General features: G+C 41.9%; 9 protein-coding genes across 16 annotated transcripts; 4 read left to right on the top strand and 5 right to left on the bottom strand.

The window, feature by feature from the left end:
* Positions 1-21,965: 21,965 nt before the first annotated feature.
* On the bottom strand, positions 21,966-35,860 carry si:ch73-43g23.1 (serine/arginine repetitive matrix protein 2). 3 transcript variants are annotated; one of them, XM_018675575.2, is made up of 3 exons: positions 34,751-35,860; positions 33,593-33,680; positions 21,966-30,722 (listed from the first exon to the last, which is right to left on the bottom strand). In XM_018675575.2, exon 3 carries the CDS (start codon positions 30,641-30,643, stop codon positions 22,508-22,510), a length of 8,136 nt encoding a protein of 2,711 aa, XP_018531091.1. In that variant the 5' UTR covers positions 30,644-30,722; positions 33,593-33,680; positions 34,751-35,860; the 3' UTR covers positions 21,966-22,507. The 3 variants fall into 3 exon arrangements, with proteins under 3 accessions (XP_018531091.1, XP_018531089.1, XP_018531087.1); XM_018675573.2 differs by lacking the exon at positions 34,751-35,860 and adding an exon at positions 34,116-34,209; XM_018675571.2 differs by lacking the exons at positions 33,593-33,680; positions 34,751-35,860 and adding an exon at positions 31,289-31,659.
* On the top strand, positions 34,231-40,544 carry rmnd5b (required for meiotic nuclear division 5 homolog B). Of its 3 annotated transcripts, none has more exons than XM_018675580.2 (10): positions 34,231-34,366; positions 35,867-36,045; positions 36,213-36,355; positions 36,441-36,578; positions 36,668-36,768; positions 37,176-37,342; positions 37,500-37,665; positions 37,786-37,888; positions 37,975-38,129; positions 38,508-40,544. In XM_018675580.2, the coding sequence occupies exons 2-10, from the start codon at positions 35,907-35,909 to the stop codon at positions 38,569-38,571; spliced, it is 1,176 nt and encodes a 391-aa protein (XP_018531096.1). In that variant the 5' UTR covers positions 34,231-34,366; positions 35,867-35,906; the 3' UTR covers positions 38,572-40,544. The 3 variants fall into 3 exon arrangements, with proteins under 3 accessions (XP_018531096.1, XP_018531095.1, XP_050928165.1); XM_018675579.2 differs by having other exon boundaries at positions 34,268-34,322; XM_051072208.1 differs by lacking the exon at positions 34,231-34,366 and adding an exon at positions 34,648-34,760.
* A 1,114-nt stretch (positions 40,545-41,658) lies between these two features.
* On the bottom strand, positions 41,659-47,373 carry n4bp3 (NEDD4 binding protein 3). Its single transcript, XM_018675577.2, is given in 10 exon segments — positions 41,659-43,534; positions 44,132-44,390; positions 44,593-44,844; positions 44,941-45,033; positions 45,128-45,323; positions 45,468-45,589; positions 45,833-46,045; positions 46,820-46,979; positions 47,097-47,305; positions 47,307-47,373. Coding segments are annotated over 10 exon segments (1,935 nt in total). The 5' UTR covers positions 47,346-47,373; the 3' UTR covers positions 41,659-43,142.
* Positions 47,374-65,185: 17,812 nt separating this feature from the next.
* On the bottom strand, positions 65,186-68,259 carry LOC108882837 (platelet-derived growth factor receptor-like protein). The gene is made up of 7 exons (XM_018675569.2): positions 67,914-68,259; positions 67,500-67,666; positions 67,257-67,399; positions 66,992-67,143; positions 66,601-66,894; positions 66,024-66,163; positions 65,186-65,752 (listed from the first exon to the last, which is right to left on the bottom strand). Exons 1-7 carry the CDS (start codon positions 67,993-67,995, stop codon positions 65,546-65,548), a joined length of 1,185 nt encoding a protein of 394 aa, XP_018531085.1. The 5' UTR covers positions 67,996-68,259; the 3' UTR covers positions 65,186-65,545.
* A 505-nt stretch (positions 68,260-68,764) lies between these two features.
* LOC108882836 (cationic amino acid transporter 2) lies at positions 68,765-76,238 on the bottom strand. 2 transcript variants are annotated; one of them, XM_051072207.1, is made up of 14 exons: positions 76,102-76,238; positions 74,854-74,925; positions 74,572-74,604; positions 73,738-74,110; positions 72,997-73,152; positions 72,701-72,866; positions 72,430-72,566; positions 71,625-71,847; positions 70,707-70,843; positions 70,510-70,612; positions 70,286-70,419; positions 69,996-70,162; positions 69,793-69,901; positions 68,765-69,696 (listed from the first exon to the last, which is right to left on the bottom strand). In XM_051072207.1, exons 4-14 carry the CDS (start codon positions 74,105-74,107, stop codon positions 69,554-69,556), a joined length of 1,845 nt encoding a protein of 614 aa, XP_050928164.1. In that variant the 5' UTR covers positions 74,108-74,110; positions 74,572-74,604; positions 74,854-74,925; positions 76,102-76,238; the 3' UTR covers positions 68,765-69,553. The 2 variants fall into 2 exon arrangements, with proteins under 2 accessions (XP_050928164.1, XP_018531082.1); XM_018675566.2 differs by lacking the exons at positions 74,854-74,925; positions 76,102-76,238 and having other exon boundaries at positions 74,572-74,788.
* A 1,397-nt stretch (positions 76,239-77,635) lies between these two features.
* anxa6 (annexin A6) lies at positions 77,636-89,381 on the top strand. Of its 2 annotated transcripts, none has more exons than XM_018675564.2 (25): positions 77,636-77,880; positions 78,840-78,895; positions 81,188-81,272; positions 81,445-81,539; positions 81,664-81,777; positions 81,873-81,963; positions 82,060-82,139; positions 82,286-82,342; positions 83,006-83,099; positions 83,384-83,479; positions 83,606-83,664; positions 83,843-83,965; positions 84,052-84,110; positions 84,419-84,497; positions 85,221-85,302; positions 85,395-85,489; positions 85,636-85,749; positions 86,234-86,324; positions 86,412-86,491; positions 86,735-86,788; positions 86,891-86,984; positions 87,066-87,161; positions 87,280-87,338; positions 87,499-87,636; positions 88,904-89,381. In XM_018675564.2, exons 2-25 carry the CDS (start codon positions 78,893-78,895, stop codon positions 88,961-88,963), a joined length of 1,998 nt encoding a protein of 665 aa, XP_018531080.1. In that variant the 5' UTR covers positions 77,636-77,880; positions 78,840-78,892; the 3' UTR covers positions 88,964-89,381. The 2 variants fall into 2 exon arrangements, with proteins under 2 accessions (XP_018531080.1, XP_018531081.1); XM_018675565.2 differs by having other exon boundaries at positions 77,640-77,880; positions 87,499-87,621.
* Positions 89,382-94,200: 4,819 nt separating this feature from the next.
* On the top strand, positions 94,201-105,218 carry tnip1 (TNFAIP3 interacting protein 1). The gene is given in 19 exon segments (XM_051072206.1): positions 94,201-94,373; positions 95,249-95,431; positions 95,988-96,022; positions 96,024-96,129; positions 96,272-96,357; positions 96,570-96,629; positions 97,324-97,533; positions 98,228-98,322; positions 98,801-98,969; positions 99,234-99,326; positions 99,443-99,508; positions 101,006-101,137; positions 101,259-101,387; positions 101,471-101,605; positions 101,708-101,833; positions 101,958-102,038; positions 102,511-102,726; positions 102,989-103,073; positions 103,597-105,218. Coding segments are annotated over 18 exon segments (2,055 nt in total). The 5' UTR covers positions 94,201-94,373; positions 95,249-95,283; the 3' UTR covers positions 103,680-105,218.
* Positions 105,219-105,390: 172 nt separating this feature from the next.
* gpx3 (glutathione peroxidase 3) lies at positions 105,391-109,832 on the bottom strand. The gene is made up of 5 exons (XM_018675570.2): positions 109,665-109,832; positions 107,306-107,456; positions 107,098-107,215; positions 106,477-106,576; positions 105,391-105,934 (listed from the first exon to the last, which is right to left on the bottom strand). Exons 1-5 carry the CDS (start codon positions 109,734-109,736, stop codon positions 105,713-105,715), a joined length of 663 nt encoding a protein of 220 aa, XP_018531086.1. The 5' UTR covers positions 109,737-109,832; the 3' UTR covers positions 105,391-105,712.
* Positions 109,833-112,035: 2,203 nt separating this feature from the next.
* Positions 112,036-121,325, top strand: dctn4 (dynactin 4). Of its 2 annotated transcripts, XM_018675561.2 has the most exons (14): positions 112,036-112,234; positions 112,954-113,024; positions 113,157-113,335; positions 113,570-113,613; positions 114,081-114,188; positions 114,994-115,014; positions 115,585-115,658; positions 116,616-116,728; positions 116,825-116,934; positions 117,039-117,112; positions 117,515-117,569; positions 118,298-118,405; positions 119,620-119,717; positions 119,803-121,325. In XM_018675561.2, the coding sequence occupies exons 1-14, from the start codon at positions 112,100-112,102 to the stop codon at positions 120,020-120,022; spliced, it is 1,410 nt and encodes a 469-aa protein (XP_018531077.1). In that variant the 5' UTR covers positions 112,036-112,099; the 3' UTR covers positions 120,023-121,325. The 2 variants fall into 2 exon arrangements, with proteins under 2 accessions (XP_018531077.1, XP_018531078.1); XM_018675562.2 differs by lacking the exon at positions 114,994-115,014 and having other exon boundaries at positions 112,037-112,234.
* Positions 121,326-127,236: the final 5,911 nt, after the last annotated feature.

Below are 127,236 nucleotides of genomic sequence, written 5' to 3'. Positions count from 1 at the left end.
CTATAGCTGGGTGGGTGGGAGTAATTGATTGCAGATGTTCCTCTCTTTGTGAGACTGAAAGAAATGTTTTGTGCGCTCGTGTGTCACCGTAGGATTACGGCAGACAGTGAAGATGAGGTTACAGTTTTCCTGGTCTAGGTTAGTCAGTCATCATCAGGAGCTCCCACACCCTATTTCCTAAAGTGTCTGTCTCTTATCACTTTATATTTGTTAAAACCAGAAGATAATATTCTCTTTGTCTGGATTTTTTGCATTCGTCATTATTCTTTGTCATTATCACTGTGTGTATGAGTCAATGAAGGAGTCTAAATGTCCTGAACGGCAAAGTTTCCCATGATATTACATGCTACAGAGCAGTCTTTGGTCAGATATTAAACATGTTCTATCTTTTTAGGAACCAGATACGGGAAAGTGGTGTTTGCCTCAGTTTGCCTCAGCATACAAAAATACCACAATTCTTAGTTTCTGCTATCACCACATAGTGAACATTAGCATTAACAGTTGTTTACTTATCAAGAGCTTATGTCATTGTTGCTTTTACAAAACAAGAGGTTAGAATGACTTCTTCATCCTCTCATGCTGGACTGAGGGCAGACTGGTCTCTACAGTCAGGACTAGCTGGTTAGCATGCTAACTTCAGAAGAAGAAAATAAGTGATAGAAATAGTAGCAAAACAAAACACTGGTGTTGCTTTCCAACTGTGGAGACAATTCTTGGTGAATAAACACACTTTGAACTCACAATGTTTCTTCTACATTGGTATGTAAACAGGTAATGCTAATTAGCTATGTAGTGATGGCAAAAACTTACATATAGCACCTTTAAAACAGTACTAATCAATATTTTTATGTGAACAATGGGTCAGTGGTTATCCAGTGGACACAAATACAAACATCAGCACCTAAGATGCTTTTGTTTACTAACAGGTTAGCCATATCAACTTCAAATAGCAAAAATATGTAAAGCATGTTCTGCCCTTAAGTGACAATGTAATGACATCAAATGATAATCAATGTATCTTTAAGTGGTAATTTTCTGTGAATGGCAGAACCACATTTTAACATATTTTTCTTAATGTCTTTAAGTCAATATTAATGATACAATTACTGTCATTTTTTAACATAAAACACCAATGAATGCTTTTCAACACACAACCCCTGACACAACTTGGCACTGAAGTCTAAGCAGGAATTTCTTTTGGGTTTTTGTTTTGGTGACATTTACTCACCCCTCCCTACCACTTGCCCTACACATTTCTCCATTTTGTCCTCTCAGACACAGTTTTCCATTCTCTTATCTCAATATCAAGTTTCATTGAAGCTAGTAAAAATAACCCATCTGTCAAGAGCATTGTGTCTATTTATACTATAGTAAACACTGCCACACTGTTGTGTCACTTGTCTGTTTGCTTAAAAATTTTCATTTGCCTCTTCCTGGTATTTTTTGTGTTTGTGTAATCTAAACCCTATGCATTGTTGTCTGTAGTCTGTCAAACAAGGCCATGCATGTGTGCGTATGTTTGTGTGCATGCATGTGTGTTTATTGAATGTGAAAACGGGTGGATCCTTGAGCCAGAGGAGATACGCTGTCTGCACTGGGACAGGCTCTTCCTCCTGGCTGATTACTGCACAGTCATGAGCACCACAAACGGAAACACAGACAGGCACTTATCCACCAAACACACACACACACACACACACATACACACTGACGACACACTGCTGACCCCACACACCCAAAAAAAGGCCCGTCTTGCATAAACACAAAGATTGTTCTTTGTTTTCCTTTTTTTTTTCCAGTACCCTGTTCCTTACCAACATAGCTAGGTTTTCTTCCATCTGTCTGTCAGTAGTACTATTTTCAGAGGCTTTCTTTAGAAGTGGGTGCTAGTAGCCTAAAGTAACAGCGAACACACTAAAAATACAAAATTTGAAATGACCTAAAAATAAACAAAAGAGGGAACAGGGGGAAGAAGAGGATGTGGACGCATAGACACCAATGTCTGAACATTTAGTTTGTGTTTATGCTGAGTGTCACAGCTGTCATCTCCATTTTTACTCCATTTTAGAAACATGCACAAAAAACTCAAACACATTATGCCTTCAATGAGTAAATGCTATAAACAATTTGATAAGTTAGTAGTTGTTTGCTAGTTTATAAAAGGGCTAGTTTGTACAAAAACTGATTACATTTGGAGTGACTATACATTGGTTACTTGTGTTGGTGGTCATTTAACCTTTAATTATGATTTGTCACTTTACTTGGAAAGTCAGTGTTGTCACTGTTGTTGAGATCAGTCAACAATGAATACTTTTGCTGATGTCTTGCTGATCCAGCTTCTTTCAGATCTCCTATACTTGCGTCAGTGGACTTTACGCTGTATTATCTCTTCTTATGTGGAACTCCGGGGCCAAACTGTTGTAGTAGTCATTGTTTAGCGTTTTAACGTTTATACACATGAAGAATCTGGATGCAATTATAACATCTGTCAAATTATTCAGATACCATATGTTTTGTTTTTAAATAATTATTGTTACAATTATGATGAAAGTTGCACTTTTGGTGTTGTGAAACATTCAGTCTGTCTCAAAGTATGAGTGACGTTTCATACACACTGCAAGCAAACTGCAAAAGGCCCATTACATGCTTCTTCACGCATGCCAACCCACAAACCTCAGCCATTATGTAATATGGGCTGGTGCGTGCCTCTCAGAATTGGAAAAAGTTGTGGTCTGTGTGTTAATGATGATTGGCTTGTTGGTCCGATCATCAACCCCTTATCCAATTACTTAGCTTTCAGCCTCCATCTGCAACTTACCTGCAGTCAAATAACCCTTATATTTACCGTTGCAAGGGGCCAGCTACTATTTTGATCCTGCACCAGATGTGGATGCTTTACCTTCTGGAAATATGGATTAGCTGCCATGGAAAGGCTTTAATACACTGTGGTTGGAGACTGAGAGAAAATGGTTGGTTATCTAGTTATTGCCACTGTTGTTAGTTTCCACACCTTCATAGAGTAGGCAAAATAAAAGTAGGGGAAAGGTTATTATTGCTAGTTTCTGGTTAATCAGTTGCTAGTAATGGCCCTAAAGCATTTGTATTGTTTCTATTTGTGGGCTTTGCCTGGTTCACCGAAAGTGCAGAGAGCCCAGTGTCCTCCTGACATACCACTTTTATGTTTTTTCCCTCAGGGTCATGAGATCACAATGTGACCAAAATCCACTTTGTAAATATTCAGACATGCACAGATTATGCATCCTGGTGTGATGAGATGATAAACTGTGAGACACGTGGTGGTCAGTGCTTTCTCACCACATGACACACCGGCTACTGTATCACACATACATGGGAACATCATTGCTCCTGTGCAATGCCAGGTTTGAACCTGGCATTGCACAGGAGCATTGTTCACACACAGTAACCAGTCTCACAAAAAATGGCTTCTCAGTTTGGTCCTGCATCCACACTCAAACCAGTGGAATCTTGACTCACTATAAAGATGCAAATCAACAGCACAAACGCACATGCCCACACACCTGCATGCATAGTGTATGAGTGCACGCAGACAATGACACGTCTTCATAGTTCATTAGTTTAATGTGTCACAGGCTGACTTTTTATTCATTGGGAAAATGACAACTAGGAATGTAGGAGGCCACAAACCAACCACTTCCTTGCTTTATTTTTAAACTGTGGTTATATTAACGTCTTTACTTCCTTTGTACAATGACGGTACCAACTGTCAATGTGGTTTTTCTTCTTAATGCATGAATTAGAATTTTGCTTGAATGCCTCAATGTGAGAAAGTCCCAGTGTCTCATCGACACGTATCTCCCTCCACAACACCTTCTTCTTGTTCTTTCCCCCCTCCTTCTCTGTCCGACTCTGTTGTGTCCGTGTGGGTGCTCGGGCTGTGTCATGCTGCTGCGCTGTCACATTCCTCCCCGACCAGTTCCTGTGTCGTCTCTAAACAGTACCGACGCGGGAGAAGGAAAGAAAGAAAGAAAGGAGGGAGCGGAGGGCCCAAACTGGCAGCGATGACAAACAGAGAGACGTCAAGAGAGGGTGGCCCGGTGAGATCACCGATCCTGTGATGCCATGGAAATGCCGGTGGCCTGGACACAGGCTCTGCATGATAATTTTGAGCTAAAAACTTATAAACATAACATGGCTGATGTTTATAGACTTTTCGAGCTAGAGTACAATTTAAGAGGATATGGCCTCATTAGCTCCGCGTACAGCGATGGATCAGTCTACAAACATGGAGAAGCTGAAATAACAAAGCGTTTGAAGTGAGGAAGTGTGATTGTTGTGAGGAAAAGAGGGAGGGGGCTTTCAACCAGCTTTTTGTCTGCTGCCCTCGTCGAAGAAATCGTCGTGTGTTTTACTGCAGAGCTTCTGACCTTCAAATAAATAAGTGGAAAAAATAAGCTCTGCCTGGGTATTTGAAGGGAGGCACAATACACACAGAGGATACACACAGAGGTACACGCAATGCCACAATGGGAGACCATTGGTGTGGTGGTAGCACTTTCCCATAATCCCCTTGAGTATGGGCACAACCAATGGGAAGTTGCTATTTCAGTTTTATGTCAGTATTTTTGCACATAGAGTAGGAGTCAAAAACACACTTCCTGGTTGTTTTGGCATTCTTGGTCTGCCATCAGCAGAGAGCCGCCTCATTCGGAAAAGCTTTAAGAGCTGAATTTCCCGTTAAAGACTTTGCTTTATGAGTTTTTGCTTTGTTTCTATGGAGCGTGTGTAAAATCCTGTCAGGGTCTTACTATATGCTAAAGTATGCTCCCAACCTCAGCCAACGCACTGCTGACATGCCACACATTGCTGAGCAACATTACTATGTAACATTGTTATGTGTACGAGACGGCCAGGCACCAGGGCTTTTAAACCTGGATATATTATGCAGTAATGTTAACTGTATTGTGCATTTACATGCTGAAAGTCATTTAAAAAAATAATGGAGTCCATTAAGCATTGTCAGTATTGAAATCATGTTGCTTTATGTTTCATGACCTCAATTTATGACTTTATTTTGATAGTTCTCTGCTGACACTCAATAGTATGTGAGAAAGAGACGGTGACCAAACTTTCTGTGATTCATATCCTCTACTCTCCTAACATTATCCTCCTCTCCTAACATCACAACCCAGTCTCACGACAGTGGATGAAGTGCATTCATGCACACGAACATGAATTTCCTCTATTTTGTAAAATATTGACTTGCAGTAACGACATCATGATTATGTTTAGGCACTCAGATCACATGGTTAAGGTTACTGAAAGGTTGTTGTCTGGTTTAACACAGAAAACGTTCACAGTGACTTAAGATGCAAGATGTTTATTTCAATTTAACCAAAACCACGATCTTTCACTAACCTTAACCAAAGTGCTTTTGTTTCCTAAATCTAACCACAGACAGGACTCTGGATGTGAACTCTGGTCTCTGGTGTTGATCTTGGTCTTATAAGGTAAATTCATGTCTGTGACATGAATCAGTAGATTAAAGTAGACTATTTTACAAACTGCTGTGAGAGTGGGCTGAATATAAAGGGACTGAACACTATCAAAGGTACCTTAAAGGTTAAGGTTTAATTTAGGTTTAGGGGAATGAATGAACCTATTTATAGACTGTCTTTGATGTCTCAGAAAATAACCTTGCTGAAATAACATTTCTGATGTCATCAGAGTCATTTGGACTTGGGTTTCGAGACTATAAATAATAACAGAAACCCTGTGTAATATGTGGGCTATTAGTAGACAGGTAGAAGGTATCACAAAAGGATGATATTTACTTATTATGAAGGATGCTTACTGTATTTTAGGGTTTATTGAAAGTCACCTGTAATATCACTAATAATCCATCTTGCCACACTGTAGGCCAAAGTTGAACCTGGATATTGTCTTTAAACTGATGGTTGTTCACAACAGATGTTAGTTGCCTTGGTTTTTTCCTTCAAATATGTTTAACCTGTTTGGGTTTGTTTACATATGAAAGTCTGTGTCTTGCCCTGTCAGACTTCTTTTCATCATTATACATTGCTCTGAGATCTCAGCAACTAATTTGGTGATTACAATATTATTACAACTCATAGAACTGACGACCAGGGCCTGAAAATTAAACCATGTCTTATAAAACGTGGTTTAGCCAAATAGCTTTCAAATAGTTAGATTTATCACCAATGGTTTATATTTGACCTCCGCGATATACATACACAGCACACACACTGTTTCAGTTGAAATGCAGGTTGTGACAGGAAAACAAAGGAATGTAATAAATGAGGGGTGGAGGCAAGAGGTGGGAGGAGGAATGGGGTAAGTGTGCTAAATGTAGCCTGGGGCCACCTTCTTCTACCTCTGTACAGGTAAGAGCTAAATGGAACATGATTTACACAAGGTCTGACTCACAGAGATAACACTGTTTTACACAGATGTTTTTTTTTTTTAATGTCCTCTCTCTCTCGTGTCTCGTGTCCAGTATATGCAAGACCTCTGATCCAGCTGTGGGGTCCTGAGTAAACATATGTATAGTGACTAGGCAGCACCCACTCAACTTCAAAGCTCCTTTTCCAGCAAAGCAGATCCCATTTCTCTCCTGGAATGTTTAGGATCTTTCAGTCAGAGGCCGCGTTTAATCGCTTTTGTTTAACATGAAAGAGAATCAACAGTGAATCCTTTGATCGCTGTTAGCACACCTATGTGTGTTCTGACTCTCTGGGGCGGCAAAGGCCAGGTGAGGAACCAATTGCGGTCATGTCAGGTTTTATTGAAGTTTGATCTCGTGCTGAGGCACCTGGCCAGTGTAGAGGAGGAACAATAAGGCATAAGCAAGATGTTCACGTGCATTTACGATGACAAAGGGCACTCATGAATGTGTTTTAAGAGCATGGAATATTTTTGAGGCTGTGCAGCATTCTTCCTTTATTATTAAGCATTATCTAAATTGTTTCTTTAACATGTCTGTCTCAGGCCTTGAAAATGCATGTCAGGTATGTTTGGCATTTGCAACAACCACATCACTGAAACTGAGGGGGACACCTGATAAACTTGAACCTGAGTTCTTGGTGGCACTGGGAAAAAAAAAAAAGCTACTGACTCACTGCCATTGCATCATATTAGGTGAATGATGTGATGCAATGACAGGGACAGTTGAGAAAGACATGGTGCAAGTTATGTTGTATTATTTCACTGGATATGTAAAGATATATTATACACCGAAGCAGAGATCAGTGGGGTAAGAGTTATGGAGAAGAAAATAGGAAAGATATGTGTATAGTCAGATGTGATTGGTGGTAGAAACATCCAAGATGTTCCTGTTTTCACTCCCATCTATGTTTTTGCCTTTTATCCACTTCACTTTCACCCATGTGGCACAGTGAGGAAAATACCAAGAAATGCTTGTGTTTTGCTCCTGAGGTTGGTTTCGCTGTGTGTTGTGTGACAACACACAGAGAGGCCAACCAAAGGCAGCTGGTTTTGGTAGTATCTTTAACCGCTGTAAATTCCCATTTGAAAGTTTTTTTTTTAAACGATTTCGTCAGAGTTTCTCAACATAGAAACATAAAAGTCTCTAGGGTAATTTAATGATACTATAGCTTTATGCTGTGAGCATAAAAGCAAATTGAGAACATCGGGATCAAAACACTACACCAGAGTTACAGAGTTCTTCTAAATGAAGTCGTTAACCCTGTTAACCAGCTCAATCAGGTTTTCAAAAGCCCAATCTAAAGTTCAACTGATATCTCTCACTCGTCATCAGAGTGCAAACAACAGCACTTTTTAAGGTAATTTTAAACTACAGAAAGTCGTGCAGCACTCTTAGTTGATTCCTAACCCTAAATTTTTACATACACAAGCTTGGGAAATTAAAAAAAACAAAAAAAAAACAGATATTTTGCAATTCAGTTCCTCATCTTTTGTAATGATGATTCAACCGGGAGAGTTTCCTGCCCATCCAAGCTTTGAACATGCTCCAGCTGCCTCTCAAACCAACACTGTCTGTGCAGACACACGAACCAGGCTTTTACTTCAGAACCCTGTTGGATGTTAAGACACTGTAAATGTCTAGCATTTTTAACAGTGAGTGAAGGCCAAATGAAAGCAAAGATACAACTTAATCTGGTATATGTGTAGCTATTTCAAACTTTCCCAGTAAGTTGTGAATGGATTACTTCAAAACTGGTCTGGGCTCTAACGGTTGGTGGCTTGTATAGATAAAATGGTCTCCTCTCCATGCTCAGTCAGTTTACAGTTTAGGGTTGGGTTAAGCCAAGCAAGATGACCCAGTGATTCAGGTAGTTTGAATGGATTCAGACACACCTACAGGAAGCACCGCTGGCCATGCCTGTGTCACCACCAGTATTCCTGGATTGTAAAACTCCAAACTGGGACATATACATGTTATAAACAGGATGTTGAATATCAGCTATAAAAGCTGTTTTGAACAATGGTGCCTTCAAGGTACATTAGTCAAACTGAAAAGAAAAATGTAACAGCAGCTATGTGACAGAGATCGATACTGCTGCCTGTCAGCTCTATGTTCTGCATGCCATTCCTGTAACTTATTCCTGAGGAAGTCCTCTGCAAATATTTGCAGTAGATCTACTGCCAGGAAATATACCGTACAGTGTGATTCACAAGAAAATAAAGTGTGACAGATCTAATAAAGTGGAAAGGCATATGGGGAAAAAAAAAGAGGAAGATACAGAGGGAATAAAAGTGAAAAGGAAGGGTTGTGGTTCTCCTTCCTATTGCTTTGTAACATATTTGCAAATCACTGCCCTTTCTGTGGTTTCATTTCTTAAGAAAGACCTCTCTTTCTCTCTCATTAACATTAAGGTCACATTTTCTCATCTATCCCCTGCTGTATCTAGACATGCAGGTAATTTTGAGATATTCCACAAACATATCTCAAACACTGATCTATTAACATCCTGTCTTGGCAACAGTCTTTGGCACATGCTGGATTTGCAACCTTGCTGTAACCTGATGTTGTGTTGTATAAATTCACAGAACTGATGGCATGATGGAGATTAGCTCATACCTCAGTTTCTGTTCCTGAAAATTCAGTTACATGACAGGGAAATCATAGCTAACCCCACTTTCAGTTAATATTTAATAGAGCCAGAATCAGAATAACAAGTAGTTTGTGTTTATGGAGCATGTGTGTATGTGTTTATGAAGACAACTTTTGATGAAAGACATCATTGATACCGCCTGTGTCTTACTCACTCTTCTCTGATGTGTCTGAAAGGCAAACAGTCATAATAAGATCAGTACCTCAGTAGTCACTGTCTATCTAATGCTCTCTTGCTCTGGCATGCACACACATGCACACACACACAAAAGCACTAACACATGCAACAACACTGATACACTCCTTTGCCTTTTATCCGGCTCTCCTCTGGTGCCTATGTAACAGGAGCTGGCTGTCCGGCCTTTCTCACAGAATGGAGAATGTCACAACGATAGATCTCCATTCCACAGACTCTCCTGACCTTCACACAATGCCGCTTTTGAAAGACTAAATGTCTCTGCACACAAGCCAGGCAGTGTGTATGTGTGAGCGTGCGTATGTGTGTCTATGTGTGTACTGTACGTAGTATGAGAGGGGGAATCCCTGAGACAAAAAACTGTTCTTTACAAACCCAGCAATTAAGTGGTACATTTCGCCAACACAAGCGAGTATTTCCAGGGTCTGCAGACTCTTTTTTGGACCATGTGGTTTCTTTTACTCTTTCACAAGCCAGCATAAAATGGATACATGGAACAGAAGTGTGTAGATTTGGACAAAAATAAAAAAAAGGGAGAGAAAAACCATTTGTCACGAGTAAGACAAGTCTGTCTGCCTGGGTTTCCTTGACTGAGTGATGCCTCCCATGATGAAAAGCCCTGTTTATTTTTCTGTCATGGACCACACTCATATCCTGCAGGGAGGGAATATGCCGACGGTCTCAGCTGCGCCTCGTGGATTATGTGAAATATGCAGAGGATGTGTGGGAGACAGACATATTCTGTTTGACGTGAATGATACTGGAAATAAAACCAATCCAAGCAGACAGACAGTCTGATGACTTCGCTGACACACAATAGCTGACCACTGTGATGAGCGGAGGAGAGTTCACCAGAATTACACAGACAATATCAACGTTTGCTTTTGTCACTCCAAGCATGAGTGTAAATTTTACAAGTTTGACATTTTAGATACTGGGAAAATGTTTTGATTCAAACACCATAGAAATATTACACAATGCACTGTGATATTGATATTACAAGTCCTCACCTGTCACAGCCAATTTTACACATTTAATATCACCTGCTGCAGCTCTCTGAAAACATCAACAGCTCCCCGGCCAGACCGGTTTTAACAAGATTATAGCAAACCACTCTACGAGGCTGTTCTGCATTGTGCTCTGACCTAAATGCTAATGCCAACGTGCTCACAGTGAGAACATGGTGACACCTGTTATCAAATTTATGGCATTTTCACCAAGGTTTTCTATGTGCAACAATGAATGTACATGAAAATGGGTAAGTGGAAATGCTAATAAGCCACAGCCATAAGCCAAATGCCAGAGGTGCCAGAGGTGAAACCAAGCAGTCACCAAAGAAGTTACAGTTCATCCTAAGGGGAACATGATACCTATACCAAATTTCATGGCAATCCATCCAATAGTTGTAAAAATATTTAACCCAAAAACACAAAAGTCGACCTCATAATGGTGCTAGAAGAAAGGGGAAAGAATCTTCAGAATCAGTAGGGTTTATCCTCTGGGGAACATGATTTTTTGTACAAAATTTCATGGCAATCCATTTGATAGTTGCTGAGATATTTCAATCTGGACCAAAGTGGTGGACTGACGTACACTGCCATTCAGTCACAGCAATAATGTGGCTGAAAAAGGAATGTGGTCACATCATGTAAGACCATCAGGAAGTGAGAAATGAAGTGTCATTGACGCACAGCAATAATGCAGAAGTAATATAGTAATTCATCTTCATTCATTGTATTCTGCAATGTCATATACCTTGAGAAACAATGATCTTATCACACCACTGATTAGAGGAAATGAAATGTTCCTGCCTGGTGAAGGTGTGTGGTGAGGTGTTGACATCGGTACTCTGTCTGAACATGTATGTGAGTACAACCTATGAACCTGTCATGACATCACACTGAGTGATTACCCCTCTCATGACTCAGGAATGCAGCGCAGGCTTCCCCGTCTTCCAGGAGCCTGTCTGTGGTACTTTTCCAAAGCTCAGCTGGAGTATTTTTCCAAAGCAACATAAAAGGAAAATTAACAATAAACATTTTATGTAACACTTTGCTCAGTGATAGCGGCGTTCACTTTTACTCTTCGCCTCTTGTGTTTCCTTTCTTATGTAGTTTTGTTTCTTGAGCCTGTGACACCACCGCTTCCACACAAACACACACATCACAGCTATCAACACATGGATGATTTATGGCACCGCTGTATCTGAGCCACTGTATGTGTAGTCCCTGTTCATAGCCCAAGGGCCATAAAACAGCACTCACCGACTGGAGCAGCTGTGGCTCAAGTTTATTGCCAAGACAATCTTGGCTTTTTATGTTACATTCACAATTTTTACCCCAGTGCATCTAAAAAAAATACACAACATGCAGTGCAGTTTGGCAACCAACAGTTTTATGAAGAATGCACATACAGTAGGTGTTGTTTGCGGGTGCATTGAGTAAAAAGGTGAAGGTGGGGGAACCATACTTAGTATAGAGTATACTGGGTGCGCATAGCCAGCATTCCCCCCACCCTTACTCTGTATTTAGCAGCTGACCCCCCCTTTATGACAAGGATCTACAGACCATCATGACCTCACCATCCAGGAGGCTTGTGCATTCACATGGTGAGGGGACGGTGGGTAGCCGAGGGTGTTAATTTACAAGTTAACATGATGTCATTAAACTGAACACATACACACACCCTTGTCACAGCCCAGACTTGACCCCAATGTTAACATGAACCCCATTCTCTGCATTCGGAGTGTGTTTTTCCCTATAAGTATGTCTGTAGCAAGCAAAGGGTGAAAAGATGCTTTTCCAATTTTCACGATTCCAGCGATTCGGCACGAAGTAGCACCTTATTTCTCATTGCATGTCTGAATCAACACTTTACTTAGGGTTATTGTTTATAGGTAGGTGGATAGGGTGTGTATGTGTGTTATTAATACCCCAGAGGCACTCAGTTGAGGGGATTTGAGAGGCTTCTTGGGTTTCAGTGTTTCTGAGCTCACAGACAAATGTCCCTACATGGCAGGTTTCTCCTCCACTCCAAAGTGCTAACGACTTGGCCTCCCTCACTGAAGATGCCAAGCCATCAGTCCCCAGGCTGCAGGGCATCGGTGCAACCTATACGATCTGCTGCCTGAGCAGCCTCACATGCACGTCCACAGACAGGGCAGCAGTCGCTCAAAACAGAAGTTGGACACAAACCGGGCGCTGGAAATGAAGCAAACTTGTGACTGGAGGGTCACAAGTTTGCTCTGAATGTGATTTAAATCCCCAGAGAGCCTGGGAAAATCTGTGTGGGATGGATGGCAACCACTGTCATCTACCTCAGCAATGGTTATTGTGGTAAACAAGGTTCTTAAGCCCCAATTGCCCCGCTGGGACTGTTCAGTGGTCAGCAACAGAAGACTGTGGTTGCACTGGGCAGCTCCCACAAATGAACTTAAACAAAGGACATGTATGCACAGCCAGCTTGCCTCAAATAACTAAAGGCTAAACAACCAATGAACAATAAAATATAGGCTTGTTTCAGTGGAAGAGTGTTAAATTTGCTTCAGTTTTACCTTAATTCTCATTGACTTTTTTCATATCTTTTAATACATAATTTTTCTTCTTTCTCTGTGCTGTAGTCACTCAGTTATAGGTTTTATTACCGGGCACTTGCATTTTCTTTGTTCAAGTTTTATACTCTGTGCTTGTTGCAAAATGCATTCAAATAATGATGTATGACAAAAAATCATGGCACTGTTTGTCTGCAAGAGCACGTTTTCTGCAAGGTGTCATATGGGCATGCATCCTTGGAATTTCTCCACATAGTTACACCCGTGCTACAGTATATGTCGACTACAACGCCATAATGCAGGAAAGTTGGTCTCAGTGCTGGTCTGTCTCGAGCAGTGACACAGCATGTCTGTCTGTCAGCCATTCTCTGACCTTGTCCGCCTGTCTGTCTGCTTTAACACTATCTGTCATTGCAGGCTGTGTGCCATGCCTATCTGTCTGGTGGTCTATTTGCAGTATCAGACAGTCTATCCCATTTGTATTTGACAGTTGACGTGTTATTTTGTCTGTGTGTCTGAGTGATGTCATTCAGGTGCACTGTGCCAGGGCAGAAAGCCCAGGTGTCACCATCAGCTTTTTTTTCTATCTCGCTCTCTCCCTGCCCTGTCCTCTGTCACCAGACACCTTCCAATCTGGGCTTTCTGGTGATGCATGCACGCGTGCACGCTAAAATACATGCAGGATGAGCTCGAGTACAGGTATGCACATGTGCACATTAGGTGGCAAAGCGTGAAAAGTGCAGATGTTTAATGCTGTGCTGTAGGTCCAGTAGTACAGCGTGACCTGTAGCACTGTTGTGGTCAAATTGTGAGGTGTTTTAAATAGGCAAGCCCTGAGATTGCACTGTGGTGACTGATGGGCCACACTTTCCCTTCCTCGCTCTCTGGCTGTCTGTGCTTTTGCGCTGCGATGATGGATGCCCAGCCCTCTGTAAATATAGCCCTGCCCCAGCTAGTTAGCATGGTTGGCATGATCCAGGCTGGTGGTCATAGGCTAAATATATATCCAAAATAAATACTTCCAGATTCAATTCTCAACTGTTGTTTAGACAGGCTGTAGCATAAATCTCACAGAGAAAAAGAGTTAGAAAACCATTTTGTAATGAAGCAAAGACCATGGTTTAAACTTTGCAGAACAAAAAGGCGTAGAAACCATAGAGTGATACATTTTTTAGAGACCTGTGGAGGAAAACACTGTGGTTCTGCAACTGTCTACAGAAGCTTTGCCCAGTGCTGTGGTGACTGTGGTGGCGAGTCACTGCTGTGGTAACAAGTCATTGCCATGGTTTCCATCCAAACTCTGATTTTGTTTCAAATGCACTGATACTGTGGAATGGATGCTGTGGGTGGAGAAACAGAGACAGCCGGCCAGCGGTGACCACAGCAAGTGACGCAAGTAGAGAAGCTATGATGTTAGAGTGGCACTCAAGAGTTCATTCAGGTGTGATTGGGCAACACAGCCTCAAACAACCACACCTGCTTCATGAGGATGGCACAGGGACAAGAACAATGGCACTTCCCACATGTGCCCTGTCAACAGAGATGCTTCATCAGATCAAACAGCCATCAATGTACACATTCAGAAGCCTAGGACACTGTGCCACCATCAGATCTGTGAGCTGTTGTCTGAAAATAGGCCACAGAGGTATTCAAAAGGGGGAAATAATTTTGATCGGGCAGAAAAGGACAACAGACTCTTTGAAATTGGTTCCGAGGAAGCTTATCAGAGTGCTGCCACCGTGACCGCAAGGGTAGGATGGAATCTGACTGTGTGAGAGTTTCCATTCTCCCTACAACAATAGAAGGCCTTCTCCGCCTGCTTCCACTCTGCTGACTTGCAGCCCGACAATCACCCAAACACGTCTCCGGTTCTTCCCCCTTTTGCTGCTGTTTTGACTTATCACCTATGAAGACAAATGCGTGAGAAAGTACAGACATTCAAACATTTTACCAGACTCATATCAGGTTGTTTTAAACATTGATTGTATGCATACCTGACCTCACCTGACTGCAATCATTCCCTGTCACATAATTACTCATAGTAGTTCTGTCTGTGCTTTGAGCATGGCACTCTGGAAAGCTAGCATTTTAAAGATGCCCTGTGGAATTTCCATGTAAACAAACTAACGTTATGTTTACATTCAGTTATACTACTAGGTATCGCATGTATCCTTGAGGTCTAACAAACATGCTATGACACAATGGAGAAAAGATTTGCAAAGCCAATTATTGTAAAAACATCTTAAGTCCTTCATTGTTTATTTCAGTGTTTACTTGTTGGTAATCTCTTCCTCTTCTTCCTCTGTTGCTGCATTTCTTTGTGTGTTTTCGCTGCCAACTGTCAGTGGAGTAGAGTGAAACTGGTGGGAGGAATTTGTCAGACGCCACCCAATCATCCAATATGTGCATGATACAAACAAAATGAAAACACACTCATGAAAGCATTACTCCTAGTGGTTAAAAAGTCCACAGGGCAGCTTTAAGTTGTGTACGGTAAAGTAAATGTACACTACTGCCACCTAATGTTTCAGTGTGGTTTTGATGGTCTCTACTATGCAATGTGATGTGAAACTGAAAAATATGACGCCTGCTCAGAACAATGACGAATCCTGAAATTATCTCTGGACCTGCAGCAAAATTGACATCGGTTAGTGTGTGGTTTGTATCCTTCCTGCCAGGTCAAAACATAGATTCATTTACTATTGGCAAAATAGTGCAGTGAAGAGCTCAGTCATCACATGTATGTCTGAAACATAGGGGGAACTCCTTATAACCCTGGGGGGAAAAACACACACACTTAATAGCACACACTAAATAGACAATAGATGTCTTTTTCAGTGTTCCAGGTAGTGTTCAAGGTAGTCAGGGAGTTAAATGGAATCTAGCCAATCATAATTTTACTAGTCATACCTGTGTTTTTCCTGCTGTCACAGGTTATAAAGATCTGTTGTTTATCGCCAAGCTATCATGCTGTATTATGTCCTAAACCGAGTTCATACCAACCTGCATAACTTTTTCCAAAACATACCTTTTTGACTTCTGATTGTTGTGTTTATTTTTCTCAGTTGGTACAAGATGTTCTGTCTCTGTCATATCGAAAAAATGCTAAGCCTTGTCAGTCCTGCTCAGTCCCTCTGAAGGGAAGGTATGACAAGGAGCTCATTAATCTGTTATCACACGGTACCTCCACCCATCAACACAACAAAGAACCGAGGAGTCTGAGTTCCTGATATGAGATGTTTTGCATTCTGCCGTCCATTATTTCTGGGGGAATTTACTTTTAATCTCAGATGGGTGATTATGGGTGATTTCTTCTGAATAAAAATATTAACGTTAAATTGTTTTTGGTTTTCTTAACATTCTGCTCATGTGTTGCATGAGGCCTGAAAAAACATCACCCTGGCTGAGGGCTGGAAAAAATCACTCACACAGTAACACCTATCTGATACTTACCACAAACAATCTGGGGGCAAAGACCTGCATGACAAATTATCCAGTCAACAAAACTATTAAGTTGAGTTTCCTGCACTTATTGTTTGTTTGCCACCCTTCTTGCTTGTCTTGTCTTGTTGATGCCATGGTTACTCTGACCACCAGGATCAGACTGGTTGTTAGATCTAATCTAAGGGGCTCACTCCTGTCATTTATGTGGAGTAGTCACTTTAAATTGGAATCTTGAAAATCATGTCAGTATGAGATTGAAGTGAAAGGTGGTAAAGGTAATGATATATAACACGCATCACCACAAGCAGAATTTGTATTACTAATATCTGCAACAGCTATTATTTCTTTAAATAAATATTCTTATGTCATTTTCCACCCTTAAAGCTGCTATTATCACTAACAATGAAGATCAAATCCAGAGACATTTATCACTCATAAAAGCCTTTTAGCATCTTTCAGCTCATTGTTTTGGTTGTTACAGCCTGCAACATTACTGTATAGCTTCAGTCAGATTTCCAGCTGCAGTCAGGCAGCTGTTTCCAAAATAAAGGTCTAATAAACCTACTTAACCCTACCTCCACAGCACCAAATAGGCAACAAAGTTAGTGAGTATCAGACTTGCTAACTTGTTTCCATGTGTGTGGCAAATTCAATCAGTGCAGGTTCTAGAAATATGATCTTTTTATATCTGTGACAGGGTGATTTTGATTTAATGATTATTTTTATGCTGTTACAATCCTGTCATCATTCAGCGAGAGCATGGCAACACTGTCAGTAAGACGATAAAGAAAGCATGCTTGACTAGTTTGTTTCTAAAATTAAATGGGTTCATTCCTTCTAAATGTCTCCAAGAGGCTAAAACAATCCATTATTCCCATTATTCTGTGATGGGATCATGATCAGAAATTATCTTCAGTTAGGTGCTGGTTGTGTTTGTCCTGTTTATGTTTGGAACTGAGACATTGCACAAAATGGGATTCATGATGTACTGTCAACTTTGACCCACTTAATCAATGAATAATAAACCTGATGAACAATACAAAGTGGAAGCATATAATTATCCCTGCTGTTTGCTCACATGGCCCTGGTGTAGTAACGGTGCACAGTTGCCTGTGTATTGTTGTGCTCTTATCTTAAGTCCTCCCCAGCATGCTGTGGATTGTCTGGGCCATGTTTGAGATTCCACACACTCTGCTTGATGATAAAGGCAGAGGTAGAGATTCTTAAGTGAGAGGAGGGAAACATAAATATTACTGTTTCCGCAGAAAATTGGGAGACCGATGCATTGCTGTTATTGGCCTGTGCTCAATGCCTAATAGTTGTATTATTAAATGTCGACAGTCTGCGAGGCCACCCTTGCATGACTCATTACTTTTACCTCATGCTGGAGGAATCCAGTGACCCATACACACCACCTCGTAACGAACCTGACCACTGAAGGAGACCAAAGGCTGATTCCCAGGAGATTCCCCCACATTAATATCTGCCAGATCTCTCTACAGATGGCTGCAGCCCACGTGGGCTTACATCTCTGTCCAACTCAATATGTAGAGCTCTAAGAAGCTGTGCAGCAAATAGCTGACATGGCACCGTATCAATAAGAATTTAGACATGTCATCAGCTCAGAGTGATTCAGGACGGAGGCAGCAAAGAGCTCGTTCCTGTCAATAACTCACCTCTCTCTCTCACTCTCTCTCTCTCTCTCTCACCAGCCTCTAACACACATACATGCACTCAGTCTCACTCTCCTCTCATTCCCTCCATTCCTCATTGATCTGCAATCCAGGCCATGGGAGGAGGAAGAGGAGGAGGAGGACGGGTAAAGTGATCAGGCCATGACATCATTTTCTGGCTACCTCACCCTCAACGCTGGATAATGCGAGTGTGTTTATGTGTACGGTGTGCGCGCATGTGTGCCCCAGTCTTAGAGACAAGGGTAGACTCATACCATAAGTAACAATTTCCTTCCTAGACATGAGGGGTCCTGGGACACTAGAGGGACTAGACTAGTCTAGACTAATGATTTCCACTATAAAGGAAAACATCTCTCTTCAGAGCTCTATTTTTAGTCCATTATAGTGTAGCACTTCATATAACAGCAATCTGAGTGTAGAGCTTCTCTGTGTGATTAAGCACTTGGCCAACATCAGTGGTTAGAAACAAATGTTGTCACTGTACAGGTGAGCCATGTAAGGCTTGATAATATCTAACAATATTACAGCAATCACAGGAGATGACGTGAAATCTGCTCAGTCAGACAGGTAGGCACACCACCTGGTGGATAGAGGAAAGTCTGTATGACACACAGAGTCACACACGCAAGAGTGGGACTGCCAATGCGGAGTCATTATTATGGTTGCTGGGCAACAAAGCAAATGCCGGAAGGCACGGTTTCAGGTGTTCACCGGCGTTTCGTATAGCCCTTTCTCTTATCTTGTTGCCTCATTCACCGGCTGTCACAATCAGCACATGCTCACACACACACGTGCGTGCATGCCCGTAACCCCACCCACTTCCTCCTGGAGGAAATCCTTCTATGGGCATAAACCTGAGCTTACAGGTAAGGCAGCAGTTGAAATATATTATGTTTTCTTCACTCTTTCTTTGAAGAGTAAAGAAAATCCACTTCTCTCAGACCCTTTTATGGCCTGTCATAATAAATAAAGCCAACGTTTGTCCAGGGTGACATGGCAGTATGAGGCAATATAGGTTCCTAATATGTGACTATATATATAATATATATATATATATTGCAATGTTTGGTTGGTTGCAGTGTTTAATGGGTGATTTTTTTTTAAATGGAACTCCTATATACATACACAGCCTGTTTCATTTTCACAGGTTACAAACTTAAAATGTGGTCCTATCAAGGTTGGCAGCTCTCCTCAGCTAAGACTGACCTCTCTCAGGACACTATGACCACAATAGATGTTTCCACACAGACAAAGGTTACTAATATCAATATCTAATGGGGGCCAGACATTCACCTTCTGATCCAGTTACCTCTCTTTCATTGATACATCATGCATACACACAGACAGTCACAGACAGACACACACGATGCTCCTTTCTTTCTGTCTGAGTCGGCAATACAGTCACCATTAGTTTGAATTTCAAACTATTGACATCTAATCTCTGGCCGCACAAGCAGAGGGCACTCACTGGAAAATGTCAGGAAGCACATTGCACGTTTTATTCCAAACTACTTACTTATCATCACTAAAAACTCTGCTTGTTATCTAGCTGCCTAGCCCATGCCACCCACTCTTCTCTACATTCCTGATACCAGAAAGACAATGTAGAGAGAACTTTTCCATTGACCAATCGGCCCTCCAGTGGGTCCACATCAAATGTGGCTCAGGAGTCAAACTCACCCACTCACTCCTGGGTGCGGCAGGGATGATGGGACTCCTACAGCGAGCGTGTGTGTGTGTGTGTGTGTGTGTGTGTGTGTGTGTGTGGTCACGTTGTGGGTTAGAAAAGTGGTCACAGAACCATAACAATAACAGACACACTGGAAAGAGCCCAGAGCCCTCCTAATGATGTCATGGTGTCTGTTTTGTGTGTATGTACGATAGGAATTCACTGTAGTCACACACGATGAGGAGGACGTGTCTGGAAAATGTTGACAAAGATTATTAAGAAGAAGCGACATCATTAAATCTAATAAGTTGCTCATTTGAAGCAAAAACACTTGTTATAGCACAGGTAGGTTAAAGCAATGCTATTATCACTGTCCTGATAGTCCTACATTCTCTCTAACTCAGTCAGTTCTTGGAACAGGCCCAAGGTGTATGGAAGTGTGTGTGATTGTCTGGGAGTGATTTTGCAGTAGGCGTGCCAGGAGGTTTATACAGATTACTGTGTGTTCCTAAGGTGCGCCTCAGTTCATTATCCAGGTTGTGACAATACAGGATCATGGCAATAAACTTAAACAGCTAAGCACAGCATTCCTTTGACCATTTCAAAAGAGGAAGTTGTGAAGTGATGGTGTGAGTGTGAGTGTATTTTGTGTGAACAACTGATAAATGTGGGGTCATTTTGAATGTGAGGCAACTTTTGAACCTGTGTAAAATTCACTGGTTTGCTTGTTTACATGCTGTTGCTGTGCAGTGATAAGATTTTTTACTGGTGGACACCTTTTTATGACTGGCCATAATTACACTGGTTTACTGCTCTCCTTAGTAACAGATGCTGTAGTGATTAAGCCGGTGTCTTTCATGAGTGGGACATCCCGGCATCACTTCTGCCTCAGTAGACATTAGTGATGACAAAGAGTTGCGGATGCAGGAGTTTGTTTTAGAGTAATAAAGTTTTCCAGTGTTGAAAGTGACCTACATAATGAGAGTGCACATTTTGCCAGGTGCTGCAGTGTGATATCCCCTCCAGATGTGAATGAACACACTCTTGTGTTTCTGTGAGCCTTTGAGTTGCTTGTTACAGATGAAACAGTGTTTTGTTCAGTAGGGCACACAAATACACACACACACTTAAGCATAGCCACTAGCCAGACCTCTCATTAATTTTACAGCCATCCGCATCAAAGAAAAGGGAAGCCAACTCTGTCCCTCTGGACCAACAAATTAGGCTCTGGTTTCAGTTTACAGGGCCAGGTTCTGATTAGGAAATCACTATAATGTGTTTTACTGGGTCTTGTCACGAGAAGTTCAGCAGGTACCTTTGGAGATGGGACTTCTTCAGCTGCTGTAGTGGTCTGTGGCGCCCTCCAGTGATCGCAGTCGAACAATGTCCTGCAACAAATAGGGTTAGGGTTAGCCTACGCACATTGGCCTTTTTATTCTGAATATTAGTTCTGTCTTTGTCTTACAAAAGTCATGGCGAAGTAATAATTTATTTTAAATAACTTACATGTCATGTAGCCTAGTGACTCCACATCAAGACCAAACCTCTACAGTATTGAATTTGTATCATGAAATAGGGTTTGTAGAAGCTGCTCATTGTTAGGAGTGACAGTACCCTCTGAAGGCAGAGGAAGAAATAGCTGAGGGACACAGCTAAATAAAGAGCACCATTGCAAAGCTGGTTTCAAAGTAGCAATCGGACAGCATTTAATACATTACTGTTATATTATCTATTTAAAATGAATAATTTTTACACGCTTTAACTAACATCTGAAGTCTACATGTTTAATTGGCTGTTAAAACTAAAACTACTTGGTTTAACATTCCAAAATCCCTTTTTTGTAAATTTGGTGCATTGACGCAGTGTGCCAGGACTGAGTACCGGAGTCAAGACAGTGTCTGTGCACACGCCTGCGGGGAGTCACTTAAAATTAGTCTTCATACTTACTCCCCAAACTGCTTTGTCCATTCTAGAAAGATCTCACTGCTTGGTTTTATATTTGATATGAAAAACTCTGACTTTATAATACTTGAAATGTGATGCACTATAACATTTCTATGAAAACAATGCACTAGATTGAATTTATTGCAGATGTATTCTGAAAACAATGTAATCTCAAAATGAGTTACTGTTTCCACTACTAAGTATTTATAAACAACAGAACACATTTGAAATGTGATTACATTTGATCACATTTCATATGAGGGCTCAAGTTTCAGTTTTTACACATCCATGATGTGGCCAATAAATAAACACTGAGAGTGTAAGCTATAGAAAGCATCTATAGAAAAATAGATTAAGGCATGAAAAAAGAGGAATGCATATGTGACACATTTTATTGGCATTGTTGTTGCAGACATCATGTGCATAAACTCACTCATCCAATATTAGAGAAAAACAATAATAAAATAAATATGAGGTTCTTTCAAAACAGTATTTTCAAGTTTTTTGGAGATATTTGTTATTAAAGTACACACCAGTAAATCAGTAAACCTATTGATTTATATTGTCTGTGCCTTACTAGTGAACTTACAATATGATGTTCTTAACCTGTATCAAAAATGACAAAAACTTTAATAGATCATTTTGAAATTAGGTAATAATCTTAAGAACACCTCATGGAAAAGACTTACTCTCTTGTGTTTTCACAACCATTAACTCAAGAATCATATATCATTTTTCTGTTAAAGTAGCCTAGCACAGAATAAGCAGCAGCAAATAAACAACAACCAAAGAATCACGGTCTTCAGTTGCAATGTGAAAACTCAAATAACATTACAGGCTAACATTAGACACCCCCTTTATACACTGTGTATTTAAAACCCAACAGGCTCCAGGAAGGCGGCCTCTATCCTCTATTTCAGGACCTTTTCCCCCCTGTTGGGGGTAGGTTGGGGGGATGTTTGTGGTAATAGTCTGGTGGGGTGGGATTGGGGCTCGCATTCATCCCTGTAGGGACGTAATACATACTCTCCAGGTAGCTCTGGTCCATTGGTGGATGATTCTGGGGCTCTGGCTTGGATCCCTGACCAGAGTGACTCCTGTAGCTGACCCCAGGCCCGCTTGGGTGCATTGTGGCTGCAGCAGAAGCCTCCGGATAGCGGGGTGGCTGGGGCTGAGCCTGGGGGTGGGCTGGGGGAGGAGGAGGAGCCGCATAGGGCATATACTGTGGAGCAGGGGCGTACATGTTGGGGTTGTGGAGAGATGGGTAAGGGGCTGCTGAAGGAGGATACAGGCCTGAATGTGACATTGCTTGCTGTGGGATGAGCACTTCCACGTATTGACCGGTCTCTGGGTCAAACAGCATTTTCCTCAGTGGCTGGACAGGCACCTCGATATAAAAATACTTCCCAGTCTCAGGATCTAGTAGCACTCTGCGAGGCGTCTGTCCATAGCTGCTCTCTGAGTACAAACTGGAGCTGTCACCTCCATATTCAGAACCGTAGGACGGCCCCAGGCTTTGAGGGCCACACAAGTACTGGGGGTCCATAGGAGGAAGGCCAGGAGAGTGGCTGTGGCCAGGATCGCTGTAAGGAGCCCCGGCCATGCCTGGAGGCTGCTGCTGGGGGGATCTGTGGACAGGGGGTCGTCGAGGGTCAATATGCTGGGGTGGCTGCAATGGCCGTTCAGCAGCACAGGCCTGCATGAGCGAGGGGTGGGGAGGGCAGGGAGGAGGCTGGTGGAGCGGCTGGTACAGGGCCGGTGGCTGGCTTGGACCAAGAGGACTCGATTTGGGAGAGCTGGGCTGGTAGTTCATTGGCTGAGGGTCAGGTCTGCACTGGTGGGGACGGAGAGGTGGCTGAGCCACTGGGTAAGGCAGCACCTGGCCTGGAGAGTGTGCTGGGGCGGGTGGGGTGAGGTTGTGGGGGCTGCGGTGATGGTGAGGAGGTGTGAGACCAGGGTGGGAGGGGCAGCCAGCCGTGCAGGAGCAGGGAGGAGGGCGGGAGGAGGGCTGATAGCGATTTGACCTCCTCGGGGTCAGATCTGGGAGCATGAGGGGACTGAAGCTCTCTCTTTCATCATAGCTTGGAGGGTCATCTGAGGCATAAAAACGCAGGTCATCTGTCCTCTGGGGGCGCTCGCTGGACAGCGATCTGCGGCATGGCTGGTGTGAGTATCCTGGCACTTGTGTTGTGGGAACAGCAGCGGGTTGTTTTGTATTGTTTGAAGTTACTGGCATAGCTTGTTCATGAGGGTATGCCATCCTGGGATACTGTGGTTGGATGTCTGGATCCATAACAGCTGGCTGGGTTGGCTGGTTGGCTGCAGCTTCAGTGACTTGGTTTGCTACTGGGTCACAAACTAGACCTGGTGCTGAAGTTAAACTCTGGCTAGTGCCTGATGTCGGTGCTAAGGTTGTAGGTCTTTGTGTGTTTCTGGAGCTTTGAGGTGAGGCAGCCGGTTGTTGTTGCTGCTGTCCTCTGTCATTAGATTCCTCTGTCTCTGATGCTGCTGTTGCCTGGTTTGAGAGACTGGAGACAGAAGTTGCTGTTGTTTTGCTAGGTGGAGGTTTGAGGCTGGATACTGCAGACACAGCTAGTTTTCTTGTATAGTGTGATGTCAATGTGGACTCATTGGAGATCTTTCTATAGATAGTCGGTGAGGACACCACAATTGTCTGTGATCTCTCCTCACCTTGTGGTTTTACAGTTGATGTTGTCGCTGACAGTCTCTGCGCTTCATTTGGCGTTGCTCCTAAATCTGCAGGTTTAAATTTACAACTTGGTTTCGGAGGCACAGCTGGCTTTTGAGAATTCTTAGCTATAGATTTTACTTCAATGGTTTGAGGCCTGTTGTTGCCTGTGGAGTTTGTGGACATGTCTTGTTTCTGTGTGTCTTTAGATAGTGACTTAACCTCAATTGGCTGTGGTCTGAATCTTCTTATTGCAGGAGACCTTGGGGGGAAAGTTGGATCTAATCTTTTCACTGCTTCAAAATCACCTAGATCCTTCTGTTTGGTGAGAGGTGTCTGTTCCAGTGTACTCCCTTGTGGAAGAGCACTTTTTTGATTTGCTGTGTCTTTTATTGTAGGTTTAACTCCATCGTCCTCTGTGGTCTTTGTATGGTTGTCTGTGTTTTCAGGCACTGCTGACGGGCCAGACGTGACAGATGATGAGGAGAATGTCCTCTCTCTATGTGACTCGATATGCCCACCATCTGAGGGCACGGCGGTCTGAAGGGGGATCTCCAGGCAGTTCACATGCTTGCAGGGCACCCCTTTCCCTGCAGCTGCATTCTGACCGTCGCCCACTACTGCTCCAATGTCAGCTTGGTAGCCTTTCTCCTTCAATAACATAGAAACTGAGTGGCCACTGCTGCTGCCGGGGGTACTCCCAGGGGTACTGGGTTCGGGTGAAAGGGAAGCAGCTGGGACTTGGAGTGGGGTGGGACTTTCTTCCTGGGCTGGAGATGCAGATGTCTTGGTCTTGCTGGACCCATCCCTTATCAACACTACAGCAGTGGACACCTCTCTCTCCTTACTGGGCAGTTTGGGAAGGCTTCCGAGCATGGGAGGTTTTCTGTCTGTTCTAACTGCCACAGGTTTGCCCTCTTTGTCTGGCATTTTATGCATTTCTGTCACAGTGTCTTGTGTTTCTGCCGCCATGTTTAGATCATGTTGACATGGCCTGGCAATTGTTGCGTCTGTTGTTGTGTAATTCTGTGTGTTTGCCTTTGATTCTCTGCTTACCTCAGTGACAAGCCCTGGGGATGCCTGGGGTTTGTCACCTGGGTTTTCTGGGTCTTTCTTGCTGCATAACAGTTTATTTTTGTCTTCTTTCCAACAAACAGCCTTGTATTCTATTTGCATTGGCTGCAGACGAGACAGAGGCTTTCCTTTGCTTTGAAGAGGTGGAGATAAGGTCAGTGGCTTTGAATCCTTTACCTCCTCTTTCTGTTCCTCTTTCCTCTCCACCCTGTACTCCTCTTCTCTTTCCTCCCTCCTCTCTTCCGTCCTCATTTCTTGCCTTACTTCCCGCTCTTCTGCTATGACCTCTTCCCTCCTTTCTTCATTAAGAATTTCCGTCCTTTCTTCAGTCACATCTGCTGGCATTACAGCACTAGTTGCCTTGAAAGACAGATTATATGTATTTTTTACGAGCCGCCTCACATCTCTAACTTTGTGAATGGGGGCCTTAGCTTTATTAGTGCCATTTCCTTCATCTTCCTCTATTTTCTCATCCACACTGATCTCTACCCTTTCTTCCTTTTCTCTGAAAGACATATCTGGTGAAGGCTTGTTTTCTGCCTCAGGTGTGAGACAGACACTTAGAGATGCTTTCTTTTTCTCTGTGGCTTTTGACATGTAGGCGGTCTTGTCACTCTGTTGCGGTTGTTTATGGTCCTCTGTGTTTTCGCATTCCTGGTCTCTGTTTGTCATCCTGGCCTGTGTGCTGCTGGCTCCGGTGGCAGAAGGAGCTCCTGTGTTCCCGGCAGTGGCATTTGCTGAGTCACCATCCTCCTTTTCGTCCCTGCTTTTAATGTCATCTGCTTGTTTCACTCTAGTTCTGGACTGTTTACTATCAAATGGCACTTTCAATTCTGACCTCATTTCAGATCTCAATGAGCCTGCATTCCTGCTCTGAGAATCAGCCTCTTCACTGTCAGTCTGTGAAAAAGTTACACTTCTGCTGCTGCTGGATGAACTTGGCCTGTTGCCGGATCTCACTCCAAAGCTTTTTGGTGGTTTGACCCCATCCTTTGTGCTTGGTTCTCTTCTCACAGGAAGACCCTCAGATGAAAGACTATAATCTGACTGAAAACTGGAACACAGGTTATGTGTGTCAGGTTTTGGGGACACTTTCAGTGGTGCCAGTGAACTCTCTTTTGGTGGGCTGTTTTTCTCAAAAGCAGGGCTCACTTCTTCCTCTGCCTGCTCATCAGGTTGTTTATCATCACTTTGCATCTTCTTGGACAACACACTCTTGATGACACATGTGGCCATCTTGGTTTTAGAGCATGTTTCATCCAGGGACGTAGATTTCTGGAGTTTGAATTTTCTTTCATTTTCTTGATTGGGATCAGGGCTGCGCTCAGAGGGGTAGCAATCTTGCGTTGCTGCTGGTGTACTGTGTTGTCTCACAAATGTCTCTCTGGGGTGACTCTCAAGAGAGGGGCTTTCCATCATCACTGGTATCCCAGGACTACTATTTTCACTACTTTCATCCTGCTTCCCCTCAGCATTATTCTTTCTCTTCAGCTGGATCTGTCTCTTTGGCACTCCTCTTCTCACCTTCCTGGAGTCCTCTCTTTCCACTGCCACATCTACGCACTCAAAGCTGCCCATCTCATAGCGCCTTGATGGATCTAGGCCATCTGAGTAGTATGCAGATGATTGCTGGAAGGAGAGCTCTTCATTGTCCAGCTTTGGAGCAGAAGCCCGGAAGTCAGCGTAGGCCGGCCAGGCAGCACTGACCCCGGCGGGGCTCTCCTGGGTAGATGGTTGAGAAATGTTGGTAGATGAACGGTGACTAGAGTTGTACATATCAAGGTAATCTACCTCAGGGCTTGACAGGCTGTGGAAAGCCAAGTCTGTAAACCATTTCACCTCATTATCTGCCTCATCAAGCTCACTTCCCATGCTGGAGCTGGAACTCCGGCAGGGCCTGCTGGTGGCCACGCGTCCAGGAGCACTCCTCTTGTTCTGGTGTGCAGGAGGTTGAAGCCGTCTGCCAGGACCACCACCCCTGGCGTCTTGTTGAGAGGCAAGTCTCAGAAGACTCTGTTGTTGCTGTAGCTGTCTGGTGGCAAGCAAGCTCTCTGAATAGGAATGCACTGTTGGCAGTCCCTGACGGGTCTCTCTGCTTGTGGGAGCTGTACTGCGACTCGCAGGCCCTTTTCTATTCCTGGCACTGAATGACAGCTCAACCTGTTCCCCTCTGTAACTGGCGTCCCCCTGCCACCCCTCCCCCTTTTCAGGAGCCTGCTCCTCCCTCTTTCTCTCTCTCTCCATCTCCCTATCCCTTTGCCTCTCCCTGCCTGTCTCTCTCTCCTCCTCCAGCTGCATTTCCCTCTCCATCTCCAATTGCCCTCCTAGTCTGACCCAGTGGGCCTGGCTATTATTGTCAACGGGGGCAACATCGGGGCTTTCCCTATTTGTCACTGCTTTCTTTAAATTACCACTTGGTGAGGAGGCTACAACCTGAGAGGGGCTACGGCTTCTGTTCTGCCACTGTCTGTATGGCTTCTCAGGGGCTATGATGTGCACAGGTGTAAACCTGGTGAGTGGTGGAGAGGGAGTCCTCCTTCTGTGTACATGGTTGGCCATGTCCTCAGTGAACCTCTGTCTGTTTTCACGTCTAACTTGGGCTGACAGTTGTCTTCTCGAGAGGTCAGGTGTACGAGCTGATTTTAATGAACTGCTGCTTTCAGAAGTTAGGGAGTAAGTAGTAAATTGAGGCTGTGGGTTTTCCAGTCTCTGCACTGGTGAGTTGGTGGTAGCCTTACTAACAGGTGAAATGGTTGGACTCCTGTCCTTAGAGACCAGAAGATTAGGGGAAGGAGACTTGATTTTCGTTGGGGGATTATTATAAGTGTCCTCCCTCTGAGAAAAGGTATGGCTAATGTCTTGTTTCTCCTCAGAGAAGGAGGTTAAACTTGAGCTCTCCTGAATGTTTACTTCCTGTGGTGTTGCCTCTCTCTCTAGGCTTTCTTGTTTCAGTGAGCTCTCTATCTTTTCCTCTGCTAAGAAAGGTGAAGTAAATACAGGGGAACAAACTGCAACCACTGGTGAACCACTTTTGATTTCAGCAACAACTGATTTGTCTCCCCTGTCTAATTCAAATGAGGGCGACACGTTGTCTTTTGCCAAATGTGTGGGACACTGTATTTCTGAAGTATCAACTGAAGAGGAATCTCTTTCAACTTCAGGTGTATTTCTCAGAGGAGTGGGCTCTGTGTAGTGAGGGTGGCACTCTGTGGAGAGGGTTGCTGGTGAGTTCTGCTCAGGTGGTTGGGAAAAAGGTGACGGATCCCTACTTCTGAGGTGCTGAGGTGAGGGACTTTGTTGCTTGTCAGATGAAGGGGTTTGATATCTTGGCTCAGGTGAGGGAGTGTGATGCTTCGGCTGAGGTGAAGGTGTTTGGTAAATGGGTCGATGCAACAAAGTTATTTCAGGCTGCAAGCCGGGGCTTGTGAAGCCTGATATATGAGGCGAGGCTCGTGGTGTACCAGTGGACTCTGCTATACTGCTCTGTACACTGTCTCTGCTTTGGGTAGAGCTCCTTGCTTCAGGGGACACAGGTGTCCTGGCAGGATTAGGGGTGGAGAGACGGGAGAGCTCAGGAAATGGGGGGGAGTCCCTGTCTTCAGGTTGAACAACAGTGTAAGAAATCCCTGTGATATGAGGGGATGAAGTGAGGCCTCTTAATGAGGCAGAGTCAAAGTGAAGCTCAGGTGAGGATGCTGTAATCCTGATTTCAGGTGAGGGAGCAGTGTGTCTGTGCTCTATGGGAGAACAGCTGCTCCTAACTTCAGGTGATGGAGATAAACTATAACTTACCACAGGCGAAGACACCTGGGTCCTGATTTCAGAGGGTGTTGAAATGTGTCTTATTTTAGGTGAGGGGCCAGGAGAGGGAGTTCTTGTCCCGGTCGTAGCGGGAGAAGCAGTGCTGAGCAGGCCAGGTGAGGGAGCTGCGTGTCTTAATTCAGGCGAGACACTACTCTCCACAAGTTCAGGAGATGTTGCTATTGAAATGACAGGTGACGGGGGAGTGTATCGGGGGGCAGGTGTAGAAACAGCGCTGCCTGGTTCAACTGATAACCTTGCGTTTTGGTTCTCAGGAGTAGCTGTGCTGTCTCTTCCTGCAGTGGAGGGATCTGAAATCAGCTCAGGAGAGCAGGGAGGCTCTTCTATATCAGGCGTGGAGCCTCTACTGAAAAGATCAGGAAGTGAGACCCTCCCTCTAAGCTCAGAAAAAGGAGATGATGCTTGAGTATTGGGGGAGTAAGGCCTGTTCTTCAGCTCAGGGGAAACCAACGTTTCTCTTGACTGGGCTGACAATTCTGTATTACTGGATGACAGTAAAGGAGATGAAAGAATGGATCTAGATTCAAAAGCTGATTCTGTAAAATCTGGAGTGGGTGTGGGCTCAGGTGAGGGACTGCCGTGTTGGTTAAAGTAGCTGCTCCTTAGCCCAGGTGAGTTTTGTGCTTCTCTGCAGTCAGGTGAGGATTGGACATTCACTGATTCAGTGGAAGATGAGCTGACACAGTTCCTAGGCTCAGAGGAGGGACTTGGAGTTAATGATTGATGAGAGGACCTGCTATGCCTGTCTTTGAGAGAGGGAGTGAGTCTCCCCGGTTCAGCTTCTGAATGAGCTTTTCTTGGATTAGGTGAAGATGATGGTGAACGTCTTTTTTCCACTGAGGAAGATGACAAGGATGACGCTCTTCCCTGTGGACTGATGGTATAGGAACTGTTTTGTCCAGGAGAGGGGGTCCTCTCACCAGTGTTCAGGACTTCAGATGGTGGGCTAGCTGTGCTAAGGTGAGGTGCTGGTGATTGGCTTTTTGGTTCTAAATTTGGGCTACTGTCCTCAAAAATGTCTGGATGCCCTGAGCTCAGTCCCTCGTCCTCTGGCTGCCTCCTCTCTGAAGACGTGTTCTGCAACAGGGGGCTGTTAAGCCTTTCTCTTGAATCTTCAAAACCCTCCTCTCCTTCACTGGAGCCCTGTGCAGTGTGGTATGAGCCTGAGGAGTCGTTCAGATCATCCGCCAGGGGTGATGCAGCAGCTGTCCCCCCGTCCACCTCCCTCTGGGAAGGGACAAAGGCCACTGCAGCGGGGCTGCTCGAGAGGGAGGGCGACTCACAATCGTCTCCAAAAATGTCACACAGGCAAGTGGTCTCGGAGATGGCGCTGCGCTGAGTAGGGACGTTGATGATGTCAAAGATTTCAACGTGATTGGGCGTGCCGTCACGATGGCACAGGGAAAAGGTGCGTGGCGCGCTGCGGAGGAAGGAGTAGCTGTCCCCCTGAAGAGTCCAGCTGTCCATCGCTAGTCCACAAGCTCCAAGTTCTCACTGTGGCCAGTCCAGTCTGCTCCTCTCGTCTGCTCTGGGCTCTGTTCCTGGACTGGAAATAAAATATGGTCACCTGGAGGGAGTGTATCTCATTCATTTACACCACAAGTAACATTTCATGAGTATCAAGTGTATAAATTGCAAATATGGAGACTAAAGTGTGTATTGCTTCTGTTTGTCAGCTTGCCAAATGCTTCTCTTAACCCTCAAATATTCTGAGAATACCTGCAACTTCTAAAAGGGGTTCAGAACATAAATATAACTCTGTCACTGTGCCTGAAAAAGCAGTAGCAAGCAACCTGAAAATAATTGAAAGAATGCGCAGGCATTCACTTTAAACTGACAAAAATATTGTTTGAATACTGGGAATTTAGTGTATCTCCACATGTGCTTAAAAGCTCACAAAAAGACATTACATATGAGGTACAACTTATTTAGAATTACAAGGACTGAGTTTTATTCATCTTAGATATATGGAAAGTCACAATATTTACATTAGCTCTGGCAAATACATACTCTTTATCTAAGCTTTCCACACTGCCTTGATATAGGACTGGCTAAAGAAAGAAAGGCTGCTCAATGTGCAAGTAAAGAAAGTCAGAATGACTGGTACTGTACCTTTGGCCAATGATGAGGCTTTCCCAAGGGCATTGAGTTTCTCTATGTTGCAATATCTGCCCCACATCCAGTGAACTGAAAATCCACAGCACGCTTCAGGCTTACAAGACCTCTAAGCATATGCCGAATCCAGGACTGAGCAGCTCAGTCTGGCAGTGCCACACTGACTAGACAGCCTCAGAATGTCAAAGGTGCTACCATGTATCAGACTTGAATAGAAAAAGCAAAGAGGGGCATCTCGCTCAGACACATTACATCCTCCAATGCTCCCATCACTATTTCTGCCCCTCCCTCCTGAACTGGCCTCAGGGAAAGCACTTACTGAATCTAACCTGGATCTTTTTTCTTTTCCAGACCAGGGTTTGGTTGGCTATTGGCTTTCCAGTGTGAGCTGGCCTGGGGTGCGGCACGGGGGGTGGGCGGGGGGGTTTATAGTTAGCAGCAGGTGCTGATCCGGCCAGGACGAAAGAGCGCGCCTGGAATTTGACACTTTGAGCCAGCTCAGTCACAGGGCTCCTCTATATATAGACCCATACTATCAGGGCCAGATAGCCTTAGCTTTAGCTGTTTGCCTGGGCACGCTGGTGGGGAAAGAAAGGGGAAATACAGGGCTTGAAGTACAGCCCACACATTGTCCACTTGACCACTACATGAGGTTATACTTAACATTGCTGACAGTGTAGTTAATGTATGCTTGTATGTATGTGTGTGTTTATGTGTGTGTGAATGATATGGTGTAGCTGGGGTACAACAGGTCAAAGGTTAAGACAGACCACCCAATTCTGACAGCCCACATGCAAAACTCCTGTGCACTGCATGTTAGGTGGCAACACTTGCACAACATTGTTAAGGTGCTCTCACATGTTTTCAGTCACGTTTTTCCTCTTAATGTCTTTGCTCCAGGAACACTTCAGCCAATGACATTTTTTAATTTGCATCTAAGCTTGCCTGTCATATGACAACACATGACAAGGGTACAATAAAAACTGTCAAAACAAAAGGGGTCATGTCATTAACTGTACATATTACTGTTGCCACAACAGCAGTCCTCTCTGAGCCACACTGAGACCGTCTGGGCATGTTTGATGGTAGTGAGTTTGGATAAGCCCTCTGTCCCTAACCTAATACCTCATGAGATTACCATTCATTCTCAGCCATTAAGTCAGTCAGGGCAAGCCAATGGAAAATCTTTGATTGCAGGCCTGACTGAATGTTGCATAAGGCTGTCACCAAGGGTATATTATATCTGTAGTATCAAAGGGTTGAGAGATTGTTCTCAACACTGGAAAGTCAACAAGCTATTTTATGGATGGCATCATGCATATGTAATTTGGCCCACTATTCTGTTTGAAGAGTCATACATTGCCACAAGTGCACATATTTTTAGTGAGGCTTGCCAAAATGGGAACTGAGTCTTTGACCTTGGTGGAGTTATTGCAATATGGCGCATATATAACTCATAGAGCTGTACAACAGCTGTAAATCTTTTTTTACATCATTAATTCTGTATAAACTCATTAGTGTTTATAGACCCTAGATCCACTATCAAAGATGTCTTGTAAGTGAGTTCAGATTTCACTGGATTCTCAGATAGCATGACAAGCATGGATCATCATTCCTTTGAACTGTTACCAGGTACTACAGAGAGGATAAATCATATGGTTGGTTTACTGTAGAGCTCATACAGTAAACTGCCGTACACTATTTCATTATGTTTTGTAAATACACACTGAGTTAAAGTGTAAAACATGGCCTTTGAAAAAAATACAAAAGTTTCAAAAGTTTGCAGAGGATGACATGCAAATGTGAACACATATGTGTGTTGGTCGAGAGAGAGTGCAAACTTAAGTGTACAGAAGTGCTGATAAATTTGAACCTCTGTGGTTATGGCAGCACAGCAGACTAGAGGAAGACTCAGAGGGAAAGAATGATGAGCGCCTCAGCAATGGGGAGCTTTAGTCTACATCACTGATAGATTAGTCACACCAGCCTGCTCAAGTCCAGACCTCACCCTCCCTCACCCTTAGCAATGCAGCACACCAATACGCTGCAAAGGCATCTAAAAGTGAAGAAATGTGTGAAACTTCTAAATCAAGGGGCTTGGCAGAGAGGCTGATGTTCAGTTCAGTGTCCACATGTTGAGCAAATGGTGTCTGGCATAGCACCTCCTCATTTCAGTTCAGTTCAATTCAATTTTATTTATATAATGCTGAATCACAACAAAAGTCATCTCAAGGCACTTTTCATATAGAGCAGATCTAGACTGTACTCTTTAGATTGTGGAGATAAATAAACATGACTTACTTTTTTAAATTCATCACAGCTGCTTTTCCTGCTGGGGCTCTGTCTGGGGCTCAACAAGGATCCAGTCTCATGATGGGTTATTTAGGTGCTAGTATTTATGACAAACAGAGAGAATATAAACATAAGATCACATTTCAAATCTATCTTTTTTTGAACTGACCTAGTTGTTTTTTTAGGATGTGAATAACTCTGCATGGGCAAGCTATATACAAGCCACATTTCTTATATATGCTATATTTTAATTTTCTGCTCATCAGGGCTGAACAAGTTTGAGGTACTTGTACTTTGAGTGAATATTTCTCTTTTATGTCAATATATGCTTGTGTTCCACTGCATTTCAGAAAGAATTTTTACTCCTTTACATATATTTACTGCAGTACGTACTAGTTACTTTAGTTGCTATAGATTAGGACTTCAGATCGGCTAACAAAATATGACAAACAAACAACAAATAGCTCTACCGTGACAAGTTACCACATTAAAATGGTGTTTACATATTGATGCCTATTGATCCTGTGCCAACCTGCAAGGGATGAATTGTGACAGCTTCAAAACTCCATTGTGTTGGAGATAAATCTGGATCAACTGAAAATCATGCGGTACACTGAGAACTGCTAGCCTCAGATGTCGCAGAGAAAATGACTTTTATTGTGAAATGTCCAGTTAAGGCAGAACAATGCGACACAGGAAGTTCCGCATTACGACTGCTGGTTAAGTGTTGCTATAACAGGCAAGTGGCTAACGCTAATGTTTGCTAACTAATTAGCACGATAGGTGAGTGGTGTCTATTTAAACATATCATTAAATTCATTTAAACGACGATAGGTGTTTGAAGTGTTGGAATAACACGAAATAAGCGGGTTGTCATTCTCTCCTGAAATTATTTGGGCCTTGTCAAGGAGCAGCTGGCTAGCCTTAGCTAGCTAGCTAGCTAGCTGCTAGCAATGGCGAGCTTTTGTGGCTAGCCAGAGACTGTGATAGCGTTTGTTTATGTTAGCTCTGCGACAGCTTAATTTTCAAAGATTACCGCATCTCATCAAAATATATGGTTAGCGGTTTGTGGCACTTCATATTTATTACTGTTAGTAAGTAACAAAAATACGACTTGTGGTATTTTGCTAGCGAAACACAAATGCAGCTGACGTTAATGTTGGTTACCTCTGTTACGGTAGGTAGACATTTTCTGTGTTCAGCTCACAAGCGGTGAGAAACAGCAAAGCTGTACCCAACAATGATTTGAATTTTTTAGAAAATAATAATAGTAGAATGCAGACCAGTCGCTCAAACAAAATCTCCGATCAACATTTTTGTTCGTTATTTTATTACTAAATAAAACTTTTCTGTGTTTGAGACACTAGTGGCGCCTGACGTTAGTAAACACCAGGCCGCAGAGTACACTGTATGCCTGCATCCCATAATGTTAAGGCCTTGCTAGTTGTTAGCAGAGTCACACCAGGCCAAACTTTTAATCAGGGCAGTGCTAGGCAGGTATGTTTTTTTTTCTTATTTCGATAAAAAAAAGACTGCCCACCAGCTGGCAAAGGTCTTTTCAGTGCATCATTGAACCTCAGCGTTTGTAGCAACAGTGACAGTCGTGTGGTTGTCAATATTATGTCAGTTGTTTGTGCCACTGAAAAAAATGTAGGACCCCACATTAGTTTTAATAATAATCCAATTTGTCTGATTTTCCTTTGTGTTGAACACACTGCAGCAAACTATAAATATCTGAAAAGAAAAAACAATAACATCAATAATTAGAGCCTGAGCAAAACATCAGATTGGAAGATAGATCAGTATTGATATGTCTGCTGGCTGATTAGAGGAAATTACTGTTCAGAAATGCCAAAAATATGTTTGAGATAGTTTAGAAACAGTGTTTAGCGCTGATAAGTTTATTTTCAACAGTACAGGGCCATGCTTAGTACACATCTTGGTCTAGAACACAAAGCAAAAATATATGGGTAATATAATATATAACCTAGTCCCAATTGCTCATATGTGAGGGTTTGCTGCTTTTCTGTGTCTTCAACAACCTTGGGTTTTAAAATGCTTGTAATAAAAGGTGATTGGAAGACATCATCTTTAGGAATGTGCAATTCTTTGAGGAAATAATTGGCAGATTAATGTTTACTGAAAATAAAATACAGCCACCAGCATTATGAACATCACTGGGTGTATTCTTCTCAAACTCAAATATTGAACAATAATAGAAATCCAGCATCAGGCCATCTTGACAACCTATTTTCCTCCTCTCTATTTTTCTCTTAAATCTAGGTGTCAGTGTTGTGTGTGTGTGAGTGTTCCAGTCTTAATTATGGAACAGTGTGCATGTGTGGAGCGGGAGCTGGAGAAGGTGCTCCATCGCTTTGTAATGTACGGCCACCAGTCTGAGGAGAGGCTAGACGAGCTCCTGCGCAGTGTTTGTGAGATACGAGGACAGCTAGTTGCCTTTGGTAAGAAAAACTGATACACACAAGGTGACATAAGTCCTGTTTTTGTGGTAGTTTAAATATGTTTCTTGCATCATGAATTAAAATGGATGGTGCTTTGTCCATCATAACTCATCAGCCACATATTGTAGCCATGCAAAGTGAAAACTTTTTCCCTCTCTCTCTTGCAGGAGTACAAGATGCAGACTTATCAGTCTTATCTCAGACTATGGCCCAGTGTTGTAAGAACATCAAAGAAACAGTGCAGATGCTAGCCTCAAGACATAAGGACATCCACGGCAGCGTGTCGAAAGTGGGCAAAGCCATTGACAGAGTAAGGACAGGCAGCAACTTTATTTAACATTTAAACTCTAATACATCCGGTACACAAACATCATCTCTGATGTGCTTCTCTGCAGAATTTTGATGCAGAAATCAGCGCTGTGGTGGCAGAGACAGTTTGGGACACTCCAGAGAGACAGAAATACCTGAGTGAGACCATTGTGGAGCACCTGTACAGACAAGGGATGCTCAGTGTAGCAGAGGATCTGTGTCAGGTAAATGACTGTGAAACCTTCAATCTAATGTGCTCGGTGTTAACTTGCCTGAAAAGCTGCGTGACTGAAGTTCCCTATCCATCTTCTAGGAGTCTGGTGTAGTTATAGATATGAGTATGAAACAGCCTTTCCTGGAGCTGAACAGGATCCTTGAAGCTCTAAGGATGCAGGATCTCCGGCCAGCACTAGAGTATGTTTGTTTGGTTTTTACTCCTTCATTGGCTTTGTATAGAAAATACATTGATTTGAATGGTAAACACATGTAACACTGGTTAGAATTGGATGTTAGAGCTGTTTTTAAGTTAAATTGCGCTACTTCATACAATAAAAAAGTATATAAGTATAAAAAAGTAAATAGTTGCAAAAATAAAATGCTACTTCTCTCTGAGTTGGTTCTACATATGTGATACCTTTAATAAATAATTTTAGTACAGTTGAGGAATTTCGATTGAGGTTTGTGGCACTTTGGTTATGTCATGGATATTATTATTTTGAACCCATGATGATAATGATAAACAACTAACTTAAGAGTATTCAGCATTACAAGAGTGTAGATGTTAAAGTTCACTGTACTTGCTCATGTCTGTTCCTTCTTAGGTGGGCGGTGACGAATCGGCAGCGCCTTCTGGACCTGAACAGCAGTTTAGAGTTCAAGTTGCACCGCTTGTATTTCATCAGTCTGCTCAGTGGAGGAATCAGCAACCAGATGGAGGCCCTGCAGTACGCCAGGCACTTTCAGCCCTTCGCCTCTCAGCACCAGAGAGGTACGCACGATACAGAGGCATAATCATTGTGAAACTCCCAACACAGATATACAGAGATGCTTACCTTGTGTGCTTTTGTTTAACTGTTTTTCTTAAACTGACTCTTTTAAGAGGAGACTCTTACTCTCTAACTTCAAAGTGTCCCTTGTCCTTTCAGATATCCAGATCCTGATGGGCAGTCTGGTGTATCTGCGTCATGGCATTGAGAACTCTCCGTACCGCAGTCTGCTGGAGACAAATCAGTGGGCAGAGATCTGTAACATCTTCACCAGAGATGCCTGTGCTTTACTGGGCCTCTCTGTAGAGTCTCCACTAAGTGTTAGGTTAGAAAACCACAAACCACACACAAGACCCCATCCCCATTGCTGTTCACGTTTTTTAAGCCTGTGTGCTTTCATTTCAGCCGCAGTCAAGGTTTATCAATACTGTTTGTGTGTCTCCAGTTTTGCATCAGGCTGTATGGCCTTGCCAGTGCTGATGAACATCAAGCAGGTGATAGAGCAGAGACAGTGCAGCGGAGTCTGGACACACAAAGATGAGCTGCCTGTGAGTCTCATCTTGTTTTTCAACAAGGTATCACTTTTTGGTCTTTCTCAGCGTTCACTCAATTCACACCCTGTCTGTTCATTTAGATCGAAATTGACCTGGGGAAGAAGTGCTGGTACCACTCTGTGTTCGCCTGCCCGATTCTCCGGCAGCAGACCTCAGAGAGCAACCCTCCTATGAAGCTCATCTGCGGCCACGTCATCTCCAGAGATGCCCTCAACAAACTGACTAACGCTGGAAAGTAAGTCAAAAATGCAGCCAGCTTTGTACACACTTCTATAGCAGAGGTTTAAAACTTTCAACTCCCATATTATTGCTTCCTTAATTTAAATTAAGGAAGCAATAATATCCAAGATTTGAGAGTTTGCTTCTGGGCCCATGTTCCATCTGGGAACTGTTATGTTGGGAAATGAAACCAAAAAGACAGTTACAAACCATGGTCACCCTGGGAAAAAAGTTAACCCCCAGAATATGGATGCCACAGTCTTTTTTTAAAACTCCACCAGCAAGGAAGACTTGGCAAAATGACCTAAAACTACAATAGCACGCTCTAGGAAATGACCAGCAGTGAGGTCAACTGTACATTATAACATCCTGTTCCTGATCTCCTCATCCCCAGGTTGAAATGCCCGTACTGCCCCATGGAGCAGAATCCGTCACATGCCAAGCAGATCTACTTTTGATACCGCACACTCTCCTCATGAGTAAGGATGAAGTTCCCTGGAGCTCTTTGCATTTCCAGGACCATTTCGCTCTGGCCCTTTTCCTCTGTCCCTGGCCTCTTGGCCTGTTATTGTAAGCATTAAGGTTTTATCCCAGTGCTCCTCTGGACAGCCTTGGCCATCCCGTAAAACCCACCACGGACCCTCCAACTTTGCGTAATACACAGAGTCCAGCGGAGATGGTCCCAACTACAACCTGTAGTAGAGTGAGAGTGAAGAGTCTGTCAGTAATGAGAACATCTTCACGAAGAAGCACCTCTGAAAAAGGATCATTCATTAAAACTCATTTGCAAATGCCTGCAGAGTTATAGGCTTATCTTTTTAAAGTATGTAATACTTTATAGTGTTTGTTTTCTCGGTTTTATCGACTGCTTGAGTTGGATGACTGCTTCTTTTTCCTTTTTTTTTTGACAGAAGCAGTTAAATAATTATGGATGGGTGAGTGTGGGAAAATGGCATAGATAGGCAGTTTTCGACTTCAGGATGGTAATAAACTTCTATTATACACAAGAAAAACCACAGTAACAAACTGTGTAGTAGGTTTATTATTTGCTGGTGAGGGGATCTGTGGAGGTCTGTCTCTGAATCGAACTCTTGATTGTGACCCATTAGTCCTCCATAATGTAATAAAGGCCTCACGTAGCTTGAAAGTCACTGTTGGCTGATGTATCCGTTTGATCAGTAGAACAATTAACTAACTCATCGATGGTGGAACAGCTTTTTTTTGTGACTGACTGCACCAGCAAGATTTTCCTCATTATAGAAGCCATTTGTCTTGTTCTATGTATGTATTTAACAAACATCGACAAAAAGGAAACTAAAAATATATACTACTGTGAAATGTGCTTCGTTTCTATTTTTCATTGCAAGCGCCAGAATGGCTCATGTAAAATAGTAAATTAAACTGAAGAGCAACATGCATAATCAACACTACTGCGTAACTTTCAGAACTTAATGACTCGACAGTTCACATCACGGTTGTGCCATCGCCTCACTCTGCCCCTGCATTGTGTTTCCTAAGCTTGCACGCCATGTGATTTGGAGATGTAAAGTGGTGTGATGGTAGCCGTATGGTCTGACTTGCAGTGACTGTTAGGCTTGTGATTCAGCTTTACTCGTCGTGGGTGGGGGGAGTCTTCTGATCATTGTGGCTGTTGTTTAATATATACTTAAAAAATGCCTCCACCGCATAGGTTTGGCTTTTATTTGAGATGGAGTGAAAACAGAAACATTACAAATCCATACATTTCCTCAGGGTTCATTGTAACAGTTCATACCACACCTTGCAGTTTAGTATTAAAAGTTGTACATTTATATAAGGAGTCATAAATGAAGATTACACATATTTCATTACCACTGAGGCTGATAGTTTGGGTGTTACTGGAGCTTGTATATATTATTCAACTGGTGACGTGTAAGCATTACACTTGGGGAAAGCGTGTCACGAGGTCCAAGGCGTATGGATGTACAATACAGTATGTTTAGATGATTATTACTAATAGTGCAAGTTCCCAGTGTCCTCTTGAAAATGGTGATGTCACCTCACACTCTGGTGAGGCTAATTTTGTTCAGCAAGCACTGCACCAGCATAGCTCACACTGACAATGCAACATTACACTCAGTTTTAAGTCAAGAGTTTTAAGATGAACATTTATTTTGGTTTCATTTACAATGGGTTAAAGCACATTTTTGTGTGTTATTTCACTGAATTTCCTTCTTGATTTTCTTTTTCTTTGGTTGACAATCATTCATTGCTTCTCTTGAGTGTTCCTTCAGATAGACTGCTAGCAAGCTCCGTACTTCTGTTGTATTAATTTTGTTGAATGTCTGCATTTCCTGCTTCTGTGTGTTATGCAACCTTTATTGTAAATATTTATCCTCTAACATGTTTCATATACTTGCATCTGAAATTAAAATAAAAATTTATACTCAGAGTCAGTTTTTAGAGGCTTGTGCTGGCATTTGGTGGTGGACTGCTCCTACCATGATCACTCACTGTCTCCAACTGCTCAGCTTTCCTGTCATCACCACTTGGTGGCACTAGTGCTACATTATCCATACTTTTAACAGAATAGCCTTGATGTCTATTACATCTTGAGTTTGAGGTTTTAATTTGAATGAGTTTCACGTGGTTGTTCATAAATTATTCACTAATACTTAATCATGTCACTTCATCAGATAAACAGCATTCTTGCTGATGGCATTCAGCGCTTCAATCCTCCTACAGAATGATAACATGTGAGGTAAGAATCTTTTCTCATCCCACTTCAGTAAATCACTCAACCTCTCCTGAGCTGTGCAGTTATATTAAGCCCCAGTTTATATAATGTTTTAAATGCCAAGGTAAGGGCCTTATGAGTCAACTACAGCTCATAACTATTCAGATTTCCAGACCCTAAAAAAAAACATAAACCTGTCTTATATGGACTTCATGTGCTGTTTCTCACTTTTCACACTATTTTATATAAATGCTCTCACTTGTGCAAACCCATAACACATTTAGATAAAAAAAAGGAAAAAAAAAAGTCAAGTGTTAAATCTCAATTCCTGCCAAGATATCTTTGGCTCTCTGCTCTGGTTTGTACATCTGATGGTTTCCATAGAAGTGCTTATTTTCTTAAGCAAACAGGGATCCTCCTATGTTCCCACCTTAGCTGACCCTCCACCTCTCTGCCGCTGTCTGTTCTGCAGGAGATGATATGTTAAGGGCTGGCTGGGGTAGAGCGGGGAGGGCCTCAGGGACAGGCAGAGATAAGGATCCAAGGCTAAACCTCTAAAAGCCACATTAGTCCCTAAAGCCTCTGCTGTTCTGTTGTTCATTCTGTCATAAAGCTCCTGTCCTTGGGTTTTATTGGCACGCTCTGTGGAGATTTTAAGCCCCTTCAGAGCAGGCAGGCGTCTGAGCCCACGGGTGAATGCCATCACTTACACCTCTTAACATTTTGACAAGTGATTTTGAGCAGTTAAATCCAAGACTACAGTAGACACAGAAACCTATTATAAAGCTTTCTGCTTCAGATATGCCACTGAGGCAAAAACCAACTCAACTGCTGTTACACCACTTCATAAATGTTTATTATGAATCCAAAACAAACATATATTTATACTGTACAGTTTTAATTCCAGTAAACAGACAAGAGTCACAGTATGTCAAAAGGTCGATTGAGAGCTGGCTTTTGAATGTTTATATATTAATAATAAACAACTCCACCTACTTCATGCATTTGATGTTATTGGCTGGGCATGTGTAACAAATCGCACCAATAAGCAGGGCAGCAATATTCATCATCTGCATCTATTGATCGTTTTCACTGCAATCAAAAGATATGGAAAGTATGCCCATTTAAGACAACAGTGTGCTTGGAATACAATGACAGAAGGCCAATCAAATGAAAAATTACAGTTATGTACAAAATATATTGGTATCCTCTGAAAGGAAACTGAATGAGAAAAATAAGTCCAACATTTCTTCGGGTTCTTCCGTAAGGGTTAATAGTTTTCTTGATGGCAAAGAATTAGCATTAGTACCTTGGCACCAGGTAGCTTTAATCCTCGATACTTAACCCAGAGATGCAGCTTTCCTCCCAGAGCCCGGGTGAACTCTGAATCCACAGAACTGTCTGCACACACAGGTGCTGAGATGTTACCGGGCCACGCTAAATCCCTTTGAATCCTTTGTTTACTGTGAAGACTGTACAGCGGTCCAAACCAAAAAGTAACTACCAAATGAACACAAAACAGTCACAATCAGCATATCAGTTTGTTCATTTACAGGTTTTTAATTGGATAGTCTTATGCAGGACAGTCTAGGTGATTGGCTGGAGCTTGGCTGTATTTTATACAAGACTGACATAACTCTTCTGCCAGGGATAGACGAGGCACAGACACAGTATTTCTGTGCAGCTACCCTCGGCGTTACTATGTATCTATATGAGCTTATGGGTCCAGTCTTTGCAGGATAAGGGCATTAGACAATCAACAAGGGTGCATGGGCAGAGAGTGGTGGGAACTATGGAGGCCCAATTTCACCAAGAAAAGAAGAAAAATAAATGAAATGTTATACGTGATAAAAACCAAAATACTCATAATAATGAGTCAAAATATTTAGATAATATGTCAAAATGCTATTTATGAAATTTGACTTAGTTTGAATTGCATGTTTAACTCATAACATAATTCTGACTTATTATCTCAAAATATTGACTTATTATCTCAGTTAGACATAATAGGTCAGAATTTCGACCTATTATGTCATTATTTTGACTTAGTAAGTTTAAAAACATTTTTGCATTTCATACTTTGTCTCTGGAAATAAAACTTTTTACTTGCAATGTTCCATAATTTTCCCATAATTTCCAATGATTAGTATCTTAATATCACAAGATTAATTTTTCATAAAGTATCTTGAAATTGTGCCTTGATTTTACTTATCTCATAAGTCTTTTTTTTCTTTTCCTGGCAGACATGGTCTTCCATAGCTGCCCTACTTCAGGGAAAAAAAAGATTTTGCATTGCAAACAAGTCTTTCACATTCAAATTTCAGATGATTCAATCCTCTCTATCCACGGCAAACCAGAGGAAGGTCTATCCTCTTGTTTTTCCCCTGCTCTCTCACTCCTCAGCTCTGGCACTTCTCTTTCCAATGTCCCATTTCTGCTCCCTCCTCCTCCTCCTCCCGCTCCTCCTCCAGCTCCTCGCTCTCTGCCTGCCCTCAGCTGGTGCAGTTCCCTCTCCAGAGCTTCATTGCGGTGGTACATATCTAAGTAGCTGGCCTGCAGCTCCTTCTGGTAACGGATGACCTTGTCCTTTTCTGTCTGCCATGTGTGCCTCTCCTCCTCGAAAGCCATGGCCTGGGCCTCGCTCTGGCGTCTCTCCAGCAGGAGCTCTGCGCGCAGACGCTCCTCTGTAGGGCCCCCGCACCCTCCTGTAACACAGAGGTTCACATGGCTTCAACTACAGTCCAGTAGTGCCGTGGGGGAAATATAATGAAAGACTTTGGCTGCTTTTAAAATACACACACACACACACACACACACACACACACACACACAGAACTCTGTTCCTGACCTGGTTACTCAAATAACCTGATTTTGGTTCCAAGCATGTCAGCATCGAAACTCAAAAAAGCCCAGACAAGCTGCTGTGTTGATAAGAAACCCAGTTAAGATGCCTCACTTAGTTTAATATTAAACAGACATCTGTGGCATATAAATATCTTGCTTCTTTTCCTTTTTTTCCCCATTTTCCACACATGTCACCTTGGCTTGTGCAGGCTTAAGTAGGTTTGAAATACTTATTATGATTTTGCAAGATTTCCGAGAACTGTGTTACTGTTGATCAGTTAGATCTTGTTAGCTTTATTTAAGGTCATCTGAGACTGGCTTTTGGTGAAGTGGTGTGTCAACAAACCTAAACTCTGCCTTGGTGCCTTAGTGTACTTTTAAACCATGAATGCACGCAGTCCGGACACTGTCAGTGTCAGATTTGTGCACACATCTAAGAGACGGACACATAAAACTACCTGTTGCCCCAGCTGGAGTACATTCTTCAGCGCCTTTTCCATCTTCATGTGCATTCTGAGAGGGACATCTGCGATGCTGTGATGCCTGCAGGAGGAGCTTAAGCGAATCTATCTGGCCCTCCTTGCTGCGCAGCTCCGTACGTGTCTCCCTGAGCTGCGTCTTCAGCTGGAAGATCTCACTCAGCTTCTGGGTCACCTCTGCCTGGGAGTCTCTGAGCTGCTGCTTCAGCAAGGAAATCTCCCCTGACTTCTGGCAAACCTGAGAGATAGAGTAATAGGAAAAGAAGGGATAGAGGCAGGAGAAACATAAAATTTTACTGACTTTACAGACCCTGTTGTGATCATTTTAACAGGACAAACAAGGAAGGAATTCAGTTATCTTGTCTGTTCCCTGTAATTACTTCCACAAAGTGGGTCTACCTGCCATAAACTGTCCCTCCTCTATTCTTCCAAGGCCTTACCTCCCACTGCGTCTCCTCCAGGGTCGGGCTGGTTCGCTTCACTATGGCTCCAGTCTCCTGACTCCTTTCCTGTTTCAGGCTGTCGAGCTCCTCTTGCAGCCGGTTCCTCTCTTGCTGGGCCTTGAACAGCTGCAACTGCAGGCTGCGCTGGGAACGCTGGGCATGCTGGGAAACCTGCCGCAGCTTGGCGGCATACAGGCGCTTCAACTCCTCCACCTCCTTCTCCCACAGACGCTGTTTCCCTTCAAACACCTGCATGAGGCGAGCAGATGGGGGTCAGACTTCAAAAGGGAGGCAGATGGATGTATAGACTGATGGCAAGGAACAGACTAATACAAAGAGATTCACCTGAGCGATGGCGCCCTCGCTCTCATCCAGGTTTCTTTTCATCTGTTTCAGCTCGTGTTCTTTCTCCACCAGGCGCTCCTCCAGATCCCGCACCTGGAGAGGACAGCAGAATGAATGACTTAGCAATCTGTAAATCATACTGACCTGCTCATCCTCCGATCTATCCATCCATCTGCCCAGTGCTCACCACTTCCTCCACAGACAGGGAGAGTGTCCATTCATAAGGAGGCGGAGCCTCCCCTCCATATGGTGCCAGACGGGTCAGGGTTGCCATGCTCCGACACGCCATCTCCCCTATAGCCACGCCCTCTGACCCTACAGCCTTCGGACCCAGGGAAGTGCGGTCCAGGGACCCAATGGTGTTGATGTGGCCCATAGATGCACTAAAGTAAAAAACAGACACCACAAGAGTCATTAAAATCTCTTCTAATATCACTCCCCATGTGGTCATTAAGTATAAAAAATCAATTATAGCAACACTCCATTTGAATATAAAGTAGAGCTAAGACAATAATGCTGCGGCAGACCTGATGTGAGCCAGGTGTGGGCGGAAGGGAGGCCGGTATGGCGGCAGGCTGCTCATGGAGTTATGGCCCGAGTCTGACAGGTTATCATCCTCCTGGCTCATCCCACGCACCGAGGAGAGGGCCTACACGGTCATATTTACGCAGTTATTCATCACTTTAACATTAATAGGTAGGGAAAAGATTAATTTCAGTGACGAAAATTGGCTGAATGAAATGAGGAATTAGGAGTAGTTAAATTGTTGTGTAAAAAACTCCTCCCTGGCCCATTGCTCAACTTTCTATCACTTTCAAGTTGAATCTAAAATTCTAGGTAACTGTGGTAATAACTGGGCATGGACTTAAGTTATGATCATATGTTAAGATACCTTGTTACCACTGGATGTCGGTCCTCCGTGACGGGATGGTGAGGAAGAGGAGGAGGAGGTGGAGACAGCTTTAGGGACGTGGGCATAAGCTCTGTGCAACCCATTGGAGAGGCCGTGGTCCACATCCTCTGACTTGGAAGACGGATAGAGGTTTTGCATGGAGCTGAAGTTTTTGGGGGTGACGGGCTTGAAGGCCGATGACCTAAAACGAGCCTAGAGAAGGAGAGGCGAGAACCGTGGTAGAAAGTGGTGGAGAGGGGATGAGAAAGATCTTACTCACAGCAGAGGAGGCTGAGCTATGTAACATAAATCACAACGTTTCCATTAAATCAATACTGCTCCACCCTCTATGTTCTTAGTGTTGATCAATTCAACCAACCAACCCATCCCCCACCCAAAAAAGGTGAGATTTGATTGCAGCAGTAAATTCAGAACACAGCAAGTGACAGATTCTCAATCTGTGCTGGTGAGCTGCAAGAGACTTAAAGTTGATTTATGCAGGTTACAGGCTATGGGGGTGTTTTATCGCGCTGCCAGAGATGTATAAATGTGATACTGATCAATTTAACACAGCCCCGGCAGCCAGTCACCGGCTATATATCATTTATAAAAAGAACACAATGGGAAGTCATTCATCTGCATCTGAGCCTGAATCACTGAATCAGACAGTCCTGCTTTAAAGGAGCCATTCATATGCTTTTTACTTGAGGTCCCTTTAAGATGTAATACTTTTTTAAGATTTCCACGATTCTTAAATTATTGAAGGAATCTATTGTAATTTTATGGTAACAGACGTTACTGCTGAAAATAAGACAGAAAAGTTTCCTAACCCAAATCAGAACCTATTTCATTGACACAGGTTTAATGATCTCATGTCAAAAATGTTGTTTCTTTGATACTGATTGATTGAATTTAATGCATTAAATGATCCAAAAATACGATTTATTGAATTGACCTTTTTGTATTGTTTTAAACATCAATATTCACCTTTTCGTACTTGCCCCCACTTGGCAGCGAGTTCTTTGTCAAATCCACTTCGGTGCCGTCTTTATGGTAGACCTTGGCGTATACGTTGTCCTCCTCACGGCTGAGGCCAGAGATAATATCCTTCTTGCCGTCACTGCCTGGATTTGCTTTAGGCTCTTTTCTGTTTGGAAGCACAGCATGTCAACCCAGGTCAAGTCCTGTCACATTTTATATTACCTTTCAAACTGCTTTACCTGTGAAATGTGAAATGTTCTGCAAAAGTGTCTGCAGTACCCACCTGGTGATGTTGAGGTAATTGAGCAGCTCTCTCTGGGTGAAGCCTTTCTTCAGGAGGCCGTTGGTTTGTTTGGGTCTCACCTGGGGGACCGCACGGCTTCCTTTAGTCGGAGATACATCTGGCCTCTCCACCAAACTACCTACACTTCCCATGCCGCAGCGGGAGGAGAGGGGCGGGGCTGGAAAAGGGTTCCGGAAGTTTTTGTCAGGGGCCACGGGTCAGAGGAAGAGTCTGGACTGAGGTTGCCATTGGTTACAGAACTCTGTGGGGGGGTGAGGTGCTCTGTAGAAAAGAGGGTAAGTGCAAAATTAGTTGAGTGCTCATAGCAACGTCATGTCGCCCATGACCAAGATGACCATGTGTTTGACAGAAACATATCATCACAGGCTTTATGCTGAAGGGGCTATTTGTACATTTTCTCATTGTTGTATTTGCAATACAAGTGGTTAGGAGCATGTGTACTCTAAATGTTGTAGTGAGTTGCTTTTGCAAAAGTGATGAGCCAGGGCTAGCGTGTTAGCATGCTAACTTCAGTAGAAAAGAAGTGAAATAGAAGCAAAACAAGAGTTAACATTGACCTTTGAGGAAACAGCTGTTAATGCAAATGTTGACTACGTAGGGACAGCTAAAACTAACACATAGCACCTTTAAACATGTAAACAGGGGAACATGAGCATTTAACATTTGAAACGCCAGGTACCAGCTCACTCTGAGCTTTATTGATTACACTGGTGATGACTGATTAGTTGCTGAAAAGAAAATGTCAGAAAATGATGAAAAAAAAAAAAATGTCTTTCCACCAATACTGAAATAAACTCCACCTCTTGGCCCCTTACTACCCTGACTGGATGTTGATCTCTGGAGGGATGTGTGAGCTGACAGACGTTTCATCAGCTGTGTTCCTCTGTACAGACAGCTGTCTCAGAGCACAGCTACAATAACTCAGCCTCCCACAACATCACAGCACAGCACAGCACCTCACTACAAAATAAACACACACACACACACACAGACACACACACACACAAGCTGACCCCTATGCAAACCCTGGTATGGGTGAAGTGTAAATGCCTTTACAGAGAGAATAAATCCCAAACCAATTAGAAAATGTGTATTTTGCGATGCAGTTGCTGCAGTATCAGTTTTTCCTCTCAGAATCTCACGTTAGCTTGTCCCAAATACTAGAGGATCACGTGAAACATGTACTCTGTGCAGGATATGTTTTCTTTCTGAGGTAGGGCAGCATATGTCACATTACAAGCCTGTTATATAACTCTGATCCAACTAAGTTACTGCAGCAGGGCTTCCTTTAAAAAAAAAAAGACAGAAGAGCTTTGGTAAACAATACACAGAACTGGCAATTTAATCAAGTGCTGTGGCAGCTTATTTTGTTTGCAAATTTCCTGTCTCTCATGAAAATCATGTGTAACCAATATACCAATCACACAGTGTGCTCTCAGTGGCCTGAATACATTTTCAACGGCTGTTGATGATGGCTGTTTGTGTTATATTAGATTTCCTGTCAGTGACAGCAGGCAACATTTTGTGGAGCCAATACAAAGATTAACATTTTCTCTCAGCTCTGACTAAACTAAACCAGTTGCCAAGTTAACCAACACCTACCTAAGAGGAACTATTGTTTTGTCAACTTGACTTCGAGCCTCCTCAGATCTACACAGCTCTTTACAGACAACCTCCCCACTGCCATCATTTCTCAAATCACCCACATGTCCCCTTCACTTCCTTCTTTTCAGACAGCCTCATTAAGGATCACTATTGATTTCACCCCTTTGACCCTCTCTCTTCCCGTGCATAAACACCCCCAGTAGCCATAAAACATTTTTGAGACTATAAAACACACAAACTCGCTGCAATCTTTCCGACTATAAATAGGACCCGAGGGAGGCAAATTCTCCTTTTGTTCGCAGCCGGTTTATATGGCTGCCATGGAACAGGCAGAATTTAAAAGGGCCATAGCAGATGTTTTGCTAGTTTTAGCCCATTAACTACCAATTTTGAAACACCAACACCATGCCACAAACCTTCAGATTAATTTCACATCCTTGGAGAGGCTTAAAGTGACTTCAGATAGGTAACCCATCACAGAGAGCATTTCAGTGTCAAAGGTATGTTATTGTTGGCGGTAATGCATTTTCCTCTTTCGCGCATTCAAGGACATCAGACATCTGATATTTGAGATACGGCTGTCAAAAACCACTTCACTGCAGAGGTATGTTGTAACATGAGTCAGCCTGAAAGACTGCCAATAAGTGACCATGAATAGTGTAAAAGATTATGAGTATCTGATCACTCCATGCATAAGAAAGAATGCTGTTTGAATGTTTTTAAGTCGACCAACAAGATGAGTTTTCAAACCTGTTCTTGCTGGTACCTCCTGTCACTGGGATGGATTGATTACCTATCCCAAGCAAGTTTGAGGTAATAAATGGTCTGGAAAGTGTCATAAAATGTACATTGTGTGCATGAATTGTAGGCAGAAACATGCAAAACAACAACACCAACAAAAAACAGTTGGTTGCTCACGAATGCTTTGGCAGGTGCATGGTTGCATGGGGTATCAAACCTGGGCTCATCCCAACTAATGACTGGGCCGTCCTGCCACCTGGCTGTCAGTACACACTCATGACACACACACGCTACTTTAAAGCGATTTCTCTCTCTCACGGTCACATTTGAATATCCTACGTATGAGAACAGACACCTGCAGTGACACTCTGGCATCTCCTCATGCTTCTAATACAATCCACATTTATCAAGTGCTTTGCACTGCTGGCCTCGACAGTTATAACAATTATGCAAATGGTTAAAATAGGCAGAGAGAGCTGTGCAATGGCAGCTCCAGCCCACTCCACTCAGGGCTCTCAGCCAGGCCGAGATCAAAGCAGCCCAAGCTGCTCATGTTTGTATTCATGAGGTACTATTTCCCCCAATGTAAAACTTTCCACTAAAGCATCCGGCTCCTAATAAGCCAATATAATACAGGCTGATAATACAGGCTGAACTCAGGCTGAGGAAAGTAACCTTATAATCAATGATGATGAATATAATCAACTATAATGTGATGCTCTTTGATCAAGTGAATCAGCTCTGGTGCTGTCTGACCAGGAAGTCTTACTGTCTTACTGTGTCCTGGGTCGCAGTAAGACATGATGGATATGAGTCACCGCAAGTCATGCTGAGTGTGTATGCGTGTACGTGTTTGACACCATATGAATAAATTATGAGTGTGTCAAACATAATGGCCACTGGCCAAGGTCTGACACAGTATTTTTATGTCCAGGTATTTTACTCAGTTTGTGTCTTGTATCTGCCAAAGACATGAGAGGCCAATCGATGCTTGACGGGAAGCTGGGGTTGGGGTAAGAGCGGGTGAGGCAAAGCAATTCCTTTTGGGTAGATAGGAGGGTAAAAAAAAATCTCTTAGGCTGCAACCACAAATCTTGCAGGACTGAAGAAATCTTGCATCCAGTTGTTTTCCATAATTGCCTTCTAGTTTATGGGCCCGAGTAAACTAGGAGACACAGCAAGATTTACAGCCCAGCGCCGACTAGCCAAGGGGCCCTGAAACGCATCACACATCCTTAAATCACACACACACACACACACACACATGGATCAAAGCAGTGCTTCTTACCAGCCTTGAACAGTTACAGACTAATTGAAAACTGCTCTGTTCTTGATTTATGCTTCTTTCAAAGCAGTGATGAGCCTCTTTCAAAAGCTGCTATGTTTTATTAAAAACATAAAAATGTTTGATCACACAGCAGCGAATCAACATGCTGCAGGTACAGAGGAACAGATGAAACTCAATCCTTCTTATACACCTGTACTTGCATTTGCTGGGATATAAACTGTAGCTGGGTATGAACCCATGTTTCTGTGCAAAGGTCTGAACTGGGACTGCAAGTGAAATTGGTGCATGAATTCAATTCTTTCACAGATTTATTGAGTGTATCTTGTCAGCACAGTGTCAGGCTGCTGAATGTGCCTGAGCATCAGTATAATCACGGTGTGGGACTTTATGGTACATGTTGAAATTGGGAAACAGTGATACTGAATACTGTAATTTCCAAACTGACAAAGGTATTAATATTAAATATTTCTCATTTTGTTCTGTCTGAAATATGCTAATATTCAATTTTCTTTAGTTGCAATAAACCTCTGAGAAGTGACAGGTTGCTCAGAGGTGTGAGTCTCCTCTAAAGGCTTTCAGTGAGCCTTAAAGTGAAGGTTTTGGCTTGAGTCTTCTCAGGATGATATCCTAACTCATCTAGAAAACCATACAACCACCACTTTGCTACAATCACAAAGAAAACAAAACATGCAGCCTTCAAGAGGAGGGTTTTCAAGGGCACTCTCTTCTGAAACATTGTAATCAGGTCTCCTGTGGGGAAAACAAAGCTTTCAATGAAATGCCTGAGCGTGAAGAGAGGACATTTCAAACCCCTCAGAGACACTCGGGTCAGCGCTGGAGCTGAGACGGAGGAGAGAGGGACAGGGAAGCCAAATTCCAAAGATGCTTCACAGAACACAAGCTCGGGCTCGTCAGCTTTTGATGCAGAAAACGCTCACTCCCACGGACGCTTGCTCACACGTGTGTGAGTGTGTGTTTGTGTGCGCGCAGGTCAGTCAGCACAGCGCCGAAAAAAGCACACGCACGGCTCGCAGCTCCAGATCCTCTGCCCTCTTCCCTCGGCATTCACTCTTCCCCTGCTCCATGATCAAAGTTTGTTTACGTTTGTGGGGTAACTTTGCAGGTTACATCTAAAACTCCCACACAGCACACACTCTGTTGCATTATATAAGCTCTATCAAAAGCTGCGCTCGCTGGTTTTCACAGCTGTTAGTTGTGTAAAACACTATAGAGCGATTACCAAATCAGCCACTAGCCTTACTTAATCTATTCTACTGAGACCTGCAGTGTTATATTTAACTCCTACTCTGTTGCCTGACAGCTCTCCTTGCTATCAAAATGACAGCGTATTGTGATGGTTTGTTGCAGTGTCAGAGGTGCTGTGCTGTTTACTTGTCCAATGATCTCTGAGAACTACGGCAAAAAAAGTAGCCAAAACGAAAGAAGCAAACACATCTTCCCCCACAAAAGATGAAGGTGCCACCAAAGACAAAATGCCTGTATCACCCCTCTCAGGATAATCAGTGCAAAGTTTAAAAATAATAATGAATGAGGATCTGTTTCTACTGCAGAGAGCACAAGGTGAAATTCACGCAAAGCCACGAGTGACTTTTGTCAGATACGATCGCATTTCGATGGTCTAATTCGTCAGCAGCAGCGGGGCGGGCTGTGCCGGAGGCCGTCCGGGAAGGAGCCATCCTACACGCGAAGCAAAGCAGGGCTCCACTCTCTGATTGACTGTTATATGCTAGCATGTAATGAGTGGGTGCGAGAGTGTCTCCGTGGCTGTGGGGCATGACAGCAGAGGGGTGCTCTGCAGCAGCCTCTAATTGTTAGCAGGTTATTCATTATGGATGGGAGACAATCAGGCAGACAGACCTCAGTTCTCCACAGACCCCCCGAGGCCACTCAATGGGAGCCAAGATGTTGAAAAGCACGGTCATGAAATGTTCCTTCTTCTGTGCGTCTGAATGCAGTTTGTGTGTCATGTATCATACATCTGTGAGATCTAATGAGACACGAGCTACACATACACACACAGATATGGAAATCTGGTCAGACGCCTCTAGCTAAACTGCCTCGAGTTGATTCTTGTCTGACAGAGCTTCGAATAAAAGGTCGACTTTCTTTTCATGACACTCGAGATGACGAGCGGCCTCTCCGTGAAACATGGCTCATAATTCACGGGCGGTCGGACGTGGCGGTGCTAAAGCTGAAGGCCCAGTGTTCAGTCTTACACTGTCTCCATTGATGATGAACACTCTGGTCTTTGCAGAGGTCAAAGGTCTTATTTGGTCATAGCTGTAGACATAGGGCGCTATTGAGCACACAGACAGTTATGAGCAGACGTTTGACTGTGAGTTCTGACAAGGGAGAACTGATGTGGCACATTTGAAAAACTACAAAAATACTTTCTCACAAAGCCAGACATGCATCATTTTCAGATTCAGCTCAAATTGTAAAATAGCACAGAAGTAGCCAGTCCAGTAAGTTTATATTGCGCCTCTAGAGCACAAACCCTTCCTTACAAAATCCTGCCATGCATGTCATCCATCTCATTATCTTTTGACAGTTAAGTCTTAGGCTGACCACTTCTGTAAATGGCTCTTCAAGCTGAGCAGATAAATGAGACTCCTAAATCTGAACACTAAATGCTGAACACTCACAGCAGCCTCTATAATTACTGACCCAGAGGAGAAAAACTTGAAACTTGGGAAAAAGTGGAAAAAACAAATGACTGCCTTAGAGGATCCGCAGTTACACCAGGTTTAACTTTTATGAGCACCACTTTATTAGTCTAACAGTCCTGATCATGACTGGCTTTGCCCTGGACTCACTCCACTAAATCAGCTGTCAAGACTTCCTCTGAGGCGGACCAGCTGAGGTGGGTTTCCTCGCATCCGTTAGCCTATTGATGATGGCCTGCGTGATGCGCTGTGGCCCTTTCTGCTGACTTTATAGTATTGTATTTCTGCAGAGAATTCAATCACTGGCTCTGACTACAGTAGCCATGTTGGGGTTATCTGGGGTGACTGGTTGCACTGGTATTTCATAGAGCCTTATTGATCTGGATCTGACAGTTGTTACATAAGGCTGCTTCAGCATGAGAAGACGGCACCCAAGGGAGAGTGTTCACAGGGCGACCTCTTACCTCAAAGTGTATTATTAGCGTTATTTATTGGGAAATTTATTCTACAGCAGCCCTGCTCTGGTTCTCTACCAACAGTGCAAAGAGTTTGTTTTGTTAAAGTATCAGACTCTTCAATTTGTGGTGTGAAAAAGGATTGATTGCATAATCCCTAACTTTGTTTAGATGAATGCCTTTGTTGATCCCTCTGTGAGGTTACAAGTTCAGCCTCTATGGGTGTGTATGTGTGTGTGTGAGAGAGATAAAGAGATTAGTACTAGCAGCATAAGGATAAGTACCTGACCTCAGTGTTGTTTTAAGTGACATCCACTTGCCCTTCACTCATCCCATACACACACATACACACTATTAATCTACCAGTCACGCTGAGTGGTAAAAAACAACATGCTAACCAAATACATCTAATAATAGTGGTAAATATGATAAATAAAAATGCATTGTGTTCCTTCGCTAAAATATATTTCCTAATCTTAGATATATCCAGGAACAACTGCATGTCTCACAAGAAATAGTGCATCCTACATGAGTAATCTGAGGGTTGAACAGAAGGAAATAATCACTGCAGAAATTGAACAATTGACTGTTCATTAAGCCCCTCCCCCTTAGGTATTGTTGCTACGCCTGTCAACCTTTCTCTTCTTACACAGCACCTTATGTAAGTTTACAATTATACTTGCTATACTTGTGATGATGCATCTTTACACAAGCATGATACATTGTGGCACTGCGTTATATATACACAGTATATCTCTTATTTTATACATCTTGCCTGGATGATTTTCGCACTGTGTTCAGGTGTTAGGATACGAGTACAGCGCCTGTCACAATGAGAGTGCTATCATTAAAATCCAACATGTTTTACATGTTTTGAGACTATTACAGCAGTGATTTGATTATTCCTCCAGACTTTTCCCACATGATCTATTTGCCCGACTGCGTCAGCAGCAGTGTCTCAGATATCACACAGGATAAACACACAGATTTTCAGTCACCAAGGAAGTCAGCAACTGGAAAAACAGCATCATACCAAAATATTCCCTTGCGTAACTTCATTGGAATTTGTGAGGGAGCCAACAATAGAATGACATGCTATTTATTTCACCTAATCCTTTATCGAGTTCAAGTTCTCTGTTTGATTTCTGTTCACCTTGTTAGCAAGCAGAGCTTGTACAGTGTTTGCCAACTGCTGCTATCAGCAGAGTCATGTTCACCGCAGAGCCACTCAGAGTGAAGAATGTAAAGGGAGAGAGCGATGTGAGGAAACAAACTCACATTCCTTACATTTCTCTCTGGGTAATTATTAATGTGCCTTCACATAACCCATACAAGGCTGATATGGGTGATGTGGATGGCCCCTGTCTGCTACAGGACCTCAGGTGTTGTGGGTCATTTTTCTAAAAGCAAAATGACAGTCTTTTTATCCAAAGCACCTTAGTTCCCATGAGAACTATGCTGGTAATATCAGACATTTAATGACTGATAATTTTACCACGTAATCAGAGCGGGGGAGCCATACAGTGTTAAATTGAGACAAAAGCATGAGAGAGCTACCTCCTTATTAAATTAATTACAGCAAAAGTAGGGGATGGGGGGGGTCTTTTCTCTCTGTAGCTTCTTTGTTTCCTGGAGCGGTTCATGTAGGAGTCACTGTTCTGTGATTACAGCGATTGAAATCGAGTGGTTCCCACATCGACCCACACCTGAACCAGTTCCACTTAACAGCTGCAGTGAACGTGCATGTTCACACTCAACGCAAACACAAACAGACTGCAGCTGAAAACTGATTGGGATTCAAAGGCATACACAGATATGGATCTACAGTATGACTGTTTGAAATGTTAATGCTTTCCACTGAAGGCCTAAAAATGCATGGATAACAAGCTTTACTGATTGCATCCTGGCAAACTTTTTCTTGGATCTCTGCACTCTAACACCAGAGGAAGAGCTGAGCAGCCTACGTGTCAGGTAGTAAATGCTGATGCCGACGCACGCCGATGCCAAGGCAGATGATCAGCACTTTTGCCTCCTGTGGAGTTTCTCTGTAAATAAAGCGAGTGTTTGTTGTTTGTCAGTGGTGAGATGGGAACTTCTGAAAATCATCTTGTTCAGCGAATGCAGGTCACAGCTTTGCTGTACAGAGTTTACAGTGACAACAAAGCAACAAGAAACAGAAACAGTGTGACATCAACATGGTGAGAATTTCACCTTGTGCGTTAGTGACACTTTGCCTCCGGCGGCTGCATAGAGAAATTGGAGACTGTAAACGCTCAAAAGGCAACCGGTAACAGCGGAAGAAGAAAGTCAGTTCAATGAAATCTTGTTACTCGGGCACAACAAAAAACCATGAATAGTCTTCAGGGGGAATTCCAGGGACACAAATAGACCATCAGATCAACAATCATTAAAAAAAACAGACAGAAAAACAATGCATGTAATGGAAAGGCGGTTTATTAAAGAAACAAAGATGCACCACAGCATCAGCAGGGCAGATAATCCTATATATGTATGTTACCTAAGTACTATGTGGCTCCATTTTGGGGCATTCAATAATTAACAGTTAATTAGCATATTTGCTCTGTGCTGGGAGTGAAAGGGGAGGCTGAGGCTGCTGCTCAGTGTGACGTCATTCGCCCAGGAGAAAAGATTTCCTTAAAAAGTTTGCTAATTCCAATTCAGCCCCACTGCAAACAAGCATGCCTTGTGGGCTGAGTAATTAACAATCAGGCTGCTTTCCTCTTCTATCTGCAGCTTAAGCTGTTCTCTGACAGTGCTGCCTTAAATCACAGTATGACTTCTGACCACGTTGAGCCTGCTGGCATGTAAATAAGTCAAACTTTCCCAGCAGCGATCTCAGGAATGTATAAAATATACACATTGGTGAGGGAAGTTCTCCCTTTGATCTGAAGCACAGTATCACACAGTAGACTGTGGAATTATGGTGCTTTCAGTATCATAGGACTAAGTGTTCTAAGCAAACAAAAACTCAGATTATTTGACGACAAGGGGTCAACAGAGACACAAAGATAACTTTCCCAGAATCTTAATGTAAAAATATGATGGCGAGTAGGAAATAAAAATCACTTGTTTACCTGTGTGTTTGTCCACCTGAAACTTCACTTCTCTGCTCCTGATCCCATGCTCATTCTATTTCTCTCTCTTTCTTTCTCATGCTCGCGCTACTGATTATCACGCCACATGACTTCCTGTTTCTCAGTCTGTGATGTGTGGATGGGAGGGAGCTGCTTGATCCTAAACACTGACCCGGTGGCCACGGATGAGTTCCCACTGATCTAAATAGAGGACTAAGCTGATCTTAAACTGCGTGTGAGCACGGTTTCTACAGAAACAGCAGCATCACTGGAGATCTACCTGTTTCATACAGGAAGCTGGGAGAAATCACTAAGTTGTCCTCTGTAGTCAGTCTCGAGACGAGCTGAGAGAGCCTGGTACTTTCCTGTTCACCCTATACCCTCTTCTTTTTTTCTCCTCTTCCCCTCCTCACCTGCTCATCGTTTTGTGCACTTTGAGCCATCTGAAAGAGGGACCGGTGTGGTTGGACTCGTTCTCCCAGGTTTCAGAAACAAAAGCCCCGCATGTGAACCCGGCTTTGAGGCGGTCAATCCAGACCCTGCATTGACACACGAGAGCCAGCTTCAACCGGACAAATACAAACAGCGCAATGTGTCTTGTTTGCTCACGGATAATAGGACAATAATGAGGGATCAGACTTGTGTTAAAAGACAGGCAGAGGGTACACAGAGAAGGAAGGATGAGGAATGGAAAAAATAAAGCAGATGAGGAAGAAGTGGAAAATGAGAGCGTGTGGGGGTTGTCTCAGCGTGGACCGTCTGGACAATAGTCTGAGTGTAAGTCTCCCTTCCTGAGGCTGGGTTACTGGACAGGCTCTGCATCATATCAAGTTACATAATTCAAACTGGAGACACTCGCATCGGAGGAGGGAGAAAAGAGAGGACATTGTTCTCTGCTCCTTCACCAAAAGAGAGCGACTTCTTTCTTCTGTTTTCGCCATGTGATGCGGGCCGCAGAGCTGAGGGGAGTGAAGGAGGTATCTGGACTTCTTAAAGCTGGCACCACTGGGTGGGCACACAAGAATCCCAGCTAATAAAGCACCTTGCCAACCAGAGATGCACTATGTAGAGATTGGCAAGCTATGAAAGACATTCCACAGCAAGAATGTGATGTTTTATGTTGCTCTTTGGCCTGCAGAGTGCAATTTGAAGAAAATCAGCTGAAAAATGAAAAGCGGGGATAACCCCATCAAAGCCAGGCAGCCCAGTCTAACACTTGAGCAGGTGCTGCTGTACCCCTGTCATTACCTCTGGGCCCCACAGGCATATCCATTCTCAGATTCCACAGATTCTCAGTTGTAAGTTTCCCAGCTGGTGGACGTAGCAGCTCCAACAAGAAAGCTCTGGTAACCTGAGGGAGAGGTGATGGTGGTGCTTTTGTATGTGAATGGGTGTAAGAATGAGAGCAGGAGGGAAGAAGGAGAAGATAAAAGATCCATAGGCAGAGATATGAGGCAGAAACAACAGAGAGGGACGAGTCAGAGCCTGCTTACAGATGCTGTACCTGTCTGACCAGTCAACCAGACAAGACGACAACCCAAGCTAGACTCATTTCCTCTGCCTAAGCTCTTCTGGACAATAACAGTACAGGAAGAAGCTAAAGAAGCTATGGGAGGCACATTGGCCGTCTGGTTCTTGAGGAATAACATTATCTGGGGTCAGACACCCACCCACCTGAGTCTGTTGGTTTAGAATTAGTTCTTTAAAAAAACAAACCAAAAAAAAAAAAAACATGACACAACCTTTTGAAATTTTGTCCGTAAGGATTTAGAGGAAGCTAACAGGGACCATCTTAGAAACAGACTTTACTTACAACAAACAAATAAGAATAGTTAGAGAAGTTTCATTGACATTTTGGGAAATACGCATATTAGTTTTCTTACCAAGAGTTAGATGAGAGCATTGATGCCACTGTCTGCGCTCAAACCAGCAGACAGTTAGCACACAGACAGGAAACAGCTAGCATACCAAAATCTGCCTACCAGCACCTCTAACACTCATTAATTAATATGTTACATATCATTTCTTTAATTATCAAAAGCAAAGCATAAAAACAATAGTTTTTTGTCCAGGTGGATTTTGTTACCTTTGGATAGAGCGAGGCTAGCTGTTCCCCCGTTTCCGGTCTTTGTGCTAAGCTATGCTAACTAGCTGCTGGCTCTGAATGTTTTTTTTAATCTCGTAACTACTGCTTTAAAAAAAAAAAAAAAAAAACAACGCATAAGATGAGAATTACAGTGCCAGTGATTATTAATCATTGTTCCACTTTACTATCTCTTTGACCAAAATGAGACATGAGCAGGTCACGGTATCTGACTGCAACCTTTAAAACCCCCATATTGATTTTATGTAAAAGAACAGGATGTGACAGCAAACTGAAATGCTGTCAGAGAGAACAGAGCTGCGGCTGCCTCGATGACCGCTACTTGTACACGTAGATATAAATAAACAACAATGCCCACTCGCAGAGGAGGGTTTCGACTCGTGGCCTTTTGTTCTACAACGCTACAACTCTTCAGACTAAATAAAAGAGACAAGGGCCAAGTACTTTGCACACACACAATTCATCACAACATAGCACACGGGGTAACCACTGCTGCTGATATCTATAGAAGGCAGGTGAGTGCGGGAGCTCCTCACGGGGAGATAAGCCCGATCAATAAAAAAACACGAGGAAACGATAAGGCTGAGCTGAGGTGAACAAACCAAGGCTGACTCACTGGGAAAAAAACATTCGTTAACAAGACAATAGTCCCAGGATGAGATTCTGCCAGAGTTAAGGGCAGAGATTGGCTATTTCCGTCTGCCCTCTGAGTTGGTGACATTTAGAGACAAAGGCCCCCATATGGGGTCTGTCCGGCCTCTGACACTCTCAGACCTTTCCCATCTGAAGGTCAGGGGGTCCCGCCTATCTCATGAGGACAAAGCTATTGTTCAGCTTTCAGGTGGTGGGTCAACCAACCATGCAATCATTAAAAACAAAACAGGAAATACTGGGCACGGTAGACTTTACTATGATTCAACATTAAATATCTATCAGATCTGGTTCATCTGGCAGCAGATTGATTGATAGAAATAAGCGTGTGGGCCCAACGCTAGCTCCTCATTATGCCAAATCCACCCATGCATACTCACACTGTTACATATTATCCGTGAGTTATCCATGAGTTATTTTGTTAAGTTTTTCATAACTTGTTTCATTTTTCTGGCAGATAATGTTGGCTACGTTTAAGCTTCATCTAAAAATAAAAATCAGAGGTATTGCCAAATGGCTACACAGTCATGATGGGCATCTCATTAATGTGGCTGACAGCAGGTGTGATGTGTGCTGCAGGTGGAAATGGAAAGAGCTCTGACCTTCTGGGATTGGACAAGATGACATTCCAGTTTGTTGTCAAATATTTAGGGCGTTTCAAAACAAAAGGCCATCTGAGCTTAAATACATACTTAGACACACCGCCATATATTGTCAGTCTATAGTGTTGCATTCCAGCTTTTATTTTGTTATTGTGGTACTTAGGTGGACCTAGTTTTTAATGTCTTAACTTGCTTGAGTGTTTTCCTACATGTCCCAAGATGCCTTTTGACAACACCGACAGAACTCATCCACATACGTTTTATTTTCATAGATAAAAAACACCATGAAATATCTTAGTAGATTCAAACCAAATCACAATCTGAGTCACTAAATTTGTCTATCAGCTGTCTGGTGTTAGGCAGGTAGTGTAAAGTTGTGAGCTGACCTGAAAACAATGAGCTGAGGGGAACTGCAGAGTTAGAAAACAACAACTGTGGTTCGTCGCTACATGCAACCTCTTTCATAATACACACAGTGATTTGATCCTTTGTTAATATAAAAATATTGATTAGATAAATTAGGCAAACCTCCAGTAGTTTCAGAATCACAGAATATATCGCTTACCCAGGTCTCCAAGCTTCCACGTTTCAGTCTTAATACATGAGGTTGTTGTTTTATTATGTCAACAGAGATCAATCTTAAGCTACAAGGAAGCACCTGTCTCTTGTGGATAATGATTAACTTGGGTGTGTTCTCTGTCTTGGCACTTGGAAAATAACTTGGTTCAAGCTTGTAAGCCCACAACAAGTTGACCCAGCTGAATCTGTGTAAAATAAATCAGTGTTTTAGCGCGGCTAATTCAGTCTGAGCCACTGTCAAACTCACACAAAACTCTGAGGATAACCACATGTTTGTGTGGACTGGTTTGTCAGTGGTTAAACAACCGATCATCTGGTGCAGAATTACATAGGAATTATGTGTTCTGGCAGATACTCACAGACAAACACTTTCTTTTGATTTTACTGACAGTAAAGTCATGCACACTATTAGCATTTGCTGTGATAGCTTTGAGCTGTGAAAGCTAAACAGCCTTACATCCAACAGAGGCAGAATCAAGGCCGACAGCCCTGCACGCTTGGCCAGGTCCCGCAGTGATTTTCCTAACCCGGCCAGACTTTAATCGCAACGACAGACGGCCCAGAGAGCGGATCAGGCCAGCCACAGGCAGAGGGATGACTGAGGACTGAAAGCACGAAGTGGAAGAGCACGACACTTTCTCCTAAGAGTGATCAGGCACGGCCTTGTCTGTAAAGAGTCTATGAGATGAGTGCAGACAGGAGAGAGAGAATAGGGTAAGAGGATAAGCCCGAGATTAGGAGCAAAGAGCGAGAAAATGGGGAGAGAGGGGAGGAAAATCTGAGGAGAGAAAGAGACAGAGTTGAGGAGGGGAGACAGACCAAACCCACTAAGTGGAAGAAGGGCCGATTAGCGTTTGATTAGCTGGCCGGCCTGAGGGGAAATCTCTGTCAACCAACACAGTGCCATTACGACTGTGCTCTCCCCGCTACACCATCTGCTAGACTGTAGTACGCATGACTGACCTGCCATCCACTTACATGCTACAAAACAAGAAAAAGGCTAACAGTATACTGCACTGTAGCCTAAAGTGGTGACAAGGATGTTGGATTTATTGGAGGCTGACGGGGCAGAACACTTAGTTGCACATTTTATGAATATTCAAATCACAAACACAAACAGACTGTGGGAGTACGGAGGCGTAAAGTTCATTCAAACTCACTGCACTTCATGAGGGGGAGTTTGTATCCTCTAATCTTTCGATTAGGCAACACTAAGCAAATGGTCAGCAGACATCTGATGGTCAGCAGAATTAGTGTTTCATCAGCTGCCGGTGCTTTAAGGAGATGCATGTATGCACACACACACAGACACAGACACACACAGACACACACACAGGGGAGTGTCAGCCCTCTGGGAGCTCGAACAGCTGAAGAAAGACATCACATCAGCTGTCTGGTTGATTCTGCTGAGAGAAGAGCAGCAAAGACACAGAGCGTGCTAATAGGCTGTCGTCAAAAAGTGTCTCCACAAGCTTCAAGCTAACAGACGCGACTTTGCAATATTGACAAAAACATAGTGACACTTTTGCTCAAAATTGATCTGTAACAATATTTTGGGTGACTATCTATCTGAGAAGATAAATCACAGAATAGGCCTGAAACCTACATATGACATAATTATGAAAACGCTAAATTATTGATCATCAGTTTATGAAATATTAAAAATGATAACATGTGGTTATCACAACGAGTCAAATGTCAAAGTGAGGTTTTCAAGTTGGTTATTTAGAGGGACAGTTGAAAAACTAAACTGTATTCAATTCACAATATCACTAAACAGGCAAAAGCAACTTTACATACAAGATGCTGTAGCTATTTAGCATTTTTACATGATAAATTACTAACAAATCAACAAACTTGCTGATGCTTCTTGGACAGTGATCATGGTAACATAACAAAAGTAGATGCCAAAACTGTTCAGTTAAAGAAGCTACACCAAGGTGTGTCACTTTACTTTAATGCAGCTTTAAAGGGTCAGTTCACCCAACCAAAAGAAACAACATTTCCTGATATAACACTAGTAGTATCTAGCTATGTCTGCAGTTTGTGTTAATGAATCAAACGTCAGTTTTTTTTGCAGCAAAATTGAATTCCACTCATCTCCATCTTTTACTGGGTTGGCAGCAGAATTTCAAGACACTAGTAACCCAAAACCTCTGCACAGACAACACTGAAGTTATTTGGTTGGATCAATATACAGCTGAGGTAAATGAGAAAATCTGATTTTGAATGTTGGGAGTACTTATTGCAAAATCTAACCTCTCAGCCCCAACCCTCAGTCACCTCTGTGTCAGGAAGAAGGAGGCTGGATGGGATGGAGAAATGCATTTTTGTGTGGTGACTTCAACCCTAAACAATACTTAAGCTGTCTAAGTGATTGCCATGCAGTGATCAGTCATACGCACTCTCACACCGGCAGAGACAGCAGTATATCACCCCTCTGGATTCTCCTATAATCCATTCCTAAATTACAGGAACGGTTACCACGCAGTCTCCAACAACAGCTCACACACTCTATTGTCAGACCTGCTCCTTCACTTGCGTCAGCACGCACCCATAACCACCGTGCTCAAAGGACTCTTCCTCCAACGCTCCAAGAGTCCTCAGGTCAGAGGTCACCTGTGGCCTCTGGTCTCCACGACGACAGCCAGGCAGTCCCCAAGACTGAGCTGGAGCCTCCACCTCCACCCACACACACAAACACACTCTCACACACAGAGACGGCTTTTGTCCCCAAACTCCTGTGCATCAAAGGAGACCCTGGAGCGTGAGGTTCAACCCAAACATTTACGGCCGTGCAACACTTTTCCATACACTACAGAGGAGAAGTGCAGCAGACCACCGTGACTGCAAAGTGACAGGAGATAGATGGCAAAAAAAAAACCCAAAAAAAAAAACCACTGTTCATCCATTAGTCTCTCTCTCTCTCTCTCTCTCTCTCTCTCTCTCTCTCACTCACTCACACACACACACACACACATACACACAGACTGAAAACCTTTGCAACTGCCAGGACAACAGCGAAACAAATTGTGAGGATTAACCCTGATCTGAGCACATCCACTCTGCGGCCCTGTTGAGAGCAACACTGTGTCATTAGTTTACAGGCTTTAATCTGCACAGTCAAGGCTCATCCACAAGTTTGTCTCACTCACGTCTAGTCTGCAGAAAGTTTTGAACATGCCATCATCATGGTCCACAACACACCATGCACCGACACTGACACAGATTCCGGCTGCACCGCTGCATGTGCAGGGGCAGCGGATCGCGAAAAGACTGGAAGAAAAAAAAAAACTGGCGCTCACCATATTCAGCATGCAGGACATCTCTTGGTCAACACTGGCACTCTACTGCAGTTTTGTCTCTGGTTGGTTATATAATGAAACAAACGGTGTTTACGTGGCTCCGCGGGATATTTTCCAGGAGTTGGTGCGGAGCAGCAGACAGAGATCGGCCTGCTGGCGGCGTGGAGAGAGAGAGAGTGAGAGAGAGAGAGAGAGAGAGAGAGAGAGAGAGAGCAGCGCAGACTGGGACTCTCTCTTTTCCCTCTCAGAGGTTTGAACGGCGGAGATAGGAGAGCGAGAGGAAACATGAGAGGCAGGGAAACATGTGCCTGCATCCCCCTCCTCCTCCTCCCGGTAACTGGACTGACACACTTAGATTTTTAAAGCGAGACAGCGCCATCTAGCGACAGGATATGTAGGTGCGATGGACAGACGGTGAAGCAGTGAGGAGGAACATCCACCTCATATTTAACGTTGGGGCTGAATGACTGCCCTAAGGGCCCCTTGGCTGGCAGTTCATTTTTGGAAATTTAAGTAATTTGAATACTTGACTTTGAATTTGCATCACTACTGTACAACATTAACTAAAGCTGGTCCAGCTTCATTAGCTCATCTTCTTACCTGTCCTCTAGAGGGCCCCCGTTTACAATTATTGTTTTAAGACCTTTATTATATCAGTTCATTAATAGTCACGTGGTGTCTAATCCTAAATACATTTCTGCTACTAACTTACTGACACAAAAACCTAGGGTCAAGTCGTATTATTCAGTCAGGTGGTGTGAGGTAAAGGGGCCAATAAAGGCCTACCATCAAATATTTGTTCTGGGGTTTCCATACTGTTCCTTTCCTCACAGAAAAAACATCAGTGTCATTATTTATATAACTGGAGTTAGGTCGAAAAAATAAATGATGGCATTTATGAAACATAATTCTGATAATCACAAGTTAGTATGTCGTAGAACTCAATAAAACAACAGTTTGTTTTTATTTTATTTTTATTTTATATATCTTTATCTTTGGCAGGATCATGTGCAATAAGAAATAACTAAAAAAAAAAAAAAGACAGACAAAAGTGTGTGTGTGTGTATAAAACGTTTAAGATACAAATTTGATGCTCAACCTACATTCATCTAAACAACAAAACTCTCATGACTGTAATGGTGCAGTGTGTTTTTTTCATTTGTTTCAGAGGAAAACGATCATCTTTTGTTTTGATTACAGCAGGTTTTCAAAGGTGATAAAATACTTTTTAATACTGCGGCAGAGGGAAATGCTGCATGTGATCTCCACCCTCCCTCCCCCTCTCTCTGTTAGTGTTGTCACATAGCTGCGGTGGGTCATGGTTTCTTAGCTTTTGCTTTGGGGACCACTTTAACCGTGGCGGATACTGATTTGGCTCCTTGCAGGTTGTGAGCGGTGCAGGTGTACGTCCCCTGGTCCACATCCCTCACCTCATCCACCAGGAGAACTGACTGAGACTGCTGTTGAGCCGCTCCTCCACCAACCGGACTGACGCTCTCCTGTGTGTATGGAGGCCTTCCACTCTGCAACCAGCACAGGTTCTCCATTCAGAAATAAACACATACATTGCAGGACAGGGAAAACAGTTACCTGTTCGATCTACAGTTTACATATTAGTAAGTTATTATGTAGACCTGGATGCTCTGTAGTCCATAGGTTGGATGCCTCTTAACTAATGATGAACTAGTTAAAAGCACACAGTAAGCTGTAATGACACAGGATGTACACCACCTGCACAGATCCTATTGTTACTATAAGAGTATCACAGGAATAAGTTAATTATTCCTGTCTGACCTGTTGTCCTGGGTATTCCCAGGTGAACTCCACAGCCACATTCTGTTCTCCCACCACAATGCAGCTGACACGCAGGTTCTCCCCCACAACCACTGAAGTCGATGAAGCCTGAATCACTGGGGCAGGAGGAGCCATGGGGTCTGATGGCAAATGTGTCAGTGAGTTATATAGGCGATAAGTCACACCAAACAATACGTTAACACAAACAGTGACATTAGACAGCATGAAGAAACTGTATATAATATTCATATAATCAGTGTAGGTGACAGCACTGAGAGGAGTTGAAATGTCAGTTGACAACAATATAAAACAGGAAAAAGTAGCAAATCCTCATATTTGAAAAGCTGGAACCAACAAGTGTTTGCATGATAAATAAATAAATGACTAACTGATCAATCATCTGAGCATGACTAACCACCTAATTCTCAGTTTGGCTGCTTGTCTATTGTTTTTCACCGCTCTCTGTCATATGCATGCTGGGATAGGCTACACACCCCCATGTCCTCGAACAGGAATAAGCAGGTTAAAGGCAACAACAACAACAACAACAACACATAGCTGGGTATGGATGACTCACAGTTGACATAGATGAGCATGTACTTGGTGGAGCTCTGCCTCAGGTTACCCAAACTGGCTACACAGTACAAGGCTCCAGCATGATAAGGCCGGGGTCGATGGATGGTGAAGCCCTTCTTGACATTAAAGGAGATCTCTGTCCCATCCACCGCCACCTCCACCGGTGGATACTCGCGGTGTAGAGTCACTTTGGCCTCAGGCGACGTCACCTGGCAGGGGAGGACCGTCGGCCAGTTGGTTCTCAGCTGAATCACCTCGTAGTAGTCAGACGACGGAACAAATAGTTCTTGTGGGTCTTGTTGGCACAGTGAGAAGATATGGGAGATTGATGATAAGATATCACGCTCTGAAAAAGTGCATGTGTAAGCATCAATAAAGTTTATTCATTGTACCAGGAAAGAAGACGAAGACCTTGACAGCTTTGCCGTACTCCTTCCTGCAGTCTGTGTCTTCACAGTACATTGGGTAACAGGTGTACTCTCCTGTGTCTGCACCTGTTGTGTTGACTAATGTCAGAGCACCATATCGCTCATGTTGGACAATACTGCAGAACAAAATAGGAAAAAGTCAAAGAACATTTGCAGCAGATTTGTGTCATTTTGTTGCTTCATGAATAAATTGCACCTCATGCAGAATGAATAGCTCCAGGCTGCTCACCTGAGCCTTCCATCATCCTCCTCCTCCAGGTATGTGGGGACGCTCCACGACACAGGTTTGCCCCTGCACCTCAGCTCCAGAGTATCTCCTGTCTGCACACTTACAGCTTCTCCCACTTTCTTAAACTTCCCTTTGTTTAGCACCTTCATGAGTCAGATACAAAATCATGCAGTTATACATTACATGTCAAGTCTTTCTTTCTGTGTTTAACACATTAAAAGATTTGTGCTCTGGATGAAATACCTGTGTGAGTAAGGGTTGTGCCTGGGCTGCAGGTGTTGCTTTGATCTTGGGTTTGGCTGTTACAGCTCTGGGCCCTTTGTTTGTTGTTTTCCCTGGTTTGGGTTTGCTCGGCTTGGGCCTTGTCCCTGGAGTGGGCCTCTGTTCTTGGGCATCTTTTTGACAATAAGCTGCATGAGGTACACAACACATGATGCATCAGTGGTTCACAAAATCAGATACAGTCAAGTATTGATATGAACTGAGTTATGAGTCGCTCTTTTTGATTGCTGTGTGTGGTAATAGTATAATTTTATCAGATGCTAACGTCTAGACTAAGCCATATCATGCATTAAGCAAACAGAAATCTCCCTGTCTTGGTAATTCTGGGAACACATGTTCACAGAACCGCTCAGTGGGGGAAATAAAGTCACTTACCTAATTCCAAGATTACGGCACAAATAAGGAGAGTGCCCAGCACCAGCTTTCCCTTCGACCCCAGCAAGTTGACCAAAGGCATGACTGATCAGTGGATTATCAGAGTGGTGTGTGAATTGTTAGTTCGCACAGTTCAACACAGAGAATGCACTGCAGAAACCAAAAGGACAGAAGGAAAGGGAGAAGAGGAGGAGGGCTGAGCTCGCAAAGAGAGCGGTCAGCTGTTTACCGGAATCACAGAAAATTCCTCCTCCTGTAGTGTGGCATTAGTACCCCAAATTCCTCCTGACTGACTCAATAGAAGCTTTCAAGCCTGTGCGGACCAATGAGGGCCCAGGGACAGAGGCCCCCTCCATGTGGAATCGCGCAGCCTGTTTGCTTAGCTGCTGGACTGGAAGTGTGCTAGCAGCATGAGTCTGACCCACTGAAACACACCACACAGCCCAGATGAGGGCAGTGGGAGGGTTGTTAAAAGCATTTGGCGCCCAATAAAGCTTGTGTCACGCATAGCCTATGTTTTTCCACAGGTAAAACTAAACACACACATTCAATTTCTCTGTACTACATGTGTAAACTATATGTTTCTTAACAGGAAAAGATAGAAGTTTTCAGTGTTGATTATATTGTGCTGTCCCCAGTGAGAACAATGTAAACCTTTCCTCTTGAGTGACGGGCTAAGCCACGATTTTGAACATGACACAGGTAATCTGCTGTGAAAGGTCCTTTTGTTCTCAGTGAATTCTGGGTAGTGAGCCCCCTCTGGCTCTTTATCCAAGATTAGGGGTGGAACTGGACTGGACTCTTTTTTTTTCTATCAACATGCCATATAGAAAATAAACTCCAGATTGCAGTTGTCTTGAAAACAGGATTATTTCTTTTTTTTTTTTTTTTTTTTAATTAAGGAGCACATTTACAACATATAATTAGAAAAACACGTACAGTTTTCGTATTTACACTTTGAAGCAATAAACAATTAATGTTGTGAATCATTAAACAGGCTAAGAACAAAAAATATGACATTTCACAAAATGTTTGTTGTATCTACATTGTACATGTTTTTCATTCTAACACCATAAATTTATGTGTAAAAAAAGAGAAAAAAAATCTTTATTTCTAATCATTATTAAAATGATATGAACTTGAAATAATTTTTCACATTTTACAATTGATATAAAAAGTGTAAACTTATTATTTAGGTGTAATACAATGGTTTAATTATCTACAAGAAATAGTCTGAGCCCTTTTTTCTTTTTCTTTTTAAACATGAGTTTCTTTGATGGTAAATTTAGAGGCCCCAGGACAAGGCTCTGACATTGATACAGGATACACACACACACAGGTAAAAGTGATTAATAATGGTATGAAAATGAGCAAGGAGAGAAGTTTAAAGTTTCTAAATGTGTGCTCCCAGATCTGTAATGATTCCTACACATGTGGCTTCATGAAATGCCTTGAAGGTCCAAAAATATGTCAGGGAGCATTTCAATGATGGCAATAAGAATATTTAGATAAATTACAAACTCCATAAATACACACTCTACACCTGTCACACTGACACTTTGAGACTGAACACTGCAGAAACAGATCAGCACTGGTGCAAGTAGTTACTCACTGTAACATCTGAATCACTCCAAACAAGCTCAGAATTTCTCTTCTTTAATGATGTCTGTTTTGAACGAATTGTTTATTTTGCCGCTGATGGTTTCAATCATCATGTTGCTGGGCCTGAGACGCTTCCTCTGAACGCTGTTAAAAATCCCGTAGCAAAAATAGATGACTAACCCTGCAGACAGAGGAGGAGTAGGAAGCTGGGTCATTACAGTTCAGAGCTAACTCCATAAAAGCATTCTAAACCTTTCAAGCAGAAATGTAATCTTACCCACGAGCATCCAGATAGCGTATCTTATCCAAGTGTCTGCACCTAACTGCACCATCAGGTAGACATTGATGAGTGTACTCAGTAAAGGCAGAGCAGGGAGTAAAGGCACCTACGAGGAGGGAAAAAAAGGTGTGAAAGACTTTTCTAGATGGTGTTAATCAGAAATTAAACAAGAGATTTTTGTGCGCAGTCAAAGTTCTCACCATAAAAGATGCCTTGGTGGGGTTTTGTGGGTGCCTCCAGATGAGGAAAACATTAAGCAACAAGATGAAGGCGAGGATGCAGACAACCACCAGACTCCACGCTTCCATACGAGACAGAGCATCTAGGGCTTGAGTCAGGGTGATGCACAGTCCAACCACACATGCAACTACAGAGGAAGAAAGGGACATCAGTTTGTGGCCCAGAAAGGCAAAGGTAATCATGTACCTGTCAAGAAACAGAACCAGAATGCTGAAGGAAGCCAACAGTGCTTCCATAATCTTTGATTTACCAGAGACTATAGTCAAGATTGTGACTGTTCGTGCAGTGGATGAGTTGGGCGATGATGGAGGCCTCAGGAAGCCAAATTTGGTGTTTGATTCTATGATCTTCAGGTCTGTGTCTTCTGAGGGAGTCGTCTGATACCTTGATGGCAAAGAAAAGACATTTGTAACATAAGTTTAGTTTTGCACAACAATCTGTATAAAGGCTGCAGGAGTAAACAAATAGATGTACCTCAGTATTAGAATGCATATAGCCACGAGTGTGTAAGCAAACAGCGTGCCGATGGACATCATTTCCACCAAGGCTTCCAGGTCAAACAGCAGAGCCATGATGGCTGAAGATAAGATACAGAAAATACAGAGTTACCTGAAGTTCATGCACTTCACCACATGTACACAAAACCTTATGAACAGCTGGAACATCTGTACCTGCCACAATTCCAGATGATATTGTGGCTATAGCAGGACTGCCTTTGGCTGTGACTTTGGTCAGGGGTCGGAAAAGCAAGCCATCTCTTGCCATGGCGAACAGCACCCTGGGCATTGGGAACATGGAACCCAGCAGGCTGGAGAGACAAAAACAAACAAATATTTGTAGCTTTTTAAAAAAATCATATATATTTCACCTTATTTCATCTTGTTTGACAAACAAGAAAAAGTAAACTTCTTGCAGCCATACTAAGTGCCATACCAAGTGTTGGTGTAATACTTGTTCCACTGGTTCAACAGAGGCACTGTATCAGTCTAGTCTGAGAGAACAGTTAAACTTCTGACCATGACAGGTTTAGTTAATAGTCAATAGTAAATCAATGTCATGGTTAAGAATGAATATCTATCACTCAGCTTACAAAAATATTTTACATTCTGTCAGATACTTTCTGTTTCGAGGAAATGTAGCTAATATTAATCCTCTTTGGCTACGCTAAGTTAGCAGTCAAGTCACCCTGTGGCTTTGCACACCACAAAGCCGCCTTGAATGCTTTCTGGGTTTTGTGTGAAACAGATTTTCTGAGTTAACATTGTTGTGGAGAACACTTGGTTAGTTCCTAGAACTACAGCAGAGATTTATAAAATTGGTGTTCCACTGAGATATGTGATGGCTCTGTAAACTCAGGTAACATTTTTCTTTCCAGTGGAAATCTCATTTAGATCTGCCTGTATTTATCAGATTCCTTTCCTTTGTCACACTGACTGATGACCTGCTGGATATGGGGCTGTGAGTCCCAAACAGTTGGTGATGTATTATAATTAACTGATCTTCTATATACATCTTATATAATCTTTCCCATACGTTATATTCTCGAATCACATTGCATGACCCTGACTATACTAACAGTAGTTTCATACCTGGTGGACAGGGCACAGAGTGATCCCACAGCCACAGCATATTTGGCAGGACCCCAGCCGACGTACTCAAAGGCCACTGGCAGGGGGCTTTTCTCACTGAGCATGTAGTAGGGCATCATCAGGGTGAGGGCGGCAGACACAGCAAAGTAGGCCAGGAAACAGATAAGTAGTGAGGCTACAATGCCCACAGGGACAGACTTTTGGGGGTTCTTCACCTCCTCACCTATAGACATAGATACAAGCAGGTCAGTGACACTTTTAATTTGAAATCTCTTTCAGTTGTTTGTCACCTAAAATTAAAAGAGCAACATCTGAAAAACAAAATTGACAAGTAACTGGAGTGGAGCTTGGCTGCTGGTTTATAGAGGGCCTTTAAAGAAATCATAATATTATGTATGAAGTGTCTTATCTTTTAAAGCTAATGTTATATAAACAAGTATGTAACATTTGTCACATAATTTATTAACATTACCTTACTGATTTATTCTGATCAAATACATCATACAAGAGGAGAAACACCATTAACTGATGATATAATGATTTAAAAAAAGAAATAAGAATGCAATGGTTATTGCATCATATTGAAACTGAAACCCATGGCTAATACTTTTAAACTAAATAAAAAATTTAGTTTGGAATTTTAGTGTTGTTCAATTTACTATCAGAGCACATATGTATGTACATTTTTATCTCAAATTTATTCAATAAACAGTCGCCTGCTGTACTGGCTGAAAGATATAAAACTATAAACTCTTCAACCATATATAAACACTGATAATGATAAGAAGACAAGTTGTCCTCTCACCTGTTGTGGCAATGCAGTCAAATCCAACAAAGGCATAGAAACATGTTGCAGCTCCAGCCAGGGTTCCACTTAAGCCATAAGGGAAAAATCCACCCTCTCCATATATACTTGTTACATTGACAGTGGAGGTCAGGTTGCTGTACAGAGGGAGACAGCAATATGTTGTTGTTAAACACAGTGAGATAACCAGGGGGGCAACACTACTGTATTTATGTAAGACAGGACCCTACATGTTACCAAACACGGACGGGATTATACTCTGTGACATTACTTGAATTCTGCTGTGGCATTTATCAGAGCCTCTTCACTGATTTGCCAGTTGGAGATGTTTCCCTTGATGAATCCAGAGATGGCCACAAACAGCAGCACCAGGATGTTGATTGCTGTGAAGATCTTGTTGATTGTAGTCGACTCTTTCACTCCAAAAGCCAGCAGACCTTCAGAGGGAGCGAGAGAGAGAGAGAGAGAGAGAGAGAGAGAGAGAGAGAGAGAGAGAGAAAAGAATGTTTTTTGTTTTTTGTATGAGTTACTGCCACCACCCCAATGACACCAGTGTGTTCATTTTACCTGACAGTAGCAGGATGAGAGCCGCAGCAAAGACATCTGGGTAAGGTGCCAGACCAGGAAGTTCCATGGCTGCATTTTCTTCAAAGTATTTTGATATGACGCCGCCTATGAGGTCATCAAATGTCCCGCTCCATGCGAGTGCAACACTGGACGTCCCTGAGCAGATTGTGAGAGGAAGATACAATAAACTAATCAGTCTGAGTCACCATGTAACTGTAGTCATAAACAGAAAACACTGAGGGCTTGCACACTTCATGACTCGGTTATTTTACACTATGGTCCTGGTTTATAGGGTTATTAACAGTGAGTGGTGAATTTCACCACCTGTGTAAAAAAAAAAAAAGACAATAAGATTTTTGACTGAACGAAAGCTCCAAGTAAATTTTCAATCTTAAACTTTCACTGTTTAAAAATCTGCTTCTACAGCTGGTGAAAGGTCACAGAGAGTTTAAGAGTCTCATGTTGATGGTTGATCATTTATGATTTATCAGTGTTCTCAGTGAGCAACAAGTTACATAAGAGGAAAATATTGGTTTTTCAGAGGCTGGAAAAGACAGATTTTACTCAGATATTAAGCTCAAGACAAAGAGTGAGTTGTAATAATATTTTCCCATTCATTTTTGGTGTATAAAGGCAAAAGAAAAATCACTATTGATTCAACACAATGATTATTAGTACAGGACTGGTGCTCATGCACTAATCTATTATAATGGATAAACAAATCCTGTGTATCACACTTGCCTATGACGTAGGACAGTAACAGATTCCACCCAGTGATAAAAGCCAGCAGCTCCCCAACAGTCACATAGCTGTAAAGGTACGCTGAGCCTGTTTTGGGAACCCTGGACCCAAACTCTGCATAGCACAGCCCGGCGAATATGGAGGCCAGAGCGGCGATGAAGAAGGAGATGATGATGCTTGGTCCAGCTGTGTCTCTGGCCACCTCTCCAGACAGGACGTACACCCCAGCCCCCAGGGTGCTGCCCACACCGAGGGCCACCAAGTCCAGAGTGGTCAGGCATCGGTTAAACGTGGACTGCTCCCCCTCGGGCTCCAGGGGCTTCCTCCGAGACACGCTCGACAGAAAGGACTTCACCACTCCGCACGGCATGCTCTTAGGTTGTTTGGATCAGGATGGAAAGATGAAGAGACAGGTGGGAGCACGGTGTGATGTTATTGAGAAAGTGGGAGCAAGTGGAAGGAAGAGTTGGGGGGGGGGAGTGAAGAAAAGAAGGGCGGATCAGTGAACATGTCAGTGAATAATTGTCAGGTCAGCCCTGTGGTAGAACATTTCCTCTTCAAAGAAACATTGCTGTATATTCAAGTAGAGCTCAGCCTCAAATATATCTAGTTTAACAGTGGCTTTACGTACAGACAGGATGCAAAAGGAACTTCTTTTTTTCTTTGAAAAACACAAAAAAATGTGTCTATCAAAGAGCACTTTTAAATCAAAGAGACCTGGACAAATTCTATATTGTTAAAACTTAATAGGATTTAAATGAAGTCAAATAACAAATAAATACTAATATTTTGTTGAATTCAAATTAAGCACAAAAGAAGAATGAATTCGCTCACCTCCTCTGTGTAATCCCCTGCCTCACAGGTGTGCTTAAAAGAGACAATTAATATGATCCGTCATTCCCCCAAATCACATTATTCTTTTATACATGCCCCTTCTTTATCACCTCCTGCTGATATGATAGTGCTGATGACTGTAGTTTTGCACTGCCGCCCACAACGCCCTGCTCAAGGACTGCACTTTACTCAGCCTTCAATTTCTTACACAATTACTTCCTTTAACATTTCTGAGTAAGATTAGAACATAAAAAAGTTTTGTAATTTGTGGTGTGTTCTCACCTCATCAGAACAGTATCATGTCAGAGATAATTCCTCCTCTCTGGGATACTTGGGATCAATCGCAGCCAAAACCTGGTGAAAGAATAAAACAAAAAAACACACAGAGATAAAAAAAAAAAAAAGAAAGAAAGATCAATTTCCTCTGATCGTCTTACTCTCTGCTTCACACAGTGCTGAAATAAAAGGGAGGGAGGTATGAGAGTAACAAAATGAGGAAAATTTACTAACCACTGCTGAAATTACAAATGGGCAGTGTTACAGATTGTTTTCTTTTCTTACATTTTGTACAAAAAGGGTGAAGCTTCTTGTGGGTAACTCATGCTTGCAATGTAAGCGAGAGCTGCTGGTTTGATAATCTTTTCATGATTATGCCTCCAAGATAATCCACGACTTTAAGTTACATATTCTTCTATGACTTTGGGGTTTGTCCTTCACGAAAAGGAACCAGGAACCATGAATGTGGAAATAATTAAAACTGGGAAAAACAAACTACACACTTTTTACATGTATGTTCAATACCCATGAATAAAACATGGTTGTTCATTATAAAATTAAAAGTATGCAGAGGTGTTGTTTTCCAGACACCACCCTAAAACTACACTGTACGCTCTCAAAGTGTGTTTACATATGTGTTGCTAAGAAACAAGACTATAAACTTATCACTGCAGCTGTATTGGAGTTCGCCTGCATCTCTACCTGGAGGTGTGAGCCTGCCAGACTAATGGCCCAGTGAGTTAATGAAACAGTGGAGGACAAAGCAGCTTTCATGGCTTATGCACGCAGCAGGCTGCACACTTACTCTTTGAGAGGTAGCTTTCACCTTCTCATCTCCCCATCAGGGGATTTCAGCTCACCTAATCCCTCCTGGCATCTACCTCAGCAGGCAGGAGGCGAGTGGGAAGGCAGCCTGTGTGGATGGTCAAAGTACCTTTGAGCAAGCTTAAAGCTCGGGCTTCCTATCTCCAGATCTTTCTGGCTGAGATACCGTTTCCAGAGGGACAGTGGGGGTAATGCTTAACTAAATAACAGCTTTATGATCTGAGGGTTGATCTTAAGCACAGTGAAGCTCAGTTAATGTTCATTAATGTGATATTTATGACTGCCTTTGAAGAAAAGCATTTAAAGAAACAGATCAGAAGCAGTGTTACAGACAAATATTGCTGTAAAATTTTGTAAATATTAAAGCACATGGATTTGACTCTGCCTTGCTGTTTATAATCTCACTCAGCAGATACACAAGTTATTTACCTTGTCTTCAGTCCCACGAGGAGTGACTGGTGACTGTGAGTTGAAAACAGCGCAGTGAGGCAAAAATATCCGAGCTGTTGACTTGGATGAAGGAAACATGATTTTTACTGCGATATATACAAGCCTGGCCTGTGTGACCCTCCCACTCAATGGAATTACTTACAAAGTAGCCTTTCTCACTCCCGACCAGTTTGGATCATAATGTGCTCATTATTGCATGGAAGGCACAGGGTGAGAATTGTGAACAGCAAATCCTATTCAGAATGTCAGAAATGCTTTTGTGCTCACTTCATTTGTTATTTTGTTTTGATTTCAATTCAAACGTATGAATTTGTAGGATAGACAGAGAAGACAGCGGATAAAAGAAAATGTATCTGATTTAACCACACACTTGTGAAATCACAGATGTAATTCCATTGCAGTACAATTTCTGTAAATTAACAGTACCCATTTTGTGCCCTTGGAGTTGTTATTGACTTCAAAAATGCATGGTCTGTAATAGATTACATTTGAACTGTAATATTTCCCAGCTCCGTCTGAGTGAGGGTCAGGTTCTCATGATCAGTGTGCAGTGCATTTTCAAAGCAGAAGAGGTCAGTATACAACAGTTACACTTCATCACGAATGCCTCCCACCATCTGTCTTTACCTCATATGCCCCCCCGCCCCACTCTGACCACTGGTTTAGGGAAAGTTAAACTCGCTCTGGGACGATATGATATGAAAATGTAAGACTAAGGTGAAAACAAGTCATACAACCACATTTCCTTGAAGTATCATGTTGTGACAGGAGCCCTGGTGATGTCAGGAAAACATTGGTAGTAACCACAAAGCAAAACTAAAGCCATGCCACATGGGGTTGGCCTCCAGTCAGGATGAAAGTCATGAGTCATGCCTCTGCTATGAAGTGTGAGACTGGAGTCTCCTCTTCCAGGAAGTCACCTCTCCTCTCCCGTCCACTCTGCCACCACTCTTCACACACACTGCCATAATACCAGAGTGAGAGTGTTTCTTATGTCACACATGAAGCAGGTTGGTATCAGCGTCTGTGCCTCCCACCGCAGCACCACTAGGAGACTATGGACAAATGTGAATGCTGCAAGTTCATTTCTTTCTTTTTGGACATTGTGTCTACCACAGCCCACAGTGCTGACATGGTTTCTCCTCCTCTACACCCCCCCCCCCCCCTAAACTATGGTGGTGTCTCTCCCCCGCTTACTGGAATAGACGCCTGACAGGACAGAAATAGAGCAGGCAGAATCTCGCATCAGTGCCAGCAAGCTCCCCTCTGTTAAAATCACATTTCAAGTCTGTCTTGTGACAAAGTTCAGAAATTCCAACTCGCAGGTTTAAAGTGACAGTGGTCTTTCCTCAAGCGTAACATGACGTTTTTTTTAAACTGCCTCACGTCTTTAAGTTACTTTTAAATGTTTTATAGAGAGGTGTATTTTGTCTATTTGTCTGTGGTAAAAAAATAATAATAATAAAACAAAAGCTAGAAAGGAAGCTTCAGTTAAGACGGGATGTCACCCGGTCCCTAAGGTTTCAAATCACATTTTCTTTACCGTAAGACATTGCTCGGCCACATTCAGGCCCACACGCGCACACACTCTTTAAAGAAGCTGCGCGAGAGAGCGCCGCAGTCGTTGCGTCACAGAGGGACACGTAACGGGACGGCTTGAGTCTGGCCGGGGGAGACACACAGACCGGGTTAGCGGGGACAGAGCAGAAGACAGCAGGACCACTCTCACCCAGCACCGATACTTCCTGCACTGAGAAGGTAAGCAGCAGTAATCTGCGGTTGTTATTATTCTCACACTGATTGAATAGACAGCGTTAGAAATACACTGCAGAAGTTTGCTGATGAGTCATTATTGAATGTGCCAATGAGTTGCAGCAGCTGCCAGCAAGACACCCCAGATTTAATCAAGCGAATGAATAAATACATATGGAGAAGAGATACTTCAGAGTATCTTAAACTTAATGTTTTGTTATTTGTCTCAGAGCAAAGCTAAAAAAAATATATCCATAGTTAATTCGCAGTTTATTTTACAGCGTGGGCTACAGAAGAAGGGTGTGGCTCTGTATATATAGAACCCCCCCCCCCAAGACCTTTATTCTGCCACTAAGTCAAACTGTGCATGCTATTTTTGGAGAGCTTGTCTTCTGTCTTAAACAAGCACTACAGTTTTCCCCTTACTTTCTCTCTGTGGCAAACCTGAACAAAGTCTACAATTGTCAAACATTTGTGCTTCCAGTTGATAATATCTGGAGCTCAAGCTCATTTTCACAGTGACTCTATAGTTTGATTCCAAATTCTGAAATATAGTAAGTGAAAGTTAGCTGGACTTGTTTCTCTACAGTAGCTGTGCCTCCGTATGCTTCAATGAATGGCTTCATTAAAGGTTGGTATGCCTGAGTGGAAAATGTGGCCGAATAGTTTTCCTGTAGCTGTCCTGTTGGTTTAATGATAATTCCACCAGCCAACACATCATTTTAGGGTGAATGTGAGGTCAAGTCGAATAGAAAATGGTCTCCCTGTTCTGTTTCTGGTGCTGTGCTGAACAGACCACATCATTAGATTCATTCAGAAAAGGAGGGATCGTCGTCAGAGCGCCTCTTTGCAACACAGTTTTCCACACACTGGGGGAGGGGATGGGGTGACACCTTCACTAGGGCATATGGATGTTTTGCAATGCTGCTGTCCAGTCCTACATCAGCAATTCTCTCTCTCTCTAGGCCCGCAACTATTGATTCCTGCACAGTGTTGACACAGAAGACCAAATATAGAAATGGTAAGTGCACCGGACCTTTCTCATTTTGCATCCTGTAAGTATGACATGTATTATGTCGTGCTGCTGACCAGGTCTTGTGTCTATGGGACATGGATGGTTTTGTGAACCATTGAATGAGGTGTGGACACAGTGAGGTCATTTTTCTGCCACCTGCCACCTTGTGAGTCCTCCCCACCATAAAGGCAGCAGTGTAGGGTGTCATTGCTACCTGTGGCGCCTGCACATCTGATAGACACACCTGACAGCATCTTTCTAAAGTCAATGCCTTTGTAGAATTATTTAAACGTTGTGGCAGGCGTCCAGCTTTATTGTCCGAGCTGCAAGTCGGTGCCTGGCTTGAGATAGAACACACACTCGCTCTTAATTATATGCTGCAAAGTTGTGGCCTTGGCAACAGAAGAAGAAACAAACAGCACCTATAGGGAGGAAGGAAGGAGCAGAAATTTAGCTCATGATATTAAATCCACATTAGGGATTTTCCACATATGGCTGATCATGAGAAATGTCAGTCATTTAGTGAAAAGCCTGTTGCTAGGGGCTTGTATTTGTAGTCCTGTTACTGTGGGGGCGAGGCTCTCCAGCTGTCGTGAAGAGTGATGGTCGTAGTGAAGCAGAGGATCAGAGCATGTGCAGTGGCCCCTGAGCAGGGTGGAGAGAACGTTTTGGCTGACTGCCTCAGTGCAGCAGTAATCTGTATGACAGCAGCTGCAGTTTGAGCTTTCAATATGTAGGCCAAGTTCTCTTATTTGCTACTGTCAATGGGTTTAGAACAGCATAACGTGATGGGACAGAAAATGACAGAGCTATGATCATTGTTATAAGTGTGGGGTGTAATTTTGGTTTTTACCACAGTGTCAGTATGCAGAGCTTTGCATTTCTTTACATGCTCAATGAAATTTGTTTGTATACTCTGACCTTTTTCATTGTATTGTACAGTATGTCAGACCCCTGCAAAGAGAGGTACTCTGTCTGCAACCTGACTCCCTGCCACTCACTCACACCCACTGTCCTGCCCCTACACACATGTACTGGCCACAGACATGCACACACAAACACACACACACACACACACACACACACACACACACACACACACACACACACACACAGCAGCAGCAGCAGGTTTTCCTCTGATCAGCTGGGGGTGAGACAGGTGCAGCAGACAGACTTGGCTTCATCTCTCAGTCCACTACGCACACTCTGCAAGACACCCGGCTGTGGGATATACAATGCAACCATGTTACCCTGGAAAAGTGTATTGTTAGTTGAGAAAGTTCACATAAAGAGAAAGAAAGAAAGGAAGGAAGTTGTTGCCAGGGGTTTGGGGTGAGCAGTATCTGCAAAGTCATAACAACTGTTTGAAGGAGCAAACACTACAGCCACGCTGGTGGCTCTGTGAAGCTGTAGGCTGCCTCAGTACAGTGAGGCTTTGAGCTAAATGCTGACATCAGTGTGCTAACATGCTCACAATGACAATGCTAACATGCTGATGTTTTGCAGAAATAATGTTCACAATCTTAGTTTAGCCTTTTAGCATACTCTCATTTGTTAATTATCACTAAGCACAAAGTACAGCTGAGGCTGATGGGAATGTTGTTTATTTTTCAGATATTTAGCAAAACAAAAGTCTTAAATAAAGAAACTCTAAACTACATTAGAACATTGACCTGATGGCAGTGCTAGAGGAAATGTTAAGGGATCACCAAGAGGACATGAATGTCTGTACCAAACTTCATCCCATCAACCCATTAAACAGTTGTCAGTCTATTGCCATCCCTATAATCTAACTAATATGTTTATTCTATTCCAAGTACTGCCGACTTATTCCTTTAAAAGGCAGTGCTGTTTCCCCTGACTGCTCTTTCTTTGGTTTGTTTTTTTTTCTGCCACAATTGTTGTTGCTATGATTTTCAGGCTCCCCTGAGCTGTGGCTAGTAGCCTCACCTCAGTAACCACAGCCCATTTGGCTGCTGTTAACACCAGTATGACACATAGCCACAGTTTGTCAGTCATTCCCAAAAAATATTGCAAGCATTACTAGAAATCCTGCTTCAGATGCATTGGGATATGTATGATAGAGAGAATATGTGACCCTGTATTTTCTAACTTCGGTAAATTTCCCCATTGTGGGACTAAGGATTATCTTATCTTCTTTATCTATATCTGTGTGAAAAAGTTGCATTTCTTTGTGCTGTGTCAGAGCTCCAAATAACACTGTGCACTTTGTTCTTGAATCATCACACTTAGAAATGTCTCACCTCTGGAAAAACATTTGAACTATTTTTCTTGCAGGTGTTCAGAGGCACAATAGCAGATGCTCCGGACTTCGATCCCAGCGCAGATGCTGAGACGCTTTACAATGCTATGAAAGGCATTGGTGAGTGCCTCACACCTCCATGATTTTTGGCCACGGAGGCGCAAAGGTCACCTTTCAACTTATCCCCTCTCTGGCTGAATGTCCAAACAAAGAATTTCACCCAGCAGAAGTGACAATAATACTGTGGGAGATCAGTTTCTGACATGTGACTGAGATGGCTTGTGTTCCTCAGGTAGTGACAAAGAGGCCATCTTGGACCTGGTCACCTCCAGAAGTAATGCGCAGAGGCAGGAAATTATTTCAGCATACAAATGTAGCTTTGGAAAGGTACAAGAACATCATCTAATCATCACATTTATCTTAAATAAAATAGAAACTGCATTTGCTGGAATGGTTTTACATGCAGTTATCTTATACAATTTTAGACAGAAATATAATTTTGTTTCACCAGGACCTGATTGATGATCTGAAGTATGAGCTGACAGGCAAGTTTGAGCGTCTCATCGTCAGTCTGATGAGGACTCCGGCCTACCATGATGCCAAAGAAATCCACGATGCAGTAAAAGTAAGACATTTACCTCACAGCCAGATTCTTCTCATACTCCAGTCACATCCAATGAAGCAGAAACTACTGTATCTAAGTTCATTCTCTGATTTCAGGGCGTTGGAACAAACGAGAGGTGCCTCATTGAAGTCATGGCGTCTAGAACCAACAAACAGATACATGACATGGTTGCAGCATACAAGGACGGTAAGGCATGTTAAATAAGATGTCATTTTAAAGATACAAATTACTGGTTTGGCTTTTGTTAACATTTTTAACATTGATATCTGTGTCTGTCTTAAGCCTATGGCAGTGACATAGAGGAAGACATAATCATGGACACGTCGGGTCACTTTAAGAAGATGCTGGTTGTTTTGCTTCAGGTCAGTTCACTCAGGAGTTGATGTGATCGGGAGTGAAATACCCAGTGAGCCATACAGTGAATGTCTTAGTCACAGTACCTTTAACCACTGACTGATCAGCGTTATGTAGATTTGGTCTGATGGTGACTGTGCTCTCATGGTTTCAGGGGACCAGAGATGAATCAGGAGTGGTGGACGCAGACTTGGTGGAGCAGGATGCACAAGTGAGAATATGAAATTTTTATGACTAATAGAGAAGTGCAACCTTTATTTTAGTGTACTGTAACTTTAAGTAAGAGAACAAATATCCAGTGGAGACAGCAATGCTTCTCTTTGAAAGTAACTGGTTACAGTTAAATGGCTGCATTTCAGTGTACATGGTAGTTCATCCAGTATTTATTTACCTTTTTTTTGGACCAAAGAGGTTTTCTTACTGACTAACATCATCCCTTGTTTATTTGCAGTATAGGATTAGGTTACCAGGAAAGTTTTTGCTATGGCTACATAGCAAACGTTAGCATTAACAGCTGTTTACTTACCAAGAGCTTCAACGATCATTGCGTTAGATAGATAGATAGATAGATAGATAGATAGATAGATAGATAGATAGATAGATAGAAGAAAGACAATAGTTAACACTGCTGTTGCTTTCCACTGCTGGAGACTGAGTGAAGGAATGAATTTTGATGCTCAACTTGCAACATTTCCTCTAGATTGGCAAGTAAACAGCTGTTAATGTTAATGTCGGCTATGTGATAGCTAAAACTTACAGATAGCAGATTTAAGCTAAATATGCCCTGCATACAGTGATAAATCTTGGACCTTGTTTGTAACATTTTCTGTAACATTAGCATTATGTCATCTTTTGTTTTCTGACCCCTGTGTAGGACCTGTATGCTGCAGGAGAAGAGCAGTGGGGGACAGACGAGGCCAAATTCATTATGATCCTGGGAAACCGCAGTGTGACCCACCTCCGCATGGGTGAGCACAGCTCTCAGGGAACAGAACAGTGAGGCATCCAAGACATTCGCACTTATGTTTCTCAGGAGTTAATGGCACAGTAGAAATTGTTGTAGGAATGTAATAATAGAATGATGAGTAGTAGGTGAATTAACACTCCTCTACAACTGTGCCTTACTAAGACTTGCTGTTCAGAACTGAATAAATGAGCATCACAGTAATAAATGCATTTTTTTTTTTTACATGACTAACATTAAGATGCAAAGATCATATAATGTTGTCTTGCTGCCTGTCTGTATTTTTAGTTTTTGATGCATATGAGAAGATTGGAGAGACGTCCATCGAGGACAGCATAAAGAGTGAGCTGTCTGGAGACTTCGAGAGACTGATGCTGGCTGTTGGTAAGAAGCATTCAACACACAGCACACTTCAGCCATTTTTGCAGTGAAAGTACTACGTCATGATTGGGGTTGGGAAATGTCAAGATGTCAGCTAACACAGGTCTCTCTTCTGATATTTTATCACAGTCCAGTGCATAAGGAGCGTTCCCATGTTCTTTGCCAAACGCCTTTACAAGTCAATGAAGGTAAACACAGCCGTGGTAAAAATAGCCATTCACCCTAGTTCCAACCTATTTGTAGACAAATGTGTCTTAGCAACACAGTCATTATAACAAATTTTCTTCTATATTTAAAATCAGTTGGACTACTTATTGTTGCCACATTATCCTGTCCCTCAACACTTGTCCTCCCCTTCATTTTCAGGGTCTCGGTACAGCTGACAACACCCTGATAAGGATCATGATTTCTCGCTCTGAAATAGACATGTTGGACATTCGGGAGTGTTTCCGTCTCAGATACGAGAAGTCACTTTATAACATGATTAAGGTTAGAAAAGAGCTTTTACAAGAATGCTCCTAACATCAAATAATTTCGCACACTAACATCATTTTGTGTCTGTTTCAACCTGTCAGGATGACACATCAGGAGATTACAAGAGGACTCTGCTCAATCTGTGTGGAGGGGATGATGAGTAAGTTACAGTATGGACGCAGACATCAGCAGCAACCAGATGGGGGCGCCAGAGCACCACCTCTCATCAGTTATTGTTCTCTGAAATAATGGAACTCAAAAAATGTTTATTGCTGTAATGGGAGAAGCTTGTTATCAGTGTAATGGTGCAGGGACAAATGAATCTGGTGAAGTTGATACTCAAATACAGTTTGAAAGTAAAGCAGAAGTTTGTTCTGTAATAGATTCCTCTTCCTAGAAATTTACCAAACATGTACCGCTTGAGGTTTTAGCTTTGCTGAGTGTGCTGTGTCAAACTGATTATTACAGCTTAGCTGGAGAGTTCTTCCCTGAAGCTGCTCAGATAGCCTACAAGATGTGGGAATTAAGTGCCACGACCAAAGTCCAGGTTTGGGCCCCTGTTTGCTAACACTGTAGATGTGTCATTGCATGTTTGGCTTGTAAGTGGCATGCCTCTTAATTATCTGCAGGCCCTGCAATGATCTGCATCTTGCAATGCCATGAACTCATGCTGATAGCGCTGCTATGTGCGCACAGTGAAGGCTTTGTCTAATGGAGGACAGACTCAGAACACTGTTCACTGAAATACAAATAGTTTTTGTTTTAATGTGCTCCCAAAGCCACAGTTTGCTTCGCTTTGACCCAGGAGTCTGTGAATGTCAAAAAGATTTCAGCATTTTTGGCAACAAAAGGCTGTCTCACTAATGCTTTACATGCCTGAGTTGGGTTTCAGCCTACCCACCTCTTTCATTGTTGGTGGTGTCATGGCCTTTAACCTCAGGGCACACTCCCCCTCAAATGTCAAGAGATTATTGTTATGAAACTTAGTATGCTGCATCAGAATTGTTATTATATAAATGACCTTTCAACAACAAATCACTATGAGAAAATGTCCATTTTGCATGCTTTGCAGACCTCTGCATGTTTATGGCTTTAAGCTTAAAGATCTGGTGTACTTAACTTAACTTAACTTAACTTAACTTAACTTAACTTAACTTAACTTAACTTAAGTGTGTATCAGAAACTGTCTCAGTTTGCCACTTCATTATGTTTGTGTGTATGTGTAAATATAAATCTCATTCTTCCAATTTTATCATTTCCACTACTTCAGCTAAGGCCAACTGTCCGCCCTGCTCCCAATTTTGACCCTGCAGCTGATGCACAGGCACTGAGGAAAGCTATGAAGGGATTCGGTATGCAACCATGTAAACTAAAACACATTTACCCTGCTACAGTTTCAAAAAAACATTTTTTTAACAACTGTTATTACCTCTCTCGACCACAGGAACAGATGAAGATACAATCATTGACATTGTTACACAGAGGAGCAATGCCCAGAGGCAAGAGATCAGACAGGCGTTCAAATCGCTACTGGGAAGGGTGAGAGAGATGAATAACTGAAAATAAAACTAAAATGAAGATGGAACGTATTTCCCACCTCTTCGGTTAAAAACCTCACTGGTGGCTTCAAAGTGTTTCCTGTGGGGAGTTTGTAACAACTCAGCGTTTGTTTGATCTTTTCTCAGGATCTGATGAAGGACCTGAAGTCCGAACTGTCAAAGAACTTAGAGAGGCTGATCATTGGGCTCATGCTGACCCCTGCAGAGTTTGATGCCAAGATGATGAGGAAGGCAATGGAGGTACAGCTGAACACATGACATAGAAAGTATTTGGAAGTCAAATAACTTTGCATTTTAGGCAGACTCATCCTTTACTGTGAACTGAAGAATTGAATTCAGTGGAATTTAATAATTTGCTTATTAGGAAGCACTGAGTCAAAAGACAAATCAACATCTATTTGCTGTGTTTCTTCCTTTTGTATGCTCAGAAGCACTGAAAGGTCCAGTGTGCTATTAACTGTCACTCAGTCTAGACACTTCCTGATTCAAGGGCATGAAGTGATCAACACAGTACTAGGAAAGTCTGTCATTAAAATACAAATTAAAAAAAGGGAACAAAAATAGCACATTTCAGTCAGTGCACACGAGGAGACACATTTCACACGCACTCTCCTCCTAGCTGTGTGGTGTGGTGTTTGTTTATGTAGGTTGGTTTTTGAAACGCCTTTGTCTCTTTGTAGTTGAAAAAAAAAAAAACTCACTTTGAAAAACCCATTTTTAACAGGGGGCTGGGACAGATGAACATGCTCTGATCGAGATCCTGGTCACCAGGAGCAACGAGGAAATACATGCCATGAATGATGCCTATCAGAATGGTGAGTCCGATCCCAAAAAAATGCAATTAGTTTAAAGTCACTTCCATGTTTCAGAAACTGTCTACATGCAGATATGTCATTTCACAGCCTATAAGAAATCTCTGGAGGAAGCCATTCAGTCAGACACATCAGGCCACTTCTGCCGCATCCTTGTTTCTCTCGTGCAGGTAATGTTTATCATCATGAGAACCCAGACTGTGTTTAATTTCCACGCCCACTCACTGGTTGCAGTCTGTCTGCTGACTATAGCAGAGACCAAAATGGTCTATTTAATCATCTCCACAGTTGTCTTTCACAACTTCTTATTAAAGAAAAGAAAAATCTAAAATACTCCCAGTGAACCACTGATATTTAATATATCAGTCATCCATTATTAATCATTTGTATATCACCATCTTCACTCTGTCCAGGGTGCAAGAGAGGAGGGCCCTGCAGATGTGGAGAGAGCAAATGCAGATGCTCAGGTGATTTAGTGTATGACCTTAATATTTTATTGTATTAAAAAGGTGAAATAAGAAGAATGGGTTTAAATGTTTGTTCCCGTTTCTCCTCCTGCACTTTTTAAGGAACTTGCTGACGCGTGCAATGCAGAGTCTGATGACATGGAGATGAAGTTCATGAGTATTCTGTGCACTAGGAGCGTGCCCCATCTCAGGAGAGGTAAAAAGACAGATGATGCTCAACTAATTAGATAAATTAAAATAAATATATATCACTGATCATGCTCTTTCCTATTCACAGTATTCCAGGAGTTTGTCAAATGCACCAATAAGGACATTGAACAAATTATCAAAAAAGAAATGTCGGGAGATGTGAAAAATGCCTTTTATGCAATAGGTAATGACCAACTTTGACATTAAACTTTCACTCCTCTGTGTGTCACAGTTTAAACTGCTGACAATATCTGTTCTGTGACTGCTTCTCAGTCCCTGCTTGCTTTCTCTTTGCTCTGCAGTTCGCAGTGTAAAGAACCAGCCATCTTATTTTGCAGACCGTCTGTACAAAGCCATGAAGGTATTTATTCATAGTGCTTTAAATATGGCTTTTAAGTTTATACCATTGTATGATTCTAGCTGCAGGCCTGTAGCAATGCTACTGAGCATTCTCAGACAGTAGCAGCTACTGTAACTAAATAGATCAGAATAAACAAAGTATCTACTGATCTGTCCTGCAGGGGCTTGGCACAGATGATAGAGCACTGATTCGCATCATGGTGTCTCGTTGCGAGATTGACCTTTTCAACATTCGTAAGGAGTTCAAGGAAACACATGACGCCTCCCTCCATGAATTCATCCAGGTAGAAACTATGATTGTAAGTCTGAGTCTTTGTCTACTAACAGTCCCGGCTGGTTTGCTGTGTTCTCATCTCATATGTGTTTGTGTCTCTGTGGAGTTTTTGTCTCACGGCCTTTGTCCCACTCTGTAACTGAGTGTGTGCTCTCTTCTGCTGCTGTGGCAGGGTGGTGGGGTACTGTAATCTATAGCTTCCTGTGGTGGACTATGGGTCTGTGGCCATTGCACAGCTGTTTTAGGAATTTCCCGTGTATACTAACTTCCTCTCTATGTGATTGGTTGACAGCCGCAGAGACAGGAAGTACCCAGAAACAGTTCTATAATAATTTACAAATGAAATCACCGTGACACCAATACAAGACAAGCAAGTAGGGTGCCCTAAATTGACTTAACCAGAAATATTATCAGATTATGCAACATCAAGTATTGCCATATATTGAATATTTATGAGGTGAAAAAATTACAATCTTATGTAGGAGTAGTGTAATTCTGTTTAGCAAGACAGCTTTCAAGTGCATGTTTTACACATACATACATAAGCAATTTGTAAAATACAAAGCCTGTTTATATATATATATTATAAACTGTCAATTCCAACTAATCTACAGAAAGGTTAGTGTTACTGACATCCCAATACAAAGAGATGCTTTTAAAAAAAGCTAAATTTAAAAGAATAGTTTGGCATTTTTGGGAAATACACTTATTTGCTTTATTCCTGAGAGTTACATTAGAAGACAAATACAAATCCCATGTCTATACAGTAAATCCACCAACAGTAACTGGATACATTACAGACAGACTAGCTGTTCCCATCTGTTTCAGGTCTTTATGCTAAGCTAACCAGCTAACCAGCTTATTTACCGTACAGACACGAGAGTGATATCAATCTTTTCGTCTCACTCTCAGATAACCATAATTCCCAAAATGAGGAACTATTCCTTTAAAAAAAAGATACAATCTAATATAATTGTGATGACAGAAATCTGTATCTGTGAGTGTCAGCTGATGTAAAGGGTAATTCCGCTTTTAACTCACTTGTTGATTTGAATTGATTTAGTGACTTGTGCAGAGCTCTGCTTGTCCCCATGACTCTCATTCATTCATCATTAGGGAAAGATGAACAGGATTTTGCTATTGTGTGAGTGAGAGGAGTGAGAAGCAAAAACCCTGCTTTCCAGTTTCAGCTCAGCGATGACCACACATCAGCAGACACAAATGTGATGAACACAGTATTTTCCATGAATTCAAGCCTCCTTCTGTGTGTTTTTTTTTCCATCACTGCTCAGGGTGATACCTCAGGAGACTACCGTAAAACCCTGCTGATGCTCTGTGGAGGGGAAGATTAAAACTTGCCACGTCCCTCCAGCTTCGTTCACAGACAAACCACGAGACAAAGAGCATTCACAGACTGAAACTGTGGTGGTTAACGTCAGTATCTATTGTCAGTGTTCCCAACTGCTGCCACTCCTCAGCCAAACCAAGTGACCTATGACCTCCCAGCCTTCCAAGCCAGTTTCCTGCTCTCATGTCTGATCATCCTGCCTGCCTGGATGATGTCTTTCTTTCTTCTTTTTTTTTTTTTTTTTTTTACAGTTATATGTAACATTAAGATGTCCACATTAGTGTAGAAAGGAGATTCACATGTACAGCATATTTGAGACTAGAAAGTGGTCAAGCAGTGCCTTTAGATTGTTGGCCGTCCAATGATTACTGTGATTTTAAGGTATGAGATATATACCTGGATTAAATACAGTAAATTAAAAAGTGTTGTCTTTCCTCTTTCTTCTTACATTTTTAATGTGAAAAAAAAAACAGACTCTGATTAAGCCTGATTCTTCTGACTTCCTCAGCTACACAACTACCTACCATCACTGAATAAATGTCACATTTAAATGAGCAAAAATAAAAGAATTTATTTACACTTTACTTTATTGACATTACACCTCATCTCATGTGTCTCAGTTGAACTTGTGTACTTGTTAAAACAGAGGAAAAAGTACAAGACAGCTGCCTGTTCTTGTCACTGTCTCAGTTCATTGCGTATGTGTGAGCGCAGCTGTTGTCAGGCCATCTTTGAGTTAAAAGAGGAAAGAAGAAAAAAGATGTATGTGGTGAGGAAATCCCCTGCAGTACGCCAAAATCCAAGGCAACAAATAGTCTGCAGCAGTCAGTCACACTCTGGTTTTAATGGCACACCCAGCCTGAAATTGCTCCATTTGCTGATAATTATAAAAGATTAAGAGATTACTTCAATAGCACATTGTTAATATGCAGTTGAAGTCAAAATATACACTTCTTTGAATTTCCCTTTTGATAGCAGGGGGAACTTTGTTCTGTGGTGTTGTTCAGAACAGCTTGTACAGCATGAATTAAACAAACTGTAGTTTACATATTTCAAAGCTGCTACGCCCTTAAAGAGAGCTAAGGGTGTTGCTTCAGCCTTTAACTTTTTTATCTACAGTCTCCACAATTATGGTGGCATCATGATGTGATCGTGCAAACAAGCCATGCACTGTACTGCATTTATACAAGTTGGTGCACAATAGAGGTTGTTTGCACATTTTTCTCAAATGCTGCTCTTGTCACGTCATGTGTCGTGGCCTCTTCTGTTCATTCAATTTTGTTGCCATGCACTGCTGTGTGCAGTGTGGTGTACATGCTGCAAGCTACTGTGCAAAAATTAACTCAAACATATTCTTTTTTTGGCTGTTGTGGTTGTTTTTCAGTGTAAGGTACCACACGGTTGGACACTGTCTGTTTAGGCTGAGCATACAGTGCAGGCCATTTTACTGGGTTATGGGAATTCCCCAAGTCTCACAGTGAAATTGCTTCCCCCCCTATTCACCAGTTTTCTTAAAAAGTGCCTCTCCGACAAGCTGAATGTGTGGGTGAGTTGTTGTTTATTTGTTTTAACATTTGAGATGTAGAAACAGAACATATTCGATTCGTTATCATTATTTATGGCATTGTCTTTATCAAATTAACAGCAGGTTAAAAATAACTTTGTGTTGTCAATGAGATAAGTGATGTTTTCCTCTGTTCATAACATCGAGGGTAAATGTAACAGTGAAAATATTGTTTTCTGCTCTATATGCTGTAATTGTGAAGTATGTACTGGCTACAGGAGTGCTACAAGTGCTAAAATTGCTGTTTATTATATTATGCTTAAAAACCTGATCAGAATTTCCTTATTTTCAATTTAAATGTATTTTTTCATTTCATTTTGTAATTCATTACATCAACAGATCACGTTACCAAATCCATGTAGAAGAACAAAACAACAAGATTTTAGAATGAAACTGAAGATAAAATATCACAAAATGTAGTTTTGAAAGCAGTAATCGTTATCATTAGTGTAACTTATACATAATCCTGAGATAAATGTACTTGACAATCAGGCACACTGGTTTCTTGGTGTTAATAAAGTCTGGATAATAGATTTGCTGTTAAAAATGACACAAAGAGCCTGTTGGAGTTCAAACTGAAGCATATCTAGCGCCAGTTCACATCCCGTCCAAAACATTTTGCATAGAATTAGAGATTCAGCAGCGAGGATATCCCCTGGTTTAGGGCCTTGAGAGGACAGCTGGGGTCAGTAGTTGGCAAACAAAAGAACATTTTGTATTAAGTAACACAGAGCTAATGACTATCAGCTGCTGATTTCTGCTGCTAGTAGGAGATGGGAGACTGGACTGTCCTTGTGTCTCAGCAGGATGAGGTGGTGCATACTTGTAACACTGTGGGCTTCAGTCTGATGACTACCCTCTCTCACATGTCATCTGCTCACTCTCCTGTCTTTGTGCAACGAAGCAAACACTTTCAAATGTTTTTGAAAAAGTAGGTAGGAGGAGAAAACAAAGTGCACTACTTGCTACCCAGCAAGGCCTAAATGATGAGCAGCATTTCCTGTATCCTCAGGCTTTTGTTTTTCTGCTGGCAGGCTCAGAGTCACCAGCCTGTTTATTCTTTCAGCTCATCACAGCAGCCTGAGATGGAAACATTGTGCACTAATAAACAAGGACAAGGTGTTTGGCAGCAGGCAAACGAGTGAGGAAAAAACAACTTCTGTGTGTGAGCCATATGAGCTGTGTGTTTGCTTTTTCCTGTAGCCAACTGATGACTCTCTGGGGAGCACATTCACACATTTTACCAGTATATTTCTGGTCACTGCTGGTCCACACACTGTAAGGTATGACCATTACTGTTAGTGGCTGTATATCTGGTTTTATTTGATGCACGTGACTCATCACTTGAATCTGATTTGGTTTAAGTGACATTTTTATGTATGAAAATAAGGTTTATTGTTATTATACAGCACGCACAGCCATTACACAGTATACACACTACAAGCTGTCTACTCATTCTTGATTGTTTTCTTACTCATTCTCTCTCTGTACACTGATTTTCATACAGTCGTCTTGGAGATTAAGTCAAAGAGACAAATGAGTTGTATAGTGAAATCGTTTTGGAAATTCTTAAAAGTATTACTAAACTGGTTTCTCTATTACAGCAGTTTTAACATTAGTTGTACCTCAGTAGTTCAGTATAACTGGTGTACACCATCCATGTGCACTTCTTGCATTACAGGAAGTAGCTACATAAAGAGAAAAACAAAGGTGTGATTCTGATTAGTTTAAGTTTATCGTGAATCAAATCATGTGTAGTGTAAAATAATTTGCAGACTGGGTGTTTCCTGTGTTAACACTGCATGCTTTGTGACGAGTCGTCCGAGGCCGAGCCTGTGAAATTGATCATCTCTATGAAGATTATTTGTTTGTCCTTTTTTGATATTCAGTGGTATGCTTTTACTTGTGATGTTTTGGTATTTATATCAATAGTACCCAAGTACCCTTGAGTGGTTTTCACTCTAATAGTATGTGGTCACAAGCTGAGTTACATAGAAGAAGAAGTACTTTCTGCTTCCAGTTAACCGAAAAATGGTCTTTGTAACTCCCTTAGGAAGAAATATGGCCACAGTTTACCTGTTTGTTGATTCCCACAAGGTGTCACTATTGCTCTAAATTATTAATGTTTGGTCAGTCACGGCCTGCAATGAGGTTCTGACAATTTAGTCAGACATATAGTAATTACTACCATACTCTATGTGGCATAATGCTCCTCAACAAATACCTCTGAACCTTTGACTGACATTCTTGAAAAATGCTGTATTTAGTTTTCCGTAGCGTGTGGAACATGTGACAAAAACTCAATAACTCAAGGTAACTATTACAAAATAGGTCAGTAAAACCACATATTATGTCACATAACATGGAATTTTATATGTACATTTAACATGGTATATGTTTTATTTATAGCACACACTGACAGATTTAGCTACATTTTGTTTAGATAGCATGAGTGAAACTGAGGTGGAGAGTTTAATATAAAGATATGCCTGTGCTAAACTGACAAAACAAATATTTAGAATTGATTATGTTGTATTTGAGGCGCAGTATTTGCTCTTTCATGTAGACATAAAGGCCTAGCATTACATTCACTGTGCACAGGTGGAACACTTAAGTTCAGAAAACTTTATAACTCAAGGGTATTGCAGACAGATGGTATTATCATATCACAATTACAGCTGAAACAATTAGTTGATTAATCAATTAGGCAAACATCAGAAAACGAATACACAATTTTTTTGATACTCTATTAGTGATTAGTGAATTACTTAGTCTTTTATAGTATTAAACTGAATACCTTCGGGCTGACACATGTGTCAGGCATCGGCTGTAAGAAAGTCTGATGGGCATTTTTCGCCACTTCCTGCTATTTTTCAGGGTGATAAATATTTGATTAACTAAGAGGAAAATTAGGTCAGGCTAACCAATAATGAAAATAGTCGTTTGTTGCAGCCTTAATCACAATATGAACATCATGTGTCTTGGCTCCCATACCAAATATTTCCTGTAAACTAAGCGTGAACTTAAAAAGCTCAGGGTAACTTGATCTAGGTCTTATTACCCTCATAGTTCAGAGGAAATATGTGATGCAATCACAGAAACCCCCAACAGCCCCTTCTCTAAATTTATCAATGAAGAAAAAAGTCATTCAGTGAAAATGCTTGGGTTTGTCCCAGAGCCATGGGGGATGGGTTTCAAGAGTTAAAGAAGAATGAGAAAGTTATTTAATTAAAATCACTACGGTTCAACAGATAAACCAGGGTGTTTTTTTAATGACCAGTTTTCCTAGTGTTACTGTGTCATATGAGCCCTTGTTGTCATAGATAGATATTCATTTACATATTGACATCCACGATGTGAGCTGGCTCGATAATTCTGGTAAAATCAGTACCATGTAGTGTGAATATGTGCCGCATTTGGCTCCAGTGTTTACATTACGGTCAGTGGCTCCTGCCAGTGCCCCTTGACGGAGAGCTGTGCCCTGATAGGTCCGCGGAGCTGTCAATCACCGCTGTTTACATAAACGTTGCAGGGTGGAATTTCCCAGGTTACAGCATAGACCAGTAGACCACTTCCGCAATACATGTCTGGCACAGACGAGAGGCCACTGCGAGCTGAAAGGTACCCAGCCAAAAGACACCTCTTTGTTCTTTGGTTTGTCGTTTAACTCCGCTTTTAGGCTGACTTACTGCATCGATAAAAGTATCTGTAGTGGGTAAATACGAGGAGCTAGCGGCTTCCTGTCCCGCACTGTCATCTAGTGTTAGCTAGCCGACAGCTAACGAGGATGTTGCTAGCAATTTGCATGACAACAGCGAAAACTAATATTAGCCTTCTTCAACCAATCAAGGTAGCTATCATTAGCTAGATTGTGCTGTATTTGACTCTCGTCTGTTGGTTAGATGTCTCTTGGCAGGATTAAGGTGACATTTAATATTCTTTTTTCCTGCTTTTGTCCTTTTTTACCCTCTCGGATATGAACGTTGTAGTTGTTATATTTAGCCATAAACGTTAGCACATTGTTGCTATATGTTTCTCTCTGGCAGGGTAGCTCTGTGATGGTGATGTTGCTGCTTTTGTCCTCTCAAAGCTGTCGGTGGCTCTTTATTTTCTTCACCTGGCTTCACCGATAGTTTACACTCGTCCTACTAGCAATTGTAAGCTGAGACAGAGCGGCCATAGCACATACAGTGGGATGTCTTGAGTAGGAGATATTTATTTCATCTGCCTCCAAGAAGTAGCAGAAACACCATTTGTCTGTGTGATTGTTATATTGCTGCAGTGTAAGCTGATGTTCAAGGGGATTTCTAGTTACTGTAAAGCCAATGTTTCTGTTCAGCTGTTGTCTTCCTCTGCATGAGCATTTGTGTGTCGATATTTGATGCTGGTTGCTCGCTGTACCTTATACTTTCACATTTCCTCTGTGAGCAGTATATTTTTACTCCTGATTCAATTGTGACTGTCTGAAATGGAAAAATTGCTAAAGTTGTTTCTGTAGTTGGTTGGTTGGGTATCACAAAGGGTTGTAGTCATGGGTCCTCAGTCTTATCTGTTTAGACTTTACTATCAGCACTCTTTATGTTCCGTAAAGGTCAGCTTCTCAATTTTTTCATGTGTTCTTTAGTCTTCTACAGAGTTATTTCCAGCACTTTAAACAACTTTTAAAAAATGTATTTATTTATTTAATCGAGTAATAAACAGCGATTCTGTGTCTTCTTTCCACAGTTCAGAGGACCATGTCTAGGAAGTGAGAAACGGCGATGGAAGGGAAAGGCCCGTACCGCATCTATGATCCAGGTGGGAGTGAGGTCAAGGCCAGAGATGAGACTGGAGGGGGAAGCAGCTATCGACAGCTACTGGAAGAGAACAGCATATTGAGGGAGCGGATGAAGGGACTTAAGAGCTTAGGTACGTTCCAACAGACAGCATAGTTGTGTCAAGGCTGTGGACAGAGGATTTAATGCCAGCTGCTCTTTAGTGTTGCACATCCGTTGTGTTTTTTCAGATTGGTTCATTTCTTTATTGTACCTTGTAAAATCTTTTTGTAGCAGGATTAAATAAGTTATTGTTTTATATTAACTTAATGCACCCTCAAAGACCTCGTAACAGATGATGTAACTGAATTTCCAGTCAAAACATACAAATGCAAATGGAAAGTGTTGTGCAGCAAATGAGCTGGAATGTTGTAAAGCCTGATGATCTTCATTTTTAGTCTGTTGAACAGCTTGCATGCCATTGTTGTGAACTGCTGCTCCATTTGTGACTCACCCACAGAGTGCTACATGCACATAATTTCTCACTGAACGTCAATCTCATTCTATGTGATGACTGCTCATGAAGATAGTTCTACCCTTAACAGCCTTTGTTGGGGGGAAAAAAAGATGGATAAACCATAGTTAAAAGTTAGAGAGAAATTCAAGTGTAGTGCTGCTGGACAGAGACAAGATCTCTTTGAAACTTGCAGGTGATATGCTGGAAGAGTCTCAATCAGAGGCATCAGAGGCTTCGACAGCGAGTGGAGGAGCTTGTGAGAGACAACGAAGCCCTCAAGTCCTCCAGCTTTGCTACCAGTCTGTGTATGGGAGGACCTCAGACTGAGACACAAAGTAGGTTTCACAGACTTGATGGTAATAATTTTAACTTTGTAGACATATTTTCATATTTGTGAATTATTACTCTGCACAGTGTTGTAACCATATGGCATACTGTTCTATTTTACTGAAACTTGATTTACCTGACTTATTGCAGGTAAACCCTGTTTACACCTCACAGCAGAGCAGAAGGAGGAGCAAAACAGCTGCTTAGGGAAGACCCTGCTGCCTGAGAAGCCCAGTGTAAGTCACTTATATTGTGTGTGAGAGCCTTTGTTTGAGGCAGGAACAGCTGTAAATAACACCAGATGCAGATGGTATAATGGCCTTGAATTTGAGATTTGGCAGCTCTCAACAGGATGTTTACTTTGTTCTTACAAATTTAATGAAGCAGTTGTGTGGACTGTGTGGACACTCCATGTGCTACAGTGGTACTTACTTTTTGGTATTTTCAGGAGGCCTTATCAGAGTTTGAAGTGGTGAATATGGAAGGGAAGACTCCAGATGCCTTGACTGTATGTACCAGATTTGTTGTGACAAGTTGAATAATTTCCCAGATACCACAGGAACTCATTTTTTGTAATTCCAAGATGTAGTTTCCATATCAATTCTCCTGCCACTAATTTCCAAAAGTAATTAGTATGTGTAATTTATTTAGGCTAAATTCAACCTTTCCTCTTTATAGCCATTTCCTCAATATTAGGAACATATCCTTGGTGTGGTGACTCACCAGCAAACTCAATACTGGTAGCTCCAGCCTGAGTCAGCCAGGGGAAAGTCCAGGATTATTACTGATTAGAATTACACTGCTGATTCATTCACACACTGCATCCTAGGGGATGTGTTAATAGGACACAGCACCAGAATATTTCAGGCACACATTGTCATACCTAATTGACTAGATTGTCACATAATTTGTGTAGTCTAACTTGACACAGTTCCTGTATATTTTAGTAACACTATTACTTTCTGTTTGAGGTAATCATTGGTCTGTAATCTGAGGACTAAATTTAAATCCAGCAGGACAAACTGGTTTGACTATTCAGATAAATCATCAGCTGCTTTTCATAGAAATAGTAGCAGGATGACTCTTAGAGTGTGTTGCTCTTTCATTCTTGCGTTGGTTGAAGTACATATGTAATTGTTAGCTCGCCCTCTGAGTCAGCTAGAGAGGAAGGACTGACTGTTTACCTGTGTGGGTATCTCCAGGCCGGGTCAGTGGCAGGAGTAATCCCCCTCCTGCCTCAGGAGAACATCGAGCTCGCGAGCCAGCTGAAGAGACTAGAGAGCTCCTTCAGTATATTTGCAGAGGAGTCCAACCCGAACCAGCTGTTGGCTCACCTTGGTCGGATGGCTGTGGAGTTTCACCATCTTTCCTCTAAGGTCCAAAAGAATGAACAGAGGACCTCCCTCCTACAGGTATGCAACACAACAGCTACATGACAAAAGTAAAAAATGCCAAAGCAACCATCATGCCTTAGATTTAAGCGTAAGAGTTTTTAATTAGAATTGTTAAATGGGAAAAATATGTATACAATCAGTGATTTATCATGATGAATTTATTTTTAATGTATTAACTGTAAAACTGTCACAGTCTGGTGTACATTAAATGCTACAGTATGACTTACATGACACACCAGATATGATAATTTAGTGGCTATACTTTACAGTAAAATGTCCGTCATCTCTGCTGACTTGAAAAAGTTTTTGTGGCAGATTTTATTTGCAGGCTGTTCACACGAGCTTGGCAGTTGTATGTGCGTTACATAGGCATAAACAACAACAACTACCACTGCACTTAGCCAGATCTTTGTTTAGGTTGGACTTGATATCAGACACCTTTCCCTCTCTGAACACATTGTAATTTAAACTTTATTAACCAAAGTTGTCTAGCACACTTCTAGACAAAGTTCTAAAGTACTTTACAATAAAAGCAGAGGAACCATGTTAAGTATTTGATACAGATTTTAAAGCCCATGAAGAGTCAGCTGTGAATTCATAGCCAGCGCCAGTGGGAGTGTGGCAGCAGTTGGAACTTATCAAACACATTATGGGCTGAATTTGCACCCTTTGAGTTTAGGCATTGTGTTAACTATGCATTTTGATTTTATAGACTCTCTGTGAGCAACTCAGACAGGAGAACAACGAGCTTCGAAAGAAAATGGAAGAGGACCATCATATCAGGAATCGAGACTTGGAACAGCTGAGGTAATGTTTCACCTTCCCTTTTAGTTTGACTTGGTTTTGTGTTGCTCCTGCTAGAGCAGAGCCTTTATTGTCAGTAAGGTCAAAAAGAACAAACGATGAGCTCTGCAGTACATTCCCTACAAGTAACCAAACAACACAAACACTCTTATCTCATTCTCATTCCTCTGGTTGTTTTGGAAAAATGTGGGAGAATTTCAATTCTCCCGACCTTTTGAACATAGTGTGAATCAACCCTCCATTACTGTTTATGATGGCAATACCCTATATTATCTTTATCATGGATGTTGATAACCATGCTTTCGCTTTTGACTGGGGGGAGGGGGGTTATTCCAGTGCTTTCTGTTGGTGTCATTGTACCCAGTGGGTATTGTAGGTTCTTCCCAGAGAACATCCTTGCACTGTACCATAAACCTCAGCAATCTCTGGGAAGGGACATTGTTCAAATGTAGTATCATTTTCATTTTCTTGCTGACTTCAGATTGGAGAACCAGAAACTTAAGGAGCTGGTCACAGGAGGAGCAGCTGCAGCAGCAGTGTCATCATCTGCTGCTCCGTCTGACACTGAAGCTCCAGAGGCCAAAGAGGAGCCGGTGAAGGAAGAATCCACCGCTGTACGACCTAAGATGGAGGCCAACACACCGCAGAAGGTAATTTAAATTACATAGCAAGTTATTTATTTTATTCTACGCTCAAACACACACTCACGTCAAAACTTTATTTCATATAAATAAAAGTTTTGCACATTTACATACCAAATACGTTTTTATTTAAAACTTAATTTTCACTTTAAGAAATACACTCATGATGAATATGCAACTAAAACTTCTCTACTTGTTAACTCTGTTGACAAGTGTAAATAAGTGTAATGGAGGAATGTTGTGGATTTAGGAATGTTTTGTCTTTGCCCCCAGAGTGGAAAAGCAGCAGAGAAAACCCCAACCAAACCTTGTGATGTTGAGGTGTATGAAAAGAAGATCAAGCTTTTGGAGAAGCAGAGAAAGGATGTGAGTCTTTTTTTGCACTTACTGCTCATCCTCTTTTGCCATAGGGGAAAGTCTCTGTGTATTTTGTTTCCTATATGTTGAGTGTCATTTGTTTCACTTTCTGGTGCTGCTTACAGGTACTGGAGGTGAACAAGCAGTGGGACATTCAGTGGAACTCCATGAAGTCACAGTTTGAACAGAAGGTACAGTAATGACTTTACAGCTTTTATGAAGGGTGTGGGAAGACCCAGAAGAGTCCTTAGCACTTTGATATAGAGCTGAAGGAGAATGAATACCTAATTCTCTCCGAATTCCTCTGAAAAACATTTTCATTTTAATCATGTCAGAGCTCACTTTTAAAAGTTCAGAGTTTGTTCTGTTTTGTAAAATTGTGTCAGTTCAATCAACCAGTTATTCTTCTCTCATTTTAATGTTTTTTTTTATTTTTAAAAAAATGTATAGTTTGGCCTGTATCAGAGTTAAAAGACTTCTTTAACATATTGGGATTCTTTTATCCTGCATTTTCCATGCTCAATATAAATAATGTGTGTGTTTAGAATAGACAGCCCTTTATCTTTTTCCCTAGGTCCAAATGAACTTATGAAGTCACTTCAGCCTCAGCACATTTAAAGTTTAGTAACTGTGTGTCCTGTTATCCTAAGGACCAGATATTGCTTTAAATACTTAGGTGTGACTTCATTTCATGAATTAGTATTACTGCTGTTATCAGTTGTAACACATTTTGAGAATGATTGAAGTTTCTGTATTAATAGTTTTTCCTATACAAAGATAAATTACACTGTAAAACAGGTGAACTTTACTGAAGACTAATATAGTCCGAAAATACCAAATATTATATAATATTATCTTGCTACCAGGCTTAAAAATGAACAGTTGTGCTTTACAGTTTTACACTGTGTCAGTGGGATATTCATAATAACTGTTTAAGTTGACCGGTTTTTTTAAGTAAGTCAAATGACAGATGGCAAAGATTTTGCAATTCGGAAATATATTTAAGGAACACAGCACTCTGATGTTTTTGTGTATCACTTGGCAGTAAACCAGCTGTGTGTGTGTGTGTGGTGTGTGTGTGGTGTGTGTGTGTGTGTGTGTGTGTTTTTTGTCTTTCTTGTCTATGTGCTTGTCCAGTGGAAAAGGTGCAATCTTGCAATAGCTCGCTATCTGAGCATACTTACCACAAGGCCTGTCACACTTCACTAAGAATTCCCCTCACCTCTCTGGTACCCACTGACTTCCTGTGTGGTGCAGTCAGAGGGCAGCAGAGACACACAAATGCACACACTCTCACACTCTCATACTCACACACCCACACAACCTGAACAAACCTACATTCACACTTTGTTGAGACGGGGACACCATGCAGCCTAGGGTTTAAACCACAGAACCCTAGATATATCCATTTGCGTCACTAGGTTCGTTCATATTTTACACAAAAAAACAGAACTGCGTGTGTTTGCAAATATGTACTCGTTGCTGTGGCTTGGTTTAAAATTTGATAACACACATTTCTAAGGCAGTATCTTAACTCATGCACCAGCTGATGTTAATCTTTACCAGAGAGTTATTATCACAGAATCTTTCTTTTTTGGGGTTGTGTTTATGAGAATTATACTATACAACTTTGATAAGTGCATTCAGTGAATCTTGTCCTTAAGTAAATGGTTTACACTGTCTCTTAGATCACAGACCTCAGACAAAGGCTGGCTGAGTCCCAGAAAACTGTGCTTGAGCTGGAAGCAGAGAGAGAGCAGAGGCAGCGCGACTATGACAAGAAGCTGCTGCTCGCCAAGTCCAAGATTGAAAATGTACAGGTGAGAATACAAGGGCACAAAGCATAGGTAAAATAGGTGTAAACATTTCAAAGCTAGGAAACACCGAAAGAGAAGATGTTACAGAATACTTCAGGTGTTTTCAATGTTTTGGGTGTTTCAGGGGGAAAAGGAGTGTCTCAACTCTGAGACCACTGAGCTGAAGCAGAAGATTCGCTACCTGCAGGATCAACTGCTGCCCCTCAGCAAACAGAGGGAGTACCAGGAGAAGGAGATCCAACGCCTCAACAGGGTGAGTGTGTGGAGATGCAGAAAGAGAACGAAGAAGGACGAAGACGTTTCTTTCTGTGTAACACTTGCTCTGTTGTCTGTCAGGCTTTAGAGGAAGCCTTAAACCTGCACTCCCCTTCATCCTCTCAACAACCACCTGGCCAGGGTAACTTTGCAGATGCAGCCAATAACCTGAAGAAGCAGGAACTGCTCACTCAAATTGCTGTACTAAAAGAGCAGGTCAGACATGCAATAAATCATATGCGCACATTTACACAGTTCTACTGCAATTATTCATGCACTTGCTCAACTGCTTTTTTAAATCACTGTTTTGTACCTCAGGTGAAGATCTTTGAAGAAGACTTTAGAAAAGAGAGGAGCGACCGAGAACGAATGAATGAGGAAAAAGAGGACTTGAGGCGGCAAGTTGAGAGACTCCAGGGTCAGATTACTAATTTGACCAATCAGGTAAACTGTGTGTTGACGGTGTATTCTCCTGTGTGTGGCATGAACGGGACAGTTTTAGTTTTTGTTTCTTGCATTGAATAACTTTTTTTTTTTTTTTCCCCTTCCTTGTGTGATTATTGTTCAGCTTCACCAAGCACAGAACGAGTGTCAGCGAGAACGTACAGAAAGATGTAAGCTGGAGAGACTGCAGATGCATCACAAACAGGTACTGGCTGCAGCTCAGGTTTGAGCCTGGTAGTACTGCAGACATGTTGAAATGGTGAATGAAGTGGTGTTGTCAGTCTGGATAGGTGATATGTTTGTGCTTTTGTGTACATACAATTAGGGCCAAAGCATTCACTGAAAATTGCTCTTTAAGCCCTTGAGATGCATTATGCAGTAGGATATGAGTTGAGGTAAACATAGCAGACTAGTGCCCCCTTGTGACAGAAAGCAGTCACTTAGGTGTTGACTGTAATAAGTTTATAATGGACAAATCAATACTCCAGGACAAGAGCCTCACTCCAGTTAGCATGTTTGTCAGTGCATTCGGGAACATTTACACTCCTCAGTGGGAGGCAGCGGCAGTCGGGTTGAAGGTCAGCAGTGGCCCGTGCCATGGCAGGGCCACGGCACTCGCTGAGAGTAGCAGCCACGCACTGATTGGGGATCACGTGTGTACTTGTGATCCCTCGTAGGGGCAGCAGCAGGAAAGACGTACCTCAGACCCCACGTCAGGCTCAGTGAACGGCCCGCTGAGCCCTCCCTACTGTGGTCCCTTTGTGCAGGTGGGACCGCAGGGCCTTGAGGGCTGGCCCATACACTTCCCTCCCCGGATGCCCAATGCAGCAGGTGCCGCAGCCGCAGCCGCCGCAGCACCGCCCCCTGTACGAGACTTCCAGCCTGTTACCCCGGTAAGGGTCCTCTAAGGCCCCTCTGTCTCTCTCTCTGGAGTGACTCTGGTTCACTGAGGAAACGAGGCTCTTTTTCTCTTACCTCTACTCCCCTTATCTTTTGGGAGGAGCAAGCATCTGTAATTAGGTCTTACTGCAGCTCAACCAAGCCACGCTTACATTCAACACAATTGCTAGGTTACAGCAAAGTTTAGGGCTGCTGGTTATGATGAACAGGGATATTTAGTGGTTTGAACTAAGGTGGTGCTTTCTCTTTGGTCAGGGTTTTCCTTGGCAGTCATCATTCCCACAACCCAGAGGGGCCAGAGCAGTTGGAGAGAGTTCAAGACCACCACCAGAGAATGCAGGTACGGTACAGCAACCCAAATATTCTATTATTATAGTTTTTTTTTATATATCACATTTTTGTACACTGTTTTGTTGCTCTAAAGCTGGTGTTACTATATTTTACCTTATTGCCAACAAAATGCCTTGAAAAGTAAGACTAACCCAAACTAACACTTTGATTTCCCTGCCCTGTATGTGGCTCTCAGCCCATTTGCACAATGTAAATGGGTCACAAATACATAGTGACATTTTAAAAAATGGCTAAATCATTTCATAAAACAACTGGGGCTGTGGCACAAAGGAATAAATGATATCAGGCTTTGGCTACTCAGACAATATTTGTTACGGTTGATTATTGGTTTTGATCTTTTCATGGGATTTGGTGACAGTAAGGAAAATACTGAATATTGGCTGCATCCTTTATGCAAAGCATCACTCACTCAGAATCTTTGTATATTTTTTAATCATGACATTACACCACACAGTGGCCGCTTGTTTTTGACTGTAATGATAACAATCTTTTTTTCTTTGTGTATCCATCAGATCAGTCCGCAGCAGCAGCAGCAGTGGCAGCAGCAGGATTTGGAAAAAGGGAGCGACAGAACATTGACCCTGGAAAGCACTAAAGCATCACCGTACCCACCTAATGGAGTCTGGGTAGTAGCATGAAATCAGTTTGTTTTTGAGTTGACAAGGTGTGATTTGATCTATAATTTTCCTACTGAACTGTAGATATCCTATTGTAATGTTGTTTATACTTGCGTTTTATAAGGCTATTTGTGAAACACTTCGCTATTCTGAATATATACATGAAATATTATTTTGATTTTTTTAACAGGAACTGAAGTCATTTGTTAAATAGGTTGAAATAATTAACATTGTTTTTTTTTTTTCCAGAAACTATACCTATGTGATTGTCTCTCTGCAAACATGTGACAACTTGACACTTAGTTTGTTACTTGTAGGGTTACAAGGAAGCCATTCCCCAATATGACTAAGACTACAAATACTCATTCCAACAATGAATGACTATATAGGTACATTGAATCATAGAATTTACAATGTGAATGTTGATTGATTTATGAAGATTTCTTCAGTACCATCGATGTTATAGAACTGTCCCATATGTGTAACTGTTCAAAAGTGGTTGTTGAAATACAAAAATTTTGGGAAATGAATTTTGATGGTATCATACCAAAAACATGATTGTGATTATTGATAATTTATTTATAACCTGCTGTTTTGATAGTTGCATTGACTACGTGTAAATCATTGTCTTTAGTAATGCTGTTCTTTCTATGTTGTTAGTGTAATCTCAATATATTGTAGCTATTGACATTGTATGTTTGTATCAGACACAATACACAATGCACAATACATACACAACCTTTTTTTTCCCCCATGATGATGGACCTAATCTCATTAAACACAACACTTGTACTTGACCACAATTGATTTGATCACTCATTCCAATATTCATACTCATCTTGCTGTATCCTGTAACTATTGCCCCCAGTTTAGCCCCAACATACAGTATCTAGGTTACAGCACTAAAACCGTTAGGCAGCAGCGATGACCATCTTCCTCTTCTTCTTCAAGTACCTGATATCTCATATTAACTGAGTGAGTGGTAGGACGTAAATATTCAAATCATGCTCAAACAGCAGAAAGTACTTGGAGGTTTCTAGATCCAGTGTTACAGCAGTAGAGCCGCTCCTCAGAAGACAACCTCTGCCAGGATGTCTGGCTTTGCTCTCTGTCAAGAGATTTGAGAGCCCTGATAACAGACACAGGATCCACACCTCGAAATACTGTGTGTGTGTGTTTCTATTTTAGATCTAATCTCACATCAAACCACTGTTTAAACTGAATACCCAGTAAGATTTCCTTAGTGCGGTGGATATCAGGTGGTCAGATGAAGGGCTTAAAATGTGTGCAGATCAATCTGAGACAAGGAAGAAAAAGGCTCCATTTTATCAAACAGGGAACAAAATCCTGATGGGTGAGAACTGAAATGAGACATTAGCTGAATTGCACTTTGAAAGGTATGCTGTAATTACTGGCAGTTGTATTTTCTTGGTTTGTAGCCCCTTTTTTTGCTGTAGGCAAAAGCACATGTGAGACCTTTTGTATTTGACTGGCTTAATAAATCTATTCTAAGTGTCTATTAGCATCTTCCCCTGCTTATTCATGTTCAGATTTTGTCCATGTTTTTTTATTGCAGGATAGAAATGTCGGGTGGTCCACAAATTTGCTGCAACATGATCCCCTCTCCGTGACATAACACCCACAGTATAACAGTCATTTCTCGTAAAGGAAGCAGTCTGCACATCAGTGTGTTGTTTTCCATGATTTATTGAAAGTAATTAACATTTAGTCTGTAATGGTTAACAGGTCCTGGGGATGAGAAGGATGACATGATGCTGTGGGATTGCAGGGCAGCCTGAATGCACTGAAGAGCTGGCCTGAGCCCCAGACTCCGAAGAGGCACCACAGAGTTCCTGTTTTCAAGCCTCCTCTTCATTCAGCATGCCACCTTCATGCACCAGAAACTGTTTAACATTACACTCTTTTACATTCTACCTTTGCTCTAGTTATCCTGTGCATCTCGTTACAGTTACTTCATTAGATGTACAGTTCTCTAAGATGAAGCAGAGATCTAATTAAAAAAATCCTGTGTGTAGCGCTGGAGCAGGTATTTGTGAATGTCAGCTCGGACCCCCGAAATGTTGACGGTTGGGTGCCACCTCATCACAGGCTTCCCGTCTGGTCCCACCAGAAACTTCTCAAAGTTCCACTTAATGTCGCTGGTCTTCAGAGGCTCCCAGAACAATCTGTTGGCAGTATTACCAAAGCTGTCTCCAACTGGAGGGCAGGAGTTCTGCGTGACAGAGAGCACAGGGCTATAATGAGATCAAGAAAATCACAGTGCACCGTCAAGTGAATAACCTCCACCCTGCAGAGCTGTATGGGCACACGGCCACCTTTGATTTTGTTTTGCAAATGAATCATTTAGATGAAGGTGGGGTGATCTACTGTTCATACATTACAACCAGCAAACCTAGTGAGATTTTTAAGTGGCTCAGAAATTGTGGCAGCCATTAACAGCTATTTAAAATACCTAATACTGGGTTTGGCTGGGTGTACGCCTCAGTGTGGGGTGTGAACATATTTATGTACTATTTCAGAGTATGCCTTATCAGGTCAAAAGTAGTTAATTCCATGTGTGCACTCTGATTAGAAAACCTCAAATAGCACCCACCCTAAGATGACAGGTGGTGAAAAAATGATTTGACTGAATAGTCTGTGCACAGCTGGAGAATACCATTAGTGATGTAAACTACTATTAAACAGGCTTTCTATTGACATACAGTATAAATTAAAATTTTTAATCACACACTTTGCCGGCGGACCGTGACTTGCCTTGAGGTAAGTGAAAACCTCTTGCTCATCTTTTCCATTCACATCACCTTTCTCAAACAGCAGGAAGTTTGGAACAAATCCATTCCCTGGTCTGACATGCCTGGAATCCAGAAAGAGGGCAGCTTATCAGTGGATGTGCCTCTGAGCACTATGTGACCTGGCAGCTGCCCTAAATTCAGTACAAGCTGAGCAAAACCACACTGTGTATTACAGAGGCTTTGCTATGGATATAAAATGACTGATGGAACCTGAGACATAAATTCAGTGTGTGTGTGAGAGGGGCCACTAAGAGACACTGATCTTATTGCCAAAGGATGTTTTGTCTGATTAAATGAAGCTTTGTTGATTGACAGAGGATTTACCAATATTGAAAATTCCTCTCTACATTCAACTATGAGGGTTCTTATGTTACAACACATCACAATATACCGTCTGCTGAGAAGCTTGTGACTGACATTTAGGGGAGTCTCCTGTTTTCTCATCTTGTGTAGGTTTCCAGCAGAAGACACTTTCAAGTTCCCAAAAAGCCGATATTTGGTGAAACTTAAGTTTTTTTAAACAGTGTTTTCATTGTGGTTGACCTCAGATAGTCTTGCACTGAAAAAAAGAAAGATTTCTCACTTTAAACCTGGCAGGATTTCATGTTTTTGCCCCGGTTCCTGTTTCCCAAACTGGTTGCAGGGAAAGCCAAGAATGGTGAGTCCAAGTGGTTTCATCTCCTCATGTAGTGCATTCAGTTCTGATAATAGAAAAGAAGTACAATGTATTCAGGTGGAGAAGCACTTTTTTTTCCCCCCCACACAATGATACACGTGGTGTTGTTTCTTACCCACATACTGAAAGGTGAATCCTCAGTATGTTGCCACATTGACAAAAAGGACGCTCCTGCCTCTGTAGTCACTGAGGTTCACAGTGTGACTCCCGTTCAGAGTCTTTGCATGGTATTTGTAAATGGTGCCATCTGTGGATGAGTCACAGCGCTGGGGGTACAGACACAGGTCAAAGCAGGTTATACTTGTTTTAACTCCAACAGAGCCAACACAGTTTTACCCAGTACTTCTGTAGTGTAGTATTTCTGCACGTAAATGATGCTTTTTTAGATAAATATGTGAAACTAATACCTTCCAATGAGGACATATCCTACAGGTCATTATGTGTCCAGTATTTACTTTAGCTTTATACACACACATGCTCTTGCCAACTGAAGGCCTTGACATAGATTTGACCACTCTTACTTCATAAAAATAAAATGTTTATGAGTAATGTGTTTTCAGACACCCCCTCCTTTTAATGATTGGTTTCAACAGTCATTTTTCGTAATCTTTACTTAACAAACATTAGCCGCACACTTGTTTGCTGGTTTCATGTGCTGCCAAGTATTAATGACTAAAGAATGAATAGTAACATAATATCGTCTGATGAATAAGTTGATGGGTAATTTAACACTCATCATATGTATATTAAATCATGATCATTAATATCAGTGTAGAATGGAAATAATCAATTAATCATTCAAAGAAAATTAATCAGCAACTAGTTTGATTCTCAAATGTTAAGATTTGCTACTTTTATTCATCTCTCATGATGGCACACTGAATCTCTTTGGGTTTTCACTGTTAATTGGACACAAGTGTAATTTTCACCTCTGACACATTTTACACAATCACTCAAGAGAATAAATGATAATTGATATTGAAAATAGTTCTTAGTTGCAGCTCTACACAAGTCTCCAAATATATTTAATATGAGGAAATATGGCAATCGAGAGAATGATAATAATGACTGAATGAAAACTTATTATCCAGTTTTACCTTGAAACTAATTCTAATTTCAATATGCAGGGAAATGTTGATGAGGCCCTGAAGGTCAAATAATAAATTACTTTTCTATTGTCTGTCTTTGCAGTGCAAACATCAGCTTATTCACCAAATGGATCCTAAAGTGTTAACCAAATAAGGCACATTAGGGACAGCAGCGACAGGTTCACCTCTTCTTCCTCCTCATACCTCTGTTGTTGTTGTTATGAAGGTTAGACCTGCTGACATCTGCCCCACTACAAAACTCAAGCCCAGTGTCAACAGAGCAGGGAAACATTGCTCTCAGAGGCAGAGGCACTTAGTTAAATTAAAACTCAAAGCCTCGGCTTGATCTCAGTTCATTTGTGCTCGTTGTAAAACAATCTCCTCCACATCATGCACTTAATTTATGACTGTGTTTTATACAGGTGACAGAGTATCTGCATAACAGAGGTGACTCTAAGAGAGAGAAGTGGAAAACAGAAGCTTAAGAAACTATCTAACATGAGTGTCCTGTTGATTAATGTCAGGGGCACTACACACCTTTACAAGCGTGGGCATTGCAGGTTACTGGAGGTCAAAAAATTTCCATTAATTAAAACAGTTGTTGATTCACTTTTTTTTCTAAATTTTTGTTGTTGGTGAGACTGTATCTTATCTGTCCACATAATAAAAGGACTTAAACTGTAAAATAATGAAATCACAAAAATAAACACATGAACAAAAAGACATTGGTGGCGGTGTATTCCATTAACATACATTATTTTATGCGCATAATGTTCATCACATCGTTGTGGTGTGAAAAAAAAGTGTTGAAATACCATATATCATCAACACTTGCGGGTTACAAAAGAGGCCTGTGATGAACAGTCTGCTAAGTGGAGAAACATTAACATAGGGTACATAATTGCTGGCTAGTTTACCAGGCACTTTGGGCAAAAAAAAAAAAACTGAGTTAAATAAAATGAACTGTCACGAGGAACATTCTCGAAAACCCTGACCACATGTCAAACATGGACAGAGTACATCTGAAAAAATGAGCGGGCTGAAGTAAAAACTGACCATCGGGGTTATAATAGATGACAGGTGCTGCTAATTGACATACATTGCTTCATTGACTGTGTACATTATTTTGCATACTGTTAAATTATGACTAAAATAAAGCGTTAATTGTACCTCTCACTGTTTGTAGGCTGCAACCATCACATCTACAAATATCACTTATCACTGTCCTGCTGCTGTTTAACTAAACAGGTGTGAACGACGCATTATTTGGACACACACGGATGTCGTCTGAAGTCAGGTAGTCACGTCTGTCTCATCCGTCTGTCTGCGTTCTTACTGTGAATCTGTTGTGTGTGTGTGCGTGTGTGTGTGCATATCAACAGGTACCTGTGTGAAGGCGGTTTCGGCGGCGCAGGGTCTCAGCAGACCGAGCAGCAGCAGCGGTAAGAGGGGCCACATCACGACGTCCTCCTCGGTGGCTGCTCGCTATGGATGTCTGTCCGCTTCTCCCTCAGCGTTTAATAAACTCCTCTGGCTGTGGGGGCGGAGGGGGCACCACAGCTGGCTGAGATGACGCCCTCTGCTGACGTAAACCGCATGCACAACAGGCCCCAGTTAATGAATAAATGAATGAATGAATGCAGCATCAGTACATATAGCTTGGATGTAAAGCTAGAGGATTATGGCTTTTATCACAGCATTCACATGATGAGCATTAACAACACTGTGGGCCAGTTGATATTACGTTTATTTAATAAGGACTATTTTGTTGTAAATAAATACAAATGAATGAGTTCCCTCAGCATTCACTTTCCTTAATTAAGACAATCTGCCAAAATTAAAGCAAACCCAGCTAACATGGTCTCTGTGTGTGTCTGTCAGTCTGAGCGTGCCTGGTGCTTAACCTACTGTGAACACTCATAAATAGCATTCAGACTGTAGCGGGGAAAAAAATATGTATAAAAATGGTAAATGAAAGATTCTCTTTGAGTGACAGGTTGAGCTCGGCTGTGCTGTAATGAATACAAGATGGTGTGTGTCACCTTTCCTGAAAAGACTGGAAATACTGTTTGTTAAATTTTTATTCATGGATCATTTCACCTCTCTGGGATCAGCTGTTGCCATGGTGAGCTGGTACTTGGCCATACGCCCTGTGGGTGGCTGACAGGCCTCTTTCCAGTGTTCAGATCTGTATTGTCCCACTAAGGTACAGTCTTTTTGCAGCAAGGTAATATAAAATGAGAAATGGGTGGGGCGGGAATGAATGTGCTAGTATGCTATGCAATGCATAGTTCAAAGTTATTTTAAAGTGTATTTTGAACATGTATTGAAACTGTATTTATTCCCTTATTCTTCTGAGAAACACAGTCTTTGTATGTGTTCAGTTTGAAAATATACTTCTATATACTTTTATATTGGCTTCCCCAACTGATCTAATGTTAACTGTGTAATGGGCTGACTGATCATAGCCTCTGGATTGCAGGAACTTGTTCACATGCATCACTGCATCCTGCAAAAATGGAAATTTCCATCTATTTCCGTAATATTGTGACGTTCAGTTAAAATGTTTGTTTAGTCTCCTTATGGGAAACAATCCTCAAATTGAATTCACAAATATCACAACATCAAGCTGAGTCACAGGCCCCGGAGCTGCTACACAGACAGTAAATATTGGAACTAATTCCTAGGACACGATTTCAACAGCAATTATGTTGTTCATCAAATACAGGTACAACTAAAAACTCTAATCCATGTGGATATGGATATATAATCCATAATCCATATGGATATCTAATCCATATCCATAACTGTCTTTTACAGTTGCATTTTTATTTACTTGGATTTGCACAAATTATGATCAAAGTTAAAGAGATAGTATGGTGTGAGTGTAAGACAACTGGGCCCCTGGGCACAGACACATAAAGGATCCCATTATGCACAGTACCTGCACCACTTGTGGTCATTTTGCTTCTTCTTGTTGTCATTCAGACACATTTTTGAATTTATCAGCAACCGTTAAGTGCCGCTTTTGGTTGGAAACTGAGGGGGAAAAAAAAAGTGATGTAGTTTATATTCTAAAGTTCACCTCCACTCAAAAATATGTTTTGCTCATTGTTACCTCATTTGGATGTTTGAGCTTCACCCTGCAGAATGATGTATGAATGAGTTTGACACTATAAGACTATTTTCATGTTCATGTGCTGAGGTAGAAAGGTTTCTCTGTGCTTAAATTAGATTGCAAGATGTGTATGTATGAGCAAGAGCAATCTGGAAACTTGAAGCCTTCAGTTAGTATACACTGAGCATAGACTATACAGTAAAGTAGGAGACATCTTGTATCTAGCAGTCAAACTTTTGAAATGGACAGTATTTGTGTATTCTTCTATTCTTATTATTCTGGATTTGAAAGTAATTTTAAGATTTTTTTTTAACAAAATTGTTAACAAAAACTTGTGATGCTGTGTATATTTCCGTAAATAGATAAAAAAAAAGATGTTATATGTTGCACTGGCATACTGCAGACTAGGTATGTAATGTACTGCTGTGTAGAAAAATGTTGAATCTTTCCTATTTTTCACTAAGCTCGTTCTTTCTATCTTTCTAATCTTAAAAACGGTCCCTTCAACACCTCTAACAGAGGCTCTGGCTTTGGGCCTCAGGGCCTGTGGCTGCCCTCTTTCCCTAACATGCAGTTCCAATATTAACCACATGAGCTCGACATTGAGCAGAGTACGTTTCCTCAGAGGCCAGACCGACCAGCGGTGACATCAGTACCAGCAGTGCCGTCAGTGAACCTTCGGATTCAGCTGCGCCGCTCAGAGATGGCGTCGCTTCTGCAGCCGGATAGAGTTGTCTATCTGGTCCGTGGAGAGAAAAGGATTAGAGCCCCTTTATCCCAACTTTATTTTTGTCGTTACTGTAGTGAGCTACGATCTCTGGAATGTGTGTCTCACGAGGTGGGTTAACGTTTTTCCTTACTACCCTCCGGTTATGACGAGCTAGCTGTTAGCTTCATTTAGTCTGCAGGTACTTTGTTGTTAGCCGGTTAGCTAGTAGCTTTGACAGGAAGGTGGGACTAGTCCGACCTTCTCGTGCGCTGTACGGATAAGCTTCCTGTCAATCAAGAAAGTGTCCTCATCTCATTGGCTGTAAGCGACGGTTTAACTTCCGTTGAAGTTAGCGTCATGCATAGAACAAGCTAACGCCTGTTAGCCCTTACTATTCATCAATTTTAACGTAAAACTATCCCATTAGCTCGTATATAATAACTATGAACGATATATCCAAAAGGTATTAACATTTGTTTTCACTTTGGTCCACACCAGCTAACGCCCCCACCGTCAAAAAGCAGCCTGTTAACGTGGCTAACAGTTATGGACACCACACCCAGAGTGATACAGATTTTTCTTCTATGGCAACTTCACATTAATAGTTAGGGTTTTTTCTTTGTGAACGTGTGACAGTTCACGTAAAATAACAAAAACTATATTCAGTTCGTATCTCTGTCGTTGTTCATCACTGTCAACTATACATAAAGTAAATCTCGCTTTATTTACGTTGCAGTCATCCAGACACTTGTGATTATTCAACAATTATAAAACAGTGTAAAATAAAGTCTAACATGGATGAACAGTTTGGCTGACTCCTCTCTTGCACCCCTGTCTCTGATAATCAGGTGGACTCCCACTATTGTCCAAGCTGTCTGGAGAACATGCCATCTGCAGAGGCAAAGCTTAAAAAGAACAGGTGAGACTGATGTGCAGATGATGCAGGGTCACTTTGTATCTGTCTGGTATTTAAACTAGTGTCTGGTTTCATTTTATTTATTTCATTTATGTCCCGTTATTTATTCCTAATAATCTGTGTGCTCTACTGTAGGTGTGCAAATTGTTTTGACTGCCCATGCTGCATGCACACGCTGTCCACTCGGGCCACCAATATCCCAGCACCTCTACCTGATGATCCTACCAAGACAGCCATGAAGAAGGCCTACTATCTGGCCTGTGGCTTCTGCCGCTGGACCTCTAGGGATGTGGGAATGGCTGATAAATCAGTTGGTGGGTGCTGATATAACATACACATGTTCATGTGGTCATAATTATTTTCAAACTTTAGCTTCAGTAGGTATAAAAAATATCATCAGTGCTACAATGCTATATTGTGTTGAAGTTCTGTTGTAACTCCTGAGCCTTTCATTAGTTCAGTTCATGGGAAAAAAAGGTATTTTGGTTGTATTTGCTCCGTATGGCTGTCTTAAGTCTGATATTTTGGTGCCTTTCTGTTCACTGCAGCCAGCGGTGGATGGCAGGAACCAGAGAACCCTCATACTCAGCGGGTAGGTTTTCCCCTGTGGTCATCTAAACTCTCTCGAGTTGCTCACATGTTTCCTGATCATGCATTGGTTGTTTTTGACTAGATGAGATGAATGTCTCAGAATAACCAACACCCATAGATGGCATAAGCAAGTGGTTGCTTAGTTGTTTAGGCCTCAAAATGTGACACAAACAACAAATTATAATGACCCCTTTTCATATTTCTTACAACTGACATGATTTTAAAGCAAATTACCTGTAATTATTGTACAAACTTAGTAATTGTTTCAGTGACTGACATTGCACTTGAGCAATATTCTGCACTTTTCATAGACAGAGATGTAAAATCACCATATACTGTCATATTTTAGAGTTCCTTTTCAAGCTGTATTCACATAGCTCAAACCTCTCAAACTGTTCCGTAACCACATATTATATAGTGCTGGAATACTGATGACCAGTTTCTGTATTGAATTTTTGCTCCCTACAGATCAACAAGCTGGTTGAGTATTACCAACAGCTGGCCCACCGGGAGAAGCAGGAGAGAGACAGGAAGAAGTTGGCCAGGAGAAGACAATGCATGCCTCTGGCATTCTCGGTACTCTGCTCCCTCTGAGCCCGACAGTTCAAAAATCCATATCTTCTTCCTAATCTTTTTAAAATGTCAGATAGCTGTTGTCTCAGTATAATTTATTCCAAAATGTGTAGGTACTTTTGGGAAGCATAGGTCAATTATCAAAGATTGATTTGATACAGATACCAGTGTCTCACTAATATTACTGAGGGTTTACTGCCATTATTTGGGAATGTGCCATTACGGATTTTATATGATTAGCTTACATTTAACTAAAACAGGAGGCAATAATTAGCTGCTGCTGCTTGGTTGGAGTGCAAGATTGACACCATGTCCACACTTTGGCAGATACATATGAATGTGCTGTTTGCTGTTAAAGTACAACAACACAAGCATTTTCAGTTTGCTTTCAAAAAGTCCTCTGTCCACTTTGAAATTTCAGGACAACAGAAAAGAGAGGCAGCTTATTGTTTCTGAAAGACTGAAACAAAGCAGAAAATGTTCACTTTCAAATCAAATTGCCCTGGTGTGGGCATGGTCTTCATGCTTCTTGAGCTTATTGGCACGTTTTACACTGCCTTCATTCCGCTTTTACAATAATTACGATTCAGTAATGCAAACCAGTCTTTCTTATGCTGTGCCAGTAGCATTTTAAACACTTAAGCTGTGATGTCCTGCTGTTGTGTTCCATCACTGATGCATTTCTGTTGCTGTTGCATGTCACCAAATGCCACTAATGTTTGCTAAATCGCTTTGGTTTCACCTGGTTCTTTATTCTCTCTTTTTTTCTTTGCTTATGCACTCTGATATTTTGGTTTTTACCCCCCAGCAACACACTATTCATGTGGTGGTGAGTTGTATTTTTCACAACTTGGCTAGTCTCATCTTTACAGTAGCACTGTCTTCTCTTTTATATCTGTTCTTGTCTAATCTGTTACTAAGTGACCTCACAGATCACATGAATGTCTCCTTGGGTAAATGAGACTGAAATACACACAATGGGAGCCTTCATGTTGGTTAGAGGGGGAGAAGAAATAGAAGACTGTGTAACCAGATCAAAATATTTGTCATTCCAATTAAGTCCTGAGCTCGTAGTCTGTCAGATGATTCTTTCTTTTTCAGTTGATTCTCTCCCGCTATCCTGGGCAGAGAGACTCCTGTTATTGTCTCTTACCACAAGACAAATGAAATTGTTTCAGCTTGTTTATTGTTTCGTTTTATTTTTTATGTCAAGTACCATTTCTTTCCATTCTTGTTTATAGAAGACTTCATAAATTCCCTTATCAGGTTAAGATCTTGTGTTAAAAGTAGCCATGTAGCAAAATAGCTGTAGACTAGGTAATTTTATAAATTGTCTTCAGTTCTCCTTAATTTTCAGTAGGTAAAATGCCTGATCTTTTTTTCCCCTATATTCTCCCAGGAAAAATATGGCCTTGGAACCAGACTGCAGAGGCAGAGGTCTGGAGCTCCCATATCAAGCCTGGCAGGGCTTTCGTGAGTTGTCTTTTGTCCTATAGTAGGAATTATCACTGCTTTGAGTCAACCTATAGTCCCTTTTTTCCCTAGTAAAACTTTAATATATAGGACAGCTCCTGTGGGTTTTTGTGTTTCAGCCCAGTAACTATACATTGTCTATGTATGTATTATTGGTGACTTAGATAAATTGATTTCTTACCTTCCAGCAGCCATTGTTTCATTAATTTCAGAGTGCCATGAAAATCAATTTGCAGAGCCTTGAAACTTGGCTTGAGATACATAGGTAATCCATCAAAGTGAACAGTTTGTCACCCCTATTTTTTCTCAAAGTTGCATCATCACCTTGTGGTAATATGGTTGTTAGCAGGGATCATTTTTAAATCTCTTTACTGGAATGCATTCAAGGACCCTGCTTAACATCTGAAAATGTATAATTGGCACTGTATTGACAAAGTATGCTGTCAGATCCGGAAGACAAATGTGAATAAGACTAAGACACCACAAAAACAATAATGTGAATATGGTTGTCTCTTTGCTTTAAAAGGTTACATTCATTAGTCAAGTGTAAAATCACGAACGTTGATGCATCTTTGAAGGCACCATCACTGAGTTCTCAAAAGTCTTTCTTCCCAACTGCATAACCATGCAGCTTTAATGTTGCTTTGACAAAAAATATAATATGCCTGCTGAACTGTTAACTGGATTACCTATGTCAAGTATGGGCAATGAAAATTCTCAGTGGGCAATGTTCTGTAAGATCTACATTAAGTTAATGAGAGCATGTTAATGTCTTAAAAAAAAACAAAAAAACAAACCACTTGTATTATTAAGTTTGTTGTAATGTGTGTATGGTCTGAGTGTTGTAAACATTAGAAAATCTCACTGTGTAGTAGTCAGCTTTCAATTCACATTAAATGCCATCGTTAAACGAGATACAGCAGATTGTTAACAGCTGTGTTTGTGCAACTCCACTAGACTTAAGGAGGGTGAGGACCAGAAGGAGATCACCATCGAACCTGCCCAAGCCCTTGAGGAAGTGGAGCCCCTGCCTGAAGATTGTTACACCAGGCCCATCAGTTTACCAGAGGGTAAGATCTTTTTCCAGATCTCATTAAACAATAATGATAACTTGTTTCTCTCTAATTGAGGTTGAGTTGAGTCTGTGTTTTGTTGTGTCCTCTCAGTAACCACGCTGCGCCAGCGGCTTCTACAGCCGGACTTCCAGCCTGCAGGGGCGTCTCAGCTCCACCCCAGACACAAGCATCTTCTGATGAAGCGTTCACTGCGCTGCAGGGTCAGTACCACTTGAGAGTTTTACTCCTCTGTATCAGTCAAAGGTTGTTGGTTTCATATAGATCACATTTAGATAATAATGTTTTTCTTAATTTCCTCCACCAGAAATGTGAGCACAATTTGAGCAAGCCAGAGTTTAATCCGACTTCAATCAAGTTTAAAATTCAGCTGGTGGCTGTGTGAGTATTGGTCATCAGATTCTGTCTAAAACACGTGTTTTCACACTGTTATTGAACACATTTTTTCAGTTGATTAAAAATCTAAATCAGCCTCGAGCCTGTAGTGGTTGAATTAGATTAAGTCTCTAAAGTTTCAAGTTATTGCCTTTTATAAACTGTAATGTGGTACTCCATACAAATAGTGTGATAATATTCTCAGGAGTTGTTCGAACAGTTGCTTTTTAACTTTTTACTTGGAATTTTCAGTTGTAGTAAAGACAAAGCTGTATTACATGAAAAATACAATTCAGTCAATTTAATTGTTTTCATTTTACCTTTTAATGAATATCATTTTAAAAGTGATGAGTGCTGCAAGTGTGTCTGAGTGTTACAGTGTATTGATTGGCCCTATTTTTCCCACAGGAGTTATATCCCTGAAGTGAGAATTATGTCCATTCCAAATCTCCGGTTCGTGAAGGTGAGTGTATGCACTGGCTCTGACATAGGGAATATATCTTTTTATATGTTTTGTTCATCCAAATCATAATCTTTACCTTGAGTCTGTGTCATGCTGTTAAAACCAAGTATTCAACTTTGTAGTGACTTCAGCAAGTCTCAGTTTTTATCGTCCTACGTGAAATTAACTTTGCAGCCCAGGTATAAAACTACCACTTTATACACAAGACGAATGGGACTGTACCAGCTGCTGTAAAGACTGCCATTACTACAAGGAGACTATACAAAGCAAAACAATAAAAGAGTACATTAGTAATTAACAAGTAAAAGCAATATACAAAAATCACATTAGGAACAAGGTGATAAAGTTAATTTGCACAAAGTGCAGAGACCATTATCACAGTGTATTCAGAGTGAGTAGTTTTATTTTAAGACTCTGATGCAAGGGACTGCATCTCTTAGTACTTGTTATGAGCAACAGCATGATGCCAAGAGATTGATGTACTTGTACAAGGGACAATCTGAAACGCATTCAGCCTTCCTAAGAACCCATTTGTTACAAACATCCCTGATCAGGACAAAATGCTGCTACACACTCCTCAGCAAGAATCCCTTGTCCCCAGACAGTAACTAAGGTTAGTGGTCAAAGGAAGACCAGACTGTTACTTTTAAGCACTGCACATCCTTTTAAGTGAATTCAGCCGGCTTTGAAAGGGCTAAACTTCTTCGTCTTTTATCCACTCTGTTTAGGAGAGCCAAGTGCTGCTGACCCTGACCAACCCAGTGGAGAACATCACCCACGTCTCACTGGCTGCTTGTGAGGAGGACGATCCTGATGATATCAACAGTACTGCCAAGGTATTTGTCTGTAGTTTCAGTAACATGACAGGGCTGTGGGTCTGTCAGCTTGGTTTGGAGAACGTCTGCCCCTCATAGTGACCAAAACATCACTGAATGGAGCTCGAACTGCTGGAATGAGCATCATTTTTTTGTTCTTGAACAACAGGAGGAAGAGGTTCAGTTACAGATGGTAGCAACTGTTCACCACCTGCCTTTTCTTAAATATTGCATGTTCTATCAAACAGGGTTGCTGCAGTCTTACCAGCAAGCTTCAGAGCGTGCAGGACACTCAGCCCCTTCATACTGCCAGTTACTTATTGAATACTTAGCCTTCACATCATCTCATATGCAGATGAAATTGGGTCCCATTTCTGCCTCCATCTGTCAGCTGTCAGACGCACGGCTAAGAGTGCCGTGTTCCTGTGGAAAAATTTACGCTGAGCTGTCTGTTGCCAGCAGCTGCTGCGGGACCCTCAGTGACTACAGGCTGTTTGTCTTGGCCTCTTTAGTGATGAAGTCATGGGCCAGGCTGGGGTAAGGAAGAGCTCCTGGCCAAAACAGAGCATCTTCATGACCCATTTCCACTCACATTATAGCCAAACAGAGTGCACAGTCCAGTCATTCTGCTTGATCTGATATTCACACACCTGTAGGGCAGTGTGAACAACATCAAGACATGCTCAGTTGATTTTACCAACCAGCTCTACCTGAAGCTGGGCTTGCTCACCTCTTACATATATATCATGTATTTCATCTGTACATTCTGTAGTTTGTTGACGACTGTGTGGGAACTTCAGTTTTAACCCGTAACCCATAAATGTGACTCAAATCTCTCTTTGTTTGCACACACACATGACACAACTGTTGACTCAGCAGGGGGAACACATTAATCAGATGAACCAGTTTAGATTTTGGACACTTTTCATATTTGTGTTACATATCCAGTCCTTTTTAGTGCAGTGAAGACATTTGTTCAGAAGTAGCAAAGTGATTATTGACTATTAGAAATACTAATAAATTAGCTATAACTGATGAATGAAGTTCAAAGTGTTGTGATCTCTGTACATTTGATTAGATATTGCTGTATAGTAGACCTAAAGCCATGTTGACAAATACTTAATAATTAGTCTTTTTACACATTAGCATGTTGTGAAGTGGAAAACACACATTTAAAATCTTGTCAGCCCCTCATTGTGACAATCACTGAATATTAGAACTGTATTTTTGCTTAGGTCATAGTACCCAGCAAGGAACTGGTCTTGGCAGGAAAGGATGCTGCTGCAGAGTACGATGAACTGGCTGAACCTCAGGACTTCCAGGATGACCCAGAGTAAGTTAGTCCACACACACACACACACACACACACAGAATTAATCGTGTGAGGTAGCTCTTAACCTGATCTCTGTCCTCTCCAGTGTTGTTGCCTTCAGGAAATCCAACAAGATTGGTTTCTTCATCAAAGTCATCCCTCAGAAAGAAGAGGATGCGGATGTCACTGTTTCGTTTAAGATCAGACATGACTTCCGCAACCTCGCAGCTCCCGTCAGGCCGAGCGAGGAGGGAGCTGACAACCCCACCGAGGCCATTTGGCTCACGCACCACGTAGAGCTGAGGCTGGGTCCCCTCGCTCCCTGAACATGAATACTCAATTTACTCTCAAACAGTCGCAGAGTCCTAGTGTTGGGTTCTTTGAACTAATTTCTTTAAACTGTGGGATTTATTTAATTTAAAAATGATTTCTGATTCTGCTCATTAATGTGTGAGAATGTTTAGAGATAAACTTTGCCTCACACTGTTTCAAAGCTTTTTGTTGTTTTAGCTTTACCTTGCATCATCAGATACATTGTGGAACATGCAGCACAGTGATTGAATCACAGCTCCCTTTGCCGCCCTGTTTGTAAAACAATATGAAACCATGTGTGACTGCAGACTGGCTGATACATGCAGCACGTTTTGTTTTAGTGTTGCTAAATGCAGTGCTAAAAACACTGTACTTTACTGCATTATCGTCCTCCTTAGCTTTAACACTGAACCATCTATGAGTAGAAAACAGTTATAGTGTAGTTACAGGAAAAAATCTTCTATATACACTACACATAGTTACTTATTAAAATGTTAAGTTATGATTAAAATGACACATTTTGCTGTTGCTGGAATGTAAAAAAAAGGTTTTTACCACTATGTTACATACAGTGTTTTCTTTAACAGCAAAGCAACTACAAGCTCCCGGTCTCTGTCGCCAAAAGACTACATTTTGTCATATTAAATGTATTAGCGGTTATTGTTCAAAGATGAGAGTGAGTGGTTATACATTAATATAAGAATGAGATTATAGAAATGGTAGAGAGTAACTTAGTGGAGTCCATGAGCAGAATCAGAAACCAAAACTGAGAACAATCTGAACAATTCCAACTGCACAGCGCGCACACACACACACACCCCCCCCAACCACCACTCTGCGCTTCTCGCTTGTGTATCCTTGTCAACATCCTTTTCTGCAGACAATAGTATCGTATTAACTCGCATGCTTCGACTATAGTAAATATCACAGATGTTAGACAATGTCATCACAGTTACTGATCCTGCACTGTTTTCTTATCAAAAAGGAGGATGTTCATGGGTCAAAGGTGAAAACCTGCCCATAATTTTACTATTTTCTGAAGTCACCCAGTAACTGTCATTGGCACTAAGGAGAGGATGTAGAGGAAGACCTGTAAATTACATTAAGTGTTATCAGTTTAATATGTTGAGACACTATCATTTTTCCTGATTTGAAAAAGTATCTTTTTGGTTTGTAGACATCACTGATCTCATGATGTCAGTGTGTTATCGTAAGCTGCTGTTGTTTTTGGTCTCCAGTGTGTAAACTTAGTAAAAACAGAGCCTTACAACACAGGTAATCTTCTGTACGGGCTAATAAAATAATGTAATACTGTAACACACCTCTTGACTGTTTTTCTTATCCAGAGCTCACATAATTTTTTAAAACAGTTAAGTTTTTGTTTGTCACAAATGTTGGCTCTTAAAATTGTGTGCTGTGTGCGCTCCTGTGTGCTTTGTGCTGTATTCATTGTCACCACAGGATGGCGCTATAGGCAAACAGTTTTTAGATGGTTGCAAGGGAGAGAACTTCAGGTAAACACAAGAACATATAAGGACATGCGCTATTCAGTGTGATCTTGAATTACTTTACAAGCCGAAACAGTAGCCTACGTTTGATTATAGAAATGTGTTTGTGAAAGCATGAGGTGCTCTGATCCAGGCAGAACCATTTTAACAAATCTGAGCAAAGCTTGATGCTTTTTTCCAGGATGAGTCATGAGGATAAAATGTCAACTTGTGAACATTAGGAGAAGACACTAGTGGAATTTGTCGTGCAAGAGATACCATTTTGTACTTAACACATATCAGTTCTGTTCAGAGATGGTGTGCGCACACATGGGGGACAGTTTATTGCCTCTGAAAAGGCAGATCAGATATGTGTGATGCAGGCCTGTTGCAGCTCTCCAATGAGGCCCATCTGCTGTGTAAACAGACCCACTCCGTCTGGGTAATAAAGCCATGATTTTCTTTTATCTATAAACAGCCCAGAAGAGTGGCCTGTGTGAGAGCCATAAATCACCCCTGAAGATGAGGTAATAAAGCACACATGGGGCGAGTTTGTACCACTGAAACAGTCCAGACTCCCACTTCAACCACAGCTGATGATAGCAGTAGCTGACTTCCAATGGTGTAATGTATGTACACTTGCTGGTGGTGGTGGTGGTGGTGGGGGTTCTGCCTTGCTGGGAGTATCATATTTTATTTAAAAAGATTAACATTTTGTGCACTGAACTTATATACATAGTCATGGCTGTAATTTAATTTAGATGAACAGAGAAGACAGTGATTGAAAATGACTGAATTGCATATGGCATATGGAGATTTATGCAGTAACTTTATAACAGACTCATGAGCAGACCTTGAATGATCCCCAAAAACACCGCCTGGAAGACAAATTCTGGATTCCTCTGGTCAGGATAATATTTTCCTGGATCAAGTCTCAAATTATTTCATGCTCAGCATCAGTGTGTCCTTATTTGTAGAACCTTATACTGTAAACAGCACAGAAATTTGACCTGTGACCATGTTATGGGGATTAGAAATTAATATCAGGGTTTTCCAGCAGTGTTAAGTAAATAGGTTACTCAAGGACTCCTTTATTTCATGTCTCTTCTTTCCTCTTCCTCTGTTTTCCTCTTTTGAAGAGTAACATCTTTATTTATGAAGACAGAGCTGGCCAGCCTTGACCAGATGAAAAATTCCTCACTGAATTACAAGTTTGACTGCACCCAGGACCTTTCCACAATTGCGTCATTGCCCAACCACCAGTAACTCACCCGCAGAAGATGACAGAAGCGAGAAAAAGAGGAGAAAAGCTACACAGAGGCAGTAAATTCTCTCCTTCTAATAAAACGATGGGATATACAGTAGACGCCTCAATGACTATATTTCTCTATGCACTACCTCTCTCATGGGTCAACTTACAGCACATACTATACATGTATGGTATGAGGATAATGGTGTGTTTTCTCCATTAGATTTGTCAGGTGGATAGATATATCCTCAGAGGAGTCTTTATTTTCTCCTGCTTATGGACCACAGTGGTTTGGACATGTCCTGCGTCTGGGCATAAGGAGGAGAAGCACAAAAGACTCAAGAACTCTTTTCATTCACATCCCCCTTTTTTAGGTTGAGCAGTAGGCCTGGAGGTGCCCTGAGTGATTAATCGCCTCCTTCATTTTCTGCTCACCAGACCATCATCTGGTTAATTAGAGGTAATTGATGATGTCTACCCAGATGAATAACAGTAGGCATGTGGGCTTCCAAAGCTGGGGAAGCCAAACCTGTGAAACCTTAGCTTTTCAGGGGGGAAAAAAACCCTCTTTCTCCACCAGTGCTCTTTTTGTAATTTTCTTTCCATCTCCCTCCATTTCCTCTTGCTTTTACTCTCAGTCTGCGTTCAGATGGCTGTAGGTAGGTTGGAATGTTGACTTTGGACGCCCGGTTGAAAAAGATCGCTCTGAGAAAGCAGCTGACCCTCGACACCCCCCCTGAGCCCCTGTCCGCCTCAATTGACAGAGAGGCAGACTGCAGGCCTGGTCTATGCTTTCATTTATTATTTGCTCAATTGCTCACCGGGTGCATTATGTGTGTTAAGGGCACAAATATGTCAGCAACCTGAGCTAATGCCAATGCCACAGACTGGAGCCTCCGGGGAGCCACCAGAGCCACTGGGGGGCTGAAAGTCTGCTTTTTGCTCAGTAATTTCCCACTCAATGAAAAGACCAGAGGAGAAATAAAATCAGATAATCAGGGCTTGTCTTGTTAGGTGAAGGAAATAATATCCATAATGGAATAGTTCAACAATTTGAGAATCCCCATTTGTAACCTCAGCACTCTGTAACCCCTCGATTTGGTGTTTTCATGATTCAACAGATGTCTGCTATCTGTCCAGAGAGATAAACCAATATTCTTACAGACTTCACAGGCCGCTACCAGGCGGTAGATATCTGTGAAATCACAAAAATGATTTGACTTTTCCGAAAGAAGGGAGCCCTGTGACCAAATCATGGAGCAACCTTTGGGAAATACTTAAGTGACACTGTAAAGGTGTAGAGGGAAGGGGTTTCCAAAGCTATTTGACCATCTAGCCAGATTTTTTTAAGAAGCATGCAGGCCACTTAAAGCTGCTTAACGTGTTATATCTCATTAGTTTAATAGATAGTTTAATACTCTTTGGTTTTTGCTATGCTATAATGTGTTGATTAGTGAGCTGTAGAGGTGCTGGTATGTGGATTTTGTTACTTAAAGACAGGGCCAGGCTAGCTAGCTCTGTCTCCAGACTTTATGCTAAACTAGGCTAGGCAGCTGCTGGCTCCAGCTTCATATTTAATAAACATATGAGAGTGGTATCAATCTTCTCATCTGGTTGTTGTCCAGAAAGTGAATAAGCACATTTCTCAAAATAGTATTCTTTTAATAAGAGAAGATTTTCACTAGGATTTACACTGCGTGCGTACTAAAAGTTGTGTTCTTTCTTTAAAGATCAACTTGGGACAGAAACGCTGCCAATATCAAGTCACACCTAGGCCTGAACTTTCCAAAAGACTTATCTTTGCACAGACAGATGATTCTAGTCATAGGACATCTTGCTCTGAAACAGGAATGACACTAATATATTTGCTTTTATTGGCAAACAGAGCAAAGCTTGAGTTCCCTTGACATTTATAGAATAGAGTCATGGATCTCTGCACCTGCTGCACTAAGATCTTAATTCATTGATGCCCAACACAGGATAATCCTCTGTGGTCTACAAGTATCCACCTAAACAAGGTTCATTAATTGCCAACATGAATTACATGCCCCACAGAAATTCAGCAACACGCCAGCAATAATGCAAGTTCAATAAATAGAGGATTTCAATTAGGGCAACACCTGTAATATAAGCACTATTGTTGTCTCACTGTGGACAATATAGCCAGAGGCTTCTTGGTCAGCTAAGCCCCATTAGGTCCTGCTGAAAGTGTGCTGGCAGCTGAGAACGTGTGGATAGATATTAAAGACAGAGGTGGCTGGTTTTTACTGTACAGCCGTCCCGGGGCGCACAGCCAAAGCCACAGAAGGCCCAGCCCAACATGACCCACCACAAATACTGTATATTCACATCCAGAATGTACACGCACACAAATTCCCATCACATCAATGACTTCATCAACACCATAAACTGTGATGAAGGTTCACAAGTAGACATTGCTCTATTTTAAAGGGGTTGCCAACAGGGCTGAGAATCACAGATTTAAACACATTTAAGTATGTTAATCAGCACACGTCATATTCTGACGCCTCTTGTTGGTTTCAGTTGAACATTCAGTTGTTAGTAGCAACCACTAACAAAACAGTTGCGTAGTTTAAGGCATGTCTTTATCAACACTCTTTTTACTACCTGAACTGTGGAGTGTTATTTTGTTTATAGGAAAACATCCCTTATTTCAACTTCAAAGTGTTTACACAGGAGCATTGTTGTGCGTACATCTAATCCTAAATTACTTACCCAGTACTATTTATTTTAGCTGGTGGTTTATGCTAAGTATCCCAGTTGCTTACGTAGTGTTAGCTAATGAGCTCGCCATGCACTGCCTAGTTAATTGAAAAGAATAAACCTGTGTCACATGTGTTGCTAAGTGAATTAATGGATCTGCTGTCCATTGTTAGACAATGTTACTGTAACCACAGTGTAAACCAGTGCTGTCAATACGTGTGTGACAGATAATACATTTTTTGTAATTATTTTGTATGTCTTGTTTTGTTTCTTTCTTTCATTGCAGTAGGGAATACCATTGTATAGTGTAACAGGGTGGATTTGGGGATTATAAATTGAATCCCTATGATGTTTTTGAAATGGGTGGCACGGTGGTACAGCGGTTAGCACTGTCACCTCACAGCAAGAAGATTCCTGGGTTTGAGCCCCAGGGGCCTGAACCAGGGCTCAAACTTCTCTGTGTGGAGTTTGCATGTTCTCCCTGTTCTCTCTCTGTTCTCTCCAGGTACTCCAGCTTCCTCCCACAGTCCAAACACATGCAGGTTAACTGGTGATTGTAGGTGTGAATGAGAGTGTGAATGGTTGTTTGTCTCTATGTGTTGGCCCTGCTATGGACTGGCGGTCCATACAGGGTGTACCCCACCTCTTGCCCATTGTCAACTGGGATAGGCTCCAGCCCCCCCGTGACCCTTAACAGGATAAGCTGTATAGATAATGGATGGATGGTGTTTTTAAAATACAGATCAACTCTACAAAGAGTTGATGTTGAGTTCAATTTTACATCCTCTGCAGTGTTAATATGGCAGTAACTTTGTTCAGTGTTAAAAAAGAATATATGAATAGTGTTAACTTTTAAAACTACCCACTAGTGTTGTATAAATTCAACACTGACCTGTGTTGACTGGTGTTAAATTTCAACTATTAAGAGAGATGCTGCAACAAGTGTGAAGTATTTAACACTTTCAGAAGTGTAGTTTTAACTCTATGTAGTGTGGATCAATATAGACACTTTCAAAGAGTAGAATTTAACTCAATAGGTGTTGAATTAACACTGCTGATTTTGCTGTGTAGATTAACTTCTTTTATTGTGTTACGTATTTGTAGCAGCTGAATGGATTGTGTTAGTGTTAATACTGGATATTATATTTGGTTTCATTTGCAGCCATATTCTGTCAACAGTTTGTTGACACGTCTGTATTTCTTTTTCCTAAGTGGGGGATATCATCAATTCACAATGTCTCTGACTCAGTTTTAGAAGCTGGAGGCTGACGTGAGTAGTTTTTCCCACTCAGCTGCTTGTAATTATGGTTTAAATGATATGACATGAATGCAGTATAACTGTAATGTTTTTTTACTGTTGTGGACTCTATTTCTTTATTTACTAGATTATTACTCTGTTGTTCTTCCTGTGGGGTTTTAGTATTGAATGTTCACTGGTGACTTCATTGAATTTGTTTGTCCAATACTGTTTTCACAGTTTTGCAGCTGCTTCCAGTAAAGATTTAAAGGGGCAACTGTCTTTAGCCTTAACTGGAACTGTATTTAGCTGACTACATGTCCAATTATACACAACAGACAAACCATATGGTATAAATGTAATATGGTAAAAATTCTACTGTGAAGCAGTCATAATCATACAAGACCTAACCTACAAATGCTGTATATTTATGTATGAACATATCATTTAACAAACAGCCTATAGTATGATTCTTACAGATTCTTTTTCCAAGCAAGTCTGGAGTGTGAGATTTCATTAAATTCCCTGTTA

This window comes from Lates calcarifer, linkage group LG8, assembly GCF_001640805.2.
Source record: "Lates calcarifer isolate ASB-BC8 linkage group LG8, TLL_Latcal_v3, whole genome shotgun sequence".
NCBI lineage: Eukaryota > Metazoa > Chordata > Actinopteri > Centropomidae > Lates > Lates calcarifer.
Note: the sequence above shows the minus strand (reverse complement) of the source record. Positions and strands in the feature narration are given on the sequence as shown.

Excerpts from the sequence above, each read along its gene's own strand:
- si:ch73-43g23.1 (XM_018675575.2), bottom strand. The coding sequence starts at position 30,643 with ATGGACAGCTGGACTCTTCAGGGGGACAGCTACTCCTTCCTCCGCAGC.
- dctn4 (XM_018675561.2), top strand. The coding sequence starts at position 112,100 with ATGGCGTCGCTTCTGCAGCCGGATAGAGTTGTCTATCTGGTCCGTGGA. Across the intron at positions 112,235-112,953 it reads TGGAATGTGTGTCTCACGAG|GTGGACTCCCACTATTGTCC; the intron begins GTGGGTTAACGT and ends TCTGATAATCAG. Across the intron at positions 117,113-117,514 it reads AAAATTCAGCTGGTGGCTGT|GAGTTATATCCCTGAAGTGA; the intron begins GTGAGTATTGGT and ends TTTTTCCCACAG.
- rmnd5b (XM_018675580.2), top strand. The coding sequence starts at position 35,907 with ATGGAACAGTGTGCATGTGTGGAGCGGGAGCTGGAGAAGGTGCTCCAT. Across the intron at positions 36,769-37,175 it reads GATCTCCGGCCAGCACTAGA|GTGGGCGGTGACGAATCGGC; the intron begins GTATGTTTGTTT and ends GTTCCTTCTTAG. Across the intron at positions 38,130-38,507 it reads AAACTGACTAACGCTGGAAA|GTTGAAATGCCCGTACTGCC; the intron begins GTAAGTCAAAAA and ends CCTCATCCCCAG.
- anxa6 (XM_018675564.2), top strand. Across the intron at positions 83,480-83,605 it reads GAGACTGATGCTGGCTGTTG|TCCAGTGCATAAGGAGCGTT; the intron begins GTAAGAAGCATT and ends ATTTTATCACAG. Across the intron at positions 87,162-87,279 it reads AAATGCCTTTTATGCAATAG|TTCGCAGTGTAAAGAACCAG; the intron begins GTAATGACCAAC and ends TTTGCTCTGCAG.
- LOC108882836 (XM_051072207.1), bottom strand. The coding sequence starts at position 74,107 with ATGCCGTGCGGAGTGGTGAAGTCCTTTCTGTCGAGCGTGTCTCGGAGG. Across the intron at positions 70,613-70,706 it reads ATCATCTGGAATTGTGGCAG|CCATCATGGCTCTGCTGTTT; the intron begins GTACAGATGTTC and ends TCTTATCTTCAG. Across the intron at positions 70,163-70,285 it reads AATCTTGACTATAGTCTCTG|TTGCATGTGTGGTTGGACTG; the intron begins GTAAATCAAAGA and ends CTTCCTCTGTAG.
- LOC108882837 (XM_018675569.2), bottom strand. The coding sequence starts at position 67,995 with ATGCCTTTGGTCAACTTGCTGGGGTCGAAGGGAAAGCTGGTGCTGGGC. Across the intron at positions 67,144-67,256 it reads GAGGATGATGGAAGGCTCAG|TATTGTCCAACATGAGCGAT; the intron begins GTGAGCAGCCTG and ends TTTGTTCTGCAG. Across the intron at positions 66,895-66,991 it reads GGTCTTCGTCTTCTTTCCTG|ACCCACAAGAACTATTTGTT; the intron begins GTACAATGAATA and ends TGTGCCAACAAG.